Source organism: Nothobranchius furzeri, chromosome 4 (assembly GCF_043380555.1).
Source record: "Nothobranchius furzeri strain GRZ-AD chromosome 4, NfurGRZ-RIMD1, whole genome shotgun sequence".
Lineage (NCBI taxonomy): Eukaryota > Metazoa > Chordata > Actinopteri > Cyprinodontiformes > Nothobranchiidae > Nothobranchius > Nothobranchius furzeri.
In genome coordinates, this window is record NC_091744.1 from 17,471,709 (window position 1) to 17,615,887 (window position 144,179).

The 144,179-nt window shown below is 44.6% G+C and overlaps 2 protein-coding genes and 3 long non-coding RNA genes across 8 annotated transcripts; 4 read left to right on the plus strand and 1 right to left on the minus strand.

The window, feature by feature from the left end:
- Nucleotides 1-3,455: 3,455 nt before the first annotated feature.
- LOC139069600 (spectrin alpha chain, non-erythrocytic 1-like) lies at nt 3,456-81,927 on the plus strand. Of its 3 annotated transcripts, none has more exons than XM_070550154.1 (3): nt 3,456-4,125; nt 81,422-81,544; nt 81,615-81,927. In XM_070550154.1, the coding sequence occupies exons 2-3, from the start codon at nt 81,532-81,534 to the stop codon at nt 81,857-81,859; spliced, it is 258 nt and encodes an 85-aa protein (XP_070406255.1). In that variant the 5' UTR covers nt 3,456-4,125; nt 81,422-81,531; the 3' UTR covers nt 81,860-81,927. The 3 variants fall into 3 exon arrangements, with proteins under 3 accessions (XP_070406255.1, XP_070406253.1, XP_070406254.1); XM_070550152.1 differs by lacking the exon at nt 3,456-4,125 and adding an exon at nt 80,016-80,184; XM_070550153.1 differs by lacking the exon at nt 3,456-4,125 and having other exon boundaries at nt 80,978-81,544.
- Nucleotides 40,026-46,369, plus strand: cyp4v2a (cytochrome P450, family 4, subfamily V, member 2a). Its single transcript, XM_015942146.3, has 11 exons — nt 40,026-40,840; nt 40,922-41,034; nt 41,462-41,547; nt 41,888-42,078; nt 42,860-42,929; nt 43,201-43,327; nt 43,401-43,574; nt 43,646-43,748; nt 44,124-44,258; nt 44,997-45,176; nt 45,287-46,369. The coding sequence occupies exons 1-11, from the start codon at nt 40,648-40,650 to the stop codon at nt 45,448-45,450; spliced, it is 1,536 nt and encodes a 511-aa protein (XP_015797632.1). The 5' UTR covers nt 40,026-40,647; the 3' UTR covers nt 45,451-46,369.
- Nucleotides 81,928-82,260: 333 nt separating the features above from the next.
- LOC129164257 (uncharacterized) lies at nt 82,261-82,786 on the plus strand. Its single transcript, XR_008563860.2, has 3 exons — nt 82,261-82,367; nt 82,440-82,472; nt 82,549-82,786. It is a non-coding gene; the product is annotated as an uncharacterized lncRNA (long non-coding RNA).
- A 333-nt stretch (nt 82,787-83,119) lies between these two features.
- On the minus strand, nt 83,120-84,405 carry LOC139069601 (uncharacterized). Its single transcript, XR_011520274.1, has 2 exons — nt 83,577-84,405; nt 83,120-83,496 (listed from the first exon to the last, which is right to left on the minus strand). It is a non-coding gene; the product is annotated as an uncharacterized lncRNA (long non-coding RNA).
- Nucleotides 84,406-138,018: 53,613 nt separating this feature from the next.
- LOC139069738 (uncharacterized) lies at nt 138,019-141,596 on the plus strand. 2 transcript variants are annotated; one of them, XR_011520429.1, is made up of 3 exons: nt 138,019-138,130; nt 139,068-139,170; nt 141,138-141,596. It is a non-coding gene; the product is annotated as an uncharacterized lncRNA (long non-coding RNA). The 2 variants fall into 2 exon arrangements; XR_011520428.1 differs by having other exon boundaries at nt 139,068-141,596.
- The last annotated feature ends 2,583 nt before the right edge of the window (nt 141,597-144,179 follow it).

Here is a 144,179-nt window from a genome sequence, read left to right on the forward strand (position 1 = left end):
TAGCCACGATGGGACAAGGTCTTCTGCCGTCTCCTCTTTTAGCTCCAAGGCGATGTACCCGGTGAAAGGTGATGTTTTTTACCGTTTCTTCGGGTATCTTCATTTGGGTCTGGAGAAAGTTCTTGATTGTTTGCTCGCAGTTCTCCGCCCCTCCCGCCTGCTCCGGCAGGCCTGCGAACACCAGATTATCCCTCATGCTGCTGGCCTGAAGGTCCAAAACCGTCTCCTTCAGAGTTTTGTTGTCCTGGGTGATCCGCGTCATTCCCTCTTCCAGGGAAGAAACGGACTCCCGCAGAGACGCGTTCTCAGCAGCGAGCCGCTCAACCTGTTCCTGACTGAACTCCAAAGATGTTCGGAGGTTCTGAAACTCCTGGTGAAGAACCTCGAGCAGATGAAGTCGCCCCTCAAATCCCAGAAGCCGTTTATCAATAGAATCTAATAATTCCAATACGTCCTTCCGGGGAGATGAGGCCTCAGGCGAGTCCTGAGGACGGCTCCTCTTGGTCCCAGCAGGTGTTTCAGCCTCAGCTGCTGATTTCTTCAGACCCATGACGAAAACTTCAAAAACTTCATCAATATAATTTAACAAACTTTCTAAATTTCCTTCACTTAGCTCCAGATTGAGTGAGTTATACTTACCAGATTATTTTTTCGTTGTCAGTAGTGAAATTAGGCATAAATCAATCTAAATTGTTTGTGGATGTTTGCTAACGAGCTGCCATCACCTTCAAACGCTGCTGTGTCCGGTGATCGGCCGTCAGCGCGTGCTCAGCTCCTGTTCCTCTGCTCCTCACAATCAACCTCCTACCCTGGCATGTTTTAATAAAAGCACAATTCAGTCTCTGTCCCCCTTAATGTTGCTGGCATAGCTGAGTGCACAAAAAATGGTACATGTGTCTATATATATCAAGCCCCCACAATGCGGCTCCAAAAATGGTCCCATCCTGGAAGCAAGAAAAATTGCAGTTCCACCCTCATCCGCTGGGGGCTGGTGCCAGAAGCGAGCAAATCCTCATTGACTCCCATGTTAAAAATGCCAATTTCACAGCAGAAATAAACATGTTTACAGCCTGGTACCAGAACATGTTTTTTGTCTAAATTATCTAGTTTATACTCATGACAACTCTGAGGGGGGTGAATTTTTTTCTCACTCTTCTGTTTAAGTGTATTGAAAGCCTAAAATTCTGTATAATTAATGAGCATCCGACCCACGTGACCGCCGCCTCAGACCCACATGACCACAGAGCTAGCTCTGTGGAAAGGCCCCAGTACAGCCTCGGTCCCTCCTGGAAACTGTTTCGGTATTTTGAGTCTCTGTGCTTGTGAATTCTGTTTTGGATATTATTGGTGCAATTGTTGGACAAAATGACTTGCTGTGGTATTAATTGCACTAATAGAGCGTCCAAGGAGTCTCCACTTCATTTTTTTCGGTAAGTTAAAATCCTTATTTGTGTTTTATGTCACTGCGGCCTTTAAACTAGCTGAGTTTACGGAAGTAGCTAGCTAACTATCAGTTTAACATGTAGCATGTACTGTTTAACCCATAGACTGTACATACAGTTTATTTAACCATGTAATTTAAATGTAAAATACGGTAAAATAATTAAGAGTGCATATTTCGATGGGTAAAAGGTTAAAACCCAGTGCATTTAAGATAAGACCATACCTAACACAACATGCCACCCAGCTCCTGGTGCAATCTACTGTCATCTCCCGCCTCGACTACTGCAATGCTCTTCTAACTGGTCTTCCAGGCTGTACTGTGAAACCTCTTCAAATGGTCCAGAACGCAGCGGCGCGTCTGGTCTTCAATCAGCCTAAAAGAGCACACGTCACCCCTCTGTTCATTGAGCTCCACTGGCTACCGCTAGCAGCACGCATCAAATTCAAATTGCTAACACTAGCATACAAAGTCCGAGAGTGTACGGCTCCCATCTACCTGAATCCTCTTGCAAAGGCTTACGTCTCGGCCCGGCCGCTCCGGTCATCACAGGATTGTCGGCTAGCAGTGCCTACACCACGCTCAGGACAATCCAGACTTTTCTCATGCATCGTTCCACAAATGTAGAATGACCTTCCTAACACTACCAGAACTGCGGCTTCCTTTTCTATTTTCAAGAAACTCCTGAAGACCCTGCTCTTCAGAGAGCATCTTCTTAACTAGCACCTTGTCTGCACCCGTCCCCCCTCTCTACTGTCCACTCCTTGTTCCCTCCTCTCCATGACTGATGTCAATTTGTTGTTGTTGTTGTTAGCCTCAAGGGCAAAATGCCGATTATCACTTGTAAGTCGCTTTGGACAAAAGCGTCTGCTAAATACATAAACATAAACATAAAAATGGGTTGAAATATGACCGCTTGGAGGGACACTTCTGTGTTCCATTGTTCCATCCGGTACTGCGCAGCGGTCAGGCCGGGCAGCCTGACCAGCTAGCTTCTGCGCGAGCTGACCGCTCGTGTAGCTCTCGGACTCTGAGACAGATCTGACCGTGGGGGAAACCGGAGTACCCGGAGGAAACCCACGCATGCATGGGGAGAACACGCAACTCCACGCAGAAAGGCCGCAGCCGAGCAAACCTGCAACTTTCATGCTGCGAGGCAACAGTGCTAACAACTGTGCCACCATGCAGCCATTGATGCCCGAATGTCGTTCCTAACATCAGACACTGGTCCTCCATGTAGGTATCCACCATATAGATCAGGAGAGGGGCAGTTTCAGGAGTTCTGGTCTGCTTCTGGTCCAGCTGCTTCTTTAGGTGTTGCTATGATCGTCCTTTGAGAGGTCTGTTTATAGGTTCATCATCCATTTTTGTCTGACGTTCCCTAATCCCAGCCTCTAATCCCATTCCAGCAGCTGTTTTCCTGGTTGAGACTGCAGGTGTTCTGTGGCAGTGAGTGAATCCTCACATTAAGGAGGTTAAATCATCAGACTGGAGGCTCAGAGCATGTAAACACAAGCTTGATTTATAATAAAATTCTTAAACGATCCCAACTCTCTCTTTTCTTGTCTCAAGGTCAATACAGAGTGTTAAATGAACTCCCTGATGATAAAAACAACCTATTCTTCTGATTATAAAAACTAGATCTACTTACAGTATATTAAAATACAACTCTAGATCGTTACATCACTCTATTTCTCTACAGAGGTTAAATCATCCAGACTGGAGGCTGAGAGCATGTAAACACAAGGTGTTTCCACAGGGATGCTATAGATTTGTTGAGGGTTAACGTTCCTTAATCCCTTCAAAGGCTTTGTCACAATCTAGACAGCCTCTTCAAAGTGTTGGGAAGGGAACGGCGTGATGTTGCCTTCACTCGGAGTCATATAGACAGCATGATGGTTTGTGTGATCCGCGTGGAGTCACTTACACCCCTTTAATGATCAGGCTGTTTTTATTATTTTTATCAGCTGATAGCAGTTAAAATTATGGTAAAAAAAACCTTATATCTGTTTTTGATAACTTAATGCCCAGGAAGAGCATCTTCTCTAGACATTAAATATAACCCAAATGTTTTATTATGAGCAGATCTGATGAAGGTGTAGACAAGCAGTCTGCAAAGTAAAACTTGTTTAGAGGCCAAACTCTTACTAAAACTTTTTAATAGAAAAAATGGTTGAATTTTGAAAAATATCCACAGCAGGGGAGCGAGACCTCTGAAAAATGTATATTTTCTCTGAATTCATAAAATAATGTGAGGATTCTGGGAAAAGTTGGGACTCTGAGATTAAAACGTAAATCTATCTAATCATAATTCTGGCAGTTTTTGTGTCCTGCTGTGGAAAGTCGTGCAACATGAAGATACTGAGAAGATGCTTAAAACCTGTAGTTTTATTCCATCCATAAATAAAATCATGAGCTATTTTTTTATCCAAATTTGATCCAAAGGGCCATCGTTGGTTCCAGACCCGTTCTAGAACATTCCTCTAATCTTAAAGTCATCATCAGTTTCTGATATTTATTTGTTAAAATATTTAATATTTATAACTGGAATATTTGTTCCTCCCTCTCCCACTGCAGTTAGTCCTGTCCTGCAACCCTGTTTTTGCAGCTTAGTGAAGCCAACCATCACTAACCTGGGGGTGGTTTTGGACCCAGAAATGCGGATGGACTCCCACATTAGCCAGGTGGTTAGATCCTGCTTTTTCCAGCTTCGCCAGCTACCAAAGATGAAGTCCATCCTGAAAGACGTGTCATATTTTCTCCCCAAGCCTGACCTGACTGCAGAAATACTGCAGCTCGGTGAGTTGGTAGATAGTGCTTGATGTTAGAAGTCTGTATGCCATCAGATAAACTCGCTCTTTTTTGGGGGGGGTGAGGCTTATATTGCAGTACGCACAAGTCAGTAATTTCCGGTAAGTATTTTAAAGCCATATACTTAATTAGTTCTTTGTATGAATTTTTCCTCTAGGTGATCCAGAGAGGCTTGACCTTTGGGTGAGCAACCAAAGAAGAGAGTGCTGGGCTCCCACTTCATTCTCCCGCTTGTGCAGTGAACACTTTGAGTCATCACTTCACCACGGACTCCAGGGTACAAACACATTACTTCATATTTTGGTTGAGATTTAAAAAACTGAAGCATTAGCTGTATAATATACCGACGTTACATTGCTGTGTAACTAGAAGAAAATCTTCCCCACCCTTGAATTGTCTGTGACTAGGGCTATTTAGATGGGAAACAATCATGTTATTAATTTCCATCTAATTCTATGGTTAATTACTCAGAGAAACAATGTAATTTTTGGACAGTCTTTAATGTGTAACTTTATGTATTGGGATGAATGACAAATATTCATGTTAAACTAAAACGTTAGGCATTTAGGGGGAAAAAACAAAATAATAAACATTATACAGATGTCAAATAAATCAAACTGTAATTAAACTATATATTTTCAAAGTCTCGATTCTGGATCAAATCCAACAACATATGCTTTATAAATAACAAACACTACACATGCCTTTTACACACACACACACACACACACACACACACACACACACACACATGCAAGCACATTCACTCACACACACACAGTGCTCTGGTGTACCAGTGTGTTCTTCAGAAGCTGACCTTGTCTGATGTGTGTATATGTGAATCTCTTTTTTTTAATTAAGTAATTATGTTTTTTTATTTTAGGGGAGAGTTTGCCTGAAGGACACAGCCGTACCTACAATCTTCTCGTCCTTTAAGGTCAAAAAACCTGTTCCAAGAAGGGAAGAACAGGTAAGTAGGAATGACAAGGTAAGTTTTGAGAAGGTTGCAGATGTAGATGCAGGTGTACACAGTGCCATAAAAGTTGGTGTTGATCTGAGCAATATATTGATGGGTGGAGTCACCTCGAGGTCTTTGTTACTCAAAATGTAACACATGATGCCATTCCTCTGCAAGCAGTTGAGTGTTATACTGCTCATTCTGGTCACAGTGTTCAACACCAGAATGACTCAGACTCTGGTCAGTTTAACGCTGTGCAATTACAGCCAAATAGCATCCTGAGTGACCATTGCTATCAGATCACAGAGTCTCCCAAAACGCTTAAAAGGAGAGTTCTGTCGGCAAATGAAAAGGTATGCGTAGTTCAGAAAAAGCTTAGATTGCAATCCTGGAAGACAAGGAGACTGAAGGCAAGAATTTCTTCTTTGAAAAATGTCACCAAAATTCTTCAGAAGAAAGTAATCATGTCCATGTGCTTGTAAAGATGGCTTCTGCGTGGTACTGCAAAATTAGATTAAATCATATAGCACGGCAGGAGACGGACCAGATAAAAGAAGGCAAAACTGTCCGCAAGAAGCTCACAAAATTAATCAATTTTTATGGAGATTAGAGAAAAGCTGTCCTCGTCATATCTTTTAGTCTGTCTGTACATTTTGTTCTGTGCTTGTCAGAAGTTGTGACCATGAACATTTTTCTGATATTTGCAGACAGAACATAACATATGAAGAGCCTTCCTTTTATTGGACATCCTTTTAAAGGAGACATAACATGAAAAACCCACTTTTTTATCCATTAACACAGTGTGTTTCACATTTTAAGTGTCTAAGTGAGCAAAAAGGCTTATATTATTCACTGGAGTTGCTATTTAGATATTTAATAATTAAGTTTTGGGCATATTTGTCCACCCGTTCAGTTTTTCACGTTATCTATTACATCAGTAATTTATTTCGTCAGGATAACTACCAAATATGGTAATGGCCCTCGGCTAAACACAGAGCCAATCCGCCATTTTTTCTTCTCGCTAAGATTTTTTGTAGTCCTATTGGAAAAATGCAGAATGTCTGGTTATTTTAGCCACACACAGCTCAAAACTGTTCCTCGTTTTAAGGAAGGGTGGTGTGGCAGTATTTAAACCCAGAAGCTGATGACACTACTGCTAAAAAAAACACAGAAGAAAAAGTAGTGTGTTTGTGTTTCTCCTACACCTCTTCACGGGCTCGCCACCTCTAAACCCACGATTCCTGTCATTTCCGTCTACAAATAAAACGCTTGCTGTGGATCGTTTCACTCCTCCAGTCATGGGGAATAAAAACGTTCATGTTTTTAGAGGTTTTTTGTGAGGTGTTCTTCAAGTTTCTCCGTGTCTGTTGCTAGTTATCCTCGGCTCTTTGTTTTTGAGTGCGCAATGGCGGCGCTGTAGACGACAACGACATCCTGACCAATCACAAGCTCGCGCTGTCCGTCTCGTTAAACAGATGTTTAAAAAAGTGGGCTCGACTCCGTGCGTACTTGCGTGCCTGCTGGGGCCCTACGCAAGGACGGATATTGGAGTTGCGTGTCTCCGCACTGACGCAGGAGAAGCATGAATCAGGCTTAAGATCAACCCTCCTATATTCATGAAACCAAAGAAGTCCAATTGCCTTCTTTAAAAATCCTTTTGATGTCATACTGAACAACTGTTTTATTTGATTCTAATTTTAATGATTCTGTTTCAGGTGGAAATGCTGTGTGATTCCTATGCCATATGGCCCATGACCTGTGTCAGCCCGGTTCTGGATGTGGCATAGCTGAGTTCTCTGTAGCAAGGTTTTCTGGTGCTTGTGGCGGTTCCAGAGTGCACCTGATCCAGTCTAACACTTCACATCCCAGCACACGCACGAACACATGCTTGTCGATGTTTGTTGTTCATGTTTGTGGTTCATGCTTTACATGTTTATAGTTGCTCATCCCACGTTTTCTTGATGACTCTTAGAAATGTTTCTTCACAGGCGCAGCTGCTGGTTGCTGTTTTTTATTTTGGTTTCCTAGTTGTATTAATTTTTCCTCTTATTTACTTGTTTATCCTCTATCAGCAGTCTTTATTCCAGATTGGTTCCGCATTTACATGCTGATGTGGCAATACATAACCCAAACCAATATTACTCAAGGGGAACCTCGTACACATTAAGGCTCCTCTTGATAGAGCAAATCTGTTCAGCACATTCTGACAGACAGACCACCATTCTTCTGTCATGTTGCTGTACAGAACATTTTTAGAGTTTTTCTTTTCTTCATTTAAAGAGCAATACTTTCACATTATCATTTTCCCACACTTTCTGTATAACTGTATTTTATTGTTTTTCAGTAAAGAATGACAAATTATTTAAGTTTGGTTTTTGTTGCACACAAATATAGATCTGTAAGAAATATCTACAAAGCTAATGTTTACATAACAAGTATGATTGGGTTTTGCAATACGGCACTCTGTTTATTTTAGTAAGATTTTTAAACCAAGTAAAGTTAGTAAAGAACACATTTCTATTGGCTGCTAAGAAACTGTTGGGATTTAAAATGGGCCTGTTGTACAAATAACTTGTAAATGATTATTCCTCACTTTTTTGTCTTAACCAAAGAAATTCCAGTAATTGAGCAAAAACATTTATTTTTAACACTACATTTTATAAAACAGGGCGCAAAGTGTCAGCACATGTATGTATGTCGATGGTCCGCCCCAACCAAACCAGGAGACACAGACGTCAGGGAGGCCAAGGTTGTCTCCGACGGTCTCTGCAGCTCTCTGGGCACCACGCCTCACGTAGCTGTCTCCAATGATCCAAATGGCTATGGAGAAAAAATAACAGGTTTGTCATAATTGTTTAAAGTACAAAACCATACATGAAGTGGTCAAGACAGGAACTTACACGCTGCGTTGTGTAGCTGATGTTGGAGACACACAGGCTGCCATGGTGACCTTTTAACAGATCTAAGAAAAAAATGTAATAAAAGAATGAAACATAAAAACTCCCAGACCTCATGTCATATTTACTAATCAGCTATGGCTGATTTATTGTTTGGAACACAGTGAGTTACACTAATTCTAATATTTTTTTTTCTATTACACATACATACTTTTTAACTGTTATTTTCACATGACTGTTATCAGGCTCCCTTGTTCTGGTTCTCATGATAATTCCGTGTCTTCCAGTAAGTTATCTTGTGCTTACTTCATCTGTATAATGTCTCTTTACTTTTGGTGAATTGTACTGAGTCCAGAATAAAGGCTAGTTGGCTGTACAAGATACTGTTGGTCTTTCTTCTGTTAGACCAAGCACAGGTACGGAGAAGATGGAGTTAAACACCTTTTGAGTTGGCAGAATGTGGAGTCAAATGATCAGAAGTCCAGTCACTGTTTTCACCGCTCATGAGGGGGAGAGGCTTGCAACTTCCAGCAGATCCCTCGATCTGCTCCTGACAGTTGCTTCAGACACTCTCGCCGTTCTGCTGAAACGGCTGATTTTTATTGAAAAGCACAGGAATGTAACATACGCAGTTTGCCATACACACACGTAATTCTGCCATCTGCACCTGCAGATGCACGTCAGCTAATAGCCTTGTTAATGAAAGACCAATTCATCCCAAGGACATGCAACCTTGAGATGACCAGGACACATCCTGCAACATCCTTTGCTAACAAAGACAGTTGTTCTTGTATTGAGGAACTGAAGGAAGGAACACTTTCACTCCCTTTTCTGTGCAGGGGAAAACATGCAGCTGTTCAGCTTGAGCAGAAAAGGCACAGAGAGGTTTTCGATATTATAACAAGATTCCAAGAAAAGGCATATAATAATGTATTCATGATAATATATAAGGAGCATAAGTGAGAGATACATATTTGTTCATATAAAAGAGCTTATACTAATATAAAAGAGCTCATATGAGAATATATTTTCAATACACAGCTATCAATCTTTGTGCAGAAGAACACTGAGAGGCCTTGAGTATTTGAGCAGGATTCTTTCCATAGCATATGATAATATATAATAGTATTGAATAATACAAAAGAGTTTACCAGGTGGATACATAATAAAAGAGCTTTATAAGGTAGATGCATATATTGCTTTGTTAGGCAGGAACTCACATATCACAAGGACATGTAATTCTAAGATAAGCAGAGGCATCCGTCGGTACAAGGAGAGACTGCAATGTCTCACTCCCTTTAGGAGTTCCTGCAGCTGTTTAGAGCTTGTGCAGGAGAGAAGCACAGAGAGGCCTGTGATATTATACCATGATTCCATAATGTAAAAAGTAGCATATAACAATGAATAATAAAAGAGCTTATATGAGAGTTACATATATTTTCAATCCCCCTTTTGAACTCTTTTAAGAGTTCAACAAAGATATAAGAAATCAAAACAACAACACCAAATTTCATCAAAAAGAATCCAATAAGCAAAGTTTTAAAATACAAATACAAACAATCAATAAGATTACAGCTTCTCATATTTCCAGCAGTAAACTAATACAAAAAACATGATCATATTTTTAACTGAACATGTTACAACATGAATGGATCGCATGCTCACCCGTATGAGGGCGAAAAACCCTAATTGTCGTACGTCAATAGGGAAAATTCCCCCATGTCCTCCCATTTTGGGACGAACGCCTTTTGGCACAGAGTGGGCATGCCTAGCTCAACAATGATCAAAAAATAAAAACAACATAATCAAAAACTCATGGAAATAAACAGGTGAAGGGATTATAACAAAATCTTTTCCAGCCAATTCAGTTTACTTGGATCCAAAGCTAAAGGAAAGAATTGTCGCTGGATTATGTTACCCTCTGAATCTTCTTCCGGTCAGGACAAGTGAGTGATCAATATGTACATTAAGTTTTTAGAAATGCAATGAGCGCAAACATATATCTAATACTAAACAGGTAAATGAGTAATAATATAAAATGAGTAGAGGGTGTAAAATATAACCCTCGTAAAATAAATGAGGGTGTTAAATAGAACCCTAGTAAAATGTTCAAAGGGTGGTTACTTCTTCCCCCTGTTGAGGTCCTTTCACTGGCTCCAGGCAGCTGCAGGGGGTGATGATGTCACGATTCTCGTCCCGCAGGATGTGGTGGCAGCTTGGCATGCTACCTCGTCCCGCAGAATTGGTAGCTTGGCACGCTACTGCAGTCAGCTACTTCTCTTCCTGGTCCTTTGGTCCTTTTTCAGGTCAGGCAGATGTCAGCTGCTTCTCTTCCAGGTTAGGCTCCTCTCCTTGTGACAGGTTCTCTTGGACCTCGGTCAGGGTGCGGTGTGGCTCTTCCGCTGCAGCACACTGGGTCCAATGGTACCAGGAGTCTCCTTTACCGTCCAGCCAGACAGCGTGTGACGTCCTCTCCGTGACCCTGTATGGCCCGGTCCACCTTGGTTCCGTCCACTTTCTTTTGGTGACCTTCAGCAGGACCCAGACGCCTGGCACCGAAGGCGAAGTATCTTCGTGTGTGTGGTTTTGGTCCAATGAAGGCTTTCTCGGCTTGTGCAGTCCAATTGATCTTGGCAGATAGTTGGTAGGAAGATTCACACTCCGGCCGGACCAGAAGTTCCCCGAACCGATCGCCTAGGGATTAATGGTTATGCATAAAAATGTCCTAACTCTTACTGACCCTAGCCTCTGATACCTTCAACATCAGACACATACAGTTACGAACAGCAAGCGCAATTAAAGGTACAGTGACATCACGACATGGACACACACGGACACACAAACACATACACATGCACATACACAGAGAGAGAGGGAGAGAGTAAGAATGTGTGTGGGAGAAAGAAATGAGTGGGGTCCATTCTGCCACCAGCATCTCCACCTATGTCACAGAGAAAAAATTACAAAGAAATTAAAACATAAAGTAAATGACAATAATTCAATGGGTATAAATGATTTAACTAGAATACCCAACCATGCATGGGTTTTATAACAGTTCCAGCAACACTGGAGATGATGCCTTGTACAATGAATTCTTAAGATGTCCTTCATCAATTAGAGGTTATAGCCAAATTGTTTCAGGATCCTGAATTTGAATTGGTTAATTTACTCAGAATAGTCCAATGGCTTTGTTGATGTTTCTCAAGGCTCGGCCACGCCCATATAGATAAATAAACAAACAAACAAGACAAACACAGTCAAACACACGGTCCATACACGTCTCTGTGCCCTCACACACCAAGCAAATGTCAGACTGAAGCGAAAGTGTGAAAACACTTAACCTAACGCTAAATCAGTGGAAAGAAAAAATAAGACCCAAAGCGTGTGATCAAATTAATCCAACAACACTTCCCATAACTGCCGTTCTAAACTCATGTTGCGGTGTGATCTCTCCAATTAGAAATTAGGACAACCACTTTACTATCAATTCAACCAAATAGTTTCAGGTTGTCCCTTACCTAAACTACCTGTCTTTCTTACCTTCTTTCTTTTTTTTTAAGAACCTCACTAGCACAAGAAATCCTAAGAATTAATTCACTACTTAAGGTTAATTCATAAATAACGAGACTGCAGTTACAGGTTTGTTTGTGTATAGTATTGGTAATCAGCAGTTTTTCCTTATCTCCTCATTTAGAAGTGTGTTTCTGTGCTACTCCTCCATCTATAACACAAATTAGTATCATCCTTAAAGCGTCTGAAATTAAGCTGCATTGCTAAATCAATAACGTGATTTGTGCTAAGAAATACTCCCTTACCCTCTTCCTTTTTCCAGTGGCACTTGACTCTACGACAGATTTAGATCAGTTTAACGTTTTATTACTATTACGTTTCATTTAATTAATTTTGCTTTTTCTCTCTTATTTTTATCTATTTTTTTATTTATGTCATTTACTTATTTATCATGCCGTCCTGTGATGATAATCTTAAAGACTTTTTAGCCAATTGTCGTCAAAAAGGCCAATTAAAAATGTTATGTTAAAGATTTCACAAGATGAAAAATGTGAACATAATTTTTATCGAATGAGGGGTACCATTTATTCAATATCTTGTAACATTATTTTCTACCGCACTATTGTCTCGGATGAGATGTTCCATGAATCATTTAGTCAGCTGAATGCCAAATTATTCATTTAATTGTTATTTTTATGGAATGAATGGAATGGGATGGAACTGTTCAAAAATTTGCGCATGTTTGCTCGAAGGAGAAAACTGTTGAAGCCTAAAGCATTCTCCTAGACTTATAAATAGACACCGTTTCCTTAACTAATGAAGATAAGTGATGACGCTGATGAATTCCTTTTTGAAAAGAAAATGAGGCTTTACTGCATGTCCGCTGCAGCTGAGTATCCTAAGACAATAAAGATTATATTGACGTCCAATGGTGAGTTGGGCTGAAATCCAGGTTACTAATCCTATTATTTATTTATTTATTGTTATTATTATTATCTTTTTTTTCTTTAGGCTAACTTTCTCAGTTAACTATGTTCTACAGTAGTTTAGTAAATTTTCCACAGTTCTGACATTTCATCAATTCAACTGGTTGTTGCCAAAAAGCCTTGTTCATTACCTGACTGCAGCAAGCACTCTTTGACTGGGTGTAACCATAGGAAACAGTCTCTTTTGAGCTTCTCTTTGTAAGTCCAGGATGACCACCGTCATTGATTAAAGTTCACATGTTAGCATACATGCTCCTCCCCTTTTGTACTTTGTTTCATCAGCAGCAGGGCAAATAAGTTTCTGCCTCTTTGTCCATCTTGTAGTGCTCCCCGTCTTGATGTTATAAGTCACAGCTTTTGGTGAGGGCTTCCAGGTTCTCTTTGTATAGAAGTCAGACCCAAACATTCTTTGCAGCTGGTTGTGACAGGCCCACCCAGTAAAGTTCATGCCCGCCACAATGCACAGCAAACGTTTTCCTTAAATATGTTGATTGGGCTCCTCCTTGAACCGTCACCTTATCGTGGTGGAGGAGTTTGAGTGCCCTAATGATCCTAGGAGCTATGTTGTCTGGGGCACTTAGTGCCCCTGGTAGGGTCTCCCATGACAAATTGGTCTTAGGTGAAGGGTGAGACAAAGAACGGTTCGAAGGATCTTTCATGGCGGTTAAAACGAAGAGTCGGAGTACCCGGCCCGGAGGGTTACCGGGGTCCCACCCTGGAGCCAGGCCTGGGGTTGGGGCCCGTGAGCGAGCGCCTGGTGGCCGGGCTTTCGCCCATGGGGCCCGGCCGGGCCCAGCCCGAACCGGATACATGGGCTCGTCCAACTGTGGACCCACCACCCGCAGGAGGAACATGAAGGGTCCGGTGCAATGCAAATCGGGTGGCAGACCAAGGCGGGAGCCTTGGCGGTCCAATCCCCGGACAAGAAAACTAGTTTTTGGGACATGGAACGTCACCTCGCTGGCGGGGAAGGAGCCGGAGCTTGTGGCAGAGGTTGAGCGGTACCGGCTAGATATAGTCGGACTCACCTCGACACATTGCATTGGCTCTGGAACCCGAGACCTGGAGAGGGGTTGGACACTCTACTTTGCTGGAGTTGCTCCGGGTGAGAGGCGGAGGGCTGGGGTTGGCTTTTTGTTAGCCCCGAGACTCTCTGCCTGTGTGTTGGGGTTTACCCCGGGGGACAAGAGGGTAGCTTCCTTGCGCCTTCGGGTCGGGGAACGGGTCCTGACTGTTGTTTGTGCTTATGGGCCAAATATCAGTTCAGAGTACCCACCCTTTCTGGAGTCCCTGGGACGAGTGCTAGATAGTGCTCCATCAGGGGACTCCATTGTCCTGCTGGGGGACTTCAATGCTCACGTGGGCAATGACAGCTTGACCTGGAGGGGTGTGATTGGGAGGAACGGCCAACCTAATCTGAACTCGAGCGGTGTTTTGTTATTGGACTTCTGTGCAAGCCGCAGTTTGGCCATAACGAACACCATGTTCGAACATAAGGATGCCCACCGGTACACTTGGTACCAGGGCAGCCTAGGTCACAGGTCGATGATAGATTTTGTAGTCGTATCATCTGACCTGCGGCCGTATGTTTTGGACACCCGAGTGAAGAGAGGGGCGGAGCTGTCAACTGATCACCACCTGGTGGTGAGTTGGATCAGATGGCAAGGGAACATGCCGTGTAGACCTGGCAGACCCAAACACATAGTGAGGGTCTGCTGGGAACGCCTGGCAGAAGAACCTGTCAAGACGGTCTTCAACTCCCACCTCCGGCAGAGCTTTGACCACGTCCCGAGAGCAGTGGGGGACATTGAGTCCGAGTGGGCCTTGTTCCACTCTGCGATTGTCGAGGCGGCTGTTGCTAGCTGTGGTCGTAAGGTGGCCGGTGCCAGTCGTGGTGGCAACCCCTGTACCCGCTGGTGGACACCAGAGGTTCGGGGAGCCGTCAGGCTGAAGAAGGAGGCCTACAGGGCGTGGCTGGTCTGTGGGTCTCCGGAGGCAGCAGACAGGTACCGGATAGCCAAGCGGGGTGCAGCAGTGGCAGTTGCCGAGGCAAAATCTCGGGCGTGGGAAGAGTTTGGTGAGGCCATGGAGAAAGACTATCGATCGGCTCCAAAGAGGTTCTGGCAAACTGTCCGGCGCCTCAGGAGAGGAAGGCAGCAACTCGCTCACACTGTTTACAGTGGGGATGGGGAGCTGCTGACGTCAACTGAGGCTATAGTCGGACGGTGGAAGGAATACTTTGAGGAGCTCCTCAATCCCACCAATGCGCATTCCGAGGAGGAACCAGAGCTGGGAGGCCTGGGGATGGACTGTCCGATCTCGGGGGCAGAAGTTGCTGAGGTAGTCAAACAATTACACAGCGGCGGAGCCCCGGGGGCGGATGAGGTTCTTCCTGGGTATCTCAAGGCTATGGATGTTGTAGGGCTGTCATGGTTGACACGTCTCTACAACATTGCGTGGTCATCGGGGGCAGTTCCTAGGGAGTGGCAGACCGGGGTGGTGGTCCCCATCTTTAAGAAGGGTGACCTGAGGGTGTGTTCCAACTATAGGGGGATCACACTCCTCAGCCTCCCTGGAAAGGTCTACTCCAAGGTACTGGAGAGGAGGGTCCGATCGATAGTTGAATCTCAGATAGAGGAGGAGCAATGTGGTTTTCGTCCTGGCCGTGGAACTGTGGACCAGCTCTATACCCTTGCAAGGGTGATGGAGGGGGCATGGGAGTTTGCCCAACCAATCCACATGTGCTTTGTGGATTTGGAGAAGGCTTATGACCGTGTCCCCAGGGGCACCCTGTGGGGGACGCTCCAGGAGTATGGGGAGGGTGGCTTTCTGTTAAGGGCCATTCAGTCCCTTTACCAGAGGAGCGTGAGTTTGGTCCGCATAGCCGGTAGTAAGTCGGACCTGTTCCCAGTGAGGGTTGGACTCCGCCAGGGCTGCCCTTTGTCACCGGTTCTGTTCATCACTTTTATGGACAGAATTTCTAGACGCAGCCGTGGTGTGGAGTGTGTCGAGTTTGGTGGCAGGAGAATCTCGTCTCTGCTTTTTGCGGATGATGTGGTCCTCCTAGCTTCATCCAGCTCTGACCTTCAGCTCTTGCTGGGTAGGTTCGCGGCCGAATGTGAAGCGGCTGGGATGAGGATCAGCACCTCCAAATCTGAGACCATGGTTCTCGACCGGAAAAGGGTGGCTTGCCACCTCCGGGTCGGGGGAGAGGTCCTACCTCAAGTGGAGGAGTTTAAGTATCTCGGGGTCTTGTTCACGAGTGAGGGTAGGAGGGATCGGGAGATCGACAGGCGGATTGGTTCGGCGTCTGCAGTGATGCGGACGCTGAGCCAATCTGTCGTGGGGAAGAGGGAGCTGAGCCAGAAAGCCAGGCTCTCGATTTACCGGTCGATCTACGTCCCAATCCTCACCTATGGTCATGAGCTTTGGGTAATGACCGAAAGAACGAGATCGCGGATACAAGCGGCCGAAATGAGTTTCCTCCGTAGGGTGGCCGGGCTCAGCCTTAGAGATAGGGTGAGGAGCTCGGACATTCGGGAGGGACTCGGAGTAGAACCGCTGCTCCTCCGGATCGAAAGGAGCCAGTTGAGGTGGTTTGGGCATCTGGTCAGGATGCCTCCTGGACGCCTCCCCGGGGAGGTGTTTCGGGCATGTCCTGCCGGCAGAAGGCCCCCGGGTCGACCCAGGACACGTTGGAGAGGTTACATCTCCAATCTGGTCCGGGAACGCCTTGGGGTCCTGCCGGAGGAGCTGGTGGACAAGGCCGGGGAGAGGACAGCCTGGAGCTCCCTAATTGGGATGCTGCCCCCGCGACCCGGACCTGGATAAGCGGAGGAAGACGAAGACGATGTTGATTGGGTTGAAATGACAGAACTTTCTCTTTTACAAATCAAAATCAACGATGGTTTCCAATAATTAGTCGACTTTATTGACTCAAAGGTAAATCTGAACTACTTCCTATGCACAATTTGTTCTGAATCATCAAATCAGTTCTACACAGGTTTTAAACATTAGGCACAATCTATCCCAAATGCAAGATCCCTCCTTTCATTTTTTTTATTTATCTATTTTATTTTGGGAAAATAACTACCAGTTTTAACTCAAAACTGCCTGGTACAGTTTCTAGCCAGGTTACAGGAAATAATACTTAGTTTATCTGTTTTTTCATTATTCAGTGTCTCAAAATCCAGCCATTAACGTTAATGGTTCTTAAAGTTGAGGCAAGACAATAATTGGATTTTGTTTTATAGCAAGATTTAACAAATATTTTATTTCCTGACTGATTATTTGTTAATTTTATGGTTTTCATAAAGATGATCCTGAGAAGTTCAGAGCTGCTTTTCGCAGCACCCTGTGCTATTTTTAGACTACGGGATTCTTGTGTGTAAAAGTGGGTGGAGTCAGGTCCCCAGGCTTAAACTCCAGTCATTCTCACCCCTGACTGTCGAGAGGAAGGGTCTCCTGCAGATCCTAACCACAAGCCTAAGGTACGCCCAAGACACCAAAAAATATCTTTTCTAAAGTCACAAATTGCTTAAATTTGCATGTTACACAGAAAAACAGAGAAAGAGAGAGTCCAGCTGACTTTACGGCCCATAATCAGACAAAATGCTTCCTTTATAACCACAACCATACAAGTTTTTGTATTTAAAGGATTTTTCTTGTCATCACACTATCCATAAATTCTTTTTCTATTGTTTTTACAGTCTCTTGAACTAAATAACCGTCGAGCAAAAACATGGACCGCACCCTGTTTCTCAAGCAGCTGCTCCCTCTTTTAAAAACTGAGTCATTCAGGAGAAGATCCAGCGAAAGCAGCATTTACTTCTCATGCAAGAAGACACGCATTCACTCACTCACACAACGGCACAGACGACATTCTTTCTGTTTGTCAAAGTCTTTTAAACAAAAGTAAGTCAGTCCGTCACTTATTTATTCTCTTTATATATTTATATATAATATTTTAAGCACAGAATTTAAGTAACACTGCACTGGTTTTTTTCAGAATTTAATGCTTACTATGCTTTTAAGCAGGCCTTATGTAACATTAGAGCAAATCCAATTGCAATTTTTGAGAGCGCTCTGAGAAACAGTTTATATATTTATTTTCTGCAGATCTGTTTCGATTTTACTGTTTAGCAGCTATCTGACTTTATGTATATGTATATCCATATATTTCTAAAATAAAGCTGTCATATACAACCTTACTTGCGTTTCTTATTGTTTTTTTTTTCCTTTTTCATCTCCCGGCCACTTAACCCCCAGATCGGGGTCCCTCACATGCTGCCCCGCACACAAATGATTATCACGCTTGTACACTACATATGTATATATATATATATATGTATACACATATACATACATACACACATACATATACATATGTTACTTTAAAAACCTTTTATTTATTAACTTATGGTGTTCTGTTCAAAGACTGATCAGAACAGAGTTGCAGAATTTGAATTTTGCGTAGCTCCAAACATTAATTTTAGCACTGCAGTGTAATTTACATATACGAGTTGCAACTTTTTAAAGCTCTTATTTATCTTATTTATTTATTTTCTGGTACCGCATCAGGCCTTCACACACACACATCATCCAGCGCTGTCCACCCACACACACGGAGCTCCCAAAACTCAGCTCTGCATTCTGCACTCTCCTAGTGCTGCACTTTCAATCCAGAGCCGTAAACAGCCTCTTGCTGGGCCTCACACACGCACAGGCTGAACTCAGCTTACACACACAGTGAAGCTTCTCTACAGCTGTGCTTTTTTATTTATTTTTTTTTATTTATCAGTTACTTGGTACCTTTAAAGGTCCCAAAATTTTGTTAGAATTTTAGGAGATCTCTTTTTACCTCCCAGGGCCTCAAACCCAACTTTTCTTGTCTCATAAAAGGTCCCAGACCTTGTACATTAGAACATTTTTTCTCATTTCATGCAAAGGTCCTCGACCAATAGAATTTAGGGAGCTCTTCTCTAGCCTCCCAGGGCCTTAACCCGAACCAGGTCCTCGACCTGTGGACTTTTAGGGTTCCCACCCCTATGGAATCCTAGCCAAGCGTTATATAACCGCGTTATATGTTCTATTCACTCGTCAGCAATTAGTGTGGTCAGCCACGACCTGGAAAATGGATTTTAGGGCTTCTTATTACCCTGGGCCTCCAACCCCTTTTTCTGTTCTATTTCCTTATCTTTATCATTAAACCATTGTAAAAATCCTTATCTTATTTTACCATTAAACCATTACAAAAAAAATCTCTTATTACTTCTGCACTTGTCTCCACTTTCTTCTCCAACAATTATTTTAGGACCACAGCTACTATGATTCTGGACACAAAGGCTTTGGATAAATCCAATGAGCAGTTTTTAGAAATAAGGTTCTTCCTGTTCGTGACGCCAAATGTGTTGGTCTTTTTTCTGTTAGACCAAGCACAGGTACGGAGAAGATGGAGTTAAACACCTTTTGAGTTGGCAGAATGTGGAGTCAAATGATCAGAAGTCCAGTCACTGTTTTCACCGCTCATGAGGGGGAGAGGCTTGCAACTTCCAGCAGATCCCTCGATCTGCTCCTGACAGTTGCTTCAGACACTCTCGCCGTTCTGCTGAAACGGCTGATTTTTATTGAAAAGCACAGGAATGTAACATACGCAGTTTGCCATACACACACGTAATTCTGCCATCTGCACCTGCAGATGCACGTCAGCTAATAGCCTTGTTAATGAAAGACCAATTCATCCCAAGGACATGCAACCTTGAGATGACCAGGACACATCCTGCAACATCCTTTGCTAACAAAGACAGTTGTTCTTGTATTGAGGAACTGAAGGAAGGAACACTTTCACTCCCTTTTCTGTGCAGGGGAAAACATGCAGCTGTTCAGCTTGAGCAGAAAAGGCACAGAGAGGTTTTCGATATTATAACAAGATTCCAAGAAAAGGCATATAATAATGTATTCATGATAATATATAAGGAGCATAAGTGAGAGATACATATTTGTTCATATAAAAGAGCTTATACTAATATAAAAGAGCTCATATGAGAATATATTTTCAATACACAGCTTTCAATCTTTGTGCAGAAGAACACTGAGAGGCCTTGAGTATTTGAGCAGGATTCTTTCCATAGCATATGATAATATATAATAGTATTGAATAATACAAAAGAGTTTACCAGGTGGATACATAATAAAAGAGCTTTATAAGGTAGATGCATATATTGCTTTGTTAGGCAGGAACTCACATATCACAAGGACATGTAATTCTAAGATAAGCAGAGGCATCCGTTGGTACAAGGAGAGACTGCAATGTCTCACTCCCTTTTGGAGTTCCTGCAGCTGTTTAGAGCTTGTGCAGGAGAGAAGCACAGAGAGGCCTGTGATATTATACCATGATTCCATAATGTAAAAAGTAGCATATAACAATGAATAATAAAAGAGCTTATATGAGAGTTACATATATTTTCAATACAAACAGGTATTACGTTTTGGAAATATATGAACTGTATTTAGGCTGCTAATTTAGCTCGAATACTAATAACTGCCGTATTTTCCAGACTATAACTCGCACTATTTTACATAATCTGGCTGGTCCTGCTACTTATACTCCGGAGCGACTTATATAACAAAATATGTAGGCTACACCGCGCTGCTGTGGTCCGACTCCGACCCGAGGCGCGCGGTTGTTCATTCTGTTATGGTTACCGGTGCTTGTCTTGCAATGTGAAACGCTTGGTCTCAGATTTTGTAATAAAAATAATAAAATGTCCTCCCAAAATACGATTTAAATATATTTTATCTTCTTCATTAAACATTTAATGGCTGGTGCGACTCAGGGGCAATAGCCCGGAAAACACGGTACTGAAAACTTGCTCAAAGCAAAATGTTTTCATTACGGAAATAGATTATAAACTTACCGATTTAATACTTTTTAATCCAGGTACTTTTCATGAACAGGCGCCAAAAAACCTCCACCTAAACTCCATGTGAGGTTCAGGTCGATAGGTGTTCCAGTTAGCTCCGGTTGGGTTGAAGCTAGGTGGCTACATCTGTTAGCTCGGCTCCCACCTCCGCTTTAGCTTTGGGTTAGCCAGGGTTAGCTTCAGGTTAGCTCGTAGCTAGTTCGCCTGGGTGTCGTCACTCGATCCCAGCCTTACAGCCCCACCCTCAGCTCCTCCTCTCTTCCCTTTTATGGAATTGTCTGGGCTGGACGGAACCTGTGACACGATCAAAATGGCGGTGGTGGCCACCTCCCATTATAGACAAAAAACGTGTTATTGGAGCCTATGGAATCGTTTTGTCCAGTATGTACAGTCTATGATATCTATACTGTTTTCACACTCACTTGTAAAATGAATATAAAAAAAATAATAATAAAATAATGGCAGCATGGATAAAATAATGGACTTACAGTTAAAAAGAAGACTTTTGCCACGTTATAAATACGAATGTTTAAGTGCATCAAATGCATGAACCTTTTTCTGCTTTAATATAGTTAGAAGCCCAATATTAAATGTCAATTTCACTTCACTGTTCCTGTTCAGGTGGACTAAGTAATATGTTTTTAGTTCAGTGGGAGCTGTGGGTTGCCCCCTAAACCTAATAACTGGTTGGGCCTCCCTCAGCAGCAATAACTGCAATCAAGCGTTGGCAATAACTGCTACGAGTCTTTTACAGCGCTCTGGAGACATTTCGGCCCACTCATCTTTGCAGAATTATTGTAATTCAGCTTTATTTGAGGGTTTTCTAGCATGAACCGCCTTTTTAAGGTCATGCCATAGCATCTCAATAGGATTCAGGTCAGGACTTTGACTAGGCCACTCCAAAGTCTTCATTTTGTTGTTCTTCAGCCATTCAGAGGTGGATTTGCTGGTGTGTTTTGGGTCATTGTCCTGCTGCAGCACCCAAGATCGCTTCGGCTTTAGTTGGCGAACAGATGGCCGGACATTCTCCTTCAGGATGTTTTGGTAGACATTAGAATTCATGGTTCCATTTATCACAGCAAGCCTTCCAGTTCCTGAAGCAGCAAAACAACCCCAGACCATCACACTGCCACCACCATATTTTACTGATGATATGATGCTCTTTGTCTGAAATGCTGCCTTATCTTTTTTTCCCAAGGCTCTTTTGTCCTGTCTGCTACAGAGCACTTCTCTGCATTTCCTCTGGAAATCACTATTTTTCAGAAATGGATTTAATTAATTGGTCATTCAATGCGATTGATAAGATTTTTTCTACGATAAGAACGGAGGAGGGGGCTCCCACTTGCCCTCATGGGACACACGCAGCGGGATATATGCTCGATTCCTGGAAGGAGTGGAAGATCGTGTGTCTCTCTCAGCTGTCTATTGAGGACGTCGAAGATATGTGGATATTTGGCCTGATGATCACTGAATTTCTTCTGATTGGAGTGGGAGGATATCTGGTTTTCCAAAAAATTGGGAAGACGGGAGCGATAGGAGGGCAACCCGCACCCATGGACAGCACCGTCCGGGCGGAGACCTCACAGACTGGGACGTTACTCGAGGTGAATCGTAAGCTGGACAATGTCTTAGCTGCGTTACCGGTGTTAGTGCGCAAAATGGATGTCATCTCGGAGAGGGTCACCGGACGGTGTGGAGATGTTTAATAACAAGAAATTGGCTTCACTGAAGGACTGGAATGACCAGTTACAGACTGAAGGCAGAGGGGGAAATTATCTCAGCCTGACCACAAACACAGTCTTGTTATCCTAATCTGACGCCAAGGCAGCCTTGAAGCTGCAAACAACATCCCCCACGAAGGAAGGAATGCAGACAGATGCTGTGGAAACCTGTCCTACCCCCCCCCCCCCCCCAACCCCCCCCCCCCCCCCCCGCCTTCAGATTGTGGACTTCATAGCGAGGCCATCAACCTGCAGGAAATGCGCTCTAGATCTCTCTCCCTCCTGTGGATACAGCCGGCCCTGGATAAACAGGATCCCAGCCCCCCACCCCCAACAGAGTCTCATGTTGTGAATGTTGAAGTTCGTGCTTATATGTTGAGGTGTTTTTTTTTTTTTTGCATAGTACAGCTACTCCCTGTCGGGAGTAACTCTGGTATGCCTTTTTTCCCTCCCCCAACTTACCCTCATGTAATTCCCTTTCATCTATTAAGGTAGCACGACTCCTGTTGCGAATGACCGCAGTCACCAATTCTTGTCATGTGTCTTGCCCATGTATGTCTGATCTCTGAATTGTGTGTACTGAAACTCAATTTCGCTTCTCTGTATGTCTTGCACATGTGGTAGAAATGACAATAAATGACTTTGACTTGACTTGACTTTACAGCACAAGGAACTTGTCTTGCTGCCAGGTGCAATAATAAATAATGGTACCAAAATAGTTAAAAGACATACTATAAATACCATACAAAAGAGTAGAATGAAGAATAATAAGATTATCAGAACATATCTGAATCCAAAAATGGCACCCATTTCATTTAACTTGATTATCTGGGCTTTCTATATATTTAATTGAAATCTACCAAACAGGTTACTTGATTATCATTGTTATGCTGACATCATAGACATGAATTCATAGACGATTGGGTGCTGGAGAGCATCGCCGCCATAACGGATGGGTCTCCTCACTCTCCAAAGTCAATGCAGAATGAGCAACTGATAGAATTTTACATTTTAATTTATTTAGTTTAATTATATTTATATTTTAATTATGATGCCATACCATATCTGATTTTGTGAAAAACATTGATAAAATGTGTTTTTTAGTTGTGTAAGCACGTTACTCTGTAGAAACGAATGCACTGAGGGCGAAGGAGACCTATCTAAACTGGCGGCGGGCCTCTAAATGGTTTTTTTAACATGGTGCCTGCACGGAGTCAAACGTTTGACTCCGCCCACATTGCGCCCTGCCCCGATCTACTGCAATCAGGGGTATTTGGATTTGAATGGTAGGTAACGTTAGCTAATGTGGGAAAACTGACTGGTCTAGCTAGGCCTGCTTATAGCTGTGCAAAATCCAATAAATGCCCCTCTTTTCTTTTAGATGAGATTACATTAAACTAGAAAACCTTTATTTGCTCCTCAATGAGGAAATTGTCGTGTTGCAAAAGCAGAAAAGTATAAATGAAAAAAACCACACAGCAAAAAAAGCATGTATTGTCAGAAGCAAATAAATTTTGTGTGTGTGTGTGTGTGTGTGTGTGTGTGTATGTGTGTGTGTGTGTGTGTGTGTGTGTGTGTGTGTGTGTGTGTGTGTGTGTGTGTGTGTGTGTGTGTGTGTGCGTGTGTGTGTGTGTGTGTGTGTGTGTGTGTGGTAAGCATGACATTTACAGGGTAATTGCTGCCCACTTTGTAGGCTTTGTTGTAGGGCTGTGTCCATAATCAATAAATCAATATAACGTCAATAGATGAAAATGGGAGTCAATAATTTTTCCAGCCTCAATATATTGAGGTTTAGAATGCACAACTGTATTATTATTTATTATAATTATTGAAGTGCAGTTTTGGTTGTTGACACTAGACAGGCCATTGTATTTATTGTTATGGAGAAACAGGGTCTATTTTATAGTTTTTGGTGCAATATTTTCTAACAGAGAGTAAGAGTCCTTTTTTATATTATTTTATTTATTTTTTGTTAGTTTTATTTATTTATTTAGAAATTCTGGTTCTGGACATTCCAGTATTAAATAAAGGTTTCATTGTTGCATTTTAAAGGGTGTACTTATATTATTATGATTTATCAACATTACATAAGTGGTTATTTTGGTCTCGATAATTTCGACAACATTATCGTTTATTGCCAGTAATTTGTTTATCATCCAGCTAAATTTGTTATCGTCACAGGCCTACTTTTTAGGCTAAGATAGGCCTCTGGAATTGAATAGAAATTATGATATAACTTATTTCTACTTTTGATACAGTGAGTTTATGAAAATATGCTTCATATAGCATCTTTACGTTCCCACACCAATGTATAATGTGCCACTTGGACCCTGTGTGACAGACACTGTCATTTTCTGGCCACCAGAGGGCCTCAGTACTCTGCCTGCACAGCTGCAGGCTGTTGGATTAAGTGAGCCTCCCTGTTAAAGGGAGCTTGTGCTGTTATTCAGGGAGAGATACTGTATCAGATGGGCGTTGGCGCGGAGGTGTTGACTCTCCTCTCTCTCTCTCCTTGTTCAAGACGTTAAAGTCTCGTGTGTTACCTGAGTGGTATTTCGTTTTGCAACCTGAGTGGTATTTTTGGTTATATTAATAATAGTAGATCGTGTGTCCTCATTTAATGAGAGACTTTGCTCACCCTTTTGGTGCAACTTTTGTGTTCATTCGTTTAGCTTTATTTCCAGCCCTTTTGCGCTGCGCTTTCAGTTAGTTAGAATTTATTTCATTAGTTAGAGAAATAGAGATCCCTTTCGTTTATTTATTCCCAGTATTTGGGTGACGTTTCTGTTTCCTTTTTCAGCCCAGAGCTCTGTTTATGTAATAAACTTCCTTCTAAGAGTTTTAAATTAGTTTGTTTCATTCCTGTACATAATTTCTTTACTCCCTTAATATCCACCGTGCTCCTAGCGAAGCCAAGGGACGTAAAACCCTGTATATCATAACTTTATCATAACATCCCAACCTTCTGTAGCATTATCAGCTATCGATTATTTTAGTAATCGATCATTTGCCCCAGTAATCGATCGAATCATTGAATAATCATGTGTAATCCTTTATGTTTCCCTGAAAATGCAGTAAAAATGTAAACAGACCAGTACTAGTTGTGAAAAACAAGTCAACCAGTATATTTATATAATAGCATTTATTTTATTCAATTACTTTTCATTTGCTGTCTTTAACTAAGCAGCATGTTCGGTTGAGAAGGATGAATTTGCCTGGGCCAGTCTGTCAAATTATGTAGATTCCTGAAATATAGAGAAAAGAAATTTAGTTTACCAGCTAACAACTGATTGTTTTTCTAACTATAAAATTAAAAAACTCCAAAACAGTTATATATTTAAATGTGCGTTTGCATTTTGCAATAAAAATAAAACTGCTCTGATGTGGATTTATTTGGTAGCAAGCACAAAGCTAAGAAATATAACTTGATATCAAGATTACCTATTTAGTTTGAATGCTTTGCAATTTTGAAAAGGAATAGGGCTCAAATGGAACTAACAATTACTACTTGCAACCAAATAATGTCTGGCAGACATGAAACACTGTTTAGGCTTGTTAAACAAATACAAAAGACATGTATATAGTAAGCCTTAACTCATTTATCTTTTTTTACTGTGCATTAGTCACTCAGTTTTGACTGAACTTATTGTATACTATGTCAAGGTTTGCTCAAGGACTGAGGTTGCAGCAGTTTGATTTCATAATGGACAACATTGCTGGATCCTCAAGAACGCTTTCAAGAATGGCAAAGCAACTGAGGGAGGTCTGCATGACTGCCATGGAGAGATTGCGCCAAAGAAAAGGACAGAAAATCGGGGGAAGGAGGCGTTTTGTGGTGATAGATGAAAGTCACTTCAGACATAAAAGAAAGGTAATGGTTTTATTTTAACTGCTACAAACTGACATAGTGTTGCGATGCCTGATGTTCAGGCTGGACGAGACTTGAGCATGTGGGGAAGATACTGCAAGATTTTGTAACAGTACTTTGACTTTTCCAAGAATACATAACATGGGTAAAACATCCCACTCTGTGTAATGTCAAACACGTTTACCAGTCACCCCCTACTTGATATCAAAGTGGGTGCTGGTGTGATATTCCGTTTTACTACATACAGATGTGAACATGCATTACTTGTTTCTTTTTAACACAGCTAGAGTTGTTTTACCTTGTTTTTGCTGATATTTCGACTAACACTGTAGTCTTCCTCAGAGCTTTGCCTCTGTTGGCGGCGTCATTTCCTTTTCCGTTTATCGCCAACAGCGGCGGAGCTCTGAGGAAGACTACAGTGTTAGTCGAAACATCAGCAAAAACAAGGTGAAACAACTCTTTAACTGTGTTAAAAAATAATCAAGTAATGCTGTTATATGAAACACACATAATGAACATACAAAAGAGATGTACACATGTTGGTTTCTATTCTAGATATTGCATATATAAATGAAATTGTCTTCGTCTTCGTCTTCGTCTTCCTCCGCTTATCCGGGTCCGGGTCGCGGGGGCAGCATCCCAACTAGGGAGCTCCAGGCCGTCCTCTCCCCGGCCTTGTCCACCAGCTCCTCCGGCAGGACCCCAAGGCGTTCCCGGACCAGATTGGAGATGTAACCTCTCCAACGTGTCCTGGGTCGACCCGGGGGCCTTCTGCCGGCAGGACATGCCCGAAACACCTCCCCGGGGAGGCGTCCAGGAGGCATCCTGACCAGATGCCCAAACCACCTCAACTGGCTCCTTTCGATCCGGAGGAGCAGCGGTTCTACTCCGAGTCCCTCCCGAATGTCCGAGCTCCTCACCCTATCTCTAAGGCTGAGCCCGGCCACCCTACGGAGGAAACTCATTTCGGCCGCTTGTATCCGCGATCTCGTTCTTTCGGTCATTACCCAAAGCTCATGACCATAGGTGAGGATTGGGACGTAGATCGACCGGTAAATCGAGAGCCTGGCTTTCTGGCTCAGCTCCCTCTTCCCCACGACAGATCGGCTCAGCGTCCGCATCACTGCAGACGCCGAACCAATCCGCCTGTCAATCTCCCGATCCCTCCTACCCTCACTCGTGAACAAGACCCCGAGATACTTAAACTCCTCCACTTGAGGTAGGACCTCTCCCCCGACCCGGAGGTGGCAAGCCACCCTTTTCCGGTCGAGAACCATGGTCTCAGATTTGGAGGTGCTGATCCTCATCCCAGCTGCTTCACATTCGGCCGCGAACCTACCCAGCAAGAGCTGAAGGTCAGAGCTGGATGAAGCTAGGAGGACAACATCATCCGCAAAAAGCAGAGACGAGATTCTCCTGCCACCAAACTCGACACACTCCACACCACGGCTGCGTCTAGAAATTCTGTCCATAAAGGTAATGAACAGAACCGGTGACAAAGGGCAGCCCTGGCGGAGTCCAACCCTCACTGGGAACAGGTCCGACTTACTACCGGCTATGCGGACCAAACTCACGCTCCTCTGGTAAAGGGACTGAATGGCCCTTAACAGAAAGCCACCCACCCCATACTCCTGGAGTGTCCCCCACAGGGTGCCCCTGAGGACACGGTCATAAGCCTTCTCCAAATCCACAAAGCACATGTGGATTGGTTGGGCAAACTCCCATGCCCCCTCCATCACCCTTGCAAGGGTATAGAGCTGGTCCACAGTTCCACGGCCAGGACGAAAACCACATTGCTCCTCCTCTATCTGAGATTCAACTATCGATCGGACCCTCCTCTCCAGTACCTTAGAGTAGACCTTTCCAGGGAGGCTGAGGAGTGTGATCCCCCTATAGTTGGAACACACCCTCAGGTCACCCTTCTTAAAGATGGGGACCACCACCCCGGTCTGCCACTCCCTAGGAACTGCCCCCGATGACCACGCAATGTTGTAGAGACGTGTCAACCATGACAGCCCTACAACATCCATAGCCTTGAGATACCCAGGATGAACCTCATCCGCCCCCGGGGCTCCGCCGCTGTGTAGTTGTTTGACTACCTCAGCAACTTCTGCCCCCGAGATCGGACAGTCCATCCCCAGGCCTCCCAGCTCTGGTTCCTCCTCGGAATGCGCATTGGTGGGATTGAGGAGCTCCTCAAAGTATTCCTTCCACCGTCCGACTATAGCCTCAGTTGATGTCAGCAGCTCCCCATCCCCACTGTAAACAGTGTGGGCGAGTTGCTGCCTTCCTCTCCTGAGGCGCCGGACAGTTTGCCAGAACCTCTTTGGAGCCGATCGATAGTCTTTCTCCATGGCCTCACCAAACTCCTCCCACGCCCGAGATTTTGCCTCGGCAACTGCCACTGCTGCACCCCGCTTGGCTATCCGGTACCTGTCTGCTGCCTCCGGAGACCCACAGACCAGCCACGCCCTGTAGGCCTCCTTCTTCAGCCTGACGGCTCCCCGAACCTCTGGTGTCCACCAGCGGGTACGGGGGTTGCCACCACGACTGGCACCGGCCACCTTACGACCACAGCTAGCAACAGCCGCCTCGACAATCGCAGAGTGGAACAAGGCCCACTCGGACTCAATGTCCCCCACTGCTCTCGGGACGTGGTCAAAGCTCTGCCGGAGGTGGGAGTTGAAGACCGTCTTGACAGGTTCTTCTGCCAGGCGTTCCCAGCAGACCCTCACTATGCGTTTGGGTCTGCCAGGTCTACGCGGCATGTTCCCTTGCCATCTGATCCAACTCACCACCAGGTGGTGATCAGTTGACAGCTCCGCCCCTCTCTTCACTCGGGTGTCCAAAACATACGGCCGCAGGTCAGATGATACGACTACAAAATCTATCATCGACCTGTGACCTAGGCTGCCCTGGTACCAAGTGTACCGGTGGGCATCCTTATGTTCGAACATGGTGTTCGTTATGGCCAAACTGCGGCTTGCACAGAAGTCCAATAACAAAACACCACTCGAGTTCTGATTTGGTGGGCCGTTCCTCCCAATCACACCCCTCCAGGTCAAGCTGTCATTGCCCACGTGAGCATTGAAGTCCCCCAGCAGGACAATGGAGTCCCCTGATGGAGCACTATCTAGCACTCGTCCCAGGGACTCCAAAAAGGGTGGGTACTCTGAACTGATATTTGGCCCATAAGCACAAACAACAGTCAGGACCCGTTCCCCGACCCGAAGGCGCAAGGAAGCTACCCTCTTGTCCCCCGGGGTAAACCCCAACACACAGGCAGAGAGTCTCGGGGCTAACAAAAAGCCAACCCCAGCCCTCCGCCTCTCACCCGGAGCAACTCCAGCAAAGTAGAGTGTCCAACCCCTCTCCAGGTCTCGGGTTCCAGAGCCAATGCAATGTGTCGAGGTGAGTCCGACTATATCTAGCCGGTACCGCTCAACCTCTGCCACAAGCTCCGGCTCCTTCCCCGCCAGCGAGGTGACGTTCCATGTCCCAAAAACTAGTTTTCTTGTCCGGGGATTGGACCGCCAAGGCTCCCGCCTTGGTCTGCCACCCAATTTGCATTGCACCGGACCCTTCATGTTCCTCCTGCGGGTGGTGGGTCCACAGTTGGACGAGCCCATGTATCCGGTTCGGGCTGGGCCCGGCCGGGCCCCATGGGCGAAAGCCCGGCCACCAGACGCTCGCTCACGGGCCCCAACCCCAGGCCTGGCTCCAGGGTGGGACCCCGGTAACCCTCCGGGCCGGGTACTCCGACTCTTCGTTTTAACCGCCATGAAAGATCCTTCGAACCGTTCTTTGTCTCACCCTTCACCTAAGACCAATTTGTCATGGGAGACCCTACCAGGGGCACTAAGTGCCCCAGACAACATAGCTCCTAGGATCATTAGGGCACTCAAACTCCTCCACCACGATAAGGTGACGGTTCAAGGAGGAGAAAAATGAAATTGTATTTCCTACAATTTCTGCTGTTTTTATTTCACTGGCAAAATGTTAATAACCACGTTCTTCTACTATTTTCCCCAAAATACAGTGTGGAGGGGGCAGGTTTGCTGGTGGCTGGAATCGGAGGATGTGGGTGTTTGGGATGCTGGGGGTACACCACTCTCAAGGACAGCCGGGGCAGCACCCTCGAAAAGGGTCAGGGAAACCGGTGCTTCGTTTGGTGAAGAAGAGGTGCAGAAGGGAACTGGTGCCACTCATAGTGCATCATGTCAAAAGGGGGTCATGCGTCATCAGTGATGAGTGGCGAGCATATGGAAATGCTCTGCCTCAACTGGGATACAGGCATCTCACAGTAAATCACAGTGTGTCCTATGTCAGTGCTGAGACAGGGGCCCACACCAAGCACATCGAAAGGGCATGGAGGTTATTTAAAGAGACTGTATCGAGATTAAGGGGAAACTGCACTGAGCAGCTGCTTATAGAACACCTTTATGTCACTGAGTGGTATACGTGGCTTGGAGAAAAGCATCGACATGGTCCTCTAGGCAGGCTTCTCCATGACATGAGAGTGAAAAACAGGTAGACTAACAGACAGCGAGGAGACCGATGGTTGGAAGGTAGAAACCGACAGGTTAGACTGACTGACATCGAGACTGACAGATAAGGTAGATAGACAGGCAGGTAGACTGACTGAGAAATTGAACTGGAAATGTCCAGTGACATATTGTTAGGTTTGATAATGTTGTTTAGAGGTCAAATGTTAACATTTGCTCAATTATTCAGTTGTAAATACATCTATTTTGAGATACAAATAAAATATGTAAAATGCTTGGTATGTGATTGCTTCTCATTTACCACTGTTATACATTTTCTAAGGGATAGCTGTATACACTTTACAATAAGGGTCCAAAATTAATTAGGTAATGATTAATTATGGTTAAGTAATGATTATGAGTCTATTAGGCATTTAGAAAGGTTTTTTTTAAGGGATCAGTGTTTTTACCTTACCTAAGGTCAGGTAAGGGCTTCCTGATGACAAACAGTACAGCATTAGTAAGGCATTAATTAATTGTTTATTAATGCCCATCAAAGTAACATCCAAAACACAGGGTAGGAGAGGTGGATGCATTACTTACCTGTTACTTATTGCTTATTCACTGCAAATACACAACCAAAATAAATAATTACTTGACTAATTATTAAGGGTTAATTAACACATTACCTACCATGGGAATTAACACATGTGATGCAAAGTAATTAAATAATGCAAGTGTTATTTAAAGCTTAGTACAGCATTAACTAAGGTTCAGTAATAGACATTAGTTAACTGCTTAATAATGCATAAAATTACATGTTTAGTAATGCTATGTAATGCATAATTCAATTCAATTCAAGTTTATTTATATAGCGCCAAATCACGACGAGTCGTCTCAAGGCACTTCACATAATAGTTAATTCATGATACATAAACACAGTTGTTAACCATTTCATAAATGGTTTGTTAATGCACTAAGTAACATTAACAAAGGGACCCTTATTGTAAAGTGCTACCCTGAACAACTTATTTCTCCAGCAGTCATCAGGCGAGAAGTTGGTGACAGGTTGCTAGTACATCACTGAGACAAACATCTGTTCATTCACTCACTCACTCACACTTGGGGACCGTTTAGAGTTGACAGTTAGTCTGTATGTTTTTGATTTGGGGGAGGAAACTAAAGTACCTGTTGTAAACCATTGGGTGAACATGCTAACCCCACACAGAAAGGCCACAGTGGGCAGGGCGAAAATGAGGGTGAAATTATGGCCCTAAGCAGAATTTAATCTTGAGGCTCCCTCCCCCTATTTTAAAATGATTGTATCACAAACTGCCATTTAGTTTCACAACTCGTTTTTGTATGAATAATTAAAATTAACACCCTCATTCAACAATGAATCAAGCCATCTTTTGTACGTTCATTCTGTGTGATTCATCCAGCTGCATTACTTGGTTCTTTTTTAACACAGGAAGTGTTGTTTTTACCTTGTTCCTCTGACATTTTGGCTAACACTGTAGCCTTCCTCAGAGCTTTGCCGCTGTTGGCAGCGTCACTTCCTTCTCCATTTATTGGCAGGCAACAAAGTACGATGTCGCCCTCTGCTGCCCGTATGGAATTAGGATTGGGACAATATTACATGCTACTTGTACCAAGTTTTGTAACCTGTAATATGTTTTGTAACTGTAATTTTTGTTTTGTAGCATTTAATTCTCATTTTGTAACACGCGACTTCCATTTTGTAACTTGTAATTCTCGTTTTGTAAAATGTATCTTCGTTTTGTAACACGTAACATTTGGTACGTAACTCTTGCCATGATTGGACAGAAATCCGAGACGCATGATGTCATGTTGTGGGTAATGTACTTCACCCAGGACATGAAGAATCACACAAGAGGTAAGTAAAAAAATACAAATGTTTTATTTTAAGGTGAACAGAAAAAAGAATTAGAACTAAGGGTGCTGCTTCTGTGAACAGGAACAGGATGGTACCGGAATCTATGAGGATAAAAACAGAAGTTAAGCGAGGCCAGAACCAGAGAACCAGGAGAATATGAGTCCGTAACTAAAAGTTCTTACGGTCCAAAACCAGGATTAGAGCGGAGACGCACTGGAAGAGGTTGGAACTGGTGAGATGGTTCTGAGCGTGGGCAGGCGGGCAGGAGTGGAGAAAGGAGGCCAGAGGATCCTTGAGTGACGAGACGTGTGACAACTCCAGGCAAGGTAGGTGGTGCAGAACAAGATACTAGAACAGGAGACACAAAACTTCATTAGATCAGGATCACAGGAACAAAGGCGGATTCAAGGCTAGATGCTACCCATGTGAGAGTATCAACCGGCACTGGGGTTGAGTCACGCCACTCCTTAAATCCACTGCACCTCCAATTAGTGGACTTTCCAACAGCTGAGATGACTGCCGCACCCTCCTGGAAACACAGAGCTGACACACCTCACCAGTAGATGGAGGCAAACCGTGAAAGCCCCCCCCCCCGAAGTCCTCAATCAGGGAGGCATCCTCAATCCAGGATCCAGGAGTCCACTGCCGGTGCTCGGGACCGTACCCCTCCCAGTACACCAGGAACTGCCAGCCGCGACCACGTGGTCGAACATCCAGGATGCGATGCACTCGGTAGCCGATACCCCCGTTGGTGAGGCGGACGGGTGGAGGCAGAGCTTCAGGAGGGCACAGAGGACTGGACACCACCGGCTTGAGGACAGAGACATGGAAGACAGGATGTACCTGCATGGATGGAGACAGTTCCAACCGGACCGAGACAGGACCCAGATCCTCAGCCACAGGAAAAGGTCCAAGGGAGCGAGGGGAGAATTTCTTGTTGGACCCACGGACCTTGATGTCCCGGGAGGAGAGCCAGACCATCTGACCTTGAATGTAGGTGGGCGCCGGCCGCCTGTGACGATCAGCAATCCGGCGGTTGCGCTCAGCAGTACGTTGGAGCGCTGCACGGGTCTGAATCCATGTGTGGCAGGCCCGGCACAAAAACTGAGGAACTGAGGTGGAGGAAGCAGAGTCGGAGGGAAATAGAGGAGGTTGGTATTCTAGTGAGACTTCAAATCGAGACTGACCTGTGGCTGACGAGGTGCGGGAATTGTGCGCATATTCCACCCATAGCAGCTGCGAACTCCATCCGGCAGGATTGGAAGAGCAGATGCAGCGCAGCATAGCCTCCAGCTCTTGATTCATGTGTTCCACCTGCCCGTTAGTCTGTGGGTGGAAGCCGGAAGTGAGACAAACCTTAGCTCCCAGGCGACTGGCGAAGTCAGTCCACACGCGAAAAATGAACTGGGGGCCATGGTCGGACAGGATCTCGCTGGGCGGTCCATGTAGATGGAAGCGATGTTTAATGAGCAGGATGGCCGTCTCGGTGGATGATGGAAGAGATTTAAGAGGAACCAGATGACATGCTTTCGAAAAACGGTCGACAATAGTGAGAATGTGGTAACTGGTCTCCCCATGTCTAAGGGTTTCTCTGTCAAAGTCCAGAGCAATATGGGACCATGGACGATGGGGAACAGGCAGAGGCTGGAGGAGACCCTGGGGAGGTTGATTACTGGTTTTGCATCTGCCACACACCTGACAGGCACTGATGTATTCTTTAACATCACGGTACACGGAGGACCACCAAAATGTCCTTCTGATGAGAGCAATAGTCCTGCCAAGGCCTGGGTGAATAGAAAACCTGGCGGTGTGGGCCCAGTGTATGAGAGCACCACGGGTGCTGGTAGGGACATAGACCTTATTTGGGGGACCGGTACCTGGATCGGGTTCCTGCTGATGGGCTTCCAGGACCTTGTTGGTTATATCCCAAGCTATGGAGCAGACTATGCAGGAAGCAGGTAAGATGGTAGTAGGCTCCACCTCTCTGTCGGAGGCATACTGTCGAGACAGAGCGTCAGGTTTGACGTTTTTTGAACCGGGTCTGTAAGAAGTGATTAAGTTAAATCGAGAGAAAAACAATGACCATCGAGATTGGTGGGGATTCAGTCTCTTAGCCTCTTTTAAGTAAGACAAGTTTTTATGGTCAGTCCGGATAGGGATTGGATGCTCTGCTCCCTCCAACCAGTGGTGCCATTCCTCCAAAGCCAGCTTTACTGCCAACAGTTCACGATCACCCACATCGTACTTCTGCTCGGCTGGGGAAAGGCGACGAGAATAGAAAGCACAGGGATGGAGACACTGATCGGAGGAGGAGATGTGGGACAGAACTGCCCCAACTCCGGTGTCAGAGGCGTCCACTTCCAGGGTGAATGGAACTGATGGATCTGGGCGAGTGAGTATGGGTGCCTGAGCAAAACTATTCTTGAGGGTCAGGAATGCTTTGTCAGCTTCTTTGGTCCATGAAAACGGTCTCTTGATGGAAGTGAGCTGGGTTAATGGTGCTGCAATCTGGCTGTAATGTCTAATGAACCTGCGGTAGAAATTGCCAAAACCTAGGAATCTCTGGAGCTGCTTACGTGTGGTAGGTGTGGGCCAGGTCTGGACGGCAGTGATTTTGTCAGGATCAGTTCTCAACTTCCCATTCTCCAAAACAAAACCGAGGAATTTAAGAGGTGACGTGAAACTCACATTTTTCGGCTTTAACATAAAGCCAGTTCTCGAGGAGGCGTTGGAGCACAGCACGGACATGTTGACGGTGTTCAGGTAGGTTTCTGGAAAATATAAGAATATCATCCAGGTAGACTGTTACAAATTTGTTAATGTAATCACCCAGCACGGAGTTAACCAGGGATTGAAACACAGCCGGAGCATTGGTGAGTCCGAACGGCATCTCAAGTTACTCGAAGTGTCCCAGAGGCATCTTGAATGCCATCTTCCATTCGTCTCCTTCACGGATTCTGACCAGGTGGTAGGCGTTGCGCAGATCTAATTTGGTGAAGATGGAGGCATCATTTATGGGTTCGAATGTGGATGATAACAGAGGCAGAGGATACTTATTCTTAATGGTGATAAGGTTTAAACTACGGTAGTCGATACAGGGGCGGAGCGAACCGTCTTTCTTAGAAACGAAGAAAAACCCGGCGCCCAGGGGAGACGTGGATGGTCGTATGATGCCTGAGGCTAGGGATTCTGAAATATAGTCGGACATGCAAGCCTGTTCAGGTTTAGAAAGACTGTAAAGCTTACTGGTAGACATAATAGCATCCGGGACGAGATCAATTCCACAGTCATACGGGCGATGAGGAGGTAGGGAGGACACTCGGTCCTTACTGAACACTTGGTGAAGGTTGTGACACTCAGCAGGGACTCCAGTAAGATCGGGTGGTTCCTGAGGAGGGTTATTGGTGGTCTGGGCAGAAAGCGGAGCTAAAAGGAGACAGTGAGACAGACAGTAGGGACTCCAGACAGACACCAACCCGGTTTTCCAGTCAATTTGTGAGTTATGTAAAACTAACCACTCATGGCCCAACACAACTGGCGACTGGGGGGGAAGGAAAAATGTAAAAACTCAAAGTCTCATGATGGTTACCGGAGATTTGGAGGTTTATGGGAACAGTGCAATGTGTTATAGTTGTGAGTGAACAACCATCCAACGAGGAAGTGCGGATGGGAGTAGACAGAGGTATAGTAAGAATGTTGAGCTGTTGTACTACTGTTTGATCCAGGACGCTCCTCTCACACCCAGAGTCCACGAGCGCCTGAGTAGAAAAAGTCTGTTGGTGGAAGGAAACAGTACAAGTTAAACTGCACCAGGAACTCCACCCATCAGTAATCCCGGTCCTACTGATGGGCCCTGGTTTTTGGCCGAACCAGACAATTTTGCAGCAAGTGACCCGGCTGACCACAGTACAAGCAGAGGCCTAGTGAACGACGTCTAGCCTTCTCCTCGGGGGTTAATTGCGCTCGTCCAATCTGCATAGTTTCCTCTAGGTGAGCCAGAGGGGAGTGTTGTTGGTGGGCGTGGTGAGATCGTTGCTGTGGAGTATCAACAGGGGCTGGTCTGAAGGTCTGTATCTTGTGTCTCTCCTTAAGGCGTTTCTCAATGTTAGCGGCTAGCTGGACCAGGGACTCAAGGTTCTCCGGTTCTTGGCAAAACGCTAATTGATCCTTGATTTTATCATTAAGTGCTTGAGAAAAAGCGGCCCTAAGGGAAGGCTCATCTAATGTGGAAATGGAAGCAAGAGTGCGAAATTCAATGTTTACCCTGCTGGAGGCTCCACATTTGTTTAGCTATTTCTGTTGGTGATTCAGACTGATCAAAGAGTTTAAATCCGGCTAGGAATGTTGAGAGAGGTCCCTGTAAAAAAGGTAGGTTGCCGACTCCTAGCCTCGGCCCATTGTAAGGCTCTACCTCGTAGCAGGCCGATGATGTAAGAAATCTTAACCATATCATTAATAAAAGTATCAGGTGATCTATCAAAAGTCAACTGACAGAGTAACAGAAAACAGCGGCATTTACCTGGTTCGCCAGATAATGTTTCTGGTTGAGGAGATTGCGTAACCCGGAAACTCACCCCGTGTTGCTGAACCGGAAGTGAAGCTGAAGATGAAGCTACGGAAGTAGCGGCAGGAGGCGGTGTAAGTCTCTCGTTTATCTGTCGTAGGACGGAGTCAAGCTGGAATAAACGCTGATTAACGACTGACAACTGATCAAGGGCTGAACGGATGGAACCTTCATGATGGGATAAGGTGTTTGCTAGAGCTGCGGGGAGTGATTCTTCAGTGAGGGTGTTCATTTGGCCGGTTGATTCTGTCATGTTGTGGGTAATGTACTTTACCTAGGACATGAAGAATCACACAAGAGGTAAGTAAAAAATACAAATGTTTTATTTTAAGGTGAACAGAAAAAAGAACTAGAACTAAGGGCGCTGCTTCTGTGAACAGGAACAGGATGGTACCGGAATCTAAGAGGATAAAAACAGAAGTTAAGCGAGGCCAGAACCAGAGAACCAGGAGAATACTGTATGAGTCTGTAACTAAAAGTTCTTACGGTCCAAAACCAGGATTAGAGCAGAGACGAACTGGAAGAGGTTGGAACTGGTGAGATGGTTCTGAGCATGGGCAGGAGTGGAGAAAGGAGGCCAGAGGATCCTTGAGTGACGAGACATGTGACAACTCCAGGCAAGGTAGGTGGTGCAGAACAAGATACTAGAACAGGAGACACAAAACTTCATTAGATCAGGATCACAGGAACAAAGGCGGATTCAAGGCTAGATGCTACCCATGTGAGAGTATCAACCGGCACTGGGGTTGAGTCACGCCACTCCTTAAATCCACTGCACCTCCAATTAGTGGAATTCCCAGCAGCTGAGATGACTGCCACGCCCTCCTGCAAACGCAGAGCTGACACACCTCACCAGTAGATGGAGGCAAACCGTGACACATGATTGACTGATAAGACAAAGCCTTTGATTGGTTCTTTTGGAAGCAAGCTAGAATTGGGACAAAATGTTTTGTACTTGTAGACTTGAGGTTTTGTAACTGTAAACTTCTGTTTTGTAACTGTAGACTGAGACTTGTATTTTGAAAAATGTGATTTGAAACTCTTAAATTGAATTTTTTTGCAAGTTACAAAATTAAAGTTTCATGTTACGTATCGAAGCTACATAATACAAAATGAGGATTACATGCTACAAAACAAAAGTTATGTGTTACAAAACAAAAGTTACGTGTTACAAAATGAAAGTTACATGCTACAAAGTGAAAGTCACAGTTACAAATCATGTTGCAAGTTACAAAACTTGGTACAAGTTACATGTGTAACGTGAGGAAGTATGGGTTTCTGTGCCAAAGGTCGTATTTGCCCGGCTGGGTCAAAGCTGGGTCACGCAGCACCTTCACCCACAGATTAAGACCTAAGCAGCCAGCAAGTCTGAAGGACTCCACAACATCCAACACCTGCATCTCCAGAAGAAGGACTTCAACACACAGTCTAGTCATAATAAAACAGTCTTAAGCTTTCTTTGTTTATTAATGCTAAATAACCATTTGATCACTTTGCTCATTATAAATGTATTTTGATCAAATGAATGATTATTATGCTTTAGGTAATCATAATGAACTATAATGAATCAGTATACTTAATTAAATAATGTTTTTGAAGATGTTTAGCAATGACTTTCACACATGCTCACACAGGTCCGACTCCACAGTAACTCCAAAACACATTTGCTCTGACGCACAACAAGTTTGCTTTGGGAAGAGAAGTGTTTTGGGTAAGTTAGTCAGAACGAGAGAGAGAGAACGGAAGAGAGCGGAAGTGCGGAACGAACGCCACGGGGAAAGAAGCCCTGCCGGCTTCTTTCTCCCACCACGCTATTTCTGTCAAGTCAGACAGAATAACTGAAATGCAACCCGCTAACGCAGACTCATCCCAGAGTCTTTTGATTTCTGAGTTATTTTAAACTTGAGAAAGCGCATCTGCTTAAACGCTTCAGCAAAGTGTACCGACGTCAAATCTGGACTGGACCGTCGCACACCTTCATCTTCTCTGTCAGCCAAGGTGGCATCTGGATGACACATCCTCCGAGGTCCGGATCTAAAAGAGGGTCCTAAGTACGGTGAGGCAGAACACGACAAGATAGCGTTCTGATGCTGTTTTTTCTAATAAGAACTAAAGTTTAATTGCAAAACATCATTTTTCACTCAGTTCACCTTTTCTCTCCCTGAAGCAATCTCAGACACCTGCATGCACGCATTCATAATTACATCATTCTCAAATCTTAGCACATCCAACACAAGGTCTATTTGAGTAAGCTTAAAATATCAACTATTAAAGATTGCCAACAAGGTTGCCAATGTTGATTATTTTTCCTAAGATTGTCATTTCAAATCGTTAGTTTAAATTGAAGAAATAAATCTCTTATAATTTAAACTTGCCTTTTCATTGAACTGAAACACAGACAAACGGATATGATCGTCAGTTTATCGATGAAAACAACCTTTGAGTCTTCTTATCTCTATAACATTTGGTTATTAATTTGTTAAATTAATATTCCAGATTATTATGTAGAATGGTTCATCTTTCATAACAGAGCCAACAACCATTTCGCTACACATGTAATGTCCTAATCCTAGTTCCATATGCCCGCGCTCTCTTTGCCGATGACACGGTCCCTTGCATGAACACTGAGGGCCGTTATTCCATTAAAAATTTGTTGTGGGGATTATTTTTTCTTAATTTATACATGCACATATGTATTAATGTGCATCCTTTACTCATTTGCAGAGAATGCATTCCGTTTAGAAAAAATGGGGCCCCCACAGTTCGTGGGGTTCCACAGACCACATGTGTTCTGCGGGCACTAACTTTGAGCAACCAAACTGTATCAACCAAAACATTTATTAGACAGAATTTTTACAATAAACTAAAAAAAAATGCATCCAAATCAAACTCTAATTTATTGAGGTCATTGGAAAATCGTCCTTTGTTAACTTAATCCACCTTTTACAGTATAACAGAAGAATTAATGGGAGGAGGGACTAAGATTTACTTTGCATAGGTTAATTTATAATTATTGTTATTTCATTGTAAACATGTCATTTTAGTTAAAAAGGGGCCGATAACATAAGTTTTCTTCTTTCTGTTCCCTTTTCATTTTCTTGACCTCAATTTGTTTGTTAGTATTGTTTTTTTCTTCTATTTTAATAATAAATGAAAAAAAAAGATAAGAATGCTACATATTAACCAGTTGGGGTTTCTATGGCACAAAACATTCATGTGCGTCTACACAAGAAGATAACAGGTTGGACAAAGTCCATAATCTGGGCAGTCAGCTACAGTGCCAGATAATAAATGATTAACATGTTTATTACATAATTTGAGCAAACAAAACTATCTTTTGTTTATCCACATCATAGCAATAAAAAGATCTTTGCATTTGTTATTGTTACCATTTTGCATTTAACGTGTTCCAGAGTACATCATAACAGAATAACTCAAATCTATCCAGTAACCTGAAAGTAGCTTAGCTGTTGAGGGGAGGAGCAGCAGAGATAACCTGTTAATAATAAGGGCACATAAGGGGCACCCTGGTTCTGATAGCTGGACACTCAAACTGAACTGGATGCACACACTGCAGAAGAAACAAACATGGCAGGTTTACTGGGCAGTTATACTTTACCTTTTCTTGGCGTAAGCATTGTCATTGCAGCTGTGACCTACTTCACCTACAAGATGCTGAGCAGTTACCTGCACAAATATTATGAGATGAAGCCTATTCCAGGGATTGAAGGAACATATCCCTTCATCGGAGATGCACTGATGTTCAAAACCAACGCAGGAGGTAAGAAAACATAGACATTGCAACAGAAACTGGACTGGTCTCTATTTTTAATCTTATATTCCTTTTTTTACCTTGCTTTAGATTTCTTTGGTCAAATCATAGAATTAACACGTGAGTTTGGACATTTACCGCTGTTTAAAATCTGGGTTGGACCAATTCCGTTTGTTGTTCTCTTTCACGCTGAAACTGTAGAGGTACGTTTACTAGCTGCACATTTATGGCACTAATATAAGAGAAGGTGAAGACGGTCTATAAAAGACTAAAAACTAATGAACCTTTCACCCTCCTTTATTCAAACGTGGTACATTAAACGTGTTATGTTTGTGCAAGAAAAGCCTGGGTGCGGCTAGACTGACCTTCAGAGCAAAATCCTACTGCTACAGTCTGGACTTCCTGGCTGTTTGCCATCCCAGCCGTAAATGCAATACCTATGTTCTTTTTAAAATGTAGCAAATCAAATGTCTACAGTGACCTTTTCTGTAATTCACATTTGAACACCATTTACAGTCTGTGTTTAGAGTTCAGCAAAGCTCTGAAATCAAAGTTTATTCTCAGTCTAAATAAAAGCTAACTGAAATGATTTAGGATTCATTCATGTTAAACTACTGATCTCATTTGCAGAAAGTTCTGAGTAACCCCATTCACCTGGACAAGGCCTTTGCATATAAATTTCTTCACCCATGGCTTGGAACTGGTCTTCTAACCAGGTACACATATGTTTTTCCCCAGGGTGAAATTTTAGGACATGCATGAGGAAAATCAGAAATCTCAATAAAATTGATCAGAAATATATTCAGATGGAACACTATAATACAACTGTACCATTAAATAGGCACTGATCACATGTTAGTAACTGTATTGATCTGCTGACTCAATATTATAGTGGTACAAATACGATGCGACTTTGAAGTTGAAACTGAAAAAAAAAATCATTAAAACTATTTTAAAGTCCATTCTTTAACTAAAGCAAGCACGGGACTTCTTTGTGTCAGGTGATCACTGGTCCAGATAAGAACATTTCTACAAGGCCTGTTTGTTTTTGATTAGCACTGGAACAAAGTGGCGGCAGAGGAGGAAAATACTGACGCCGACCTTCCACTTTTCCATTCTGACGGACTTTTTGCAAGTGATGAACGAGCAGGCCGAAATTTTGGTGGAAAAGCTGGAGAAGAAGGCTGGGAAAGGTCCATTCAACTGTTTCAGTGATATCACCCTTTGTGCTTTAGACATCATCTGTGGTAAGCTGATGGTTCAAGCCCCCCCCCCCCACCCCCACCCCCACAAATCCCCCTCCCACACCCACCCACCACCACCCCCCCCCCCCCCCCCCACCCCCATATTCTAGCTGTTTAATCCCATAGAATGTAAGATGGTTTTGGACCAGTGTTTGCAAGCATCACGTGGTAGATGAAGTCACAGACTGGTTATTAATTTTTTTTCCTCCCACAAAACTAGTCAGAAATGTTTGCTCTTTATAACCCATGATAGCTTGACTAAAGGTGTTGTCAAAATAAAAACTAACCCAACCCTAACCCTAACCTATGAGGCTTTTTGCTTCCATAGCAGCGTTAGCACACCAAACAGCCAACGTTACAGACTCTCATACATCTTTTTAGCTTTTTAGCTTGCAGGAAGTCCAGCAGTGCCCTCGCCTTACACCAGTTCTCCAACTTCAATAAGGTCCTCTAATTGAACACGGTCACACCAGCAGCCCCCAAAACTCAGAACCGACCTCCATCTGTGCAGCAGGACATGACCCACCTTTTCCAGCTTGCTGCAGTCACAGTTACCATCCGTGTGCTTCCCAACTTCCCTACCATGACCCAACCCCAACTGGTTCAAGACCACGGAGTCCCTCCTCCTACAAGCAAATCCTGTCCCGGGGCCACCCACCAGGCGCTTCATCCCAAAATAGGCCCTACCCGCAACCCCCTCATCCCAGGAAGCTTTTGTTTTGACATTCAATATAGATTAAATTAAAGCATCCTAACGGAGGAAAGCATTGTGTTCTTGTTTTAGAAACTGCAATGGGAAAGAAAATATATGCACAGAGGGATTCAGAATCCGAGTATGTGAAGAGTGTGTACAAGTAAGTAATTTTTTTAGTTTTACAAACAACCAAATTCTGGCAAGCCAAAGAAAATGATGTGATCATGTGTGATCCTGTTAGTGGAGCGGGTGGAGGTTGCTGGGAAAAGGGTAGTTTGGGCCTCTCTGCTGAGGCTGCTACCCCTGCAGCCCAGACAGATAAATGAATACTGCATCATATCATATTGTTCCATAAGGTATCATATTGTGCGTCGTGTTAGACTGTATGACATATATGTTTCATATTTGTTGCTTTTTGTTTAAATTCTCAGAATGAGTGACATTGTCAGCCACAGGCAGAGGACGCCTTGGTTTTGGCCTGATTTTGCGTATTACCACTTTGGCAAGGGCAAGGAGCATGACAAAAACCTTAAGATCCTGCACTCCTTTACACAGAAAGTGAGTTATGAAATCACAGATGCCCTAATTATATAACATTCATAGCAGCATCCCTAAACTCATCTGTGCTCAGGTGATACATGAGCGATCAGAGAGCATGTCCTACAGAAACTCAGCCAGCGACTCTGACCTCGGCAGGAAGAAGCGACAGGCTTTTCTGGACATGCTCTTGAAGACCACAGACGATAGCGGCAACAAGTTGAGCCATCAGGACATTCAGGAGGAGGTGGACACGTTTATGTTTGAGGTTGGTAGGGTAAATATTAAATGTTGTGAACTATGCATGGAGTCATGCTTCAGGTAAGCTTCTCGTTGCAGGGTCATGACACCACAGCTGCTGCAATGAACTGGGCTCTACATCTTCTGGGTACACACCCCGACGTGCAACAAAAAGTCCAACAAGAGCTTCAGGAGGTGTTCGGTAACATGAATACAGGCTGTTTTTGTACTTTAAACACAAGGTTTCTTTTACAAATCCAAGTTTTCGTTTGGATTGCTGTGAGGAATATTTAACCACTGAATCCATTCACTTTCTGCAGCATGAATAACATAGCCTTCTAAGCTAGCAGGAAATGTTCATTTATAGGACCAGCTTAAAGACACAAACCTGTCCATAAGTACAGAAGAATTAATGACGTTGTAATTATTTTCAATTTAAACCCAAATGATTATTTCAATCTGTTATATTTAAATTATTTTTCCAATTTAATATGGCAGACTGTTGGCTGTTTGATTCTTATCTGCTAAAGAAAAAAAGTCAAGAGTGGACAGTTAATATGTTTGCTAATGTTCATAGGTACATCTAGTCGATCCATAACCATGGAGGACCTGAAGAAGCTCAAATACCTGGATTGTGTGATCAAGGAGGCCCTGCGACTGTTTCCCTCAGTGCCTTTCTTTGCTCGAAGCCTCTGTGATGATTGCCATTTCAGTGAGTTACAGGCAGAAAGATGAATCAATTGATTGTTTTTTGGATGTAAACCCCCTATGGTGGAGTGTGCAGGAGTTTAGATATAAGATGTAAATGGATATTTTTATACAGGCATTCTGGTATCTCCTGCTTTTTTAACAGGATTGATGGTTTATCCCTTGAGGTCCACGTGGCAGGGGTGAGGAGTGAGCACCACCTCACCCCTGCCACATGGACCTCAAGGGATAAACCATCAATCCTGCTCAATGGTCAACTTTCCTTGCGGGGTCACCCATTAGGACAGTGGGAGAGTTAAACAAGTAATGCTGTAAGTTTGTTCTTTCACTAAGTGCTGAATACCTAAATCTAAAGTTGTAAAAGCCTTTGTGGCTGTAAAACATAAAAGTAATGACAAAGAAAACTGTTAATACTGTTAGAAAAAATAGCTTTCATATGTTTTATTTATAAAAATTTGCTGATAAGGATGGCAGGGGGAAAAGATGAACAAGAACATTTTAAATTTACTTAAACTAAGACCTTTAACATTTTGCAGATCACTCTTTCAGTATATTTTGGAAAGAGGTGCTCTTTTTGCTCACACGCTGCATAAAATCACAATGTGTCTGTTTCTGAACTTGATGGATGAGTTGGTACCACTGTTGTCTTTTTTCCCTTTATATTCTTTGATAGCAAACTTCAACCTTTGCCAAATAAAGAGAAATAGTAAGAAAATAAAGCAGATTTTTAAAATGTTTGTAGATGGTTTCAAGGTTCCCAAAGGCGCAAATGCAATCATCGTCACGTACTCTCTTCATCGTGATCAGCGCTACTTCCCAGAGCCCGAGGAGTTCCGACCTGATCGGTTCGTTCCTGAGAACTCAGCTGGAAGGCCTCCATATGCATATGTCCCTTTTTCAGCTGGGCTACGAAACTGCATAGGTACCTGGAGAGTTGGACATTGTTTTGTTACTGGAGCTGTTCTTCACTTTTAAACCTACTAATATCAGTTGTATTGTGTCTTACAATCAGTGTTGTGTGTTTATGTTTAGGTCAACGCTTTGCACAAATGGAGGAAAAAGTGGTTCTGGCATCAATTCTTCGCAACTTCAACGTTGAAGCTTGTCAGAACCGAGAAGAACTTCGTCCCGTAGGCGAGCTCATCCTACGACCAGAGCAGGGCATCATAATCAAACTCGAAAAGAGATCATACTAACTTAACCAGCTCACCCACTCAGGGCTGTTAGTGTTGGGTCATAGAGACTTGGTGATTTAAAGCTATTAAAAAGAAAATATGTAACTTTTTCATATTTTTTAATCATTTTCTTGAGCTTGCATGTGCTAAAATGACCCTTCACATGGTTAATGGAATGTATTCTGTGGCCAGAATATCGTTTTTTGCAACTTCAGAGTGCCGGGCCACCACCTGTTAGAAGAAGAAAATAACGAGCTTACATACCTGGGACTGCAGTCTGCTTCCAGCACATTTTCTGCCTTTTTTAGATCATGAACGCAGCCGATTTGTTTGATTTAGTGAAGAATCACCCATCTACTAATGAAGGCTAAGGAGACATTTCAGCTGTTAAATTAAGATGTTAAAAAGACGAACGCACGGCGAGGAGATACGTTTCCCTTTTGCTTCGACCACAGATAATTAATACCAGACACTATAGGCAGCAAAAAGCAACCAAAACTGCTTAGCATCCCTGTAAAAGTGTTCAAAACTGACACATCTTTTAGTCTGAACGTTTCCAATGCATGTTTTTGCTAAATGCTGCCTTTTAGATTTGTTCTTCTGAAAAGTAAAAATCCAAGTGTCATAGAATTAAATGAAAAAATACTTTGAGCGTTTAATTAGAACTATTCTATTCCTTTTAACTTGGTGAGAATCGTTACATTTAGCTTAAAAACATAAAAATGCTTCACGATGATTTGTTTGTTTTCTTTTTCTGCTCGTCTGGAGAAAACAAATATCACAGGATTTACTGCCAATATTTGTTGCATTAAGAATTTCTGCAGCAGATTAACATTCCCCTGTTACTATCAGTTTTTTTTCAACATTATTATTGTCACTGGAATAGTTAGAACTGTACAGAGATAAAAGATGAAAATAAAGTTATTTTAGTTTCAGGGTATTACAGTTTTTGCCCATTGCTTGAACACATTTTGCAAAACTTGGCTCATCGTGCCAAAACTCTACACACAAGTAAACACAACACGACACTGGGAAATATACCATTCACATCTGCGTCAAATTGAAATTCGACTATCAAAACCTAAACTCTGCTATCAAAACTTAACATTTCTTTGTCAAAATGAAACTCTGACGACAAATTGATTCACACTTGCATCATGCGAATATACTCACAGATTGGAAGCAACACACTAGGGTACTTTATATAAAACAATGCAGTCTTTCATTCTCACTGTTTTTATTCTGTTCATCAGTTAGCTTACTGTGAAGCTCAATGGAACACTGATTTGTTCAAAACAAAGGTTTCTCCAACAATCCAAAATGAATGTACTGAAAGGTTACAAACAATATCAACTCAATACTGCACATCCTAGTACTACAGGGGCGACGGTGGCACAGGAGTTAAGTGCCAGTTAAGTGCCCGTAATCGGTAGGTTGCAGGTTTGAGCCCCGCTCAGTCTGTCGCTGTCCTTGTGTCCTTGGGCAAGACACTTAACCCACGTTGCCTGCTGGTGGTGGTCGGAGGGACTGGTGGCGCCAGTGCTCGACAGCCTCTCCTCTGTCAGTGCGCCCCAGGGCAGCTGTGGCTACATTATAGTTCATCCCCACCAGTGTGTGAATGTGTGTGTGAATGGGTGAATGACTGATTGTGTTGTTAAGCACCTTGGGGGGTTCCAGGACTCTAGAAGGCGCTATATCAAATACAGGCCATTTACAGTATACTGTACAGTACAGTACTGTACATGCAGTAACAAAAAACACACTACTGTAAAGAAAAAACTAGGCAATTGTGCGTGAGTGGGATTATGGATCCCGCCGTCTGTTTGGGTCTGGCCACATGATCTCGTCAACATCACAAGCAATATTTTCTCCTGCTAAGAAACAGGGAAAATAGCTCGTTGTGTGGTGAATCCATCCATGGATTGATATTACCTCAATATCTCCGCATGCCTCTTCCATTGCCTGACAAAGAGGCTTGCGGGCATGTGGCTGGTGGTCATACACGCGTCATCTCCAAGCGGAAAAAAAATCCTCGATTGGGTTTATGATTGTCGAGTAAGGGGCAAGTAAACAACTTCAAATTGATCATGGTTGGTGAACCAGTTCCGGACCAGAGCTGCCCAGTGGAAACTTACATTATCCCAGACAACAACAAACCTGGGCTGCTCTGGTCTGTCCCATACAACTGCATCATGAAGTGCATCTAGAAATGTGAGTATTTGTTGGGTATTGTAGGGACCTAGATTGGCATGATGATGTAGTAGCCCTTGAAGGCATATGGCGGCACACATTGTGATGTTTCCCCCACGCTGCCCCGGGACATGCACAATTGCCCTATGGCCAATTTTATTACGACCCCGTCGTCTATTTTTAGTGAGGTTGAAGCCAGCCTCATCAATGTAAATCAATTCATGAGGCTGTGCAGCTCCATCCATGTCCAAGATTGTCTCCAACAAAAAAAAAATACATAGAATGGATGACTGGCACATGTACAGATCCCCCCCCCCCCCCCCCCCCCCCCCCCCATCACACACACAAGGCTTAACAACTTGTGCCCTTTAGCCACTAGACCTGCTAGATCCTCTCAGTCGCACCCTTGGCTAAATGATACCCTCTGGTCTCTACGCACCAATCTTAGAGCTGCGGAACGGAAATGGCGCAAAACAAAAAATCCTGGTGATCAATTGAAATTTCATGAATTACTGTCCTCATTTTCTGCCAGCATCACTGATGCAAAGAAAACTTTCTACACTGACAAAATTCTCAGCTCTACTGACTCTCAGAAACTATTTTCAACATTCAAAACTCTGCTCACCCCTCCATCTCCACCTCCTACCAACAATCTATCGGCTGACACCTTTGCCTCATTCTTCACTGACAAAGTGGCAGCTATAAGCAAACAGTTGACTCAAATGGCCACTCCTGAACATTCGCTACCACAAACTCCTTCTAGCCCAACCATCTCAGGCCCTACTGCTTCATTTCCCTCTTTTTTGCTCTTCCTTCTTCCAGCTCAGGAACATTGCTAAGCTGAGTCCCATTCTGTCTCGCTCTGAACTTGAGACAGTTCTCCACACCTTCATCTCCTCACGCTTAGACTACTGTAACTCTCTTTTCACGTGTCTGAGCAGAACCTCCCTGAACCGTCTACAGGTGGTTTAGAACACCTGTGCTCGGCTTCTGACCAAGTCCTCCAAACACACCCACATCACCCTGCTTCTCCTCCAGCTTCACTGGCTGCCAGTCAACTTCAGGGTTCATTTCAAGATCCTGGTTCTGGTCTATAGGGCCTTACAAGGACAAGCACCATCTTACATGGGTGATCTTCTTAGTCCCTACACCCCCAGCAGGTCCCTGAGGTCCAGTGATCAAAGTCTACTGGTTGTGCAGCGCACCAGGCTAAAGGTCAAAGGTGACAGATCATCTGCTGCTGTGGCCCCCAGACTCTGGACCTCTCTCTCCCTGAGCCTGAGATCAGTGGACTCAGTGGTCTCCTTTAAAAAGCAGCTGAAGACTCACTTGTTCAAGCTGGATTTTGTATGACCTTCTTCACCACTCTCTCTTTATTCTGCTCTCCCCACCTATTCCACCTTCCTCAGGATCCACTGATTTCCCTCTTTCCTGTTCACTCTCTCTTTCTTAACATTGCTTTTAATCACAATTGTCTATTTTTGCTCATTTTAAATATTTTTTAAACATTTTCTAAATGCTTTTTTATATTTTTACATTTTTTGTTTTTGTGAAATGCCTCGTGATTTTTATCTTGAGAGGCGCTATAGAAATTATCCTTACTTCTTCTTCTTCTTCTTCTTCTTCTTCTTTTTCTTCTTCTTCTTCTTCTTCTTCTTCTTCTTCTTCTTCTTCTTCTTCTTCTTCTTCTTCTTCTTCTTCTTTCCCCTCTCAGTGAGAACTGTGTGTCCAAGCTTCTCACGTGCAGCCGCCCTACTACATGCCCACTTGACCCCATTCCGACTAAGCTGCTCCAAGCTATTGCTCCTACAGTAGCCGCAGCAGTCACACATGTGATCAATGCTTCACTGACATCTGGTACATTTCCCACCTCTCCCAAGCATGCTCAGGTTAAACCGCTGCTAAAAAAAAACATCTTTTCCTCCAAATCATGTGGAGAACTACCGACCTATCTCTCTCCTTTCTTTTCTGTACAAAATCATTGAAAGGGTGGCTTTCAAGCAGATCACAGAATACCTCTCACAAAACTTACCAATCTGGGTTCAAAAAGGGTAGAAGCGATAAGGGAAGCTTAGGCCTTGAATCGGGAACAGTTTGTTGACAATACATTATCATGTGTTCCGAGCTGCAGAACCTTCTGGGCTTGTTGGAAGGTAGAATGTAAAATCCACCTTAGAGAATGGAAATTATGTCTGTAGATGACCGGTGGCATGTAGGTCAATCTGTAGGTGACAACTGACCATTTCTGGACGTTATAGTAGGAGATGGAAGGAGCTCCAAGTCCCAGAGATCCAGGAACTGCCCCAGAGCGCAGGGACCCCAGGGAGATTGTAACCAGAAAAGCCCCAGCCCCCTCTTGAGAGGTGAAGAGGATTGCCCCGGGGGATCACAACCAGCAGCCGGCAGAGTCCCGGGAGATATCAGCGGCAAGCCCACAGGCCCGCCCGCAGCCTCCCACCCCCAAGCCGGCCGAGCGCCCGGAACCCAGCGACCCGGGACCCAGGGGCGACCAGCCCCGCCGGGGACCCAACAGAGCCCAGGGACTCAAATTCCACCAGGCAGCCACAGGGATCAATCAGGCAGACGCCAAAAATCTTAAACCCCCTGACGCGGGAGCTGCAAACACTCAGGCAGACCAAGGCACCACACTCCACACCAAATGTGGCAGGGGGAGGGGAGGCGAAGATGTGTAGTAGCACAAGAAGTCACAGGACAGGGGAGGAGTCCAAGACCCCGCCTGACATATACAGTCATACACAAGCAGTCACACACTCCCTCCCTCATGCTCACACATGCACATATAACCTGAGATTTACAAAAATGAACGCTAGACACCCACTCACGCTCCCCATATACACCCTATTCACTCTGGTCCCGGTACTGCTGCACAAGGGGTACAACCATCACCGGTTCCCAGAGTTCGCCCCTTTCTGCTGGGGTGATGATGAGCAGCTCCCCTGCCCAACGCTGAGCAAAGCATCCCACCACCCCAGACCCCAACAAGACAGCCAGCTCCCCCTCATAGCCTCCAGCCCCGGGAAGCCAAGTGACAACAGAGGTGTACTAAGAACCCTGGTCTCCCTCCGCCTACTGGAATACAGTCTTGTGTGTGTTGATGAGGTGTATTCCATGGGGCGAGATTTCAAAGTATCACAAACTTTGACTCCAAAACCTGGCGTCTGAAACTCAGCTGTGATGTGGGTAACTTTCGGTTGCAGAAATGGTGCACCAGTACCACCCCCCCCCCCCCCCCCCCCCCCAGTGAAAAACGTACAAGGCATTCATTCCTTTTTTTTTCGTGTCCCGTCTGGCTGTGAAGCAAACAGAATTGATGTCTAAATGCTGGTGACAAGCCTTACAGATTTACTCTCAGGTGGAGCATCAAAGCGTCTGCTTTTAATGTCACGCCTGACACTTAAATCTTAATTAGGCCCGAGCAGCGAAAGCGCTGCGAAGGCCTCTTGTTTTTGCTCAGATTATTCTTTCTTTCTTTCTTTCTTTCTTTCTTTCTTTCTTTCTTTCTTTCTTTCTTTCTTTCTTTCTTTCTTTCTTTCTTTCTTTCTTTCTTTCTTTCTTTCTTTCTTTATTATTCCGGTGCCGCTTTGAATGGCTTTTTGGGGACCTTAACATACCCCAAAACTCACAATATTTTGCAAACTTGTCAGGCCTGGTGAAAAATTTGATATTTTAAAGGTTCCAAAAAAATAGCAAAGAAAATGGCTGAACAGCGCCCCCTAGAAAGTAAAAAAAAACCTCTCCATAAAGCTTAGTTTATCGTACAGTTATGAAATTTGGTACACTTGTAGTACTCATCAGTCCACACAGAAAAGTCTCTTGCAACCATGGTCAATATCAAACAGGAAGTCGGCCATTTTGGGTTGAAATGGCGATTTTTTGCCGTTTTGGCCGTTTCTAGGGTCCGTCTCTGATTGGATTGCTCGATCATTTTTCGCACGATCGTCTCAAATGTGATGTAAAATTGCTCAGAAGAGATGGGCAAACAAAATGAGATAAGGATTCTGAGTTTTCGTATATGTTGAAGGGGCGGGGCCAGGCCTCGAAGTTTGACTACTCGCCAAAAAAATTTTAATTGCTATAACTTCATAACTGAAAGGAATAGAGTTACCAACCTTTCTGTGGTCATTCGTCATCCACCCACAAAGTAAACTGAATGGTCGGATGATGACATCACACAAGCCCCGCCCCCTCAGGACCAAAAAGGTCAAGTTTTACTGTGAAAGGTCCCAAATTGCCCCATTTCACTTAATCACCACAAACTTGTAGCTGTTAACTCAAGACAAGTGGAGGTTGCTTGGTGTCACTTTATGGGAGTTTTCAGCAGAGGGCGGGGCTGCGGTGGTGCGGCGAAGTCAGGCGTACCGCCATGGCCTTACGTTTGCCTCCCATTTTGTCATTTCTAAAGATATCGTCACAAAACTTCTTGTGAGTGATCCTAGTCCAGCTCCCCAAACAACCTGATGCGAACATCCGGTGGGCGTGGCCTATTTTTGTAAATAGCGCCCCCTAGGACCACTAAAACTGTCAGCCCCAAGCCATGCTTTGACTGAGGATTACGAAATTTGGTACACTAATGTGGTGTCTCAGCACCTACAAAAAAGTCTCTTGGAGCCAAGTGCAAAGTCGCACAGGAAGTCGGCCATTTTGGTCCAAGTACGCGATTTAGTGGTTTTCACACACGTTGTTTGGAGAGTGATGCTCCGTCGCCGTTTTCACCAATCGCCTTCAAACTTCTGCTATATACTCTTAAGACATAGAGGAAAAAAATTAACCGTCGGATTTTTCAAAAGTTGAAAGGTGTGGGCGTGGCTAAGCCTCAAACTTTGACCTTTCGCCACGCCACTCTTTTTTCACAGCTCCCTACTGGACTCCATTTACCCAATCAGCAGGAATCTCTGGCAAATAGCAGTAGACAACGTGAGGTCACTTGGTATCCAGTACTGGCAGGTTTTGAATAAAGACGGGGCTTTGGCAGCATGGCGAAAATCGCCATCACGCCATGGAAATACGTTTGCCTCTCATTTCTTCAGTTATCGTGATATCGCTACGAAACTTCTTGGGAGTGATCCTAGCCTGACCCCCAAGAGATATACACAGCTGTCATTTGTGGGCGTGGCCGATTTTCTTAAATAGCGCACCCTAGGACCATTTAAACTAATAGCCCCAAGCCATTCTTTGACTGAGGATTACGAAATTGGGTACACTAATGTGGTGTCTCAGGACCTACAAAAAAGTCTCTAGGAACCAAGCGCAAAGTCGCACAGGAAGTCGGCCATTTTAGTCCAAGTGCGTGATTTAGTGGTTTTCGCACACGTTGTTTGGAGAGTGATGCTCCGTCGCCCTTTTCACCAATCGCCTTCAAACTTCTGCAATTTACTCTCAAGACGTAGGGGGAAAAATTCAACCGTCTGATTTTTCAAAAGTTGAAAGGTGTGGGCGTGGCTAAACCTCAAACTTTGACCTTTCGCCATTACTTTACTTGACTTAATAACTCCCATGTGCATGATCAGATCTTTTTCGAACTTAGTCTGTGTGATCATTGACCATATCTGTAAACAATAACAATGTGGAGAGCTGACATCACCTAAGCCCCGCCCCCTGACTACAGGAAGTTATTTTTTATGCTGAAATGCCCATATTTGTCCCCTCTAATCTAGTCAACATGACACCAAGGTCATGCACTGTCTTCATGATGCTGTAATGACCATTCAGATCTGATAGCTTTCCAGAAAGGGAGGGGCTTTGATGCCATGGCAAATTCTGGCGTAACGCCGTAACCTTACAATTCAATTTAATGGTGAGCTCACAGGAGATGCTGAGTCAGGGTGAGGTGTGGACTAGGAGGCCATTCGCGGTTTCTGGTGTCAGGGTGGTTGACGTTTCTGTTCTGCCAGACGTGCCCTGGTGCCCCGGGCTGCCGGCCAGGCCGGAGCAGCGCGGAGCTGCGAGGGCCGAACGACGCTGCTTGCAGCTTTAATTGTTATTGTTTTTGAATGCTTTGTAATTCCGACCAGACACGGAGTCAGAGGTGAAAGAGAAAGGAAAAGACAAAAGGTGGGGGTGCACAAAAATAAACAATAATGAACAAAAATGGGACACACAACAATACAACAGGAGCAAGCTATCACTGTGTCAACTTGAAAAAATATACAATCAGCATTGTTTAACTGAACAATCACATGATAATAAATCATAGTGCATTTATTGGCAACCACAGCCTTAAGACTTGTGTCGAACGTGCCCAAGTCCATACTTTGGAGAGCACCATGTGAGAACCTGTGTGTGTACTAGGGGTTGCATGACTTAATTTTTTTTAAAGTCGACAGTCAAGTAATGAAAATTGAGTCGACTTCGACTAGTCGTTGATGACGTCATTCGGTAGGTTCGCTGGAGTTTTTGACAATTAAAATTGCACCCAAATCGAAAGAAAGAAAGAATTTTCTAAGTTAACACATCTCTTTTAACAACGGTAGTTTCTGCATCCTAATTCATTCCTCTCCCCCCTCCCCCTGCGCAGCGGCCGCAAACTCACTGATGCGCCTGCAGCCTCTCGGAGTTCCTGCTGCTCTAAACATTAAAATAATTATTTCATTTTCTGTTCCTCACTTCTGATTACCTTCAATGGTGTCTGTTTGTTGCAACCACCAGGTACAAAAACTAACTTGTTTTTATTTCACTATTTTTCTGTCCTGCCTGTTTATTATCTTCCTGGATCTCCTCTCAATCCTAAAGAAAAACTGCTACCTGGGTTCATTTATATTCACCTTATGAGTTACCTTTGAACTGCAGTTCTAAAAGATCTACCGACCGCAAAAACAGCGGAGTGCCGCTGCTCGCTGGCCGACTACAACGGGACCGTTTTTGCTGCGGAGTTCATGCCGGAGCGGAGCGGAGATAGTGGAATCTTGGGGGTGCGTCACCGGAGAACAAAACAAGTGAAGAGCCTCTCTCCGCAGCAGCGAAACGCATCAGGCACAAATAACAGACAGAAAACATTAAAGGAAATAAGCTGACATGAACGATTGCGTGTTTTATTTGTTTTTGAGATGGTGACACCTGATTTGGCGGTGCTCAGGACGCAATGTCTGGAGCCCGTCAACGATCAGAGCTTTGCATGTGCAAACTGGTTAAGATTAGGATGGGGGTTGCAAGAGGGAAAAGGTCACCGTTTGGTTAAATGTCCATTTAACCGCCGGTGTCAGTACCGACGCTCTGGCACAGCGCGTCGCCTCCGCCTCCCGACGCAGGGGCTCATCACCTGCTGGAGGACTGCATATTGTCAGTCATTATCACGTGACAGCGACTAGTCGATGACAGGCATAAAAAGTCACTACAGAGCCGTGAAGTCGACTAGTCGACTAGTCCATACAACCCCTAGTGTGTACACGCGCTTGTTTATGTAAGTTTTCTCTATAAAAGCGTCCAATAGAGAGTGTGAGGGACCACAGATCCGCCCCCCAAAGATGTGTAGGAGACGGAGGGAGCTCCAAGTCCCAGAAATCCAGGCGCTGCCCCAGAACACAGGAACCCCAAGGAGACTGCAACCAGAAAGGCCCCCGCCCCCCTCGAGAGGCACAGAGGATCGCCCTGGGGGGCCACAACCAGCAGCCGGCAGAGTCCCGGGAGATATCAGCGGCAAGCCCACAGGCCCACCTGCAGCCTCCCACCCCCTAGCCGGCCGAGCCCGGGACCCAGTGACTCGGGACCCAGGGGTGACCAACCCTGCCGGGGACCCAGCAGAGCACAGGGACCCAGACCCCACCAGACAGCCACCGGGATTGATCAGGCAGACGCCAAAAATCTTAAACTCCCTGACCCAGGAGCCACAAACATTCAGACAGACCAAGGCACCGCACTCCACAACAGGTGTGGCAGGGGGAGGGGAGACGAAAATCTATATCATCAAAAGAAGTCCCAAGAGAAGGGAGTAGTCATGCCCACCTGACATATACAGTCATACACAAACACAGTCATACACTCCCTCCCTCATGCTCACACATACACATACAACCAAAGACGTACAAAAATGCATGCCGGACACCCACTTATGCTCCCCTATTTACTCTGGTCCCGGTACTGCTGCACATGGGGTACAACCATTACCGGTTACCAGAGTTTGACAATTTCTGCTTGGGTGCTGATGAGCAGGCTCCCCCGCCCAACGCTGAGCACAGCAACCCACCACCCCAGATCCCAACCAGACGGCCAGATCTCCCTCCTAGCCTCCAGCCCCAGGAAGCCAAGCAACAACAGAGGTGTGCTAAGACCCCTAGTCTCTCTCCGCCTGCTCCAATATATTGTTAGTGAGTTTTGATTAGGTGTATTACATGGCTGTGGTGAGTGGGCAGTGCAGGCATTGTCTGGCCTATGGCAGCTGACGCCACCACACCACCCCACTTGCACCCACAGCCCTCAGTGTCTAAGTGCAGTTTAAAATTGGAAGTGGGCACCGGCACTTGGGAGGAGGCTGAGAAAGCACCCTGCCAACTGCCGTTGAATGTGCTCACTCCCAAGGTCCTATTGTATAGGTCTTATTGTTAACAGAGCGGGAATTTAATAGAGCCATGCTGAGTGAGGTGGAGGAATCAGAAACTACAGAAACAGCTGGAGTTAGTGGACGTAAATTAGCAGGGTTAGATCCACGGTGTTTATAAACACCACTTATGGAGGGAACAGGAGGAGAAACCACTGAGGAATGAGGCTAAACCGACCTTAAAAAAACTTGGACGGATGCAGTCTTGATGTAATAAATGCATCAACTAGTTTTTCAGCATCACTCCTGGAAAGTATGCTTCTAATCTTAGCAATATTCCGAAGGTGGAAAAAGGAAATCCTACAAACCTGATTAACCTGGGATTTGAATGACATGTCCTGGTCAAAGATAATACCAAGGTTCATTACTTTGTTCTCGGAGATTAATGTAATGCCATTCAGGTCAGGTGATTGGCTAAGCAATTTCCTTTTCTGGATTTCTGGTCCAAAGATGAGAACTTCCGTCTTGTCTTGATTTAAAAGCAAAAAGTTTAGAGTCATCCAATTTTTTATGTCCTCAAGACAAGCCTGTAATCTACCCAACCGATTAGGTTCATCAGGGTTAATGGATAAATATAACTGAGTATCGTCAGCATAACAGTGGAAGTTTATCCCATGCTGTCTAATGATTTTACCAATTGGGAGTATATATATAGTAAAAAGAATTGGTCCAAGCACTGAACCCTGTGGTACTCCACAAGTAACCCTGGAGTATGAAGACGATTTGTCATGTACATTTACAAAATGAAATCTGTCAGACAGGTAGGATTTAAACCAGCCTAGCGCTGTTCCTTTGATCCCTACAACATGTTCAAGTCTTTCTAAAAGAACATTGTGATCAACTGTGTCAAAGGCAGCACTGAGATCTAACAAGACTAGAACAGACAGAAGATTCTTATCTGAGGCCATGAGAATGTCATTTGTAACTCTCACTAACACAGTTTCAGTGCTGTGATACTCTCTAAAACCAGACTGAAATTCCTCTAACAGAGCATTAGTGTTTAAATGCTCACATACTTGGATGGCCACTATTTTCTCCAGGACAAAAAATGGAAGGTTAGATATGGGTCTATAATTCATCGCATTAGGGAGGATGCTAAAGATAGGCACCTCTGTTGTCAAAATGCCACCCAGGGCATGAAGACCCCAGCCCATCTTGCCAGGGCCCAAAGCAGCAGCATTGCAGAGCCTCACGGAGTTTAGGGCACCAACCCAGCCCCACCCCAGCAGAATATCTACACCCATCCCTGCATTTGCACAACTTCCAGAATATATGACATAGGACATCCAGGTAAGGTTGGGTCCTCCCCCTCCTGGACCTCCCCCTCCCCTGTGATGGGACAGCAGAGGAGCCAAGGTCTACTCGAGGCCCCTGAACCCAGGCCAGGCACTGCTGCATGTTCCTGCCTTCTTCCCGACAGCATACATGTCAGGACCCGACCTCCAAGGCCCCGCCCAGATCACCACACGGGGCCGGCCACCCCCACACCCCGAACCCCCAGGCCCCCACCCAGACCCGCCCAGGGGCAATGCAGCTGCCAGGCAGTGACCCATGTAATTCATTCCTACTGGAGACTATTTCATGTGTATTGTTAAACTGCTCCACCCATACTTGGGACTTGGAAAGAGTTTAGGGCTTCATTAATTTAGTCTGAAATGATCAATTAACCAGGACACAATTAAATGTATTTAAATGGAAATTATGAAAATTTTCATCAAAATAAAAGACAATTTCAAGATAATGTGATGAGATCCACCAGACCCTCATGCCTTTTGGATCATCTTCCAGAAGATGGTTTGTCTTGATGGAATCTTCCTCATTCTACTGCAAGTGCCATCCGCAGGATATGGTGACAGAAATTGGGCCCTTTCTATCCCTTTTCAGGCTCTTTATGTATTTCTTTTTACTTTTGGTTAATAGATAGCTATAATTGGAGTGAACTGCATGGTAAAAATAACTTATAAAAAAAGACATTTCCAAGTGATCCAAAACCCTAACCCCTCTCTAACCATAACCCTACCCACAAAAACAATGCCACCATCAAAACCTAATTCAGGAAATCAATGTAACCTGAAGTCCCTTTTTTGCTCCTAGTTACAACCCACTGTGCAAATGCCTAGTTTGGACGTCCTACAGCTGTGGTCTGGACCGACAGACCACAGCTAGACATAATCTGAACACCCATGCGACGTTGACTGTTTGCAGGGAAATTGAAAACTCTTAAGTTCATGTTTACTATCAAACAGTTAAACCATACAGTTTTGTTAACATTCCTCTAACATAATCAGATTATTATTATGTTTTCAGTCTCAATCCAATAAACTGTTCAGTAAATCAAACACAGCTTTGGTGACCTAGAATTCTTTTTCTGTGACCCTTTAATGAATTCATCATTCACCTCTTCAAGAGTACGTTCAGGTTTTAGAGGATCACGAGCCAACGTCTTTCCTCCTTGAATCACATTGAGGTCGAGAGGCTCGGCTGTGAGAAAAAGGTAATCATAGCATGGCACACTTACAAAGGACCTCATTTATTATGTCACAGGATGTTTTAAAAGATGTGCCTTCAAGGGTCGTTGCCTAACACCAAAATGACTAGACTGAAGACAAAATGCATTAAAATCGCCAATGCTATTATTTGAATTATTGAACACATTCCTAATCAATGGCTGGAAAGAGGTTAGGAGCCTGAGCTCTAAATGAAGCAGGGAGACTTCATTCACCTGAGGAATGCTAATGTCTCAGATAAGAAAGTTTCGGTACTTTGTGTGAGATCATATTGCAATATTAAGCTTCTGGTATTTAAACATCATCACACATTTGTGAGGTATAGATTAAAGATTTGTTAGTTCTAAAGTCATGATCAAAATAACCTTCAACTCTGACATTTTTAGTAGGCATGAACTGATATTGGTATCGGAAACTGGTATCTGTATCAGGCCGATACAGATACCGGAGGGACAGGGTTTAATGCTTTCTAAAAATCCACAAACACATGTATAAAGTAGGTTCGGTGTAGGGCCGGATTATCTGTGCAGGGGCCCCTGGGCACAATGTGCTTAGGGTTGTCTCCTGTCTCCTTTTGTCTCCTGTTTCCTTCCTCCTCTTGTCTCCTGTTTCCTTCCTCCTCTTGACTCCTGGCTCCTTCCTCCTCTTTTTGTCTCCTCTTGTTGGTCTCCTCTCTTGCCTTCAGAAAAACTCCTTTCTGGCCTTTCTATCTCCTCCTCCAGCTGTTGCACTAGTTTAGCTGTCACTATTCCACTCCCAGAGGCTGATGAGCGGCAAAGCAACGCGAGCAGGCTGCTGCAATGCTCCGGACTCATCTTGTGGTAATGTGCGTTTGGGATGTTTCCGATCAGAAAAACCTCTAATAAACTGTTTTTTCTTCATTCCAAACAACATGCATGGAAAAGGAAAGATATTGCCAGTTGTAGGTGAATTTGTGATCCATTCACGCAAAACTTTTTCTCCATTTTTGGGAGCTGACAGAACAGGAGATCATTTGTAAGGGAGCACAGTTAACCCCCAAACCCCCATCTCAGGTCGAAGCTGGATATCTGCTCCCCTGATTATGAAAAGCAGCAGCCCCCCGATTGATCAGAACAGTGCGGGTGCTTTCATTCACTTTTCTGCACAGTGCTGCCAGGTCACATACCTGATAAACCCACGACTCATCATCCCCAGTACAATTCGCTTCCGCAGGTGCTGAGCAGCTAACAGCAGCCTCCTCTTCCTCCTCCTCGGTTGTCTTGTCCGCTGGACAGCCAAGTTTCCCACCATCATCCACCATCGCTACTTCTTCCTCCTGATTTTCATTGATACGTTTAAAAAAAAAACGTGTCAATGGATGGAATACTTTTGATCAAACATGCCTCCTTCTGCTCCTTGTCTCGTTTCCTCTTTCGTTTAAATCAGCCGCTTCTTCTGTTTTTGCACGTATTTGCCTCTCCTACAAACTACCCACAATCCGCCCAGCGAGAGCAGTGCTTATTTGTAAACTTCAGTCTAGGGGTGGGGTATGTTACTATGGTTACCACAAGTGCGCCATATGAATTATGTAATGCTATTGGTTAAGAAAAATGATCAAGGATCTTATTGGTTATCTGATATACGTCTGAAATTTGACGGATTTTTTTCTCCAACGTTAAGACTGCTGTACACACACACACACACACACACACACACACACACACACACACACACACACACACACACACACACAAAAAGACTGCTGCTCGCGTGGGCCCCTGGGTCTGTGCCCAGTTTGCCCCATTATAATCCGGCCTTGGTTGGGTGAACCATTTTTTTTTTATTTAAAATGTGCTTCTGTCAATACTACTTCAGATGTTTTAAAAACAGATGTTATTTTCTTTTCATAAGCCTTCCATTCATCTACAAGCAGAGTTTTTGGTGGAAAAAAATCTTATATTTAAAGACTCCAGTGGTTTTTTTTTTTACTGTCTTTTTGGAGGGGCTGCTTGTTGATGTAGATTGCAGCACTGTGCCTTGCAGCAGGAAGATTACAGGTTTGATTACCAGCTGTTTCCTTTTTGCATGGATTTAAAAGTTCACTCCATGAACATCAAGGTTTTTTCGGGTGTTCCGGATTCTCCCCACAGTACAAAATCCTGCATGTCAGATTAATTGGAAACTCTAAATTGTCCCTAGGTGGCGACTGTTTTTTTCTTCTGTGAGTCCTTGTCATGGAATGGCAAACTGGCTGGGGGTGTCCCCCACCTCTTGCTCGATGACTGCTGCTTCTTGAGATAAACACCTCACCACAAGCCTGCAGAGGAATGGATAGTTAAAGTAATGAATGCATGGATGTATTTAGGGACCCCAAAAACAAAAAAGGTGAAATAAGACACAGGAAAACATACTAGCAATGCAGGAACATTATACGTATATGGGGGTCTTAACAGATAGAGATGTTCATAAAATCAGAAGTGAACACAGATGGCTAAGGCTAGGCAGAAACGCACACATGTAGGCTCAAAAAGGAGGATGAAACTACCAAGGGAGGTGTTTATTATTCTTTTTAAATAAAATGAAAATGAAACTAGAAAACAATATCAACAACCATTATAAGGACATTTGTCACAAACATGCTAAAACACAGTTTTTTTATGACAGAGATGCATGTTGAGATATTTGATTGCAGATACTCAATTCAGTCATATTTAATTTAACCGTTAATTAGCTTTAAGTGGAAGTTTAACTGAACCTTTTCATCTCTATGGTGTCACTCACATGTTGCACAAATACTTGTTTTTTATTCATCTAAAATATGCAAAACTTGGAAGAAATAAAGGCTTTGGCCCCTCTTTTTAGCAGCACTTTTAAACACATCAGAATGTCTCTTGGAGCTCTGTAATTAAATAAAACAAAAGCTCTTATGGGAAGAAAAAGGACAATTGATTTTGTAATTTAGCTTCAGATTTAGCCTAGAATATTATGGGATATAATAGATTGATGTAACTTTCTGACTCAAAAGACGCAGCAAGGTCTCCCCACTAAGGCACGAGGAGGGGTGAGCTAAAAAAATGAGTTCTCCATAAATTAAATTAATTGCAGTTTCAGGTGATGTCCAGAAGGAGGCAGCAGTGCATTGTTTTCCAGATGTATTTAATGCCAGCGTAAAGCTGGCTGTGTGTTGACCAGTGTGCGTCAAAACAGTGAAGGAGGAGAAAACAACAAAACCACACAGTGTTGTCTGTGTCGTTGCACAGCCATTTAATTTAAAATTTATTAAACATGAGCTTGTGAGTTTCAGACTTGTTTGACTTGAAAAAATGACCACAGTAAATTTTAGTCCTTGTAGAAAAGCAAATCAACAGCTGTGGCAATGTTTACACTCTGGAAGGTGAATCCAGACGTATGGTTTCAGACACAGGTGTGTTGAGGATGTCTACCGGGTACTTATGGGAACTTACCGGGTACTTATGCCAGGTACATACCTGGTATTTACATGGGTACATTATAATAGGTATGTGCATTGCACTAGTGAGGCTCTGATCACTCAAAGCAATTTTTATGCAACAAGTCACATTCACCCACTCCCACATACACTCATACCTCAGATTTTCAAACATGAGGGAGGTGCATAGAGTTACGTTATCAAGTAGGTACTTTGTAATTATTTGACCCTCAGTACTAGGGTTTGATCATGATGCAGTATTATATCGATGCAGTGAATTGTGGTTCAGTGTTTGCCAATAGCTCAAATTCAGCCACGCCATTTTGATTTGATTTGATTCAAGATCCCCCGATTGAAATGAAACAATGTCACAAGAGATTAAACAAAATCACTTCCCATTGAAGAGACAAGTTTTTCAATCACAATTTTCTCACTGATGGCCAAGACGCTGTAGCTTCTTCGATTAACACACTTAGTGATACCAGCTCAGTGGCCTAGAGTGTCTGCCCTGGGACTTGGAGTTCAAATCTTTGTTGGGTCATCAATGGCACCCCCAAGGGGTGGCCAAGGATGGTCATTGCAACCCCTAGAAAATTGCTTTAAGGGGTTGGATTGGAGGTTTAACCACCAATTATTTCCTGAGCATGGCCATGTCTGCAGCTCACCTGTCTCCATGGGGATGGGTCAGATGCAGAGGACTTTTTTCACCACACCACACCAGTGTATGTGACGAATATGGGACTTTACAGGAACAGGTGGAAAACGGCACATCAGCAGAACTTGAAAATATTGTACTTTATTAAATGTGTTTGATAAATAATTATTCTATCAATTTTTGCATTTTGGATCAATGATAGAATTGATGTATATATATAGGTATTGTTCCACTCCTCTTAAGTACCCAGTACATACCTCTGTAAATGCCCTGTACCATAAGTACCAGGCTGTATTAAGTACCGTATTTTCACGACCATAGGGCGCACCGTGTTATAGGGCGCAGCTTCAGTTACGGGTGTCTTTTTGGTATTTAACACATACAAAAGGCGCACCGGGTTATAGGGCGCGGGCGGGGGCATGGTAAAACCTACCGGTAAAACATCTGTGCGGGCTCGGAACATATCAGTGCAAACCAGACATTATGAAAATTATAAACAGCCGAAAGCATGCTTCACTTTACTGGTCTAGTCCTGGTTCAGACCTGGTTTAGAGGCACATGCACTTCCTCATTGCGTGCGCTGACAGCTCGTGCTCCTCTAATGGGCTCGACACATGGGAGGCAACTTCGCCTCTCCTCCTTTCATTTTCAATGAGACATGCGCGACAAAGCGATAATCGCGGGTCTCCCTCCTACTAAAGCCGGGCGTACACCGGGAGTGCTGCAGGAGGACACACAGGGATTTATGGGGGTTGGATGAGGAAAACGAAATAAAGAAAGTAAATCTGTGTTTTGTGATCAGTTTTATTTGACATGAACACGACAAACACGCTTTCTTGACAATTTTTGTGAGTAAAACAACGTGTAGAAATAAAAACGAACAACGTGTGTTATTAGGCAAATAGCGGGCGAGCGGTGTTGATGCATGATTGCGCATGCGCCGAGAGCGGTTCTGGAACTTTTTGGGTCGCAGCTGCTCTCAGCGCCGATTCAAGCGCTGATGTGCTGTGTTGAAGTTCAGAATGTGTTTACTAATTGGTGGATTTAACCACATAAATTTTCCACATGAACAAAATCATATGCGTGTTATTAATAGGCCTAAGAAAATAGTGTGATTTGAATCGTGTTTTATTAACCCTCTGGGGTCCATGGACGGTCCGCGCCTTTTGAACAGGTCTGATTTGGGACGCTGTAGCAGCAAGACTCCGCTTCTCTGAGTTTCGGTTTCAATTCAGCTTTAAAAAGGAGATTATAAACTACACCCCAGTTTTTAAATTTAGTTATTAGGCAACGTAAAAGCGGAGTTGTGTGCTCGACGCACGGGAGGCGACAAACGACCGCGATCAGCGAAATTTGTCGCTGTTGCTTTTATTAGCTGACACACGGGAGACAATCCGCGGCAGCGCGCATGTCTCATTGAAAATGAATGGAGGAGAGTCGATGTCGCCCCCCGTGTGTCGAGCCCATTATACTAAACTAAACTAGACAAGTTTACTAGACCAAACTAGACTAGACTATTTTTAGACAATCTGACAACTTGTCAAAACAGCAGTTTAGTAATCCGTGAGAGTGAATGTGCTTGTGAACACAAAAAACCCCCCACAAAAACATGAGATCCTTTTGCTGTTGGTAGAAGTCTCACATATTCAATTGATAAAAAGTATCATTATGTAGCTGAGAGAGAGAGAGGAAGGCTGCACGAGTAACGAGATGTGCGCAACAAGGCGCTGCTTCGCAGGGAAAGGAGTGGCGCGAACGACAACAAACAATTAGACAGATATTGACAGTAAACTTCATATTTTGGAGCGATCCAGACGGATATGTTGTCTCTGCAGTTTAGTAGGCTTTTATTATTATAAATGAACGAATGAATGAATGAATGAATGAATGAATGAATGAATGAATGAATGAATGAAGGATGATGAGAAGGATAAATGTCCATCAGGCAGTTCAGATAGTACGGCTGTTTTTTGAACTGGAAGCAGAGGAAGTGGACGGAGAGTCACAGCCCGAGTGAGGCAAACAGCGAGGATGTTGGTGATGATGTGGCAGATCCACAGGTCTGTCTTCTCTCACGTCCGCACGTTCACGCCACGCCCCTTGTCTTCTACTACGTTCACGTCTCACAACAACACAATAGGCGCACTGCACCATAGGGCGCGGCGTACAATTTGGAGAAAATTTAAGACTTTTAGGTGTGCCTTATGGTCATGAAAATACGGTATATACTCCAGACTTCAAAAAGCCAAAACCAATCTAACAGTGCCACAACCACTGTCCTGTCTCCTCTAGCATCCTCAGATCAGGACGGACTTGTGAAAAAAACAACAACGTTCGTTTGAATTTTCACATGGATAAGGTAAAGCAGCTATTGGATAATTACCTCAAGGACAGAATGAAGCATTGCAGGTTCACCTTGTGTCCAAATGTACCTTCACTTCTCCACAACCAGCGGCTCTCACCATGAAGTCAGTAATACCATAGACAAACATGCACAGTTAGAAAGCTCAGATCATGTGTTTGCCAGCTGGACTGGACCAACAAAATCATGCTCATACAATCTTATGTTATTCATTTATTTGTTCCATGTTCTGCTAAAAAAAACAATTTACAATTTAGTAAATTAATAACAAATTTACTAATAAGACAAAACATTCTATAGCCTAAATTTTCATTTGTATTAAATAACCTATACATACTAACATATTGGAGGATAAACTGTGCAAAAGAGGCTGATGATATTGTTTATTTTCAAAAGACAATGAGTAAAGCTTGTTCTATGACCCGCTATGATCAGTAGAGTACAGTAGAGTGAAGCTGCAGATGCCGCTGGACATGAGAGGAAGGTGTAGCGAGGACGATGTAGTATTTATATCTACATTTCTGTGATGTCTTGTGGACCTCGCTGGCCCGCAGAGCACAGAGACCGGTGTTGAGGAGGATAAGATGTGACAGTATCCCTAGATCTGACTGAGCACCATGCTGGAGCTTCATGACACACTGCTATCACTATTGGTTGCTTTTAGTCACCTCTCTTACAATACACACACATGCGTGTGTGTGTGCACGCAACAAACATATAAATCACCTACTCATTTCTAACCTCTCTATTCTCCATCGGCCTCCATTCTATTTCTATATCACATTAATGCCCCAACACCAATTTTCTACCCTCTCAGAAAATCTAACTGAAAATTATGGTTGTTGAGTCCAGTAATGAGGGCAGAGTAATGAAGAAGAGGAGGACAGGGTGGAGAAGAGTAGAAATGAATTGAATGAGAATGATCAGAAAGCAGAAAAATTTAAAAACAGATTTGTAAAGATTCAATGGTCAGAAGACATGATATATCAGAAGTTAAAATAAACCCCAGCAAATGCTGCCGTACTGTTCCCATAGTAACACGTGAGATGGTTAACCACTAACTCTGAGGTCGACTTTGCTCAAGGCTCAACTGCCACGCATTCTTCACTTTCTTTGAAGTACACCAAAACTTAATCTCACAGCTAAATTGTTTGAAATTTAGGTCATGGCTCCAATTTAATAAAGTCAGGTAAGACCTAAAAATCCTTCCACATCTCAATATATCAGTTGTTAGCCCCCTTTTGTACTTTGACTCCTAAATAATCTCTCTGTATTCACTCGTCATCAATCAAAAGAGCCTCTGGACATGCCACGCGTGAACTTTCAATTAGAAGCAGCTACGGGTAAACACAGGCGAAGAATTGGGGTTAAACTGATTTAGTGAAACAGGCGATAAGAAGTTGGAAGAAATTTTTAGATCATATGAGCTGACTGAATGTAGGCACGTTTTTGCATCCATTTTGCTTTCATATTACAACAGAACAATTATTAGATAAATAATGTTAAAGATAAGCTGTCGAATAACAACCTTAACCCTTACCCAACGTTTAAATTTTCTAACATTAAAGTCATTCGAGCACAAAAAAAAGCACTTACAAAGCTTCCCATAGAAATATTATATAATATTTAATAAGTCCCAATTTTTTACATGAGTTTCATCCTTGGCTTCAGCCCTAACAAAATATAATGAAATATGTGTGTTTCTCATATTTAACCCCTTTATTGCCAGGTTTATTAGCAAAACTAGAAGTTTGAAAACTGTACAAAAATGAAAAAAATCAAATCATTTTTTGTGTGTTATGTCCAGATGACCTTTTTTGTGGGTAAGTTGTCACAGCCTTGGAGTGTCACAAATAGGCATAAAAATATTTTTTGCTCACTTTGTAGTTTTTGTGTGATATCATATTTTCTAAACTACTCACGTAAAAAAATGCACTTACAAAGATAGCCAGTTGAACACTTTATTAAAGCACATGAACAAAGAACAAGCGTGTGTGTGTGTGTGTGTGTGTGTGTGTGTGTGTGTGTGTTTGAGAGAGAAAGAGAGAGAGAGAGAGAGAAACACAGAGGGGGGTGAGCTAACAACTGCAGGTTGAGCACACAACTGTTGAGTGCTCCTTGCACACAGCCTGTCCACTTGTTTTGTAAAAGCGCACATGCACGCTCCTCTTCACTCTGCAAAGGTGGCATTTTTTCTTTATTGTCTGCTCCTGGGCTGGAGCTGTCTGCTTGCTGCTGCACCTGCAACAAAGCTGCAGCGCTGCTGGACCGCGGCAAGCGAGTGCGCCTCGCCTGGGCTGGTCTCACCATGGAGCTCCCAAGCTCCTGCAAGAACAGCCGTCGGCAGATGCTGCTCTTCTGCTGGTTCCAGGCCGGTTCCAGACAGCCACAGGACCAGAGCATTGTAGGCGCTCACATCTAACATGTTCCAGAAGAGCGACATGGGCCAACGTCTGGTCTTGCGACGGCAGCTGTATGTTGCAACAAGCTGGAATAAAAATAAATGAATAAATATATTACATATGCAATTAGGTTGGCGAATTATTATAAAATAAATAAATTACCTTGTCCAAGTTGTCAACTGCCCCTTTGCAGCGGTTGTAATCGATGATTACGGTCGGCTTCTGCTGCGGTTCCTCCTGACTGACTCCCCCTCATCTTCAAGCTGCTGAAACACCTCCAGGGCTTCATTCACGTTGAAACTTCTTCTCATGGTTGCAGTTTAAAGAAATGAATCCTTATCTGAGTCTCATATATGTACTTTTAGTCAATTGGTGCACCTGTGTAAACTGCCCCTAACTGAATGTAAACAAAACTCGTCTCTGCAGGAATTTGTTTTGCAAAACAAACGTACGCCTTAGAAGTTTTTCAGCCTTCATCTTAGCTTTCATCCATGCAAATGCTTTATACTTATTGAAATAACATTTTGCAAAAGTAAAATTGTGAGTGAGTATCTGAAATTTAGCAGAAAATCCTTTGATTTTTGATAGATAGCATGCCTTTGATGAATAATCATGAAGTCAACAGAGTGTGACAACCTGTGCCCCCTACACTCCCATGGCCCACACCTGCTCAACCACTCCAGATAATGATCTGTAAAGTGCTTTGATACCTACATAAACGCATGCCTGCACAATCACACACAAAGGAACACATGTCAAAATGCTATTTTGCAGAATAAGCTAATTTTGTACATTCAGTAAGGCTTATTTTTTGAAAGAACACTGAAAAAGCACAATTACCAAAAATTCAGAACACACATGCAAACTATTTTATGACATCTCTAAATAACATACAAACTTTTTTTTTTTTTTTTTTTTTTTTTTTTTTGCAAAATATGTATTGTAATGGGCAGTCAGAGGTAAAGAAATACAGCTAAATCATTCAGTTTAAATACTGGGTCAGCCATTGCCCTGCTAAATATGGAGAAAGTATGCCATGTAGTGAAAAATGGTAAACACTGCTTCTTACATTTGAGATGAGACTGTAAACATGGGCACAATCATAATTTTTTAAAATTATGCCAGTATTTATGCTAATTAAAAAAATATGATTTACATGAAAGTCAAGGGCACAGAAAATGCTTCAATGTGCTTAACTGTACAAAATGATTTCCACGTTTTAGTAAAGTAGGTTGAATATTTTTTCAAACTTTTTTTGTAATTCCTTCCAAAACACACATCCTCCATAAAAACTAGATAAATTGCAGTAACATAGCCAAAGTTATTCACAAAAATACACGTGTCAGCACAAAAAAATGCTCTAATGTGAGGTAAGGGTTAAATCAAATCCATTGATATAGGAATAGAGCGTGCAAACTCACCACTGAGAGACCCAGTGTACTATGGTGAGTGAAACCTGCCACAGGTTACTAGCCAAAGTAGACCCACATAAGAAGCCCTTGGAGAAGCGCTATAACGCTTTGCTAAGCACACCTTCACTCAAACATGCGATTTACATTGTGGAAAAGTACTTTGTTGTTAGTGATGTGTTTGTTAAAATAGTAAGACTTGAGTGTCTCAGTGATCCTTGAAGCTAAATTGTCTGGGACTTAAATGCCCCCAGTAGGGTCCTCGATAGAAAACAAGTCATATGTGAAGAATCAGCCCAAAGACCCTTCAAGAGGAGATGAGGGTTCCTTCTTTCCATCAGCTCACCACTCGTGGGATAGGTCAACTGGGCCAGATGCAGCGTGAGATTGACAATGTGATCCTTGGCTACAAAAACTCTCGTTAGGGCTAATCGATATCTTCATATTTTTTGAAATTTTGTATATTTTTAAAAACATACAACCAGTGAATTTCTAATGTTAGCAGGTGTAGCTACCGCTAGCTGCTAGCTTGCTCCGCCTCTATGCGGTCATTACATCTATTTTCACGCGTTTGCTTGATCAGGAAACCTTCGGATCAATGTTCTACCCCAAACTTTACATTTAGCTTTGAGGTTTTTAATTATTCGAAGGACATTTATTTCATGTTTTAGCAAACCTTTTCACTGTGGCAGCCAGCAGATGTTTGTTTATCCTGTTTGTGTGTAGCCTGGCAAGCCAGACTAAATAAATGTATTTTTTAGTCTGGCAACACTCCATTGACAGCTCTCGGTTGTGGGGCGGGTTCTACCGTTGTCTTTCAAATGATCTCCGCATTCCACTGGACAATAAATGTGACATACTCTTGTTTCACTCTGTTGCATCATCCCACCCACCAGGCATATAGAGTGCCCTGATTGGCCCACAAAGCGGATAAAGCTCTGTGATTTGTTCACTAAGCAGATAGAGCACTATGATTGGCCCACCATTATGGACCAATCACAGCTCTTTATGTGTTTGAAACCCCTCTAGAGAGCTGTGATTGGCCAGCCAGAATGCTGTTGGGGCTGCAGAGGTTCCAGTGGAGCATGCCTAGACCAAACTTTGCAAAGCAAGAATTTGGTCTAGTTCACTAGGCAAGTTTATGTGGAGAAATGGGCCAAATCCCTTCCTGTGTATTCAGGAAACAGATCCAGAGAGCTGCAGCAGCCAAAGTACCTCAGAAGCTGAATGAATCAATGTTTTGGTAAACGGTATATGGTAAATGGCCTCTTTGCACCAGGATACCTTAGGCAGCAGTTTGATTATGTTATCTTATCTGATCTGTGGCCACATCTCTTGGACTCTCAGGTGAAGAGAGGGACAGAGCTGTGGGATCCCAGCCATGTTTGTGTTCAGAATTTTTATAGCTCCACATTGCATGACCTACGTGACTGAAATCCTCTTGTAGTAGAAGTAATTACATCATGAAATTAGCTTAACATGGTAGATTTCCTTTCTGCAGAAGAACTAATTAATGCTAATTTTGTGAATGATAGGACATGCATGGACCACCCCTATATGAAACTAAAATTATGGTTAAAGGTATGCTAAAAGGTAAATGCCCTGTATTTGTATAGCGCCTTCTTAACAACCCCCCAAGACGCTTTACAACACAATCAGTCATTTACCCATTCACACGCTGGTGGGGATGAGCTACGGTGTTGCTAGAGCTGCGCCGGGATGCACTGACAGAGGCAAGGTTGTCGAGGGACTCTACCACAGGGGACTTCACTCAAAGCCTGTACAATTTTGAATGAGACCGTTTTATTTATGTTACCATACCATTTCATACCAAATTAGTTTTTAAAGCACATTTAAAAACAGCATTGCAGCCGATCCAAAATGTTGTACAGATAAAAATTGAAACACAATGTAAAAACAAAAACACAATCAATTATAAAAATACACAACAAAACAGATAATCACAGTCAACAATAAGAACACATAATAATTAATAAAAAGTCAAGGGTTTAAAAATGCCAGGTCATAAAAGCAATGCTGTTTTTTTTCAACCATACAACATTGGTGTATGCTCTGCTGCTTATTTTTTCTTGTTTTAGTTCATTATTGTTGTGAGTAAAGACACAAACCAGAGAGCAAACAAACCTGTCTTCTCTTTTGAGAGGATTTTCCATCACAAATCATACTTGACATTTTCTCCTCTCCTGCTTTTTTTGGTCTCATTGCTTCCCAGTTTCTTACTTCACAAAAAAAAAAAATATATATATATATATATATATTTTTTTTTTTCATTTGAATTTATCAACCTAAAACTGAACTTCTTTATTCTTTGATGCAATTATTTCATTTCTCAGAATAAAGCAATCAGATTACTTCAGCTGTACTGGTTATTTTGCTAATTCAGTCTTAGATGGAGTTGCTTTTCTATCTATCCTTGCACAAAGTTTGATTTATTGACCTTTTGATTAAATGGTCACTTTAGTTTACCAGATCGTGTGTTTGATGCTACTGATTTGGTTTAAACAAAGTGTTGTAGAGTGCCGGAGACTGAGCCATAACAAATCTTCAGTCAAGGCATTGCTTGATGCTAAAACAGTCTCTCTTTCCTCAGGCTGACTGTCAGGACTCCAAACAGTAAAGAGTTGAACAAGTAATAAACATCCAGTCTGAAACACAGAATAATTAGCAGAAAAAACAACAAACAAAAAAATAGACTCATTAGTTGCATAACTAAGCCATGGATCATGGTCACCTGATTCATTAGCTGGTTAAAAAGAACACTTCTGAACCCAGACTGGGTTGGTTCAACATCAGACTTGCTGCATAAGTGAATGCTGTGCCTCTTCTACTTTTAAAAGCTCTGGGAACCAGAAGGGAAAAAAAGCAAATGGTTCTGGTGAGAAAATATGGTAGGAAAAAGTTTGATTAAGATAACTATTTACATAATCAGCAGTGACCTGCTGGAAACTTGAGGCACAGCCATGTTTCAATCAAAGCTTTATTTATAAAGCGCCTTCTGCGACCCTGTCGGGAAGCCCAAGGCGCTGAACATGGTACATGAGAAATGTGAAACATGATGAATAAATCGATAATAAAAGCATTTCAAATAGTGCAAAATAAGGTAAAACATTATAGAAAACAAATGGGTAAAACAAGGGATAAAGACACCAATGAAAACGGGGAAATAAAATCAACATAAAAGAGGGCCAAATTCAAACACGTTCAGGGAATGCCAAGCGGAGGAGGTGGATTTTTAGGTGACTCGTGAAGACTGGCAGAGATGGGGACAGCCTAACTGGAGGTGGCAACTGGTTCCAGAGTGACGGAGCTAGAACTGAGAAAGCCCGGTCCCCGCGAGTTCAACACCTAGATCGAGGGACAGCGAGCAGGCTTTGGTCAGAGGAGCGCAGAGTGCGTGATGGGGAATGTCTGTTCAGGAGTGTGGCTAGATAGGAACCTGGCTGCGCTGTTCTGCAGAACCTGTAGGTGACGCAGTGATGACTGACAAAACCCTGCACATAGAGAGTTGCGTTAATCAAGCCTAGAAATTACAAAAGCATGCAGTACCCGCTCCAGGTGGGCTCTCGAGAGCATAGGCTTGATTTTTGCAAGGCGTCTCAGATGAAAGAAACTGGACCGGATCACTGAGTTGATGTGAGCATCAAATTTAAGTCCAGCGTCAATTTTCACCCCCAGACTGGTGACAACTGGTTTTGAGTAGGGAGAATGAGGGCCATGATCAACATAACAACCCACAGCCCTGCTGTTGGGGTGAAAAACATTGAGCTCTGTCTTTCCTTCATTCAGATGCAGATAGTTGGCCATTAGCCAAGACTTCACCTTGTTAAGACAGGACACAAAGGACTGGATAGAGAGACCTTTCTCCTGACACAATGGAGAGTAAATCTGGCAATCGTCTAGCCTGGCAAGCCAGACTAAATAAATGTATTATTTATCAAATCAAACTTTGCAAAGCAAGAATTTGGTCTAGTTCACTAGGCTAGCAATCATCAGCATAGAGCTCCAGATGTCACGTGACTCTCAGAGAGTAGACGCCATCTTGGCAGGCAACAAAGGTAAACAAAATGAACGGAATCGGGTTGGATTTTACTTGGTCGGAGTTTACTTCACACTTTAAAACCGAAGAAATCGTTTTATGTACCGTAAATCCTCTAATACAGGCCCGGGCCTGTATTTGACTCAAGCTCGTCAAGCTCCTGGCCTTTATTGGAAGGAGGATCAGAATTAGAGGCAGGCCTCAATTTCTATTTGAGCAAAATGAACCAATGGTTCGCTGGAGTTTTTGACAATTAAAATTGCGCTCACTTTTACAAAGTTAAACACATTTCTTTTAACAACGGTAGTTTCGGCTTCAGCCCTCTCCCCCCTCCCCCTGCGCAGCGGCCGCAAACTCACTGATGCGCCTGCAGCCTCTCGGAGTTCCTGCTGCTCTAAACATTAAAATAATTATTTCATTTTCTGTTCCTCACTTCTGATTACCTTCACTGTTGTCTATTTGTTGCAACCACCAGGTACAAAAACTAACTTGTTTTTATTTCACTATTTTTCTGTCCTGCCTGTTTATTATCTTCCTGCATCTCCTCTCAATCCTAAAGAAAAACTGCTACCTGGGTTCATATATATTCACCTTATGAGTTACCTTTGAACTGCAGTTCTAAAAGATCTACTGACCGCAAAAACAGCGGGGTGCTCGCCGGCCACATCAGTTACGTCACCGAGGACAAAACAGGTGATGCGCCCCGATCCACAGCAGCAAGAAGCATCAGGCACAAATAAAAGAATAAAAGACAGAAAACATAAAAGGAAATGAGCCGACATGAACGATCGCGTGTTAAATTAGTTTTTGAGGTGGCGACATCTGATTTGATAATGTTACTGTGGCCGTGCTCAGGACGCAGATGTCTGGAGTGCGTCAACAATCAGAGCTTGCATATGCAAGCTGGTTAAGATTAGGATATGATCAGAGGCGGAGCTGGCCTAAATGGCGCCCTGTGCGAGATCCCCCGTGACGCCCCCCCACCCCCCCAACACACACACAAGAAAAAAAATTACACCTACAACTTTGTTTCAAATTGCGTGGAGTGTATTATGTATAACAACGTTTGCTAACTGAATACAACATCCAGCTCCTGGCCACCTTCTCACCACTTGTCAAAGTTCTACTGAAATAGTGATGATGACAACACCTGCCATCGCCTTCATTCCTGGGAAATATGAAAGTAGTTGGCACCTTGGTAGGTCCTCCTCGAACTAGCTCTGTGCGTATGCTGTCGGTAATTGGTGATGGCCACTTGGCTGGGTCTGAAGAAAGAGGCTCATCATCACCTTCAATGGGACTCATTGGTTGATCGTTCAGGCTTCTCTATTGACGGAAAACAGAAGCGTAACTCAACACATTGCTATGTGGAACATTTCACATATTCTATTAAAATACAATATGTGACATTCAAATTTCTCTAATGTTTGCAGGACACACACACGCACACACACACACTTGTGCAAAACTTACCTGACATATCTTGTTGGGGAGATGTGGCAGCTGGCTGTCCCTCATCAAGTTCACATATACTGGTAGGTCTCTCTATTGACAGAAAATGGAAGCATAACTCACCACATTGCTATATGGAACAATTCCCATATTTTGTGAAAATACTATTTAAATGTCTATAGCTAAATGTTTGCTGGACACACACACACACACACACGTGCAAAACCCACCTAAAGTATCTTCCTGGGGAGATGTGGTGCCAGCAGACTGTCCCTCCTCAAGTTCAAATACTGGCCTACTGGTATGAGCAGTGGAGGTAGATGGCTGTTCCTCAGTGGCAGCTGATGTCATCCCAAAACATCTGCGTAGGGCTCCTGATGTTGCATAAAACAAACAATACAATCTTCATGTCACGTCTGTTGCTTTAGCATTTTAATTAACATGTTACAATGAGCATTTAGTTTTCAGCAGTGGTGGAAAGAATTCTGAAAATCTGTACTCAAGTAAAAGTACTGTTACACTGCTAAAATATTACTCATTTACAAGTAAAAGTACTGGTGTTAGAGAAATACTCAAGTAAAAGTACAAATTATTCATAAAAACCTCAGAGTATTATTTATTTTTAATGGCTGATGTCACCATCACTTCTCCAGACCGGGGCTGCCTGGAAATTGTGTGTTTTCCTTTACCAAAAGTTAAAACACCAACAATCTATTAATCATTAATAATTGATAAAATACAAAACAAGTGTTTTTCCCTAATTTTTTTGTCATTTTAAGTTTTTATTTCCTTATTCAGCAAATGTCTCCGGCACACAAAGAACTAAATGACCAGAGGAGCCACAACTATTGATTAAATATCCATGAATCCGTTTTAACTGGTTAAATTCTTCAACTCTCCCGCACTGCTTCAAGGTCACTGTTATGGCGTTTGAAGCGTGCCACAACCCGTGCACGCGGATTGGGTCCACAGCGCGCGTGTGAACGGGAATCGCGAGCGAAAATATACATGGCAGCGCGCGTGTGAACGGGACTCGCGAGCGAAAATATACATGGCGAGAGGTCATTTGTGCACTGAGAGGGAGCAAACTGTGTCTGTGAGCGCACAAGGATGTGCACAAGTGACAAACCTGCGTGCGCGCGTTGTCAACGAGCACACGGCAGAGGAAAACGTGCGCGCGCGGCAGCCTCTGTGCGTGCTCGGCAGCCTCTCTCCGCGCTCGGTTTCTGACTCCTGCTCGCTCGGCTGTAAGGGCTTTTGGCACTCTGGAGGCGTGGCCTGTGGCAGATCTTCTCTGTCCTCTGATTGGTTAGTTTACCTCGCACTTTCCCCTCTAACTATCTATATAAAAAAGTCTGATATTCAGTAGTTGCTGGCATAGCTCAGTTGGGAGAGCGGGTGACTCTTGCCCCGGAGGATCCAGGTTCGAGTCCAGGTAAGGGAAATGCAGTAGATGTCATGTTAATTTTTCTTAATTCCAGGTATTTTACAGTTGTGACCGTTCAACTGTCATTAAACGTCCGAATGTTTGCTGGGCAGTGTTTTAAAAAGTGCACATAAGCTAGATGGTTTTAACCATATAAAATTGCATTTTTTGTGATACTGGAAAAATACATACTGAAATAAAACTACTGATTGAAAACTTTATGACTGTGGTTGTACAATATTATACAATACTATATGACTCACTAATACACTGCAAACTCCCTTAGAGTGGGGCTTCCAGAGAGAGAGAGAGAGAGAGAGAGAGAGAGAGAGAGAGAGAGAGAGAAGTTCTTGCCTCATTAATGAATTGTTTATTTTTTTCAGTATTTAATTGACAAATTATCCTTTCAAATAATTAATTGATGAGTTACATAATTGTCCATTTAGAATTGTTGAATCCTCCTTTGGTATACAGATCCTCACTGAGCCATGTACTGTGAACAAATAGTTTCTCCATGATATTATCCAGCAAGGTCCCATTTTTGTCAAAACAAGGGTGAGGTAATGAAAAAATAGAAATATTTCATTAAATTAACATTTAAATTATTTATATGCATCATTAAAATAAAAAAAAACATGTTTTGAAATATATAAAGTGCACCAAACTTGACTCAGTCCATTCAACAATTCTAAATGGACAATTATGTAACTCATCAATTAATTATTTGAAAGGATAATTTGTCAATTAAATACTGAAAAAAATAAACAATTCATTAATGAGGCAAGAACTTCCCTCTCTCTCTCTCTCTCTCTCTCTCTCTCTCTCTCTCTCTCTCTCTCTCTCTCTCTCTCTCTCTCTCTCTCTCTCTCTCTCTCTCTCTCTCTCTCTCTCTCTCTCTCTCTCTCTCTCTCTCTCTCTCTCTCTCTCTCTCTCTCTGGAAGCCCCACTCTAAGGGAGTTTGCAGTGTATTAGTGTGTCATATATTGTACAACCACAGTCATAAAGTTTTCAATCAGTAGTTTTATTTCAGTATGTATTTTTCCAGTATCACAAAAAATGTAATTTTATATGGTTAAAACCATCTAGCTTATGTGCACTTTTTAAAACACTGCCCAGCAAACATTCGGACGTTTAATGACAGTTGAACGGTCACAACTGTAAAATACCTGGAATTAAGAAAAATTAACATGACATCTACTGCATTTTCCTTGCCCGGACTCAAACCTGGATCCTCCGGGGCAAGAGTCACCCGCTCTCCCAACTGAGCTATGCCAGCAACTACTGAATATCAGACTTTTTTATATAGATAGGTAGAGGGTAAAGTGCGAGGTAAACTAACCAATCAGAGGACAGAGAAGATCTGCCACAGGCCACGCCTCCAGAGTGCCAAAAGCCCTTACAGCCGAGCGAGCAGGAGTCAGAAACCGAGCTCGCAGAGAGGCTGCCGAGCGCGCACAGAGAATGCCGCGCGCGCACGTATTCCTCTGCCGTGTGCTCGTTGACAACGCGCGCACGCAGGTTTGTCACTTGTGCACATCCTTGTGCGCTCACAGACACAGTTTGCTCCCTCTCAGTGCACAAATGACCTCTCGCCATGTATATTTTCGCTCGCGAGTCCCGTTCACACGCGCGCTGCCATGTATATTTTCGCTTGCGATTCCCGTTCACGCGCGTGCTGTGGACCCAATCCGCGTGCACGGGTTGTGGCACGCTTCAAACGCCATACACTGTGAGTTAACATAGCCGCGGTGTGCTGTGCAGCACACTTAACGCAACACGATGACATCATCAACTTGTACAGTGCTGAAAGGCGAGACAGTCTCAACTTTCAGCTAAAAAAAAGATCGCTCTAGCCATTATAGTTTTTATTTTATGGCAGTTTACAGTTTAAACAGGATCTTACTAGCAGGGCACCTCCAGCGGCCCGCTGCCGCTCCGTTTTTCGTGGGGTAAATAATACGTAGCTCATTTCCGGAGTCCAAAAAGAAAGGCGAATGGCGCCGGCGCGAGACCTGCCGCCCGCCGTCAATGTATTTAGCAAAATTCTCAAAAACTCATTTTAATTTGATAGCGTTTGGTTATCAGCCTTTCGGTTTTCCCACTCTTAGCTTTTCATAAAAGCTCATTTGACAAAGAAAAAGCTAGCGGTTGGAAGTAGTTCTAATTACATGCAACGTAAGAAGCTAGCAAAAGACATTTGAAGGGATCATCATAGCACCATGCAAAACGTACAGATTAGAGAGGTTAGTTAATCAATAAGTTGGGGGACAGGCGGGAAAAATACCAGCTAAATAATAAAGAGATGCATACCTGCATCTTTTCCTCGTTTCTCCTCCTCTTCTTTTCTTTTTTTCCGAAATTGGGCACCAGATGGCTTCGACCGTTTCTTCTCCATTATGTTTGTGAGTGGTGATATGTGAAACGGTACCTGTATCCCTCCATCATCACTCTCCCAGATCCCTCCACCCCCAACCTGATGAAGGGCGCTATAGAGCGCACTACAGAGGCGCGGCGGACTCAAGGGGGGCGCAATAAAATCCCAATATAAACGCAAACAATGACTTTGTTGTGCTTTTATTACAGAAATATTATTATTATCATCACTCATCACTATTATTATTATGAAGAACATGTGATTTCTATGTTTTGTTGATGTATCGGTTGATGGAACAAAAAACCAAACAAAAAAAAAAAAGGAAATTAAATGCCGCCCCCTCCAGACTGCCGCCCTGTTCGGCCGCACATGTTGCACATATCAAGCTCCGCCACTGGATATGATATCAAATTTTCGCCTCCTCTTCGTCCCCGCAAGGTTGAAGTTACCCTCGCGGTCTATCACTGGCAAATCAAAAGTGTGCTTGTTACCACATTCCACCCGGCCACAATAAAAAACCGGCCATTATTCACCTCCGCTGACTCCGACACCGGCCAAAATATGATACCCGGCAGTTAATTAAATACAGGCTAATATTAGAGGATTTACGGTAGTCAGAAATTAAATAGAATAAACATCTCCGACCCTTACTGTGCCCCTGGGATACTTTTTAAAAACGCCAGAAGCTGTCGAAGCGGACTTTTTACCGGACCTGGCCGGGGAACCCCTTGGGATTCCTCCGGAGGAGCTGACCCAAGTGGCTGGGGAGAGGGAAGTCTGGGCCTCTCGACGCTACTGCCCCCCGCAACCCGACTCCAGATAAGCGGATGAAAATGGATGGATGGATGGACATTTAACAGATTTACACGTAAGTAGTTTAAATAGAGTGCTGTGCTGTTTGAATGTATAAACTGAACGCCAAGAGAAATCACTAGTCTGATTTTTTTCTGTGAAAAAAAAAAGGTCAGGCAGGAGCGTCTCAGGATCTGTCTGAGATCTGTCTCGGTGAGACAGATAATAGCAATCCAAAGTGTGATCTGACAATTGATCAACCATTGCTTAAAATGAAATACAGCTTAGCTGGTTAGTTGCTGTGATCATAAAACACGTAAACGGCAGCATGCAGAACTCACGAGGCAACGTTTTACATGATGTTTACATGTTGCTATGAGTAATAAGACAGAAAAAGCCACGCCAAAATAAGTTTAGGAAGCCCACTAAGAATCATTATAAAACCATACACAGTTGAGGAAACGTTGGTTTAAGTACCTGATATGAAGTGGTCGCAGCATAAGCGAAAACCTTTACTCTCGGGGTCCCACAGTTTCACTAGTGCGTTTTATTACAGTGATCTAACGTTTGCGGCGTTCCGGATCTTGGGGAATCCTGTAGATGGCTCATTCCTCATGTCGTCCGCGTCTGTTCTGCATCCTGGGGCCAAGCCCCCACAATGCCGCTCTAAAAATGGTCCCATCCCGGAAGTAAGAAAAATTGCAGTTCCACCCTCATCCGCTGGGGGCTGGTGCCAGAAGCGAGCAAATCCTCATTGACTCCCATGTTAAAAATGCCGATTTCACAGCAGAAATAAACATGTTCACAGCCTGGTTCCAAAACATGTTTTTTGTCTAAATTATCTAGTTTATACTCATGACAACTCTGAGGGGGGTGAATTTTTTTCTCACTCTTCTGTTTAAGAGTATTGAAAGCCTAAAATTCTGTATAATTAATGAGCAGCCGACCCACGTGACCGCCGCCTCAGACCCACGTGACCACAGAGCTAGCTCTGTGGAAAGGCCCCAGTACAGCCTCGGTCCCTCCTGGAAACTGTGTCGGGATTTTGAGTCTCTGTGCTTGTGAATTCTGTTTTGGATATTATTGGTGCAATTGTTGGACAAAATGACTTGCTGTGGTATTAATTGCACTAATAGAGCGTCCAAGGAGTCTCCACTTCATTTTTTTCGGTAAGTTAAAATCTATTTGTATTTTATGTCACTGCTGCCTAGCTGAGTTTACCGAAGTAGCTAGCTAACTATCAGTTTAACATGTAGCATGTACTGTTTAACCATGAAATTTAAATGTAAAATACGGTAAAATAATTAATAGGACATATTTCGATGGGTAAAACCCAGTGCATTTAAGATAAAAATGGGTTGAAATATGACGGAGCGCGCCGCTTGGAAGGACACCTGTGCTCCATTCTTTCATCCGGTAATCCCCAGCGGTCAGGCCGGGCAGGCTGACCGATGCGGCGCCTCGCTGCTGCGGGCTGACCGCTCGTGGAACTCTCGAACTCGGAGACAGATCTGACGGGAGAAATACTGCAGCTCGTTGAGAAGTCTATAGGGCATACAGCGTTTCCCTTAAATCCCACCGCCACGCCGACAAGATCCCAAGTTTCTTTGTTTTTGTTGGCGCTGTTTACCGAAGAAGCAGCGGGAACACCAGCAAGTTTCATCAGACTCGTAAAGTTAGTTTTTGCAGGGGACCCCCTGTATTTTACCGCTCCCTCCCGCAGTCTTCCCCTATTAAAATTTAAAATGTGTAACTTTATGTTTTGGGATGAATGACTAATATTCATGTTAACTAAAACGTTAGGTATTTAGGGGGAAAAAACAAAATAATAAACATTATACAGATGTCAAATAAATCAAACTGTAATTAAACTATATATTTTCAAAGTCTCGATTCTGGATAAAATCCAACAACATATGCTTTATAAATAAACATAACACATGGCTTTTACACACACACACACACACACACACACACACACACACACACACACACACACACACACACACACACACACACATTACATTGTGATTTCTTAGTAAATATTCTATTTGGCGAGAGATAAACTTTATTGTATTTATCCTAGTGAATCTATAATTTAACGGGTAAACTAGCAGTAGCACATCCAACATCAAAGAAAGTAAAATGTTATTATCAGGAGAGGGAGAATATTTAAGTGGTTAGCAGCAGTGTGCTAGCCGATGGCCCCCTCCATGAGGCCACCACAGCTCAGCAGAACACCATTGTAGCTTCTTCTGGGGAGAAAAACACTTAGAGAAAAAATAAAGTTAACAGCTGAAATAGCAGGAAATAATACAGTTAAAGAGCAGATTGTAGAAGAAAGAAACCCCTGGGTTAAACTGGTCTGTCTACTGCATAATGCTGAACTCTAACATGTGTCCTCAGGGAAGGACCTGATTGGTGTCCAGAACCTGCTGAAGAAGCACCAGGCTCTGCAGGCTGAGATCACAGGTCATGAACCTCGCATCAAGGCTGTCACCCAGAAAGGAGAGACCATGGTGGAGGAAGGTAGAGCAGGTCTGGTCCTGACATGTTTCTGAGGTGTCTGCAGGTTCTAGCTCACTTTTTTTGGGTCCAGGTCACTTCGCTGGTGAGGAAGTGAAGACTAAACTGTGGGAGCTTCATGGACGTTGGGACACGCTGAAGGCCAAGGCGTCCAAGAGGAGGCAGGACCTGGAGGACTCTCTGCAGGCCCAGCAGTACTTAGACGTCGTTGCTCGTTTGAGCGTCTCATGGGTTAGGGGTAGAAGTGCTGGCCTCGCACAGGAAGTGATGACAAACATGTTCCCGGCGCTCTTATTTCAAACGGTTTACAAGCTGTGATGTGTGTTCCCGCTGCAGAGCAGCCATGACACGTGGCAGCCGGCAGAAGGCTCACGCTTTTCCACTAAACACCCTCAGAGCTGCGTCTGCGGTGAACTGAGCAGGGTTTGTTTTACGGTGGCGGATCCGATTGGACCATCGCTGCGAGAAAGCTCCACTTGTGTCAGACGAGCTGAAGGTTCAGATGTTCTGCTCCACTGGCTCTCCTGAAGAAGCACGAGGCCCTGATGCCGGACCTGTCGGCTTACGGCAGCAGCATCCAGGCCCTGAAGGAGCAGGCCCAGTCCTGCAGGGGGAGTTCAGAACCCTCGGCCCGTCAGAACATTCTTATCCACCACGTTCTAACACCAGACCTGTTAACCCGACAGCAACAAGGTAATCAGAAGGTGCTTTTGTCCTGCAGGACCTGAAGGCCAACGAGTCCCGCCCATGGGACATCAACAAGGTGGCATCTGAACTGGAGTCAGAAGGTCTGATGGCTGAGGAGGCTCCTATGGTTCAGGCTCAGGTGAGCGTCACCTGCCTGCAGCAGCTGGTCCCTCTCACTTCCTGGTTTAACTCTGCTCGTCTCTGTTTGTAGCAACAAGAACATCTGGGTTCTGCTCCTGGAAAGGTGCATGTTGTCCTCCACCAGAACCAGACGTGGTGTTTTTGTTACCACTCATTTGTTTTTTTTTTTTTGTTTACAGGATGAAGCCGACTCTAACACGGCGTCACCCTGGAAGGTGAGTTCATTCAGCTGATCAGAGGTCACCTCTGATGGCCGCAGTCACGGCCGACCGTGCTGACATCACACAGGAATTCAGGTGACCCGGCAGGCACCAGGTGCTGGTGAAAGTGGGGACATGTCAGCTGGTTGCCATGGCTACAGTTATCTTTATGCATCTGTATGACTGCTGACTGGTGTGTGTTTCCTGCGACCTTTGACCTCAGACCGTACGGTTGGGCGTTCAGACGACGACTAACTTTAATTCCATCAAGGTAAGAGGAAGCTCTTCCCTTCCTGTCTGAGCGATCCGTCTCCAGGTTTCCTCATCCGGCGTCCAGCCCGCTGGCGTCCACCTTCATCTCACCTTCATCTCATCTCACTTCATTTATAGTGCAATACTTTCACATTATCATTTTCCCACACTTCTGTATACCTGTATTTTGTTGTTTTTCAATAAAGAATGACAAATTATTTAAGTTTGGTTTTTGTTGCACACAAATATATATCCGTAAAAAATATCTACAAAGCTAATGTTTACATAACAAGTATGATTGGGTTTTGCAATATGGCACTCAAGTTTATTTTAGTAAGATTTTCAAACCAAGTAAAGTTAGTAAAGAACACATTTCTATTGTCTGCTAAGAAACTGTTGGGATTTAAAATGGGCCTGTTGTACAAATAACTTGTAAATGATTATTCCTCACTTTTGTCTTAACCAAAGAAATTCCAGTAATTGAGCAAAAACATTTTTTTTAACACTACATTTTATAAAACAGGGCGCAAAGTGTCGGCACATGTATGTATGTCGATGGTCCGCCCCAACCAAACCAGGAGACACAGACGTCAGGGAGGCCACGGTTGTCTCCGACGGTCTCTGCAGCTCTCTGGGCACCACGCCTCACGTAGCTGTCTCCAATGATCCAAATGGCTATGGCGAAAAAATAACAGGTTTGTCATAATTGTTAAAAGTACAAAACCATACATGAAGTGGTCAAGACAGGAACTTACACGCTGCGTTGTGTAGCTGATGTTGGAGACACACAGGCTGCCATGGTGACCTTTTAACAGATCTAAGAAAAAAATGTAATAAAAGAATGAAACTTAAAAACTCCCAGACCTCATGTCATATTTACTAATCAGCTATGGCTGATTTATTGTTTGGATCACAGTGAGTTACACTAATTCTAATATATTTTTATTTCTATTACACATACATACTTTTTAACTGTTATTTTCACATGACTGTTATCAGGCTATCTTGTTCTGGTTCTGATGATAATTCCGTGTCTTCCAGTAAGTTATCTTGTGCTTACTTCATCTGTATAATGTCTCTTTACTTTTGGTAAATTGTACTGAGTCCAGAATAAAGGTTAGTTGGCTGTACAAGATACAAACAAGTATTACGTTTTGGAAATATATGAAACACCGCCAGCATCTGTTAGAGCCTGTGGCGGGGTGCTGAGGGCCGGCTCCAGCCCAGGAATGAGCTCTCCACGCCGGCCGGGAGGGTTTGAAACACCGCCATCCTCTCCTCTGCTGGCTGTTCATTCTGTTATGGTTACCGGTGCTTGTGTTGCAATGTGAAACGCTTGGTCTCAGATTTTGTAAGAAAGATAATAAAATGTCCCCCCAAAATACGACTTAAATATATTTTCTCTTCTTCATGATACATTTAATGGCTGGTGCGACTCAGGAGTGATAGCGCCGAAAAAAACTGTACTGAAAACTTGCTCAAAGCAAAATGTTTTCATTACGGAAATAAATTATAAACTTACCGATTTAAAACTTTTTTAATACAGGTACTTCTCACGAACAGGCGCAGAAAACCTCCACCTAAACTCCGTGTGACGCCGGGGACACACCGGCCGCGGAAGCACCGAGAAGCTAATCGCTCACGAAATTCGGCCGCTGCTCGCCGCTCCTCAGTTCAGATCAGACGCGCCCCAGTCGAGGCGCGCCTCGGCTCAGCTGTAGTTTTTCTTTTAAACACTTGGTGTCCTCCATTTCCTCTCCGCCTTTCCTCAGCTCTTTTCCTCTACGTTTGAGTGTTTGTGCCTGTGCGTGTGTGTGTGTGTGTGTGTGTGTGTGTGTGTGTGTGTGTGTGTGTGTGTGTGTGTATGTGTGTGTGTGTGTGTGTGTATGAGTTGTTTCTGCCAGTTGAATATCTTGGAACCCGCTCCAATTCTGCAGCTGTATCCTAGCAGTTTCTTCCTAAATGGGTACGTAAATAACCATGTTTTTCCGGGGTCGTACAGCTCCTTGTGTTTCTCAACTTCCATAATTAATTTAAAGTAATCCATCTTAACTGCTTGCCTCAGACTTTCTGCCTCTCTGTCCTGTTTGCTCCGATGAAAAGACACCCAAAACCACACCCCCCTTCACGTGGTCACACACGCACACAAGTTCAATGTGTGTGTATGTGTGTGCGTGTTCGTGTGGTTTTTCTGCAGTGTCTGTTTACGAACACGTTTGACTATTGCAGAATTTTATTTTGAAATGCTTTATTTTGTTAACTTTACCGGCCTGCCTCTTATGTCTATGTTTGACTTCCTGCCAGAATTGACGCAATTCACCTGCGGCTCGCGAAAAAAATAGAGCCAACGCCGAAATGATCGCTGCACGGCGCGGGCTGGAGCGCTGGCTCGCGCCGGCGCGAGGCGATTCGCGTCGCTTCGGCGGCCCATGTGGTCTATAGAATAGCTTAACAAGGGCGCCGAATGAAGGCGGTCCCATTTTCGCGGCGCTTCCGCGGCCAGTGTGTCCCCGGCGTGAGGGTCAGGTCATTGGGTGTTCCAGTTAGCTCCGGTTGAATTGAAACTAGGTGGCTACATCCGTTAGCTCGGCTCCCACCTCCGCTTTAGCTTTGGGTTAGCCAGGGTTAGCTTCAGGTTAGCTCGTAGCTAGTTCGTCACTCGATCCCAGCCTTACAGCCGCACCCTCAGCGCCTCCTCTCTTCCCTTTTATGGAATTGTCTGGGCTGGACGGAACCTGTGACACGGTCAAAATGGCGGTGGTGGCCACCTCCCATTATGGACAAAAAATGTGTTATTGGAGCCTATGGAATCCGTTTGTCCAGTATGTACAGTCTATGCCTGGGGCACAACAGGAATCTACCATATTTCCCGTTTGATTGAGTTTTCTGATGTAGCGTTAGGAAGTTTATAATGGTCTGCCTTAACAGCTGCCCCTTCACACAGTAACATCGCCAAGGTCGGACGCTTGGTTCAGTATGTTTACATTCCAGGAGAAGAGACAGAAGAACAGAAGAAGAACGCTTTTCATTAATTAATCAAAGTACTTTATTTGTGATAAGCTAATCAAAGTATATGTTGATCATTAATAATCAGATGAATGATCTGTGAAATAAAGATGTCATGAGTTATGTGTTTAAATGAATAAACAGGGCTGCACCAGACAGACTGATATGCATTACCGTGGAAACGCATGACACATTGTTTTCAACCAATCAGAACTTTCGTCTGTGGTAGGGCAGAATCTGGTTTGTTTATGAAAGTAGTCCAATCCGGTTTACTAAGATTCATAAACAACTGGGAGATATAAAAAGAAGGCAACGCCATTTTAAGTCAGTTCCACGTTGACATCAGCTCTGTTCGATCCGAGCTCAAAGGAGTTACATCATACTCTCAACATTGTTTTCAACCAGCTCTCAATCCATCAGCGCAAAGAGGAATACAGGCTGGCCATCTGTATTTCCTGTTTTAAGCTGAGAACTGTTCAAGCTGGAGATTTCCGTCGTTTGTACCGACGAGACTACGTTCTTTCAAAATAAGAGTGAACTTGCTGACGCCTGCCGACTACTACCGGAGTCATCCTCAGACGGGCGTTGTGTGCTGTGACCGCTGTTTCAACCAGCTCCAGTACAACCGAGGTCTTGGAACCTGGCAATTCCTGATCTACACGGGAGACTCCATCTACGGTACGGCAATATGGCGGCTCATGTCATCAGCTTCTGAAGCCTCGTGGTAGCCTAGTCATAACAACCAGATTTGCTACGTCAGCCTAGAGATTCTGAACAAAACACACACACACACCAACACGAAACATCTTAATCCATATGCATTCATCATTGAGATAGTCCTGGTAGATTGTAAGAATTTATAATTATAGAAATTAAAGATTCTTAAACAATCCCAACTCTCTCTCTTTTCTTGTCTCTCAGTCAATACAGAGTGTTTAAGTAAACTCCCTGATGATAAAAACAACCACTTCTGATTGATTACTTAGATTGTATAAATATACAAAATCAGATAATTAAATTATCTAATTACAGTATATAAACATACAACTTCAAATCACAACATTATGGCGAGCCAGCCAGGAGATCATCATTGAGACACAGCACCAGCCGGTGACCTTCCTTAACAGTCAGCGCATCAGAGATGGTGTGGTGACCAATTTGCGGAGTGCGTCATGGCTGCTGGCTCTTCAAAGCTTCGACATCGAGGTTCGCTACGCCCAGAACCGACGTAGCCCTCTTGGCATGGGTTTGGCTGCGTGCCAACACTGTTCGGACGACGCCATCGCCTCAGTCCCGCCAGCCAGCCCCCCTCAGACTCTTCTAAACCACCACTACTACGACCAGAACCTGGGAACTCACCTGCTTGCAGCATTCTCGTTCGCACAGGCATCTCTGGAGAAGTCGGCTGAAGGCAGAAAAACTTATTACGATAAGAAAGCCTCACATTCCGAACTCGAGGTGGGTGATGAGGCCTGGTACTACATTTTCGCTCCCAAAACGGGTGGTAATAAGGGGAAGCTGGCTAAGAAACTTTTGCCCAAATGGTCGGGTCCATACCTGATAACAGATAAGATCTCTCCGGTCATGTATCGGATCAAGATCACCGGCAAAAACAGGGCACCCATCTACAAATGGGTACACAGGGACCATATCAAACTGCACAAGGGTTCCGCAGATTTGGCCGATGACAACAACAATCTACCGACTTCAAAAGGGGGGTGAAAAATACGTCCCGTTGGTTCGACAGATTTCTATCTCTGGTTACACAAATTTGTTTGTTTGTGAGTGTGCATGGTTGTCTTTCATGTTATACATCACGTGCAGACTTAGGGTGTGTTGAGACGGACGTGCTATGGGCTCCTGGAGTCCGGTAAACGGCCAGGTAACAGTAAGTGGGTTAGGCCACATAGTACTGTTGTCCAAAATTTTGTTTTTTTCTCTTTACTAATCACAATTCCTTATGGGTACATTCACATGAAGGGATTACTAACTACTGATTTACATTTTAGTACTGATTTACATTTCTGATTTTTTTATAGTATCTTTGAAGTTGATTTAAAAGTGATTGCTATGATTATCCAGTTGATTTATCTTATGGGCCATGACCAATTTTGCCCCTATCCTGACAGCATGTATTTCCAGTGAGGATTCACTGATACCAGATAGGGTTCTTTCATTTTCTGCTTTTCGCATCATCCTTTTTGCATCTCACACAGAGAAGGTTGCATCCATTTCTTCACTTAATGGGTAATTCACATAAAACTTACACATAGTACAACAGGTACTCATAGAGTTAGGTTTTTATTTCTTTGATGACATGAAATGCCATTTTGTCGTGTCTACATTGAAGTGCCTGCACTGTGCTCTCTCTCCTCTGCTGAGCTCGTGAGGATCCTGCTTCCTGGGGGTGGATTCGTGACTCGTCATCTGCATCGACTACTCCTGGGTGGTGCTCCAGCTCGTTGGCCTTGGACGACCGTGGTTCCGGCATGGCTGCTGGGACACCTCATTCGTTGGGATTCCTGTCTACTACTCTTCCCTTTGTGTGGATTACGATAAGTACTGTTGCAAAGTTCAATTTTTATTTGGAATATTACCCTGCCAGTGGATGCAAAGTTCAATTTTTTATTTGGAATATTACCCTGCCAGTGGATACAAAGGTCAATCTTATATTTGGAATAATTACATGCTCGTGGATATACACAAGATTTGCTCCTGCTTTGCTTTTTTTGCCCGTGAGGATATAATGCTGCTGTTGCTTCAATTGGGGCTTCCCTGGGGAATAGTTAATAACCTGCTGACTTGTGTTCTTCCTGAGGAGTGTGCGAGACTGTTCTTCGGCGTGGGGTTCGTACCTCACCACAGTTGGCTGTTCCAGTGGGATCGCATCCTGTCGGTTGTGAGGATTCTTCATAACTTGGGTTTGTTCAACGACCAAGTGGTCTCTTGCAGGACCACATTGACCTTGAAAAGGGGGGATGTGTAGCGTTAGGAAGTTTATAATGGTCTGCCTTAACAGCTGCCCCTTCACACAGTAACATCGCCAAGGTCGGACGCTTGGTTCAGTATGTTTACATTCCAGGAGAAGAGACAGAAGAACAGAAGAAGAACGCTTTTCATTAATTAATCAAAGTACTTTATTTGTGATAAGTTAATCAAAGTATATGTTGATCATTAATAATCAGGTGAATGATCTGTGAAATAAAGATGTCATGAGTTATGTGTTTAAATGAATAAACAGGGCTGCACCAGACAGACTGATATGCATTACCATGGAAACGCCTGACACATTATTTTCAACCAATCAGAACTTTCGTCTGTGGTAGGGCAGAATCTGGTTTGTTTATGAAAGTAGTCCAATCCGGTTTACTAAGATTCATAAACAACTGGGAGATATAAAAAGAAGGCAACGCCATTTTAAGTCAGTTCCACGTTGACATCAGCTCTGTTCGATCCGAGCTCAAAGGAGTTACATCATACTCTCAACATTGTTTTCAACCAGCTCTCAATCCATCACCGCAAAGAGGAATACAGGCTGGCCATCTGTATTTCCTGTTTTAAGCTGAGAACTGTTCAAGCTGGAGATTTCCGTCGTTTGTACAGACGAGACTACGTTCTTTCAAAATAAGAGTGAACTTGCTGACGCCTGCCGACTACTACCGGAGTCATCCTCAGACGGGCGTTGTGTGCTGTGACCGCTGTTTCAACCAGCTCCAGTACAACCGAGGTCTTGGAACCTGGCAATTCCTGATCTACACGGGAGACTCCATCTACGGTACGGCAATATGGCGGCTCATGTCATCAGCTTCTGAAGCCTCGTGGTAGCCTAGTCATAACAACCAGATTTGCTACGTCAGCCTAGAGATTCTGAACAAAACACACACACACACACCAACACGAAACATCTTAATCCATATGCATTCATCATTGAGATAGTCCTGGTAGATTGTAAGAATTTATAATTATAGAAATTAAAGATTCTTAAACAATCCCAACTCTCTCTCTCTTTTCTTGTCTCTCAGTCAATACAGAGTGTTTAAGTAAACTCCCTGATGATAAAAACAACCACTTCTGATTGATTACTTAGATTGTATAAATATACAAAATCAGATAATTAAATTATCTAATTACAGTATATAAACATACAACTTCAAATCACAACATTATGGCGAGCCAGCCAGGATATCATCATTGAGACACAGCACCAGCCGGTGACCTTCCTTAACAGTCAGCGCATCAGAGATGGTGTGGTGACCAATTTGCGGAGTGCGTCATGGCTGCTGGCTCTTCAAAGCTTCGACATCGAGGTGCGCTACGCCCAGAACCGACGTAGCCCTCTTGGCATGGGTTTGGCTGCGTGCCAACACTGTTCGGACGACGCCATCGCCTCAGTCCCGCCAGCCAGCCCCCCTCAGACTCTTCTAAACCACCACTACTACGACCAGAACCTGGGAACTCACCTGCTTGCAGCATTCTCGTTCGCACAGGCATCTCTGGAGAAGTCGGCTGAAGGCAGAAAAACTTATTACGATAAGAAAGCCTCACATTCGAACTCGAGGTGGGGGATGAGGCCTGGTACTACATTTTCGCTCCCAAAACGGGTGGTAATAAGGGGAAGCTGGCTAAGAAACTTTTGCCCAAATGGTCGGGTCCATACCTGATAACAGATAAGATCTCTCCGGTCGTGTATCGGATCAAGATCACCGGCAAAAACAGGGCGCCCATCTACAAATGGGTACACAGGGACCATATCAAACTGCACAAGGGTTCCGCAGATTTGGCCGATGACAACAACAATCTACCGACTTCAAAAGGGGGGTGAAAAATACGTCCCGTTGGTTCGACAGATTTCTATCTCTGGTTACACAAATTTGTTTGTTTGTGAGTGTGCATGGTTGTCTTTCATGTTATACATCACGTGCAGACTTAGGGTGTGTTGAGACGGACGTGCTATGGGCTCCTGGAGTCCGGTAAACGGCCAGGTAACAGTAAGTGGGTTAGGCCACATAGTACTGTTGTCCAAAATTTTGTTTTTTTCTCTTTACTAATCACAATTCCTTATGGGTACATTCACATGAAGGGATTACTAACTACTGATTTACATTTTAGTACTGATTTACATTTCTGATTTTTTTTATAGTAACTTTGAAGTTGATTTAAAAGTGATTGCTATGATTATCCAGTTGATTTATCTTATGGGCCATGACCAATTTTGCCCCTATCCTGACAGCATGTATTTCCAGTGAGGATTCACTGATACCAGATAGGGTTCTTTCATTTTCTGCTTTTCGCATCATCCTTTTTGCATCTCACACAGAGAAGGTTGCATCCATTTCTTCACTTAATGGGTAATTCACATAAAACTTACACATAGTACAACAGGTACTCATAGAGTTAGGTTTTTATTTCTTTGATGACATGAAATGCCATTTTGTCGTGTCTACATTGAAGTGCCTGCACTGTGCTCTCTCTCCTCTGCTGAGCTCGTGAGGATCCTGCTTCCTGGGGGTGGATTCGTGACTCGTCATCTGCATCGACTACTCCTGGGTGGTGCTCCAGCTCGTTGGCCTTGGACGACCGTGGTTCCGGCATGGCTGCTGGGACACCTCTTTCGTTGGGATTCCTGTCTACTACTCTTCCCTTTGTGTGGATTACGATAAGTACTGTTGCAAAGTTCAATTTTTATTTGGAATATTACCCTGCCAGTGGATGCAAAGTTCAATTTTTTATTTGGAATATTACCCTGCCAGTGGATACAAAGGTCAATCTTATATTTGGAATAATTACATGCTCGTGGATATACACAAGATTTGCTCCTGCTTTGCTTTTTTTGCCCGTGAGGATATAATGCTGCTGTTGCTTCAATTGGGGCTTCCCTGGGGAATAGTTAATAACCTGCTGACTTGTGTTCTTCCTGAGGAGTGTGCGAGACTGTTCTTCGGCGTGGGGTTCGTACCTCACCACAGTTGGCTGTTCCAGTGGGATCGCATCCTGTCGGTTGTGAGGATTCTTCATAACTTGGGTTTGTTCAACGACCAAGTGGTCTCTTGCAGGACCACATTGACCTTGAAAAGGGGGGATGTGTAGCGTTAGGAAGTTTATAATGGTCTGCCTTAACAGCTGCCCCTTCACACAGTAACATCGCCAAGGTTGGACGCTTGGTTCAGTATGTTTACATTCCAGGAGAAGAGACAGAATAACAGAAGAAGAACGCTTTTCATTAATTAATCAAAGTACTTTATTTGTGATAAGTTAATCAAAGTATATGTTGATCATTAATAATCAGGTGAATGATCTGTGAAATAAAGATGTCATGAGTTATGTGTTTAAATGAATAAACAGGGCTGCACCAGACAGACTGATATGCATTACCGTGGAAACGCATGACACATTGTTTTCAACCAATCAGAACTTTCGTCTGTGGTAGGGCAGAATCTGGTTTGTTTATGAAAGTAGTCCAATCCGGTTTACTAAGATTCATAAACAACTGGGAGATATAAAAAGAAGGCAACGCCATTTTAAGTCAGTTCCACGTTGACATCAGCTCTGTTCGATCCGAGCTCAAAGGAGTTACATCATACTCTCAACATTGTTTTCAACCAGCTCTCAATCCATCAGCGCAAAGAGGAATACAGGCTGGCCATCTGTATTTCCTGTTTTAAGCTGAGAACTGTTCAAGCTGGAGATTTCCGTCGTTTGTACCGACGAGACTACGTTCTTTCAAAATAAGAGTGAACTTGCTGACGCCTGCCGACTACTACCGGAGTCATCCTCAGACGGGCGTTGTGTGCTGTGACCGCTGTTTCAACCAGCTCCAGTACAACCGAGGTCTTGGAACCTGGCAATTCCTGATCTACACGGGAGACTCCATCTACGGTAAGGCAATATGGCGGCTCATGTCATCAGCTTCTGAAGCCTCGTGGTAGCCTAGTCATAACAACCAGATTTGCTACGTCAGCCTAGAGATTCTGAACAAAACACACACACACACACCAACACGAAACATCTTAATCCATATGCATTCATCATTGAGATAGTCCTGGTAGATTGTAAGAATTCATAATTATAGAAATTAAAGATTCTTAAACAATCCCAACTCTCTCTCTTTTCTTGTCTCTCAGTCAATACAGAGTGTTTAAGTAAACTCCCTGATGATAAAAACAACCACTTCTGATTGATTACTTAGATTGTATAAATATACAAAATCAGATAATTAAATTATCTAATTACAGTATATAAACATACAACTTCAAATCACAACACTGACAATAACAAATAGTCCAGCTGTGGCCTTCTTCCTGCCAATATGGCGCTGTTTCGATTTGAACTGTTGCATGCCGGGAGAAGTGACGTCAACTCTCGGAGCTCTATAGAGATGGAACGCTAGGCCATGTTTACAAAAGATTGACCCCAGAGGAAGCAGATAAATTGCAAACAAAAGAGGACCAAGGATGGATCCCTGCAGGACCCCCCAGCGGAGCCCCTCCCAAGAAAGTTTGCGGTTCTCCCTATGTCCTGCGTGTCATTTCAACATTCAACGTCTCAATATAAAGAGGCAACTGAAAGAAATTGAATCCTTTCACAGCACTCCTGAAATAGTCCAAAGATATTTCTTGTTTGAGAGGCATGCTGCATTTTTGAATGTGAATTAAATCAACACAAAGAAAAAAGAGGTTATACCGTGAATCCTCTAATAAAGGCCCGGGCCTGTATTTGACTCAAGCTCATCAAGCTGCAGGCCTTTATTGGAAGGAGGGCCAGTATTAGAGGCAGGCCTCTATTTCTATTTGAGCAAAATGAACTAATGGTTCGCTGGAGTTTTTGACAATTAAAATTGCGCCCACATTTTCAAAGTTTAACACATTTCTTTTAACAACGGTAGTTTCTGCTTCAGCCCTCCCCCTGCTTCAGCCATCTCCCCCCTCCCCCTGCTTCAGCCCTCTCCCCCCTCCCCCTGCGCAGCAGCCGCAAACTCACTGATGCGCCTGCAGCCTCTCGGAGTTCCTGCTGCTCTAAACATTAAAATAATTATTTCATTTTCTGTACCTCACTTCTGATTACCTTCAGTGGTGTCTGTTTGTTGCAACCACCAGGTACGAAAACTAACTTGTTTTTATTTGACTATTTTTCTGTCCTGCCTGTTTATTATCTTCCTGCATCTCCTCTCAATCCTAAAGAGAAACTGCTACCTGGGTTCATATATATTCACCTCATGAGTTACCTTTGAACTCCAGTTCTAAAAGATCTACCGACCGCAAAAAAAGCGGAGCGCTCGCTGTTTGGCGGCCGTATCAGTGATCAGTGCGTCGGAGGACAAGGTGATGCATGCAGCGCCCCGCTCCACAGCAGCGAAACGTATCAGGCGCAAATAAAAGACAGAAAACATTAAAGGAAATGAACTGACATGAACGATCGCATGTTAAATTAGTTTTTGAGGTGGCGACACCTGATTGTTACTGTGGCCGTGCTCAGGAGGCAGTTCTACCGACCGCGAAAACAGCGGAGCGCTCCTTGCTTGCCGGCCGCATCAGTGATCTGTGCGTCGGAGGACAAGGTGAAGCGCCCCGCTCCACAGCAGCGATACACATCAGGCGCAAATAAAAGACAGAAAACATTAAAGGAAATGAACCGACATGAACGATCGCGTGTCAGTACCTACGGTCTGGCACAGCGTGTTGCCCCCCCCCCCCCCGAGCGCAGGACCTTGTCACCTGCTGATAGCAGGCTGCTGTCTTTTCCGAGGGCTGCATCTTGCCGGTCATTATCACGTGACAGCGACTAGTCGACGACAGGCATAAAAAGTCACTATAGTGAAGTTGACTAGTTCATACACCCCCTACTGCTGCTCTCCAGAGTGTTCTGCAGCATAATCAGCACGTTCTCTTTGAACTTGAAATTGTAATGGCCTGGCTGGGGTTGTAAGCCAGGTGCATTCTGGGTATTGTGTTATATGTGTTTCCTATCGTTCTGCTCGTTCCTATGTGTTGATTTGCGTGTTGTGTGAGTGTTATGTAAGCCACAGGGAAGGTGATGTGTGTTCTGTGGAGCGGGTTGAATTAGCATGGTTAACTGACACCGTGACTCTGTGTGGTAGGAGCGTGATAGAGGATCGTGTCTGTAGCGTTACAAAGCGTTGAAGAAAAAGCCTAATAAAGGTCTGTGTGAACCTCTACTGCCTCCTGCTGGTTGATTTGGGGACTATAACCCTGCCGCTGAGACGCTCGTACTTGCTTATTACCACATTCCACCCGGCCACAATAAGAGACCGGCCATTATTCACCTCCACTGACTCCGACACCGGCCAAAATTGGAGACCCGGCCTTTAATTGAATACCGGCCTTTATTAGAGGATTTAAGGGTGTACAAATTTGTGCATATGTTCCTTGTAACTTAAATGCTTTCTGTTCAGCTCTGCTGAAGATGCAGGGAGCTACATCAAAGACCTACTGAGCAAAAAAGAGAAACATTTGTTCATCGTAAATGAGACAACTAAGATTTCGTTTCAATAAATGGCATGGCCCAGTACAGTAGTTTGGAATAGTCCAGTTTAAAGCTGGAATCCGTAGTATTCCCCTGTTTCAGGAATTATGTAGGACCTTTTAGAAGTGATGGTATAAGTGCAAAAGTGATAGTCTTGTATATTATATAATGTGGTCAATGGATAATTTTTTTACTAAGACCATCCCCCATTCCATAGAGCCCCATGCAATTTGAACTGACTGCCGTTCAGCATTAACCAATAGTGTTGCCCATCTTTTTCATTGTACATGATGTCACCACAAAAAAACAGCGAAACATACTTTGCAGCAATTAACCACAGTTATAGCGGACAACGGGTTCCTTTCCTTTTTTTCTCCATGTCCTGTCCGGCTGTAAAGCAATCAGAATTAATCTCTGGGCATCGAAGACAAACCTTACAGTTTTACTCTGACAGGTAGAGCATAATTGCCCACCTGATATAATAATATAATCAAAACTTTATTATTAATCTTACTGTCACTCTTCTGTTTAAGTGTATTAAAAGCCTAAAATTCTGACTAATTAATGAGCATCAGACCCACGTGACCGCAGCATCAGACCCACGTGACCTCAGAGCTAGCTCAGTGGAAAGGCCTCAGTAGGCTCAGTCTGAGCCTCGGTCTCGCCTAAAAACTGTTCCGCGATTGTCAGTCTGAACTTACACTAGTAGTTGTAGCGTTTGTGTATTATTTTCTGGATATTATTTGTGCAATTGTTGGACAAAATGACTTGCTGTGGCATCAAATGCACCAATAGAGCACCCAAGGAGTCTCCTCTTCATTTTTTTCGGTAAGTAAAATTATATTTATGTATTTTAGGTCACTTCCGCTTTTGCACTAGCTGAGCTTATCAAAGTAGTTGGCTACCTACCATTTTAGCATGTACTGTTTAACCATGAAATTTAGATGTAATACGGTAAAATAATTAATAGGGTATTTGTCGATGGGTATAAAACCCAGTGCATTTAACATAAAAATGGGCTGAAATATGACATGTTGGTGGAGCTCTCGGAGGGAGACTTCTGTGTTCCATCCTTCCACCCGGTTCAATTCAATTCAATTTTATTTATATAGCGCCAAATCACGACAAGAGTTGTCTCAAGGCACTTCACATAATAAACGTTCCAATTCAGGTCAGTTCATTAAGCCAATAAGAAATAATGTTTCCTATATAAGGAACCCAGCAAATTGCATCAAGTCAGTGTCAGTGACTTTACAGCAATCCTCATACTAAGCAAGCATAAAGCGACAGTGGAGAGGAAAACTCCCTTTTAACAGGAAGAAACCTCCAGAGAATCCTGGCTCAGTATAAGCAGCCATCCTCCACGACTCACTGGGGATCAAGAAGACAGAGCAGACACGCACGCACACACACGCACGCACGCACGCACGCACGCACTCACTCACTCACTCACTCACTCACTCACTCACTCACTCACTCACTCACTCACTCACACACACACACACACACACACACACAAAGTAATGTGTCTATAGTTATATTGTGATTTCTTGGTAAATATTCTATTTGGTGAGAGATAAACTTTATTGTATTTATCCTAGTGGATCTATAATTAAACGAGTAAACTAGTAGTAGCACATCCAATGTCAAGGAAAGCAAAAAGTTATTATCAGGGGAGGGACAATGTTTAAGTGGTTAGCAGCAGTGTGCTAGACGATGGCCCCCTCCATGAGGCCACCACAGCTCAGCAGAACATCATTGTAGCTTCTTCTGGGGAGAAAAACACTTAGAGAGAAAATAAAGTTAACAGCTGAAATTGCAGAAAATAATACAGTTAAAGAGCAGATTGTAGAAGAAAGTAGTAGAGTGTGAAATGTGGTCAGTGTATCCTCCAGCAGTCTAAGCCTATAGCAGCATAACTACAGAGATAACTCTGGATAATCTATCCTATTTAGATGGAGGCATGTTGGAGGCAGGGCAAGGGAGAGCCGTCTTTACCGACTGTACACTCCACCTCCCTCTACTCCCCCACTTGTCCAGATTTAGGCTAACATCAGATTTTAACCATAGGCCCTATCAAATAAAAATGTTTTAAGCCTAGTCTTAAAAGTAGACAAGGTGTCTGCCTCACGGACTAAAGCTGGGAGCTGGTTCCACAGGAGAGGAGCCTGATAACTAAAAGATCTGCCTCCCATCCTAATTTTAGATATTCTGGGAACCACCAGTAGACCTACAGTCTGAGAGCGAAGTGCTCGGTTAGGAACGTATGGAACAATCAGATCACTGATGTATGATGGAGCTTGATTATTAAGAGCTTTATATGTGAGAAGGAGGATCTTAAAATGTATTCTGAATTTAACAGGTAGCCAATGTAGGGAAGCTAAGACAGGAGAGATATGATCTCTCTTTTTAATTCTCATCAGAACTCTAGCTGCAGCATTTTGGACAAGCTGAAGACTTTTAAGTACATTCTGTGGACTTCCTGAGGGTAATGAATTATAGTAATCCAGTCTTGATGTAATAAATGCATGAACTAGTTTTTCAGCATCACTCCTGGAAAGGATGCTTCTAATCCTAGCAATATTCCGAAGGTGGAAAAAGGAAATCCTACAAACCTGTTTAACCTGGGAATTGAAAGACATGTCCTGATCACCATAATATGGTCACATACAGAATATTTTACTGTAATATGCAGTAAATGTACTCAATACTTGAATACCTGATGTCACGTAACCCGCTCAGGATAACCTTTGGCGTTACTAACGGCATTCTTTTTTAGATAACGGAATAATCTAATTAATGACTTTTCCCACTGTTGCAACGCCGTTACAGTCACTGGGGATGGAAGGTTGTGCGTTACTATGTGCTTGTCGAACGTTGAGCAACAGTGTGAGGCTTTCTGACCGCCACACTTCCACTGCAGCCAGGGAGAGAGAGGTGTCGGTAATGCACTTACAAACACAATTATGATTGGCCGGGTGGGCGGAGACCCTCAGTGTTCTCACTGTCTCAGTCGCTGTCTGCTGTAGACACAACAGGGCAGTGATGGGAATAACGCCGTTTAAAATAACCACATTAATAAAAAATATTTCTTTCAGTAACGAGCAAACTAATTAATTACCATCTTCTTTTAACAAAACAATCGTTTCTGTTGCTGATAAGGAAATGCGTGCGTTAAGCAGCGCGGTGTGTTGAAGCTGTCATCAGCTGATCAGGAGCTAAAGAGGTAGATGTTTTCATCCAAGCGCATCACGGCCCGTGAAGAACGAGGAAGACGTGATGAATATCTACAGTTGCAGACCGGCAGATTCGCAGCAGCAGCCGTGGCCTTCTTAGCGTGACAGCGGGACGTCCCAAAGGTCCGCTCACCTGTTCACCGCTCAGATGTCCTGATCTTCTACCTAGATCATCCAGCTGTAACCTGTTTCTGATCATGTCTTTAGTCCCTGTTATGCTCCAGGCTGTCTAGGGGGCCTGGGGTAACAATGAGGACGCATGTTCTCGTGGTAAAAGTAACAAACCAACATTTATTTACATAAAAACTCAAAACACAGATTAACAAGACACATCAGCAGCAACGCAAAACGAGTAACAACTAAACTCTCATTAACCAAATTGATACAAAAACCACGAAAGACCATCACGATTTCCCTTTTACTGAGTGATGTCTTAATAAAAGCAAGCAAAGGGGTAAAGTGTCCTTTACCCCTAAAAGGCGAACGGTTAAACACAGAGAGTTATCTCTCACCAAAGTTGTTACATAAAACTTAACAAAACAAAACCAAAAGCTGCTGAGGAGACAACAGACCAGAGAGAACCTCCCTAGCCTGCTGCTCCCTGAACTGAGGGCTGGCTGACTTTTATGCTGCTGGTCATCAGGATCAGCTGAGAGAATCTAACCGGGAGGCAATCTAGTGAGATTGGAGCCAGGTGCTGCATCTCCTCTCTCTCTCTCTCTCTCTCTCTCTCTCTCTCTCTCTCTCTCACACACACACACACACACACACACACACACACACACACACACACACACACACACACACACACACACACACACACACACACACACACACGTGGAAAAACCCAAATGGCTCTGAGCCATAACAGTTCCGCTGCAGCACTGATGCATCAGTCTCAAACGTCATGGAGCTCAGGTGTTCTTAGAACTACCTGTGTGTGTTCACCCCCCAGCTTCAGCTCTTCTGTGGTTGGGTCTGACCCAAGTTGTGCCTCTTCTAGTGTCATTTCAAAGGATTTTATTTATTTATTTAACCATTACTAGATTAGCAGCAACAGAAATGCTACTAAAAACACACAATTATGTGAAGCTGGAAAAAATAGAATACTGTCCAAAATTACATTCATTTCTGTAATTTAACTAGACTAAGAGACCATTTAAAGGCTCAGGAACCTTTACAGGTGTTTCTATTTGCAATTTTAAATTTTGTGGCAGGCCCTAAGCTTTGGAATGAGCTTCCTCTCAGCATAAGGGCCTCCACCTCTGTTGCGGTTTTTGAGGCAAGGCAGGGGTGGACATTAACTTCAAAACTAACCGGCCAGCCGGGCCGGTAACTGAATATTTACTGGCCCCGCCAAGAATCTACCGGCACCGCTGGTCAGCTGCCAAAACGAGTCAAAATAACAACTGAACCGTTTTAAATGTAATAAACCTTTATTTTGTACACATTCACAAACATAATAATGTATTCAAGTTTGAATTTGTTTGTTCCCTCAACAAAACTCGATTTTGTCGTTGCATACTTCCGGCATACAACGCAGTACATCACCAACTCCGCTTTGCTGTACTCGAGCCATTGGCTGTGTTCGAGATAAGCCAGTTCTGCGCAGATTAGACCAGTGGTGATCGGCAAGCAGTGCATGCCGGTTAGATTTGTGTCCGACTTGACGCCGACTTGCTCTGACGTCGTGCATACGTAGGCAACGATAACCTTGTGAGATCAAGGCGGCCGCAGATTTTGGAGCAAGGCGCTGCAGTTGCTCTCCCTCGGCTGAAAAACCTAGGGGATGACGGGAAACGCCTGGCTCTCACCTGATCTAAGATCTGATTGGTTCATATTTTGATCCAAACATCCGGTGGTAGAACATGAAATGCTAGTTGGTCACATGTATTCTGTAAGTCATGTTATGTTGATGATGACAACAATATAGAGAAATGTGTTTTGTGTTCTTTTGTCACGTTTCCTATGAGCACACTGAAGCTACAGCTGATAACCTTTACTTATTATTACAGTCATGTTTTCATATACAATATATGATATCCACAAGCACGTGAGGATGTGTTTCAGCTGCTAACAGGCACCAGAATTAAAATTGAAAATTGAACAAGTGTGAACGCTAACGCGATATCTTCAGCCATCATCACCCCCGAGCTACACATGTAGAGAAATCTGTCTGACTTAAACGCCGGCTTTCAGCCACTCCCCCTGCTACTTCCGTCTGCTCTCGTCTGTTTTCCAGGCGAGGCGCTGCTCAACTCAAACACGGCCATTCTCTGCGCCTCCCGTCTTCTTTAAACCGCCAAGAATCATTCCACCTATGCACACGCTTCTCTGCTTCATACCGTTTCGAACTGTCTCGCTTCTCCTCACCAGTTTTAAAGCATTTTGCTGGAGATTTCATCAAGAAATCCCATCCCTGTGGCAGCGCCATCTTTCTGCGTGCTTGTGTGTTTCTAGTGTGGTTCCACTTCGTCTTTAATAGTGAACATATAGTTCACGTGACTATAACTAATCATGCAGTACGTGGCTAGAGGCGCAGGTTCACGCGTGCGAAACAAAAACGGCAGCTTCCTGCAGGGCACAGCCATGATGTAGGTGAAAGCTGGTGTGTAAATGACAAACAAGATTTGGGCGCCACCCGGGCGGTAAGTCGTCAAGTATTTACCGCCCGACGAGAAAATTTAGCGCCATTGGCGCTCGGGCGCTTTAAAGGTCCACCCCTGCAAGGCTCAACACCTACTTTTATGATCTGTCTTTTAACCTCTCTAACTAGTTTTATTGTTTTACTTATAGCGATCTGTGTACTCACTGTATTTTTTATCTGTATCTTGTGATACAATGTTTTTATTTTCTGGACTTAAAGGAGACATAACATGAAAACCCCACTTTTTTATCCATTAACACAGTGTGTTTCACATTTTAAGTGTCTAAGCGAGCAAAAAGGCTTATATTATTCACTGGAGTTGCTATTTAGATATTTAATAATTAAGTTTTGGGCATATTTGTCCACCCGTTCAGTTTTTCACATTATCTATTACATCAGTAATTTATTTCGTCAGGATAACTACCAAATATGGTAATGGCCCTCGGCTAAACACAGAGCCAATCCGCCATTTTTTCTTCTCGCTAAGATTTTTTGTAGTCCTAATGGAAAAATGCAGAATGTCTGGTTATTTTAGCCACACACAGCTCAAAACTGTTTCTCGTTTTAAGGAAGGGTGGTGTGGCAGTATTTAAACCCAGGAGCTGATGACACTACTGCTAAAAAAACACAGAAGAAAAAGTAGTGTGTTTGTGTGTGTGTGTGTGTGTGTGTGTGTGTGTGTGTGTGTGTGTGTGTGTGTGTGTGCGCGCGCGCGGTTCGTTCGTTCTGTCTCCAGGCTAGTGGCTAAGTACTGAGGGCTTCATCTATCTAAAATGAGTCATTTCCATCTGAATGTGGCAGCGACGGGACACAGCAGCAGAGCGGTAAGCTTCATACAACTCTAAAATGTCGACAAACTTTACTTTAGATTTAAGGGCATTAGCAGCACTAAAGCGTTAGCATCCGGCTAGCACAGTATGCTAGTAAAGTTAGCACCCAGATTAATGTGGATTTGGCTGATTTTCGTGGAATAAAACGTGATTTCTGATCAACGCCTTCTTTTACACCAGATGATAACCTCCCACTGATTGTAACAGCAGAGAGCCTGTGTGTTATTCTACGTGAGTGTGATGTAATCTTAGCATCCAGTAAATAAAGTCCCATATCAGCTAAAATTCAGCGTGACAAAGTCATTAAAGTGCGTCAACACAGTGGATTTAATAGAGTTTTAAAGAACGATCTCTGAGTGGAGTGAGGTTAGTTTTTTGTCTCACTGCAGATATAAAAACTAACTGCATCAGTCAGACGCAGCAAAGCTCACCGTCTGCATGAGCGTGAGCGTCAGAAAGCTGATAAAATCAGCTGTAAAATAATTAAAACAAAAGTAAAAATGCTCCTTTGCTTTTTACAGTCCACATCCAGAAGGCTGGAGCCGTGTTTCACTGACAGGCTGTCAGACTAACGCCCTGATGAGCTCAGCTGGGACAAACTGGTCTGATGTTTAGGTAATTGAAGATCTGCTTCTCCAAGGCCTTGAGATGCTGGTAAAAAATAATTTAGCCAGCTTGCTAATGTTACTTTTCTTCTCCTCTAAGGAACACAGAACGTTCAGGTGTTGGAGCTTCACTTCACCTACTGAGGAAGGAGACCCACCAGTAAAGAGACGGTCTGGACCAGACCAAAGTGAGTGATGACACACCTCAGCCACCCTCATCATTAGGAACACCTCACCCCCTGAATCACTCCGTCTGATGACAGCAGAGTGATTTATTTGATGTTTTACTTGTTTAGTCTGTTTAGAAATTATTGAATTACATTATTTTCTGTAATCGACCATCTGATCTGGATGTGTGCAGAATAACTTTCCCCAAATTCAGCAGCAGCTGGCCTACAAAAACAGCTGCAGCATGTAGTAAGTCTGTCTGCACTGCTCTCTGATGAGCTTCCTTTCATAAGGAATCATTTGTATAATTTTAGTGTCACTATTTTATTACATTTATAGGAAAATATGAAGTCACTGCAGCAACACAAACGTGACTATAAACATGAAAGCTAAAGAACCAACTTTCCTAAAGCTACTTGTAGACAAAATATGTCATTAAAGTTATTGTCTATCATTGCAGAATATGGCGATGACATCATGGAACTGGTCTTTGGAAAAGTTTTCCCTGAACCAACTCCGTTTCTAGATGAGGTAGAGAAGACCTGCATCTCACCAATCCTCTGGTCTCAGTATTCAGACAACGGAGGTCTCCCACTGTTATCCAGGACCAGTTTGAAGCCCACATACTGCCCCTCCCTCATCATCAGGAAACATCAATCCGTATCCTGAGGACAACAGAAGACGGCAGGAGGACAGGAACTCTGAGACCTAGATACCACCAGCACCGAGACACAAAGCACCTGTGTGCACAACGCCTGTTTAACTACTAAAACCTGTTTATTATATTGTTCTACTTATTTGCTGTGAGGTTAATACTTAGAAAATTTGTATATTAATGTAAACAATTTAAAAAATCACTGATTGTATGTTTTCTTTTAGATGTAATGGTCCAAACTCAGCCTTGTAGACATTTATTGCATCCTGTAGGTAAATACACAGAACAGGCTCAGATCCAGGATGACCCAGCATGCTCTTCTTCCATTCTGGCTGTTAGGGATTGTATCAATAACTCAATGCCTACTGATGTTTTCACCTAACGGTATTTATTTAGAATGCAGGTAAGATTTAACTATATTTGTTAGCAAAGCAGACTGATCTTGGGAATTTCACTGCAGCACTGATGTCCACCTCTCTGTACACATTAGAGAGAATTACCACTTTACAGCTAAACACATTTAATAAAGATATAGGCTACGCATTGCAGACAATAAAAACAAAGTTGTAAGCATTAGAATTATAATGATCACATTAAAGAACATTTGGAGGAATGTTCTTTATTTTTGACTAGAATCTCAAATCTTTAAATTAAAATGTAACTGCTTTTTATCCATTTTCAGCCATTAAGACACCCAATATAAAATAAGACTACTTATAAAATTATTTATAATTATATGTATGTACATATATATAGATAGGGATCTTAATAAAATATATTCTTTTAATGGTGTTTTAATGAGCTGTATCATTTAAAAAAAAAATTTTTATAGAAAGAAATAAGCAAGCAGCATTCCTTGTGTGTGTGTGTGTGTGTGCGCGCGCGTGCCTGCTCGCTTGTCCTTCCGTCGACCGTGACGGGTGTGTGTGTGTGTGTGTGCGCGCGCGCGCACATAACTGCTCGCTTGTCCCTCCGTCTGCCGTGACGGGTGTGTGTGAGTGACTACAGACAACTGAGAGAGTTAGCAGCCTTGAAACAGCTTGATGAACTACTCTCCCCACATGTTTTAAAAATGCTAATATGCTATGCTAAATTTGCTATGCTAAATAATGATTTCTCTATAGAACTACAAAGTCCGACTGGGGGAGGAGAGTACAGGTCTGCACTATGGAGGGGGGGGGGGGGGGGGGGAGTTTACAGCTCCTCCTCCAGTTTAAAGAGACAGTACGCAAAACGGCTCGTTCTCAAGACTCTCCTCAGAACAGGGGTAGATGAGGGTCTGAGCAACAATAATGAGGAAATCATACCAAAGAACTGCAGTTCCACTGTATTTAGACCCCAACTGAAGGATTTAGATGTAAAAAGGAATAACTTAAAAGCATGTTATGTCTCCTTTAATGTTTTATGTTTTTACTTGACCAGTGTAGCGCCGTGGTGGCATCTTTTTTCCTGTAAGGTGCGATTTACAAATAAAGTTGAGTTGAGTACATTAGCTTCAGTTCGACTGGGTGTCGTCATTTGATCCCAGCCTTACAGCCCCACCCTCAGCTCCAACTCTCTTCCCTTTTGTGGAATTGTCTGGGCTTGACGGAACCTGTGACACGGTCAAAATGGCGGTGGTGGCCACCTCCTATTTTTACTCAAAAATGTATTATTGGAGTCTATGGAAATCCATTGTCCATATATATGTATGTCGATGGTGAACACACAGAACACACCATGGACGACTGCACTTGTCTGAGTTGAGATGTGTCCTCATTTCTGCTGTTGTGTGGCTGGCCTATACTCTCACTCGCTCTCTCTCTCTCTCTCTCTCTCTCTCTCTCTCTCTCTCTCTCTCTCTCTCTCTCTCTGTTGCTCCCTCTCTCGCTGTGTCTCTTTTTTGTTCACTCTCTCTCTCTCTCTCTCTCTCTCTCTCTCTCTCTCTCTCTCTCTCTCTCTCTCTCTCTCTCTCTGTTGCTCCCTCTCTCGCTGTGTCTCTTTTTTGTTCTCTCTCTCTCTCTCTCTCTCTCTCTCTCTCTCTCTCTCTCGCTCTCTCTCTCTTCCGGGCCCTGGTGCGCCGGTATGTTCCTAGACCAAGGGTGGGCAATTCTGCTCCTCAAGGGCTGCTCTAAAACATGTTTTAGTGGTTTCCCTGCTTTAACACACCTGATTTTAATCAGCAGGTGATTAAAAGGCCTCAACACAGGTTGATGAACTGCTGAACAAGTGCTTCAACCATTGAATTAAGTGTGTTGAAACAAGGAAACAACTAAAACCTGCTGGGTAATGGCTCTTGAGGATCGGAGTTGCCTACCCTTTACTTTGACTGATGCAGAGTTGGCAACCTACCAGCTTGGGGTTGCGACATCAACAGTCAGACTCAGCCAAGCAATGGCTTAACAACCCCAACACTTGAACCCCCCAACTCTTCAGTCTGTGCTGATGGAGAACAGCAACTCCTTACATTTATTAACAAATAAACAGCAGGAAAAGGAGAATATCGGCTATGTTTTTGGCCGTAAAGACTAAGAAGGACAAACGGCCTAAGGTGCGATACATTTGAGGAGATACATTTAATACAATACAATGCAGTATGAAGTGCAATACATAATATCTAAACGGATGAGTTATAATAAAAATGCCCCGCTTTGAGTTGTCATGACAATAAACTTGACCTATTGAGCCTAAAATGTTTCTTTAACTGGGATGTAAATAGTTTAATTTCTGCTTTTGGCATGTTTTACAAAAAAAGTCATTTAACAGATGTTTGCCTTACTGCACTCCAACAACCACAAGCTGTGGGGGGAAAAGCATCACTAAAATTATATCAATTTGCATCATATTAGTGCCAGAATCCATCATTCGACTGGATGATCAGTAGTTACAGTTGAACTTGAAAAGATAAAGCTGCTGCACCATTTTTGTTTTGAAATATACCCACTGTTGCTTCTTAACCTCAGTTAAATGACTGTCAAACAAACGGTGAAGCTTAAACTGAATGCAAACAAGGCCAATTACAGACACTGACCTCTGAGCTACTTCACACTGCTGTTATGAAAAAAAAACCAGACATTAACAGTGACAGAGAAGGATTTTCTATGCTTCGTAAACCTCACACCTTAGAATCTAGCTTTTTCACAGGAATCACTGACTTCTTCACAAGACCCTTGGGGGTTTCCACTTGGCTCAAAGAGAGTGTGGAAAAAAAAAGGCATGAATTGCATGTAGAGCGAATAGCCCGGCATTGAAAATTACCCTGAATTAAAGGAGTGAGTGATTACCATTTCGAAGGCAGAGAGTGTGGTAAGAGAAGCAGAGTGGTGTCATAATCAGCTGAGCATGACATACAAATGAGAGCCATGGCTAACCCTTCACCAAGGTTAAAGCGAGAGAATCCTTAGAAGATTCAGCTCCATAGGCTGAATCCTTAGGGGGAAAGCATTAAGGAAACCCCCGCTTTGCAGTCTTGCCAGCACACTCTTATTTAAAAGATGAACTTTTTCCTCTCTAGACATGAATATTCTAAATTCAGCCTCAGAGTCTTTGTAACCAGTGACTTTGTTTTTCTCCCAAGCAATTTGTTTTTCTTTAATCAAATTTGATAATAGTAGTTCTGCTTTTATTTTAGACTTCTGGTCATCTAAAGCTTGCGTTGTCTGTGAAACTATGTAGTTTAGGATTAACATGGGACATTGTCTATTTGTGTGAGCACAAAAGGGAAAATTAAAGGGAATTTCCTTGCATTCTGTGTTGAAAAAAGAAAAGGAAGAATGTCCATTCTACTGATGTTTGTCTTTTCGAGGCAAAACAAGAGAACGATTTTCGACTCCTAAGCTTTCCACTACAGGGCCCCTAATGTATCAAACGTTCGTTGAAAAATTCCTAAATTTCTTCCTATGAACGAAATTTAGAATGTTTGTACGAACGGTAAAACACCTGATTTATGAAACATGCGGTGGCCTATCTTACACACGTTCCTCCGCACTCGTCTGATGACAAATCCCACCTGTTCGTACCCAGGTGCTCGTGTCCGTTCTCAGTCATTGACATACAGAAACCCCCTCAATTATCCATATTGGTCATGCTACGCCCTCAGCACGTGAGGCGATTCCCTGTGTTCTACCTGGGAAAAAAAAATGATATTTTGTTGTGAGATCAGGTTGCCAAAGAACCAAACAATATCTGGTCGAGACAGAGGAGAGGTTCCCGTCAGGAATAAATAAAACTTTAATCTGATAAATCATAGAGCAACGGATTGTCATTTAAATTTTACATTTAAGGAGTCGTTCTGGATGGTGTTCATTTTATTTGGAAATGTCTGAGTGCAGACTCTTAGCTCATTCAGTCTGGTTATTGACAACGCGAGTGTGATTGGGGAGCAGAGGAGGTTCTGGGGGTTCTTGTGGTTGTAAAATAGAATATGAACTGGAATCAGATTTGTGTGGTTTACGTCACTCCACAAAGGGTCCCAAATCACAGCACAGCTCTAGAAGGATCTTCTGTCAGCATGCTCATGGAAACTCGTTTAGTCCAGAGAGCACGCTCTGACAAACCCTAAACGTTTTTCAATCTCACACATCTCAAGCAAAATCATGAGGTGTTTCACAAGGAAAAAAGTATAATAAAATAAAATATATTATTAATTAATTAAAAAGATTAAAAACATAATACAAATAGGAAGAGAAACGATTTTGATTACAAAAACACAGCAATCAGTCTACAACGTCAGATTCCCTTCGGGTGCACCAATTATGTGACACAGCTATTTTTCCACCAAAATTATTATTAATTGGGTAAAATAATTTGTGAATGAGAAACATGTGTGGAGACCTTCAGTGATGTGGTTCCCCTGTTCTATTTCGTCTAGTCTTAGCCCTTAAGCTAGCTGCTTTTGGAAGGATGATCTCCGCATCAGCCAATCATGAAGAGCTTAAATGTACGCCCACCAATAGTGGGCCCCCTCGTGGTATATAACCGCAGTGACCCCACTGCTCACCTCCTTTTTCTATTCATGCCAAGCTTGAGAGCTTCCTTAAAGAGCAAATATTATCCTGAAAGAGCAAAATTATCCGAGAAGATGACTTACCAGCCATGTCCAGCGACGCCAGACCCTGCCCGACCTGCCAGACGGGCTCCATTTCCAGCGGCGACCTGCACGCTAAGTGTGAGGTCTGTCTCGGGTCTCACCACGCTGGCCTGGCCTTGACCCCGCAGGCCTCGTGCCCGTTCTGTGCCGCTCTGCCCGTGGCGGAGAAGATTCGCCGGGTCGAGTACTTCACTCCCGCCGCCGACGAAGAATTTCCGGTCGCTGACTCGAACCCGTTGGATAAGGCTTTGGATTTCTTCTACACCGGTCAGGAGCCGGCTGGCTTCAACCGGCTGGATGACGTCACCGACAGCGAGAACTACGATGAGGCGGCATCCCTCCTAGACATAACGGAGGTCGACGAGCTTCGCTCAGCGGGTCCTTCTGCCCCAGTGGCTTCTCGCTCCTCCCTGCCAGCAGTAAGAGCACTGCTCCAGGAGCTGCCCGCCATAATTTCTGCGGCAGCAGCCCGCAAGGGGCTAGCTGTGCCAGAACCGGCCCCGCCTGAAGCGGATGATTTGGCGGGAATTTGCGGGGCAACTCAGACATGCTGTCCAGACCCTATCTGGCCGCGCTTCCCCGCTGCTATGAGCTGCTGGTCTGCCGCCTTCTCCGAGCCTGCCAAGCTCAAGGCGCCAGTCTCCACGTATGCGCCCATCACCAAGGTCGAGGGGTTTTCGGACCAAGGCTGGCCTTCCGTTCCTCCGCTAGAGCCGGACTTGGCCTCGCTGTTCGGCGCCAAGAACCACCTCGCTGGCCGGCGAGCTGTTCCCGCTTCAAAACATGACCAGCTGCTGACGCGGCTCACCGACCGTGCACATCAGTGTGCCTTTCAGACCGGCGCTGCAGGGAATAACATCGCCCTTCTTGCCTTTGGCGTCTCAAAGATGATGGAGGAGCTGGAAGCTCCCGAGGAGTCGAAAGCCGTCATTACTAAAACTGCTGATGCTATCCTCAATCTGTGTGCTGCTGTGCTCACCGGTTCTGCTCGCATCGCTGCCTGGCAGACCCTCATCCAGCGAGCGATCTGGCTGAAGGCCATGCCCTCCATTCCAGAACATCTGCAAAGGGAGATGCTGGACAGCCCCATCACCACCGATGTTCTGTTTGGTCCCCATCTTAGGGGCATCATTGAGAGGGCTCAGAAGACGGCCGAACTATCGGCTACGGTGCGAGACCTGGTCCACCCTCGGTCAACCTCGCACTCCGGCCGTTCCGCCAGAGGATGGGACGAACGGCGAGGAAGCTTCAGACGCCCAGCTGCACCGCCCGCTCCACGAGCCAGCCTCCCACTTTGGCTCCACATCAGCGGGACCAGCGAGATGGCGGACAACGGTTCCGGCAGGGCCAGCAGACGCCTTCTTGGCAGTCCCAGGTGCAGGAGCCTCGCCGAAAGCAGCCACAGAAGTGACTCTTTGGGGGGAATGTGTGTGTTTCTGATTGTTCTGATGTTGTTGTTGGTTTTGAAATAAAACCCAAAAAACGTCACTCAAAGAGCACAATCCTACAGTCCTCCGCAGAATCCTCTGCCGAGTTCTCACACATATTCCCCACATTAAGCACTGCTGCATGCATACATGTTCCTGCAGGCAGTCATAATACACGGCCAGCCATAAGGGTGCGCTCCATTTGCGCTCCGGCCCCAGCAGCCGGCCAGGCCCAACTCTTCCCGCTCTCTCCACACCGTTGGGTGGGGCGGGATGTCAGGTCGCTGTCTCGAACACGCGCAGCGGCACAGTGCGCGGCTCCATCCGCTGACACTCTGTCCCTCCCCGTGCACGGGCCCGGCTCCCACTCGTCCTTCACTTTCGGACTCCACGCTCCGCGGTGCAGACCAGCCTGTTCCAGCTGTTTCGCACTCGCCCTTTCGAGCGCAGCCCTCCATGGGTCGCCCCCAGTTCTCTGGTACGGGCGACGGCGATAAGGGCGCATGTACAGCCCTCAGACGTTGTTTACGTGACCGCGCACATGCGTCCACTGTCGGAACGCGAGCACGAGTGGCGCCGCCTTTGTATCATGAGCAAATGGATTTCGGACACCATTCATTGTGGTCACACACTTCATTTTCAGGCCACTCCACCTCCCTTCAACGGGATCGTGGAGACGACGTTCACATCGCAAGTACAGCCTCAGGCCCTAGAGCTGGAGTTGCGGGAACTTCTGTCCAAGGACGCTATTTCCTGAGTCCCTCGCGGACAAGAGCTCTCGGGCTTCTACTCCTGCACTTCATAGTACCGAAGAAGTCAGGAGGAATGAGACCGATTCTTGACCTGTCCCTGTTCAACTGCTCCATTGCAGTAATGCATTTCCGCATGTTAACGATGAGACAAGTCCTGGAATACGTGCGCCCCGGGGATTGGTTCACGTCAACTGACCTGAAAGACGCATACTTCCACATACCAGTAATTCCAAACCAACGGAAGTTTCTGCGTTTTTCGTTCAAGGGAGTTCAATATCAGTTCAATCGCCTCCCTTTCGGCTACTCGCTAGTCCCGCGCACCTTCTCCAAATGTCTGGAGACCGCGCTGCAGCCACTGCACACGGTGGGAATGAGGGTTTTATTTTACCTGGACGATCTTCTCCTGTGCGCTCGGACCGAGGACGAGGCGTCACAGCAAACCAGGAGGTTGACAGAGCATCTGTCAACCCTAGGGTTTTCTATAAAATGGGAAAAGAGCTCCATCCTTCCATCCCAGTCGATTGTGTATCTCGGGGTGGAGTTGGACGCCTCCCTAATGAGAGCACGTTTGTCGCCTGCAAGAGCAGCAGATCTCTCCACGGTGATCTCCCGTGTACAACCCCGCAAGATCGTGAAAGCCCTGTTAGTCATGAAACTCCTGGGCATGATGTCCGTAGCCCATTCGGTGGTGCCGCTAGGCTTGCTGCGCACGAGGCGCTTGCAACGTTGGTTCATCCGCCTCCGGGTACACCCGATACGTCAGAAGAGACGTATGTTGAGGATTCCCCCTTCAGTGGGCGGGGACCTCGCTCACTGGGGGAACCCCTGCATCCTCTCACGCGGGGTTCCCATTGGACGTCCTGCGTCACACGTATCTGTGTTTACAGATGCGTCACTGTCGGGGTGGGGGGGGGGGCACGTGCTTGTCCCATACGGTGGCAGATCGCTGGCCCTCCCACACACACGAGCACATAAATGTGTTGGAGCTTATGAAAGTGAGGAATGTGATCAGACACTTCGCTGCCCTTCTCGAGGGCCGTAATGTCGAAGTTCACGCGGACAACCAGGTGGCGGCAGCCTACATAAATCGCCATGGGGGAGTTCGATCCCTCCCACTGTTGCGTGTCACCACAGATTTACTGTGTTGGACACATGTCCACCTGCTGTCCATCAGAGCCATCTACATTCCGGGGGTCCTGAATGTAGCGGCAGACATCCTGTCGAGAGGGGGACCCCGCGACTCCGACTGGCGTCTACATCCTGCACTGATATCACAGATCTGGATCAGGTTTGGGGAACCGTCTGTGGATCTGTTCGCGGCTCGCGAAAACGCTCAGTGTCGCCTTTGGTTTTCCCTGAGTCCCTGGGACAGACCCCCACTCAGGGCGGGCGCCTTCTCACACCAGCCCTGGCCTTGAACGCTCCTTTATGCGTTTCCACCAGTCCCTCTGATTCCCCGTCTCCTGGACCGAATTCGGTCGGAACAGCTCTCGGTGATTCTGGTGACTCCCAGACGCTGGTCCACGTCATGGTTTCTGGACCTGCAAGCGCTAGTGTGCGGCTCCCCGTGGAGGCTCCCGTGGAGGGCGGACGCCCTTCTCCAGGTGGATGGGATAATCAAAAATCCTCCGGAAATAGGCCAACCGCTGAGCGGTCACGCTTAGAGGCTTCTGGGCTGCCGCATGATGTGGTCGCCACGATTCAGAGTGCGCGGGCGCCCTCTACCATTGCGTCTTACGCTGTTAAATGGGCAGCTTTCCAGAAATGGTGCACAGAACGGAATGTTCAAGTGCTCTCCTGCCAGCTGGCGGATGTCCTATCGTTTCTGCAGATACTGATGGACAGGGGCCTCGCATTCAGCACTGTTAAGACATATGCTGCAGCTATCTCATCATGTCATCAGGGTTTTGGAGATAGATCTGTTTTCAATCATCCCCTCACAAAACATTTTCTAAAAGGTGTCAGGAGGAACAGACATGTGTCCCGCCCGCTTTTTCCCCAATGGGATCTAACGGTGGTTCTGCGTGGCTTATCTGAAGCTCCATTTGAACCCTTGGACCAGGTCTCACTCAAGTTCCTGTCGCTTAAAACTGCATTGCTGCTGGCGCTAGCATCAGTTAAGAGAGTGAGTGACCTAACCGCCCTCTCAGTGGCTCCCGCATGCCTCAGGATCCGGGAGGATGGCGGGTCTGCTGTTTTATGCCCCAACCCAGCCTTTGTGCCCAAAAGCATTAATGCTTCCTTCAAATCCAGGTCAATTTCATTGGCTGGACTTTTTCCTCCTCCCCATAATTCTGAGGAGGAGGCGGCTTCTCACCTTCTCTGCCCGGTGCGCGCGCTTGCACGATATGTGTCACGCACTTCAGGGATTCGTCGCTCACAAAACCTGTTTGTGCACTACAGGGAGTCTTCCCTTGTTCAGGCGCTGTCGGCCCAGCGCCTTTCACGCTGGCTGTGTGACGCCATTTCCCTCGCTTACACATCATCAGGGCAGGATCCCCCTGAGGCACTCAGGGCTCACTCAGCCAGAGGGATTTCCTCTTCTATGGCGCTCCTCAGTGGTGTGTCAATGGAAGACATTTGTCAGGCTGCTTCATGGGCTTCACCCTGTTCCTTTACTCGTTATTATTTACGAGATGTGTCTTCAGGTTCCATCGCTCGTTCAGTGCTTGGACCCCAGCAGGCTAAATGAATGCTTATGGCACCTCATTGGCCTTGCTGAGATGGATTTCATCCTCTTGTGGATGATGTTTTTTAGTGGGGGCCCCTCTTTTATCGTGGCTGCCTCAGTCTTTAAGCCTGGTCTGAGGCTGAACGTCCCCCACTAGAGGAGATCTGATTGGGTGTGTCCATTGGTTGTGTTAACCAGTGGGGCGTAAACCCATCCAGCTGCGCTTTATTCCAATAGCAGCTAGCTTAAGGGCTAAGACTAGACGAAATAGAACGTTGGTTACGTATTGTAACCCCAGATTCTATGAGTCTAGTCGCAGCCCTTAAGCCACTGGCCCCACTGGTTATGATGGGAATAAGAGCCATTGGAGGTGAGCAGTGGGGTCACTGCGGTTATATACCACGAGGGGGCCCACTATTGGTGGGCGTACATTTAAGCTCTTCATGATTGGCTGATGCGGAGATCATCCTTCCAATAGCAGCAAGCTTAAGGGCTGCGACTAGACTCATAGAATCTGGAGTTACAATATGTAACCAACGTTCTACAACTAGATGCTGTTCGTACCTATGGTCAGAAGTTTTCTTATGTTTAGGAACATTTTCATGCACAAGTACAAAATCATGAATACCAGAAAATGCGTAAATTAGATCCTATGCACAATATACACATAGATCTGTGTGTAAGAACAGTTGATACATGAGGCCCCAGGAGTTCCAGGAGATGTCTAGGAGCGAGAAAGGTGACAGGGAAAATACACTGGCTCTGTCCTCTCGGCTGTTGTGCCTCCATACATTATAATTCCTTTCAGGAGTTGTATACTTTTCAAAATGACTTTGAGAAATAACTTGCTGGACATCACAATTTGATCCAAATTAAAAGTATATATGTAAGAATGACATCCTGCGGTCAGATTTAGTTACTGCAGCCCATTTTCCAAACATACAAGTGACTCTCTCACTAAAGTTCTGTGAGCTTCACAGCTGTTGCCAGCTACAGCTCAGCGCCAAAAGATTTCTAAATGATGAGCGAAAACGAGTCATACACACTAAAGCCTGGGGCACACTGGAGGCGGACGCGTTGCTTGAGATTTTGAGATATCAAGCGGCCACACGTGGCCGTTTCCTCCTATGTGCAACCGCTATTGCATAGGACCCCCAAGCCACTAGGGGCCCCCAAAGCTGCTGCGGTTGAGTCAATAGCGACACAAACTGGCATTCATACTTTTTTTTTTTTTTTTTTTTTTTTACCGTGTCCTGTCTGGCTGTGAAGCAAGCAGAATTGATGTCTGAATACTGGTGACAAGCCTTACAGATTTATTCTCAGGTGGAGCATCAAAGCGTTTGCTTTTCATGTCACGCCTGATACTTAAAACTTTATTGTTATTGTTGTTGAATGCTTTGCAATTCCGACCAGACACGGAGACAGAGGTGAAAGAGAAAGGAAGAGAAAAGGTGGAGAGAGGGGGGGGGGGTCCACAAAAATAAACAATGAACAAGAGTCTGCTTCTAGACCTGCAGAAAAAGACAAAAAAAAAAGGGGACACAAAAAAAGGGACACAACAACAATACAACAAGATCTACCTATCACTGCGTCAACTTGATGAAAAAAAAAACAAAAAAAACAATGTATATATATATATATATATATATATATATATATATATATATATATATATATATATATATATATATATATATATATATAATCAACATTGCTTAACTGAAGAATCACAATAATAAATCACAATGCATTAAGTGCCCCCCATAGTCTTAAGACCTGTGTTTAACGTGCCCAAGCCCATACTTTTGAGAGCACCATGTGAGCACCTGTGTGTGTACACGCACTTGTTTATTTAAGGTTTCTCTATAGGAGCGTCCAACAGAGAGTGTGAGGGACCAAAGATCCGCCCCCCAAAGATGCGCAGGAGACGGGGGGAGCTCCAAGTCCCAGAGATCCAGGCGCTGCCCCAGAATGCAGGAACCCCAAGGAGACTGCAACCAGAAAGGCCCCCGCCCCCCTCGAGAGGCACAGAGGATCGCCCCGGGGGGCCACAACCTGCAGCCGGCAGAGTCCCTGGAGATATCAGCTGCAAGCCCACAGGCCCGCCCGCAGCCTCCCACCCCCTAGCCGGCTGAGCCCGGGACCCAGCGACCCGGGACCCAGGGGCGACCACCCCCACCGGGGACCCAGCAGAGCCCAGGGACCCAGACCCCACCAGGCAGCCACCGGGATTGATCAGGCAGATGCCAAAATCTTAAACCCCCAGACCCGGTTGCCACGAACACTCAGGCAGACCATGCCACAAGCCCTCACACCAGGTGTGGCAGGGGGAGGGGGGACAAAGATCTATATCATCAAGAGAAGTTCCAGGAGAGGGGATGACCCAAAGGCCCCACCTGACATATACAGTCATACACAAACACAGTCACACACTCCCTCCCTCATGCTCACACATGCACATACAACCCAAGACTTACAAAAATGCACGCCGGACACTCACTCATGCTCCCCATACACACCCTATTAACTCTGGTCCCGGTACTGCTGCACATGGGGTACAACCATCACCGGTAACCAGAGTTTGACCCTTTCTGCTGGGGTGCTGATGAGCAGGCTCCCCCGCCCAACGCTGAGCACAGAAACCCACCACCCCAACCAGACGGACAGATCTCCCTCCTAGCCTCCAGCCCCAGGAAGCCTAGCAACAACAGAGGTGGCTAAGACCCCTAGTCTCCCTCCGCCTGCTCCAATATAGTGTTGTGTGATCATGAGGTGTATTCCATGGCTGTGGTGAGTGGGCAGTGCGGGCATCATCCGGCATATGCCAGCTGATGCCACCACACCACCCCACTTACACCCTCAGCCATCAGTGTCAAAGTGCGGTTTAAAATTGGAAGTGGGCACCGGCACTCGGGAGGTGGCTGAATTATCCCCCTGCCAAATGCCGTTGAATGTGCTCACTCACCAGGCCCTAAGTGTGTGTTTGTGTGGAATGTCGTCAGTGGAAGTGTATAAGGTGCAAATAAAATTGGGGGGCAGGTTGCCACAGGAATGCGGAAATGGGGTCCATACCCGAACTCCCTGACTTGCCCACCCCCCAAGGTCCTATGTGTATGTTTGTGTGATGATGCGAGGGAGCAGGAGGAGAGAAAAATGCGGGGATGGGGAGGAATGGCTGGTTGGGCTTAGCCCTCCAGGGAGCCAGCTCCCCTACTGGCCCCAATAGGCACCTCTGTTGTCAAACTGCCACCCAGGGCATGGAGACCCCAGCCCATCCTGCCAGGGCCCAAAGCAGCAGCATTACAGAGCCTCACGGAGTCCGAGGGCACCAACCCAGCCCCATCCCAGCAGAATATCTATGCCCACCCATGCATTTGCACAACTTCCAGAATATATAAGACATGGGACGTCCAGGTAAGGTTGGGTCCTCCCCCTCCTGGACCTCCCCCTCCCCTGTGATGGAACGGCAGAGGAGCCAAGGTCTACCTGATGCCCCCGAACCCGGGCCAGGCACTGCTGCGTGTTCCTGCCTTCTTCCCGGCAGCATACATGTCAGGACCCGACCCCAAGGCCCCGCCCAGATCCCCACACGGGGCCGGCCACCCCCAAACCCCGAGCCCCCAGGCCCCCACCCAGACCCGCCCAGGGGCATTGCAGCCGCCAGGCAGTGACCCTTGGCAGCCGCCAAGATCCCCAAGGGTTCCCACTCACAACCGCCAGTAGTCCACCCTCCGAGGCAACCCAAGCACCTGCAGAGGGGGGCAGCGGCCCCCCAGTCCCAGACACCCCCAGTGAACCCACCTCCAGGGAACATCCGGATACTCCAAACTCAGACCCCACACCCCCCCACCCACACCATCCCGCAGGACAACATCAACGGCCCCCCACCCTCGCTATATGATGGAACCGATCAAAGGAGCCCAGAGAGATTCATCTGAAGTGGAAGCAGTGGCTATATCAAGTGCAATATGATCTAACAAAAGATTTCTATACTGGTTAATGCAGAGAGTTTCTCTATTTTTCCAATTCAAGAGGATAGTTTTCTTAGCGATGCATATGGCAGTCAGAACCACGTGAACCAAAGATGTTGCAATCGGGACATCGTCCAGCTTTCCCAGTAAACAAAGAGAGGGGGAAGTTGGGATATGACATTTCAGACATTTTGACAGATCCTCACATACTCTACCCCAAAATTCCTGGACAGGTGGGCAGGACCACAGTGCATGAATGTAATTGTCAGGAATGTTGTTTGTGCAGTGTGTACAGGTGTCAGACGACACAAACCCCATCTTGAACATCCGATGACCTGTATAGTGTACTCTGTGTAGAATTTTGTACTGAATTAATTGTAAATTGGGGTGTCTGATCATTTTAAAAGTTTTTAAACAAGTTTGGGACCAGAAGCCCTGGTCAAAGCTAACTGATAGATCCAACAGGGATTGCAATTTTATCGTCTATTTTGGACAGTCTTATATACTTTAGACAGTAGTTTGGGGGGTTTGAGATTATAAAAGTCTAATACCCTTGGTGGTGTTTGTAATTCTATTTTATTGAGCTTAAATTTTTGTTTGACTACAGATTTAATTTGGTGATATTCTAAAAAGCTATTCTTATCCATTCCAAATTGGGAGACTATTTGATTAAATGGGATGAAGTCCAATCCTTCATATATGTGTTCCAGGTATAGGATTCCTTTATTTTTCCAGTCCGGAAGGTTCATCATTTTGTTGTTTTGCAAAATGTCAGGATTGTTCCAGATAGGTGTGCGTCTGCATGGTACTAGTGAAGACTGTCATTTTAAAATACTCCCACCATGCTGTCAGAGAGGTGCTGATACTAATACTTTTGAAGCTTTCTTGTTTTCTTATGCTTAAACTAATAAATGGTAAGTCTGAAAGCTCTATCGTATTGCAAAGTGTCTGTTCTATATCTAACCAGGACTCATCTAATGGGTTATCTTGCAACCATCTTGGTATATATTGCAGCCTGTTGGCTAAGAAATAATAATAAAAGTTGGGTAAATCCAGCCCTCCTCTGTCTTTGGTCTTCTGAAGCGTTTTTAAGTTAATTCGTGGAGGTTTATCCTGCCAAAGGAATTTAGTAATTGAGGAGTCCAGAGATTTAAACCAGTCAGCTGGTGGTTTGTTTGGGATCATCGAGAATAAGTAATTTATTCGGGGTAAGACCATCATTTTAATTGTAGCAACTCTCCCCATGAGTGATATTGGTAAGGATTTACATCTTGCAAGATCATCTTCCACTTTCCTTAAAAGTGGGATGTAGTTTAGTTTGGTTAGATCTGCTAACTTGGGAGAGATATTAATTCCCAGGTATGTGATATTCCCTGACTCCAATTGTGTATCAAGCAAATTGACAAATGAGAAATTAATTGGTAGAACTGTGGATTTTAACCAGTTTATAGAGTAATCTGAAACTCTCGAAAAAGAGTTTATCAGTTCTATTGCTTGGGAGAGAGAGGATTGAGAATTCTGGAGAAAGAGTAAAACATCATCTGCATAAAGACTGATCTTATGTTCTATGTTCTTACACTTTATCCCTTTAATGTCTGTTGTTTGCCTAATTGCTGCTGCTAGTGGTTCGATAAAGATAGCAAATAGTGAGGGGGAGAGTGGGCATCCCTGCCTGGTCCCCCTCTGAAGACAGAAGCTAGCTGATATTTGGTCGTTCGTCCTGACACGTGCTGTTGGTGAACTGTATAATGTTTGTAGCCAGATTATGAAGAAGTTCCCAAAGCCAAATTTATGTAAAGTTGCAAATAAGAACTTCCAGTTAACTCTATCAAAAGCTTTTTCTGCATCTAGAGATAATATACTAGTTTCTATGTTTCTACTGTAAGAGAAATCTATCAAATTAAGTAATCTACGTGAGTTTGTGGATGACTGTCTACCCTTAATGAAGCCAGTTTGGTCAGGGTGTATTATGAAGGGGGTTACCTTCTCTAATCTTTTGGCCAGGGCTTTACAAATTATTTTGAGATCAACATTAATAAGAGAAATTGGGCGATAGCTGGTTGGAAATGCTGGGTCTTTGCCTGGTTTTAACAAGAGACTAATATTGGCTGAATTCATGTTTGGCTGTAATCTGCCACTCTCTTCGATTTCCCTCACCATTCCGAAAAATGTTGGAGCCAGAATGATCCAGAATTCTTTGTAGAATTCTACTGGGAACCCGTCTGGACCTGGAGCTTTCCTATTAGTCATGGATTTAAGGGTTTCCTGGAGTTCCGCTGATGTTAGTGGCGAGTCCAGGACTGTAACTTGGCTGTCTGATAATTTAGGAAGTGTTATCCTGTCAAGGAACTCATTGATCTCATGATCTGATGGGTTTATCTGTAGTGAGTACAACGTTTGGTAAAAGTCTCTGAAGGTGTTGTTTATTCTTTCAGGGTCATTAACTATATTCCCGGTTGAGTCTTTAACAGCAGATATGGTAGTTTTCTCTTTATTTATTTTTAATTGGCTAGCTAAGAATTTACCTGATTTATTACTATGTTCGAAGTTTTCTATTCGTAGTCTTTGTGCTAAAAATTGTGTCTTTTTGTCAATAATTCCATGAAGTTCTAATTTAGCTTTACGTAATTTGCTCATTGACTCTTCTTCTGTGGATGCCTCTAAAGACTTGATGATTTCCTCTAACTCCTGAATATGTTTGTTTTCAGTTTTTTTCCTATGTGATGAGAAAGAGATTATTTTACCTCTCATCACTGCCTTTCCTGCCTCCCAAAGAATAGGTGCTGATGTTCCAGGCAGGTCATTATGTTCTAAATATAAAGCCCACTCCTTTTTAAAAAAATCAATAAAACCTTCGTCTTTAAGCAGTGATGTATTAAACCTCCAGTTTTTGCTTGGTGGGATTGTCTTCTTATTGTCTTCTCGGGTATCTTCTTTGGGATTGTCTTCTCGGGTATCTTCATTTGGGTCTGGAGAAAGTTCTTGATTGTATGCTTGCAGTTCTCCGCCCCTCCCGTCTGCTCCGGCAGGCCTGCGAACACCAGATTATCCCTCATGCTGCGTGTGTGTGTGTGTGTGTGTGTGTGCGTGCGTGTGTGTGTGTGTGTGTGTGTCGAGTCTGACGCAGTGTTGGAAAGTTGTGTGGTTGTGCCATACAGGAGTAAAGGTACAGAAGCAGGTAAAAAGGAAGGGAAAGTACAGATATAGGTTAAAAAAGAAGAAAGAACTAAAAAGAAGAGGTGATGGGGTGTAAGGTGGTGATGGACAGGTGATCTTATCATCGAGAAAACGGATTTAGCAGCTGTTTAATCCTGACGTGATCAAACCCAGTGAATCCTGATAAGAATAATAAATGTCTGACCTGATGTTGGGCTAATACAGCCAGTCAGTCACTCCTCGCTCCTTGTAGCTCCTTGTAAAGTTTACTGTCCACATAAAGCTTATCCACTCCCTCACGCTGCGGGCCTGAAGGTCTAAAACCGTCTCCTTTAGAGTTTTGTTGTCCTGGGTGATCCGCGTCATTCCCTCTTCCAGGGAAGAAACGGACTCCCGCAGAGACGCGTTCTCAGCAGCGAGCCGCTCAACCTGTTCCTGGCTGAACTCCAGAGATGTTCGGAGGTTCTGAAACTCCTGGTGAAGAACCTCGAGCAGATGAAGTAGCCCCTCAAATCCCAGAAGCCGTTTATCTATAGAATCTAATAATTCTAATATGTCCTTCCGGGGAGATGAGGCCTCAGGCGAATCCTGAGGACGGCTCCTCTTGGTCCCAGCAGGTGTTTCAGCCTCAGCTGCTGATTTCTTCGGACCCATGACGAATAACTCAAAAACTTTGTCAATATAATTTAGTAAACTTTCTGAATTTTCTTCACTTACCTCCAGATTGAGTGAGTTATACTTACCAGATTATTTTTTGCGTTGTCAGTAAATAAATTAGGCGAAAATGTGTCTTAATTGTTTGTGAATGTTTGTTAATGAGCTGCCATCAGCTTCAAACGCTGCCGTGTATCCGGTGATCGGCCGTCAGCGCATGCGCATCTGGCATTCATACTTTACCGTAACTCTTCAACAGTTTGCACAATCAACAGATTCTGAAAGCTGAGACGATGTACTTTCCAGTGGTATACAATACAGTACGGTAATGTGTTCTACAATAAAATGTTTTATTTTATTTTAATTACCTTAAAAGACTCAAAGTCTCTTTTTAGACTTTATATTTATTTAATCAGGATCGTTGTCAAGTCGACGCCAGAAACAATGAAACACAACTTGAATGTCAGATGAACAACAAGGCTTTATTCAACCGGCATTTATACAAGTTATCAATCATGAACAAAACATTTCTCTTACCGTTGCTTATGGGTGGAGAGCTGAACACCCCAGTTAGAAAACGTAATCCATGATAGGTGAAGAACTGAACACATGTAATCCATGAACCTCGTCAGGTAGAATCCTTCAAGCAGCTCTAACAACCTGAGCTCTGCTCTGCTCCTTATACATCCACTGATGTGCGTGCAAAGCTGCACACCTCCACCATGATTACCCTTGATTACATCCTCATGATCACATTATGTTCGGCTCTACCATGATTACCCTTGATTACATCCTCATGATAGGTGTGATTGACAAACAGTAGTGATCAATAACTTATATAAAGCAATTATACAACAGATGACAAGTTCATTTTTATTACATAATGTTACGCAAGTCCCTGCCTGAGAACCAGAAAATAAACAGTCTGCCATGTGCCATGCTCATAGGAGAGCGGAGGAATTGTTTTGGATGCGTATTTTAAACTTCTATCTCTTCTACTGGTGTAAATAATAATTATTTTCAGTAAATTTCCTACTTAATGCTTTTTATTTAGTAATTTTAGATTTTATTTAGTCATATTTGCCATTTTTGTACTCGTTCGGTCACCCGTAGTTTTGGCATTTTCAGCTGCATTTTTCACTGAGGCTTTTCATTATTTTATACGTTAGATTTGTTTTTGTAAATAAACCAGAAACCAGAAAACCTTCTAGAAAGAGGAAACTTCCCTCAAAAGTTGTTGATGAGGAGCAATGCCCACATTGTTTTTCCATTCCAAATGCAGTAAGTGTCTCTGCACTAAACCTATTGTATAGTATTTCTGCTGTAGAGAAGATGTTCTTACATTTAATTAGAAACCATAGAATGTGAAATATCATAAAATATGAAATATCACCCATTATTGTGGGTCTGCTATGGAAAGAAGTCTTGTCCTAGTCAGAACCTTCCAATAACCACCAGACTAGTGGTTACTAGTGCACAATAGTGATTCTTTATTTAAAGACACAATTATCATGCTGCAACAAGCACCAATAAAAACTATCCCTCCCCGCTAAAACACCCCCATATAAAATAAGCAGCACACTTATCTAGTCAGTCCGTTGCGACCCTCCCCCGGGGTCAAAGCTCCAGCGCCGTCCAACGCCCCGGGATCTAACGTCGTTGGCGGTGGTTGAATCCGCCGGCCTCGTGATCGCCGGACGATAAACGTCTGGGGAGTCATCGCTGCTGGCCGCTGCACCCTCTATGTCCCGGCCCTGGCTAACTACAGGAGGCGGCTGGCCTCCCTTCCTCTCACCGGAACGCCTCTCCTCTCGCTGGCTGTCTTTGCCGCCGGCAGCCCTAAACAGCTGAGATTGGCACCCACCCCCCGTCACCAGGGCTCCGCGTCCGCTCAGGCAGTCTGACTGTTCTCCCAACCACGAGCCTTCCCCTCCCCAGTCTCTTTATCTCTTTCCGTGTCCTCATCAGTGAGCTAATACATCACACCTGGCCCTCGAAGGTTAACTCTGCCCTCTTCACACCACACTCTCCCCCCATGTCCGACAGACTCGTCCTGAGTCCTGGAAGTCCATATGATAGTCCGTAGTCAACACAGGGGCCTCCGAAGGCACCCACCACGGCGTCCCACTCCCCCTGCTTCCTCCAACCCAGTAGCACATGGGGGTGATACCATGCTCTCCATCCCAGCAGTGGTCCCAGAAGGAACGCCAGCGTGACACCTTGCATCTCCTCTCGCTCCTGGCTCTCCCTCAGTTGGTCCCTCACCAGGTCCACACCTAGGCTGATCCTCTTCATATATCCCCTTCTCCGACTCCTCCTGGGATAGTTCCTCTCAGGATGATAATGTCCCCCAGCCTGTCGATGGTGGAATTGTGTGGTTCCTGATCGGACATCACCTTGATCTTCCTATGATAGTGTGACACGATCCAGGTAGAATGGATGGTGCCACTAATATTAAAATTAGGTTAAAATAGGTTCACAGATAAAACTAGTAAAAAGGTACAAAAGTTAAAATATTTCTATCAAAAGGTTCTAAAACAAGGCAAGCAGTGCAACCACAAAAGCAAATTAAAAAGGAATTCATTCCAAAAGCTCGCAGATGATGCCCAAAATGAAACTCCTACATAAATCTGGGCTGGGCCTCAGGGGACAAAGCAGTCCAGTCCGGCCCTGCGTGAGCTCGACAGGGAAGCCTTTGCGACCCCACCCTCCTGCGGTATGCATCATCCTCGGGGAACCACATGATTGCCGCACGGTGGATCCAATCCGCCTCCTCCTCGGCCCGGCCCCTGTGGCACACAACAACTCCGGCAGTAAACAGGTCCCTGGCACCAGACCACTCACAGAGAGACAGCAAACTCCAACACTGCCAGGCACTGATCAATTACTTACGCGCGGGGCAGAGTAACTCTGCCTGCCTGCCGTGTTGCGCTCTGCGCCCTGCCTTTTCCGGCCGCGGATCTCTCTCTCCGCTGTTGCTGCTGCTTCTCCTGCCGCTGTTGCTGTTGCTGCTGCTGCTGCTGCCTGTGCCGCCGGTGGATCTCCTTGCAGTCCTTGCGGGGCTCGCGGTGTCCCTCTGGCTCCGGCCGAGTATTTTCCTTTCCCCTCCCGTCCTCCCGTCTCCACGTCCGCTCCCTTAAATAAACAAAACCCTCCGCCCATTCACCTCCCGCCCTGCCTCTGTTCATTGTTTGCCAGTCCAGTCCACACCCTGCTCCCAGGTGTGGGTAATTGGGGAGGATTAACACAGATGGGATGCAATGTTGCAGCAATCACTAAAAACACCCAAACAGTTAAAAATCAACCTAAAAGCACCTAATCAATTAGAAAACATGCAATATAAAACATAACATAAGAACAACATTACCACTCTGTGACAATAGCACCGCTTCCAGCTTTCTCCGGGTTGTGTCCTCATTCGCAGGCCGGCGACCCCCTCTCGACTGTTGATGGTGGCATCGGCTGGTCCCCGGTTGATCATCCTCGCTCCAATCAGGATCAGTTTGTACAGATCCACGCCACTCCCATCTTCCAGAACCCATGACCACTGGTGCTGAAACTGCCAAGGAAGAAGCAAAGGGCTTAAGTCTGTTGAAATGAACCACACACTCAGGGCCCCCTTGTATTGGCACTAGCCTGTACAGCACCTCAGTAATGCACTCCACTACCTTGTAGGGCCCCTTGTACCACCTCTATAACTTAGGACACACTCCCCGCTTTCTAGCCTTATTCTTCGCCCATACCTCTTCTCCCTCAGAATAAAACTGGAAGTTAACCCGCTAGTCATATGACTCTTTCTGCCATGCTGAAGTCCTCGCCTGATGCCGCTTAACTGCTTCCACTACAGTGGACAGCGTATCCTGCAGCTTTGCCATGTACTCATTGGCCGAGGAAAAAGACTCCTGCTTACCCACACCTAGCAAAATATCCAACGGTAATACAATCTCTCGACCAAACAGGGCCTTGTATGGAACAACAGCAGTGCTAGCATTACTCTAGGTAAGCTATCATTACATAGGGCAAGAGGGAGTCCCAGTTGAGCTGATTATCTTCTACAAACAAAGACAACATAGCTAAGAGTGTCCTATTAAACCTCTCAACCAAGCCGTCCGACTGCGGGTGATAAGGGGATGTCCGAGATTTATGGATTTGCAACAACCTGCACAATTCCCGAAACAGAGTGGGACTCAAAATTACGGCCCTAGTCGGAGTGGAGGCTACGTGGTACTCCAAATTGACAAACCCACTCTTCGGTCAAGACTCTTGCAATTGACCTCGCTTCTTGCTTAGTGAGTGGGAAGGCCTCGGGTCACTTTGAAAAATAATCCCTAACAACCATGATGTACTTATTTTTGCACCCCGTCTCAGGAAGAGGACTCAAAAATGTCCACGGCAACTAGTTCAAAAGGTCTACTTGTTACCGAAGGTTGCAATGGGGCCAAAGGCTGTACCCCCTGTGTTTTCTGAGAGCCACAATCAACACACTCCTTGACCCACATCCTAACATCCCAAAACCACCCTGGCCAAAAGAAGTGGTCCTTTACTTTACCCTGCAGTTTCTGTACTCCCAAATGTCCTCTAGTGGGGACATTATGCAACTGCCTCAGGACATCAGGCACCATAGACTGTGGCAGGACAACCTGCACATGGGAGGCAGCATCAGTTAACATAAGCTGAAGCTTAAGCTGATCCCACACATTGGTGAATGGCTGTAGATATTCCTCCTCAGCTGGGCTACAGGGCCCCCCAGACTTCTTAACAATGATAATGCGCTGCAGCACTGGATCATCTGCCTGGGCTTGGGCCAATTCATCCATCCTACAACCCTGACCGGCACTCCCCTCCTCCACCTGTACAGAACCCACCCTTCGTTCTACTTGGCAGTCTTGGTCCTGCCAGCCCACCTGCCCCAATAATTGTGGCTCGCCATGGGTTGATGTTAACCTGGAGAGGGCATCTGCATTACAATGCGGGTATGGGGTAAAAGCGTCTGCTAAGCACATAAACAATGCAGCATCCCTGGGCGGTGAACGATCATATACTGAAAACAAGCCAGTTGCTCCACCCATCTAACCAACTGCCCGTCCAAACCCTGGAAGTTGTGCAACCACCTGAGGGAGTTATGATCAGTTCTCAGGATAAATTCTCTGCCTAAGAAGTGATGCATGAAGTGTTTAGTGAACACCACCATGCCCAACAACTCATGTTTTGTGGTAGCATACTTGCGTTCCTGTTTTGTCAGCGCCCGACTAGCATATGCTATGACCCGCTCTCCCAAACCTCCTACCTTTGACAGCAATGCTCCAATCCCAACATTACTTGCATCAGTATCTAAAATAAATGGTTTATCAGGATCTGGATAAGCCAGGACTGGAGTGGCTATTAATCTGGCTTTAAGGCCATCAAATGCAACCTGACAGTCATTAGACCAATGAAACCGCTTTCCCTTCTCCACCAGCTGATGCAAGGGCTGAGTAATATGTGCAATTGCTCTGATGAAACGCCTGTAATAGGATGCTAGACCCAAAAAGCTCTGCAACCCTGACTGGGTACAGGGCACTGGTCATTCTCTAACTGCCTCAACCTTGGCAGGATCTGGCATCACTCCGTCTGCTGAGATCACATGGCCTAAATAACAGACTTGTGTAGCAAACAAATTACATTTGGAGGGTTTAACCTTAAGGTTAGCCTGTTTTAACTTCTCCAACATCTGGTCAAGGTGCACTAGATGTTCCCGAAAGTCCCGCCCAAACACAATGTTGCCATCTAAATAGACCAGGCATGTTGTCCACTGCAGATTGGCCAAGATCAAATCCATCAAACGCTGGATGGTACCCGGGGCTTTACATAGTCCAAAACTCAATACATTGAATTCAAACAGCCCATAACGAGTAACAAATGCTGTCTTAGGGCGATCTTTTGGCTGCACCCCTACCTGCCAATACCCGCTTGCCAAATCTAATGTCAAAAACCAACGTGCATGTACAAGGCTGTCCAATGCATCATCTATCCGGGGGAGAGGATAAGAATCTTTTCTGGTAACCTCGTTAAGTTTCCGATAATCTACACAGAACCTAAATCCACCACCCTTCTTTTTCACCAAGACCACTGGAGCTGCCCATGGACTCTGGGAGGGCTGGATAATGTTATTAGCCAGCATCTGTTTCAGGTTAGCCGTTACTTCATACTGAAGATGGACGGGCACCCTTTGAGGGTGCATTTTGATGGGCGCTGCGTCACCAGTATCTATTCCGTGTTCAATTAATTGCGTTCTACCTAAATCAGTATCTCCTTTACTGAACAGTGACAGATGTCTATGAAGCAGCCGTTTTACAGCCTCCTCCTCTCCAGCAGAAAACCCTTTATCTCCTATGCCAAACTGTCCTGCCAGCATATCCACTGTCCATGGTTGTACATTATTTAAAAAAAAATCATCCTGCCCTCCAACCTCCTCCCCCACCTCAATATCCGTGGACAGGGTACCAACCTTCGTACTACTCCTCAACACTAGAGGCTCATTAGTAACGTTTATTACCCGTACAAGGAGCTGCCCTTGGTCGACCCTACACAATATTCTTGCAACCATCAGGTCGCAATGTTTTGACAAAGAACTCACAGGCTGCAACATTCCAGCCGGACAATCGCCCCACTTACTCTGGACCTGCCCTGCGATTATGGTCTCGCTGCGTGCAGGAACCACGGTATCTGACTGCACCACTACCACTTGTGGGTCCATCGTTGGTACTAAACTACAGAGGGGAAGTACCTTTCCCATGACCCGATAGGTTTTCATACCCCAATCAACCACAGCCCCATACTTTGATAGAAAATCAAAGCCCAACAATATTTCCTCCGAAGGGATATCAGAAATCAAAAATTCCACCACCAGGGCAAGAGTGTCAAACTGGCATACTGTCTGCCAGCATCCTATAATGTGCATTCCACTCCCATTGGCTGCTATGGCCTTCCCATCATAGGCTTTTAGTTTCTCTCTCCCTTCTGTGAAAGCAAGCCACTCACTTCTAGAGATTACTGAGCAGGGTGCCCCTGTATCCACCAAAACATAGCAGTCACACCCACCTAATTTTAGCTTGAAGATATCCAGATTTATCCTTTGCCACAACCTGGGCCTTCATGGACAGAGAAGGGCGGCGGGCATTTGGCCCTCTGTAAACACCCTCTCTAGCTTTCCCTGAACATATGGGCAATCACGCCGTAGGTGACGATCACACCCACACTCCCAACAGCCTCCCTGACTGCTGCGGCGGTCCCTAGTGGGCAAATTTCTACCACTGGACCGCACTCCTTTTGGGGTCAATAGACAAAGCAGAAGGCACCATTGGAGCCGAAAGGGCTTGCACCGCACCTTGCAAAGATTGTACCTCCATCCTCATACCCTCCACCAATCCAAGCAGAACATCCTCTTGCTCCTCTTTAACTACCTGCCCAGCAACCCCGTGCACTTTAGCGTCAACTAAGGAGTTGTCCTCTAATCCCCTGATAAGCTCCAATTCTGCAACCAAATTAATAGCGGCATCAATTGTGTCAGATTTGGTGCTCCGCAAACTGGCCCTTAGGTCCCCACAGCCCACGTGTGTTATAAAATGATCCTTAGTCAAGAGATCTCGGGTTTCAGGGTCTGCTGATGGATAAGCTTTAAGAGCTAGACGCCAAAGCGCCAACCCAAACTCTCGGATATTTTCATTATACAACCTCCTACGGGCGGCGAAAGTAGCTCATTTCCGGTCTTTGCTATCACATGGGTTTAGACACTTACTCATAGCTGCTTTCAGTAAAGCATAATCCTTTTTTGCATCATCTGACAGCCCACTATAAACTTCTCGAGCCCTACCAGTGAAGAGCAAACACAAATTTTAGTCTTAGTGGCTCGTCCAAATGATCAACATCAGCTGCCATTTCAAAATGCTCCGCCCAATCAGCCCATTCACGCCCTATGCCAGAAAAACTTTCGGGCATGAAAATTGATCGAGTTGATGTTGGCTGACTAACAGCCTGTACCGAGGGGGCTGGTAAGTTATTTTCAGGCTCTGACAATTCTAGCAGATCCCACTTCTGACACCAGTTTAGTATTATTGTGGGTCCGCTATGGACAGAAGTCTTGTCCTTGTCAGAACCTTCCAATAACCACCAGACACTAGTGCACAATAGCAATTCTTTATTTAGATACACAATTATCATGCTGCAACAAGCACCAATAAAAACTATCCCTCCCCGCTAAAACACCCCTATATAAAATAAGCAGCACACTTGACTAGTCAGTCCGTTGTGACCCTCTCCCAGGGTCATAGCTCCAGCGCTGTCCAACACCCCGGGATCTAACATCGTTGGCGGCGGTTGAATCCTCCGGCCTGGTGATCGCCAGACGGTAAACGTCTGGGGAGTCGTTACTGCTGGCCGCGGCACCCTCTATGTCCCGGCCCTGGCTAACTACAGGAGGCGGCTGGCCTCCCCTCCTCTCACCGGAATGCCTCTCCTCTCGCTGGCTGTCTTTGCCGCCGGCAGCCCTAAACAGCTGAGATCGGCACCCACCCCCCGTCACCAGGGCTCCGCGTCCGCTCAGGCAGCCTGACTGTTCTCCCAACCACGAGCCTTCCCCTCCCCAGTCTCTTTATCTCTTTCCATGTCCTCATCAGTGTGCTAATACATCAAACCTGGCCCTCGAAGGTTAACTCCGCCCTCTTCACGCCACAGCTCTTTGAATAAATTTAACCAGAAGATCGGATCTTTTTATTGCAAGGATTGAGCAACACTTCGTATCAACTCCAAGAATGAGAGAGGGTCAGGTTTAAAAAGTTAAGATGTATTTCTAAACAAATTAAACAAGACTAACTTTAAACACTATGTGTATGATGAACTAAGGTGGAGTAAGACTAAGAATGGTGTGTGTGTGAAATATGTTCAGAACCAGCAAATCCGGAGAAACGAGTTCTGATGGGAGTGAGATGGTGTTTCACTCTAAGCTTTGGTTTGGAGATTATAACACACATTGAGAAGCCATCTGTCGGTCTACGTACCCCAACGGAAGTCCCCGTTTAGATCCGGAAAGTCGGGGGTCCAGCTTGGACCCTCTTGGAACCGACGCCTGTAGATATGCAGTGGTTGCCGACCCTTCCAGTCTTGAGTTACTTCCAGATCACAACAGTTTATTAGCATCAGCGAGACCCTGAAGGGGGTCATGATGGTTCAGCTTTTATCCTGAAGGAACCTTTGCAGCAGGTGGAACATGCAACAGATTTAATCCAGCTTGTCATTCGGTTCTTTCAGCTTTAAGAGGAAAGTTACAGATTGGCCACTCTGATAACTTCTCTAGAACGCTTTGAACTGAAGTTAAGATGACGTGGGGCATAGTTTTATAATTTGGATGTTTTGATTTATGGTCGAATCAGACTTTGCCATCAAAAGGGGATTATGCAAGCACCAACAAAATCACGCCTCGCGTCAGATCTGGAAGGTTCTGATTGGATCAGAAAAAGGAATGGTTAAGGAAGGAAAATGGTTAAATGAAACAGACTTGCATCACGTGACCACGGTTTCCATGGCGATTAGTTAACGTTGCGTGACACGGGAGACAACGTTATATTTTATATGTATAAGTTTCATATAAATATATAACAAGCCTTTAACTTTTTAAATTGTGTGTATATTTGTTAAATTAAGTATATAAGTGAGTTACTACCTGCTAGCCACCAAAGCTGCAACTACTAAGAACACGTCTTGGCAGCTTTTGATGACGTATCTCCTACAGGCAAGCGGGGCGGGACCAAGACATCAAGGCGAGGTTCCTTGGCATTCAGTAACACCAGTGTAACCTTCCTCCATCATGAGTTTGTACTACATTCTTCCTGAGCTCCAGAGGGACTTTGTCAGGATCTGGGGTGAGTCTGCACATTCCTCTAATCACCTTAAGTCGTTGCAGGTGGGCGGCTCCGGAGAGCAGCCAGCTGCGGTGATTTCCCTCATCAACTACATGTGTTTATAAGGAGCTGGAGATCACTTCACCTCGCCTGAAGATTACTCACCTTGGGTAGCTCTTGCCACTATAGTAAAACTACAGCTTTAGTCTTGCCTTATATTTGTCCGTCGTTGTTTTTGATGACCTCTGCCTTCCCTTCATCAGGAATTCTCACCACGAACCTTTCTTACAATAACCTGGTTTTCATCTCCAAGCCTGATCTCCCTCCTCACCCGAACCGACCCGCTCTCCCACCGCTCACCTCCCTTGGATTTTGGATTCACGCTGACGTTGCTCACCCCAGTCCTGGCTACCCTCCCAAGCTCTGGATTTCAGGCCCCACAGTAAGATCCACTACAAACTGAGTCCTGCAAATTCTATTCCCCGCTGCCCAACACTGACAGTGTTTGTCTCAACAGACCTGGCTGTGCACCTTTAGCTCTCCTTAAAATAAAACATTTATTTTTTCCTACCTACGTCTCCTAGTGTGAATTCTGCATGTCTTGGGTCAGGAAACTTCCCTCAGTCATGACAGAATCTTCCGGCCAAACTCCTGACTCTGCAGAATCTCCTTCCCCAACCTTCTCCGACATGCTGGCTCTCCATGACCGGACCATACAGGCACTTGTGGAGCAGACTTCGGCCTCTAACTAGCACCTCCTGCGAATGGATGCCCTCCTCCAGAATCTACACAGCCGCCTCCCACTAGCCCCGGAACCAGCAGTCCCGGAACCTGTAGTTCCACCCGGAGCCATTTCTCAGGAACTCCCGGCTCTCCAGCATTTCCGGCTTGCCTCCTCACCGCCTGTTGTCACTTTTCAGGGTGAGTCCTCTGAATGCAAGAGTTTTTGCTTCAGTGTACTTTAGCGTTTGGATGCTCACTGGACTCTTTTAGTTCAGACACTGCTCGAATTTCGTATGTGTTTACAGGGACGTCAAGGACTATATAGCTGCCTGCCATGTCTGTGCCAGGGGTAAGGGTACCAACCAGCCACCTGCCGGTCTTCTCCAACCTCTTCCCATCCCCTCACGACCTTGATCCCATATTGCCCTGGATTTTGTTACTGGTCTTCCCCCTTCTCATGGTTTTTCTGTGATTCTGTCTACTGTAGATCGTTTTTCCAAGGCCTGCCACCTTGTTTCCCTGAAGTCACTCCCTTCCTCCTCGGTTACTGCCCAACTGTTGATTAAACATGTGTTCCGCCTTCACGGCATCCCTCAGGACATCCTATCGGACCGGGGTCCCCAGTTCATCTCACAGTTGTGGAAGGAGTTCGCCGCCACCCTGGGGGCCAACGTCTCTCTCACGTCGGGGTTCCACCTCCAGTCTAATGGGCAATGTGAGCGGCTGAACCAGGAGCTGAAGGCCACCCTGCGTTGTGTTTGTGCCACTAACCCCTCTAACTGGAGCGCTCAGCTTCCCTGGGTGGAATATGCGCACAACAGTCATGTCTCCTCATCCACCGGCAGATCCCCCTTTGAGATGTCACTGGGCTTCCAACCTCCCCTGTTTCCCTCGGACCAAGTAAGTGCCGCCTCTTCGGTTCCACACTTTCTCCGTGGGGCCCGGCGTATGTGGACACAGACCCTCGCAGCCCTGGGACGTACGGCTGAGCGCAACAAGAGAGTTGCTGACCGGCACAAACGTTCTGTTCCTCAGTACGTTCCTGGACAACGGGTGTGGCTGTGTGCCTCCAACCGGAAGCTCTCTCCTCGTTTCATTGGTCCCTACACCATTGCTGCAGTCCCTAGCCCCTCCATTGTCCGTTTAACCCTTCCTTCCTCCCTTAGGGTCCACCCTGTGTTTCATGTGTCCCTCGTCAAGCCTGTTTTGTCTAGCCCCCTGTGTCCCTCTCCTCCTCCTCCTCCTCCTCCTCGTTTCTTTGAAGGTGGCCTGGTTTATCTGGTCCGGCGGCTCCTCGACGTTCGTCCCCGGGGACGGGGACGGCAATACCTCGTTGACTGGGAGGGTTTTGGCCCCGAGGACAGGTCATGGGTCCCTGGGTCTTTCATTACGGATCCTTCTCTCATCGCAGACTTTGAGGCCTCCAGGGCCTTGTCTTCTTCCTCCTTCTCCGCCTCCTCCTCCTCTGCTAGGCCGCCAGGGGGCGTCCGTTGGGGGGGGGGGGGGGGGGTACTGTCAGGATCTGGGGTTAGTCTGCACATTCCTCTAATCACCTTAAGTCATTGCAGGTGGACGGCTCCGGAGAGCGGCCAGCTGCGGTGATTTCCCTCATCAACTACATGTGTTTATAAGGAGCTGGAGATCACTTCACCTCGCCTGAAGATTACTCACCTTGGGTAGCTCTTGCCACTATAGTAAAACTACAGCTTTAGTCTTGCCTTATATTTGTCCGTCATTGTTTTTGATGACCTCTGCCTTCCCTTCATCAGGAATTCTCACCACGAACCTTTCTTACAATAACCTGGTTTTCATCTCCAAGCCTGATCTCCCTCCTCACCCGAACCGACCCGCTCTCCCATCGCTCACCTCCCTTGGATTTTGGATTCACGCTGACGTTGCTCACCCCAGTCCTGGCTACCCTCCCAAGCTCTGGATTTCAGCCCCCACAGTAAGATCCACTACAAACTGAGTCCTGCAAATTCTATTCCCCGCTGCCCAACACTGACAGTGTTTGTCTCAACAGACCCAGCCCCGGAGCTGTGCTCAACATTACCGCCACGTCTGGCTGTGCACCTTTAGTTCTCCTTAAAATAAAACATTTATTTTTTCCTACCTACGTCTCCTAGTGTGAATTCTGCATGTCTTGGGTCAGGAAACTTCCCTTAGTCATGACAGGACTTCCTTATTTTTTGGCATGGTAACAGTAGTCCTTCTCGTGTGCTCAAGTGCCCTATTCCCTTGGATCGTTTTATGCTGATTGTTGTTAGTAAATCAGTTGACTGCACAGGTGTGGTTTCAAAGCTGATTGGGTAATTACGGTAGGGGTGCCTTGAAAGCAAACGTTCACATGAGTCTAATGTTTTTGAAATATTTCTCAATATATTTGAAATAAAACAAGCCTAAAATGTATTTTGTATTACAAAATGTAACAAAGGCTACTAAAAAGCACTGGTGAATTTTTGATCATATCAAGTTTCATCATTGCTGCAAACACTGTGGAGGAGTTTAGAAACATGTTCCACAATCCCCTGAGGGCTAATAATGTGACTGTTGTTGCCATGCTTCCTTTCTACATCACAGAGGCAAAGTGATCGGCAAGGAAAGCGGGGCACTTCATGTCAGCAATGACAGTGATGCACTTTAATGCTGATCAGAATAAGATCCTTTTACTAATTCACCTTTCCGTGGAAAAAGTAGTGCACTTTCATATTCCTCAGTGCTACAATTAATGCACTTGTTTTCTTATTTTAGGCTTTTTTTTAAAGGAAAATCCTCTCGCCTCACAAAAAGGGACTTAGAGTAATTCTTGATGCAAAACCCACTACAATCATATCAGTTGAGGAAAGTGCATCAGGTATTTGATTATCAGTTTAATGGTCACATCAAGTATCTGCATGAGTGCAAGCATTGCATTATGTTATGATATTACCAAATAAAGCTGAGCTCATTGTGGTTTTATTGTCAATATTTTATACCCAAAATACCAGATGGTTTGTTGCACACAACCATCTGGGATGCTGTCATTGAAAAGTGTTTAGAAAAGGGCAATCTCTCACAAATAATATTTGCCAAGTGACTGCATTATTAACATGTCTATCATGAGCTATTCTAATCCAAGATCAACACAGTTAGCTGAAGCAAACTAGTAAATTCAGAATCACAAGGAAGAAAGTAATAAAAAACATTCCTCTAGCTCTTGTGTGACTTATGCTATCTAACTCTACGCTGAACCCTCTGGGAGCTGCCAGCGTTGAATGTAATCACAATAAAAACAATCCTGTAGGACGAATATTTTGCAGCCTGTCAGCAAAGATTCTCTCAGGGCGTTGCGCAGCTCAGCCGATTGAACCTGATATTCAAAGGCTCAAAGACCTTGGCAGAAGTGTGTGCTTTGAAACTGAAACAGGATTGTTACTGAGTGTGAGACTGATCCCAGCATGCACTCTGCAAAAAGCATGTGTGCGTCCTTTTTACCAGATATTTATCAACTGCATGACAGGCAAGCTGCATGTTTACTACTGATGTAGGGTTTAAATTGATGTCCTACAGTCCTAAGGCCATTTATCCATTACGCATCCTTTTCACTTTTACTTTAGTTTTACTTTGATTTACAGGAATTGTATGGATCTTTTAAAACAATGTTCTACCTGTTGTTTGATTGGCCTCAGTTCTGAGAAGCAGATATTTTTGACCAGACTGATGAGCTAATAGCTAGGCACATCAAGGACCAAAGTAGATGTGTCAACCTAAAAAGCTGTAGTAGGTCATCATTAGCGGCAGCAATAGATCGGGTGGTAGTGCGGGTTGTCCAGCAACTGGAAGGTTGTAGGTTTGATCCCAGCTCCCATCAGAAAATACTGCTGTTGTGTCCTTGGGCAAGACAATTAATCCTCTTTGCCTGCTGGTGGTGGTCGCAAGGACTGGTGTCACCAGTGTTCAGCAGTTTCGCTTTCTTCAGTGTGTCCCAGGGCAGCTGTGGGTACATTGTAGCTTATCACCACCAGTGTGTGGATGTGTGTGTGAATGGGAGGATTACTGATCGGGTTGCGAAGCGCCTTGGGGGGTTGTAGAACCCTAAGAAGGCACTAAACAAACACAGACCATTTACCATCCAAATGCTTTGTTACAATCCCTTACACCTCTATCAGTGTTGCATTACACATTTATTCTAGCACACATGTTGTGCCATTCTGACGGAAAGTGCTTCATTCTGGACCAGAAACCCCTTGAGCCATGATGGGTGATTTGATCCCCAAGAGGACAAATCACTCATCTGACTAAAACTATGAAATGCTTTCATTTTGTTTGACTTTGGACATCCAATATTATTTCATGCCTACAGATGACCAGTGGCTCTGGCTCATTTTCTAGTATTTAGTGCTTGAATAAATGTTATATAATTTGACATATTTTTAATTTTAGAGATTCTTCTGATGAAGAGTCATCCACCATCACCAGCAACAGGCGATGTCAGAGACAAGATCTTGCTGGAGATGCTCCACATCTTCTGGACTCCTGGAACTCCTCAAACCCAGGTACCGTCGACCCACGCCACCTAGATTTATCCCCAGAGCTATCAGCTTCCCCTCATGGATGAAACAGGTACACTCATTGCAAAAAAACACACTCCCTGGATGTGCAAATAGTGCAAGAAAGGGTTTTGTCTGCAGCAGGACAGGAATTGCTCTGCAGAAGACCACAGCAGCTAAAAACGCCTGAACATTGCCAGACAATATCACCCGAAACTCAGACACTGAAAGTTGCACATGTAAAAAAATCAATACAAGGTTGTAATCCATGTTAGGTTACATTTATGCAATTTCATAATTTTTATTTGTGTACATTTGTATTTGCTATCCATAAATTTCTGAAGAAAAATCAAATCCGTTTTTTGTTTTTATGTTATTACATTATTGTTTTGGATAATTTCAAGCAAAATAACTGCAAAATATTTACAGATATAGAAAGCTAAGCTTGTCCTGATAATGAGGTAAATGTTTTTGTTCAGATAGGACCTTTTTTGACAGATGTATTCAAAGATAAAGATAAACATGGCCAGGCAGACTTGAACAATGGCAGTACTAAAAGGGTTAGGGGGATCCTCAGAACCATTTCTCTTTCCAATTTAGTTAAAAAACGGTTTTCAGAAACATGTTCTATTACTAATTGATCGGTAACAAGATGGCGCCTGTGCTTGGTTTAGCCACGGTCACTGGCCACTTTTTCAAACTTTTCCCTTCTAACCTTCTCCTTTCTGTCTGCTTCTGCATGTGATCCTTTTCTGTGGTTTCCCAGCTACCATCTCCTATGATCACCAGACTCTTTTGTCCTTCTGTTTGTCCACGATTGCCCAAGGCGCACAGAGGATTTACCTCCCTATTTGTTTACGTGCGCAACGTGCTGGCCCAGAGCCAAATGCTGATTCCAACCTGAACACCCCCCGCAATGTTTATCGGATCCCTGGAAAATTTTGGAGGAAAAGGGGTAAACGAGCAGGAAACCAGGTGAGAATAAGACTTCTCTTAAAGCGTCGTTTATCTAGTAAACAGCATTATCTTTTAGCTTTTTGTCCCTTGGCAATCTGAGCAAAGAGACAACAATCCCTCCAAAAACCTGGATTTTCCGTTTCTGACTGAAGTTTGGCAGCAAACATCTCATTATTCTGGTTTGATTGAACTCTGCCCGAGTGGTTATTCGTTAGCCAGCCCCAGGGTTCTGGTCAAGGTGGAGACCTAGCTATTGTTTTTAGAGACCATCATCAATGTAGCTCTACAATCTCTTGTCACTTTGCTTCCTTTAAACTGCAGCTGATTAAAGTGGGGCGTAAGGACCCGTTTTACTGTGCTGTGGTTTATCGTCCACCTTGTAGCATCCGGAAATGGTCTGTTTTTCCATTTACAGGTCGACCTCTTCAGTATCGGGTCATATGGAGACATAAGTCTTAACTGGGGCTTTAATCTGCAAGAAAGATACTGTGCTTGTCCAAGGTCCCTGCAAGCTCCGTCTTATCTAAGATTGCAGGCACGTGCGGGTTGGGATGGGGGGGGTGGGGGGGGGGGGGGGGGGGCGAGGGTGCTTGAGACCCTGCCCCTTTTGTCCCATGTGCCCAAAGTGCCCTTTTTGAGGTTTAATGATTTTTTTAATATATTTATTTATTTATTTTTAAAATAATTTTCTGTTTGTGCCCCCTCAACAATAGCAAAAATAATAATTAATAAAATTTCTGTTTAATAAAGTTATATAGCTGGCGTGAGTCACGTGACCACCTTCCCTTCCTGACGCCAGAGCGCACAGCCGGTCAGCACCCACGTTTCCTGCATGGCCAAGGAAGCGGCGCAGAGCTTTTAGGACATACATATTGATTGGGAGAAACGGACTAACACCGGTAAGTAGGATGCACACTACTATACAAAGTTATTAGATTATTTTGTACATTATTAAGTTGTTTTGTGGCACTAGGTGTGTGTGATATATTACTAGCTGGGTGTGTGTCTGTGGCTGGGTACCGATTCTGAACCTCAGTAGCTTTAGGATTAACCAGAAACATTCTGTACATAAGTACTTGTATGAAAATATTTTTTTCAATCTTAAATATTGGGAATTTGCCAATAAAATGTTGTTGTTGTTAACTAGGTACCGCAAAGTTGCATTCCTATCGCTGCTGTGTGTCACGTGACAGCCCTGCTTCTTGTTTACAAAATCACTTCCTGGTTCGCGGACTAATAAAACTTGAACAAATTTAAAATTTTGCTACCTTTTGTGAAAGGAAATAAGAAAAATACTAAGGGTAACATCCGTCACAAGTTTTGTGTTACAAAATATTCAGTCCTTGTCTGTAAATTCTGTCCAGCGTTTTAGGGAACATAGTTTTGTTTTAGATTTTAAGGTTTCTCAGCCCTTCTGGTGGGTTTTATAGTTCACTAATACTATGCATATTCTCAAAATGTTGGAGTTTATATTTGCTCTCTTTTTGAATGCATTGTATTAAAAAACATTATGTTTTAAAGATGTACATTAAAAAAACTACTGTTTTCACAGCAAAATTATTTTATCTGTACAGTTCTCTGTTTTGCACAAAGTAGATAGTAAAACTGAATGAAAGCATAAACATTGTTTTATTCTTTATTTTTATTATAATTACTAAAGCACTATGATTAAAATAGTATGGAAATATTCTGGATCAGCATCATGAAGCAAATTTGTGGCCAAATTATATACAGTTAGTTTTCTGGAAAAGGAATGAAATGTCCCAGTATGTGTATGCATGAGTTTTATATGCATGAAAAATATTTGTAAATTAATTATGATATATCATTGTACAGACATGCTTCGTAAGGAGAGGAGGCGGAAGCAGCGACAGAAAGAACTACATGAGGCAGCTAAAGGCAGTGGGTCCCTCACCAGCTGGATAAAAAAAGAGTACAGGTAAGTTGCATCACAGCAACAAGTGTAGAAACAATAATATACACAACTAATCATGGATCATGGATTAGGTGCAAGACCTGTTAAATGTGAATAACTACATAATTCATTCATACAATAGCTAATGTTGCCTTGTCCTCAGATGGACAGCAAGTGGAGAGTGATAGATCACATGAGGAGATTGAAGACACACACACACACACACACACACAAACATACACACACACACACACACACACACACACACACTCACACACACACACACACACACACACACACACACAAACAACTCTTTCTGTTTATATTTCTGTCACATTCTTATCTCTGACATAAACTACTCTACTATCCACTAATGTTTAGATTTCCATTTATTCACCACAGGTGTTGTCTCAGATATTTCTGTCTTACAGTTCTAGGAGTTTTCACCAATTGTTGCCATTTTTTAAATTATCTTACATTAATTTTGTAATTGACTAACATTTCTCCTCTGTTGGTTTTACTACCTAGAGCAGGGGCGGATTTAGGACTGAAGAAGATCCGGGGCTTAACACACACGCGCGCGCACACACACGCGCGCGCACGCGCACACACACGAATGCGCGCACACACGTGACACGCACTAGTCAACATCATATATATTTGTCTTGTACCACATAATGTTTAATCTGAAGCTACATATTCAGCATATTCAGGGCAGAGTATTGTTCCTGTTAGTGTTTAGTGTGAGATGATAGTGAATATTCCCTTTCTTTCTCCAACAACTTTACCTGATAGTAAGCTAACTTTAGGCAAACCAGCAGCACAACAAATATTTTCAAATAAGACTCACAAACCTGAGTCAACACCAGTCTCATCAGAGCTGGGGTTCTGTCGTTGTACTTTTGGTCTAAAAAAACGTCCTTATATCCATCTTCACTCATGCGTTTCAGACAGAGACTGCAGAAGCCAGCTGCTGAAGGGCTTCTCTTCAGTCTCAGGTAAACTGTATACTGACTAAGTAGCCTAGTGGTAGAGTGTCTGCCCTGAGATCGGGAGATCAGGGTTTCGACTCCTGGTCGGGTCATACCAAAGATTTTGAGAAAAATGGGACCCAATGCCTCCCTGCTTGACACTCAGCATTGGATTGGGGTTGGATTGGGGGGTTAAACCACCAAATAGTTCCCGAGCGCGGCGTGTCTGCAACTCAGGGGATGGGTCAAAATCGGAGAATAAATTTCACCACACACCTGTGTGTGTGACGACTAAATGGGACTTTACAAACTACTGCCAGCTGCGCCCTCTCTGTGTGACTTTGGTACTGCATGTTACTTCCGCGATTTAGATCCGGGGCTTATCATGAAAGATCCGGGGCTTCAGCCCAAGTAGCCGGGCCTAACGCCGCCCCTGACCTAGAGTCTGAGATCAACACAGCCTTGCCCTCCAGCATCACCAGCAGCAGCAAGAGGAGCAACCCTGCAACAGCTACATTGTACCCCATCATCAGGTAAAATAGGACAGCAATAGATCAGGAGGTGGAGCAGGTTGTCCAGTAATAGGAAGGTTGCAGGTTTGATCCTGACTTCAATCAGAGATTGATGCTGTTGTGTCCTTGGGCAAGACACTTAACCTGCTTTGCCTGCTGGTGGTGGTCGGAGGGACTGGTGGCGCCTGTGCTCAGCAGCTTCACCTCTGTCAGTGCGCTCCAGAGCAGCTAAGCCTACATTGTAGCTCATCACCATCAGTGTGTTAATGTGTGTGTGTGTGAATGACTGATTGTGTTGTAATGTGCCTTGGGGGGTTGTAGAACCCTAAGAAGGCATTATAAAAAAACAGACCATTTACCAAAACAAGTTACTTTTGCTTTACATTGTCCTTATGGTGTATATAATGATTCGCTTCCATTTTGAATTTCTAATAAAAATGATTTGTTATTCAGCCGGGTATACTGTGGTTATGTGTTTGAAAATATTATTCTGTGTGCCCCTTTTTAGATTTGAGCACCCGCCCCTTCAAAGGTCTCTGCACAGCCCTGTAAGATTGCTTCGCTTCACAGCACAAGACGGAAGAACTTTCATAATTAGATTATATAATGAACAAGATGTGTAAATAATCGTATGGTTGAGTGAACAATAATGGCTGAAGAATAATAACAATGTTTTGATTAATCTGTACTTAAATTACTGTGGTTGAAATTAATATTATTATGTTATGATCAGTAAAGTTACATTTAACAAGTGAATCACTATCTACTGACAGTTCACACACTCAGACACGTGACGATGACAAAGTTAAACTAATATCATGACACATTGCTTTCGGTTCCACAAATCAGAACTCCTGTATCTGACGCAAGGCGTGTTTTCTGAGGTTTTTTGGTAAAACCCTTTTTACAAGTGAAATTCAGATTTGTTAGTAATTCAAAATGTGATGATTATTAAAACATAGCTCACTTAACCGTGAGTCAGTTCTTGAGAAAGCTTCGGACCAGCCATCCGGAGCAAAACCACTTTAACCCAGAGCATCTTTTTTTTTTTTTTTTTACCGTGTCCTGTCTGACTGTGAAGCAAGCAGAATTGATGTCTGAATGCTGGTGACAAGCCTTACAGATTTATTCTCAGGTGGAGCATCAAAGCGTCTGCTTTAAATGTCATGCCTGATACTTCAAATTTTATTGTTATTGTTTTTGAATGCTTTGCAATTCCGACCAGACAGGGAGACAGAGGTGAAAAAGAAAGGAAAAGACAAATGGTGGGAAGAGGGGGGGGGGGGGGGGGGGGGGGGGGTCCACAAAAATAAACAATAATGAACAAGAGTCTGCTTCTAGACCTGCAGAAAGAGAAGAGCAGAAAAAATGGGAAACACAACAATACATCAGGAGCAAGCTATCACTGCGTCAACGTGATGATGAAATATAAAATCAACATTGTTTAACTGAACAATCACACGATAATAAATCATAGTGCATTTAGTGGCAACGACAGCCTTGAGACCTGTGTTGAACGTGCCCAAGCCCCTACTTTTGAGAGCACCATGTGAGCACCTGTGTGTGTACACATGCTGGTTTATGTAAGGTTTCTCTATAGGAGCGTCCAATAGAGAGTGTGAGGGACCATATATTTGCCCCCAAAGATGCGTAGGAGACGGGGGGAGCTCCAAGTCCTAGAGATCCAGGCGCTGCCCCAGAACACAGGAACCCCAAGGGGTCTGCAACCAGAAAGGCCCCCCCCGCCCCCCTCGAGAGGCGCAGAGGATCGCCCCGGGGCGCCACAACCAGCAGCCGGCAGAGTCCCGGGAGATATCAGCGGCAAGCCCATAGGCCCGCCCGCCACCTCCCACCCCCTAGCCGGCCGAGCCCGGGACCCAGCGAACCGGGACCCAGGGGCGACCACCCCCGCCGGGGACCCAGCAGAGCCCAGGGACCCAGACCCCACCAGGTAGCCACCGGGATTGACCAGGCAGGCGCCAAAGATCTTAAACCCCCTGACCCGGGACCCACGAACACCCAGGCAGACCAAGGCACCACACCCCACACCAGGTGTGGCAGGGGGAGGGGAGACGAAGATCTATATCATCAAAGGAGGTCCCAGGAGAGGGGAGGAGTCAAAGACCCCACCTGACATATACAGTCATACACAAACACAGTCACACACTCCCTCCCTCATGCTCACACATACACATACAACCAAAGACTTACAAAAATGCATGCAGGACACCCACTCATGCTCCCCATACATACCCTATTTACTCTGGTCCCGGTACTGCTGCACACTGGGTACAACCATCACCGGTTACCAGAGTTTGACCCTTTCTGCTGGGGTGCTGATGAGCAGGCTCCCCCGCCCAACGCCGAACACAGCAACCCGCCACCCCAGACCCCAACCAGACGGCCAGATCACCCTCCTAGTCTCCAGCCCCAGGAAGCCAAGCAACAACAGAGGTGTTCTAAAACCCCTAGTCTGCCTCCACCTGCTCCATTAAGTGTTGTGTGTTGATGAGGTGTATTCCATGGCTGTGGTGAGCGGGCAGTGCAGGCATTGTCTGGCCTATGCCAGCGGATGCCACCGCACCACTCCATTTGCACCCACAGCCCTCTGCGTATAAGTGCAGTTTAAAATTGGAAGTGGGCACCGGGACCCGGGAGGAGGCTGAAAGATCCCCTTGCCAAATGCCGTTGAATTTGCTCACTCCCAAGGGCCTAAGTGTGTGTTTGCGTGGAATGTCGTCGGTGGAAGTGTATAAGGTGCAAATAAAATTGGGGGGCAGGTTGCTACAGGAATGCGGAAATGGGGTCCATACCCACACTCCCTGACTTGTCCACCCCCCAAGGTCCTATGTGTATGTTTGTGTGATAATGTGAGGGAGCAGGAGGAGAGAAATGTGCGGGGATGGGGAGGAATGGCTGGATGGGCTTAGCCCTCCAGGGAGCCAGCTCCCCTACTGGCCCCAATAGGCACCTCCGTTGTCAAATTGCCACCAAGGGCATGGAGACCCCAGCCCATCCTGCCAGGGCCCAAAGCAGCAACATTACAGAGCCCAACAGAGTCCGAGGGCACCAACCCAGCTCCACCCCAGCAGAATATCTATGCCCATCTCTGCATTTGCACAACTTCCAGAATAAACAAGACATAGGACATCCAGGTAAGGTTGGGTCCTCCCCCTCCTGGACCTCCCCCTCCCCTGAGATGGAACAACAGAGGAGCCAAGGTCTACATGAGGCCCCTGAACCCGGGCCAGGCACTGCTGCATGTTCCTGCCTTCTTCCCGGCAGCATACATGTCAGGACCCGACCCCCAAGGCCCCGCCCAGATCCCCACACGGGGCCGGCCACCCCCACACCCCTGGTCCCCACCCAGACCTGCCCAGGGCCAATGCAGCTGCCAGGCAGTGACCCATGGCCGCCGCCAAGACCTCCAAGGGGCCCCACTCACGACCGCCAGCAGTCCACCCCCCGAGGCAGCCCAAGCACCTCCAGAGGGGGGCAACGGCCCCCCAGTCCCAGACACCCCCCAGTGAACCCACCTACAGGGAACATC

What these genes read in the sequence shown, in the direction of transcription:
- cyp4v2a (XM_015942146.3), top strand. Translation starts at nt 40,648, where the DNA reads ATGGCAGGTTTACTGGGCAGTTATACTTTACCTTTTCTTGGCGTAAGC. An exon ending in TGCTTTAGACATCATCTGTG is followed by an intron (nt 42,079 to 42,859) that starts GTAAGCTGATGG and finishes TTCTTGTTTTAG; the next exon opens with AAACTGCAATGGGAAAGAAA. An exon ending in TGGACACGTTTATGTTTGAG is followed by an intron (nt 43,575 to 43,645) that starts GTTGGTAGGGTA and finishes TTCTCGTTGCAG; the next exon opens with GGTCATGACACCACAGCTGC.